This window comes from Pelobates fuscus, chromosome 2 (assembly GCF_036172605.1).
Source record: "Pelobates fuscus isolate aPelFus1 chromosome 2, aPelFus1.pri, whole genome shotgun sequence".
NCBI lineage: Eukaryota > Metazoa > Chordata > Amphibia > Anura > Pelobatidae > Pelobates > Pelobates fuscus.
Genome location: NC_086318.1, coordinates 427747039 through 427890773, shown reverse-complemented (window position 1 = coordinate 427890773; position 143735 = coordinate 427747039). Strand labels below are relative to the sequence as shown.

Below are 143735 nucleotides of genomic sequence, written 5' to 3'. Positions count from 1 at the left end.
CATGCGTGGAGATCTGTAACGGTCCCCATCGTCCGTGATGGATGGAGCTGCGGGGGTTGATTTTCTCTCCTCTGTGGTGCCGGCTGGGCCCTGACCAGAGGCTAAAAGGGAGTTAACCTGAACTGGACTGATATACAGTTGCAAGAAAAAGTATGTGAACCCTTTGGAATGATATGGATTTCTGCACAAATTGGTCATAAAATGTGATCTAATCATCATCTAAGTCACAACAATAGACAATCACAGTCTGCTTAAACTAATAACACACAAAGAATGAAATGTTGCCATGTTTTTATTGAACACACCATGTAAACATTCACAGTGCAGGTGGAAAAAGTATGTGAACCCTTAGATTTAATAACTGGTTGAACCTCCTTTGGCAGCAAAAACTTCAACCAAACGTTTCCTGTAGTTGCAGATCAGACGTGCACAACGGTCAGGAGTAATTCTTGACCATTCCTCTTTACAGAACTGTTTCAGTTCAGCAATATTCTTCGGATGTCTGGTGTGAATCGCTTTCTTGAAGTCATGCCACAGCATCTCAATCGGGTTGAGGTCAGGACTCTGACTGGGCCACTTCAGAAGGCGTATTTTCTTCTGTTTAAGCCATTCTATTGTTGATTTACTTCTATGCTTTGGGTCATTGTCCTGTTGCAACACCCATCTTCTGTTGAGCTTCAGCTGGTAGACAGATGGCCTTAAGTTCTCCTGCAAAATGTCTTGATAAACTTGGAAATTCATTTTTCATTCGATAGGAGCAATCCGTCCAGGCCCTGACGCAGCAAAGCAGCCCCAAACCATGATGCCCCCACCACCATACTTCACAGTTGGGATGAGGTTTTGATGTTGATGTGCTGTGCCTCTTTTTCGCCACACATAGTGTTGTGTGTTTCTTTCAAACAACTCAACTTTGGTTTCATCTGTCCACAGAATATTTTGCCAGTACTGCTGTGGAACATCCAGGTGCTCTTGTGCAAACTGTAAATGTGCAGCAATGTTTTGTTTGGACAGCAGTGGCTTCCTCTGTGGTATCCTCCCATGAAATCCATTCTTGTTTAGTATTGTAGATTCGCTAACAGGGATGTTAGCATTTGCCAGTGACTTTTGTAAGTCTTTAGCTGACACTCTAGGTTTCTTCTTCACCTCATTGAGCAGTCTGTGCTGTGCTCTTGCAGTCATCTTTACAGGATGGCCACTCCTAGGGAGAGTAACAGCAGTGCAGAACTTTCTCCATTTATAAACAATTTGTCTTACCGTGGACTGATGAACAGCAAGGCTTTTGGAGATACTTTTATAACCCTTTCCAGCTTTATGCAAGTCAACAATTCTTAATCGTAGGTCTTCTGAGAGCTCTTTTGTGCGAGGCATCATTCACATCAGGCAATGCTTCTTGTGAAAAGCAAACCCAGAACTGGTGTGTGTTTTTTATAGGGCCGGGCAGCTGTAACCAACACCTCCAATCTCATCTCATTGTTTGGACTCCAGTTGGCTGACATCTCACTCCAATTAGCTCTTGGAGATGTCATTAGTCTAGGGGTTCACATACTTTTTCCACCTGCACTGTGAATGTTTACATGGTGTGTTCAATAAAAACATGGCAACATTTCATTCTTTGTGTGTTATTAGTTTAAACAGACTGTGATTGTCTATTGTTGTGACTTAGATGATGATCAGATCACATTTTATGACCAATTTGTGCAGAAATCCATATCATTCCAAAGGGTTCACATACTTTTTCTTGCAACTGTAGAGGCACACATAGTAAAAAGTTGAGTGCAGTGAATCACTAATTTGTAGTGGGGGGGGGGGGGGTTGTCTTTGCCATCCTCCCCTTTTCCCCTATCTTCCCTCCCTTCTTCTCTTAACACCATCAGGATTACCTGGGGTGGGGGGAGGGGGGCCGCGTGGTGGGCCGGAGTGATGGGATAGGGACGGACCATGAGTACTTTGACCCCCTTTACTGACACGAGCATATTGAAGACACTGGCCCTGCAGTTTCGCCACCTAGCACCTGTCTGAGAACTCACGTGGGTTTCATAAGGTAACATAACCAATTACCAGTTCCAAATACACTAAGATTCCCCATATGCCAGTACTACGAACAGTGACCTTCCCGTAATTTAAGTACTGTTCTTACTGAACAGTTTCTTTTCGTATGCCTTCATAGGTCTGCACTATGTTTGCTATTGCTCACCCTTATCCCGAGGCCATGTTCTACACCATGATGCTAACCATGGCTATTTGGACTCCAAGGACCCAGGTCACGTTAACTACAAATTAAGCAAAGGTTCATGCAGAGATGGTGATTGTATACCTACTATTATTGCTTGAATTATTGCTATACCCTATTATTGTTAAATGCGTAATCCACCTGCGCGTGGCTGAACGTTTAATTGGCGTACTCGCCTTTGTTTTGCAATATAAACTGAAAAATAAAGATTGTCAAAAAAAATAAAATATTAAGTAAGAAAACTAGTATTAGAAGAGAAAATACAGGCTGAGAAGGACATATCGGTTAAAGGACCACTAAAGTGCCAGGAAAACAAACTCGTTTTCCTGGCACTATTGTGCCCTGAGGGCGCCCCCACCCTCATGGCCCCCCTCCCGCCGGGCTGAAGGGGGTTAAATACTCACCTTTCTCCAGTGTCAGACTCCCTCTGCGCTGGGGACTCTCCTCCCTCTTCTGACATCACCGGCTGAATGCGCAGCAAGAGCCGCGCACGCATTCAGCCAGTCCATAGGAAAGTATTCTCAATGCTTTCCTATGGACGCTGGCGTCTTCTCAATGTGAAAATCCCAGTGAGAAGCACGAAAGCGCTTCTAGCGGCTGTCAATGAGACAGACACCAGAGGCTGGATTAACCCATATGTTTACAGCAGGCAGGGTTAATCCTAGATTGACCTGGCACCCAGACCACTTAATTGAGCTGAAGTGGTCTGGGTGCCTATAGTGGTCCTTTAAGGGTTGCGGGGTTAAAGTCGCAGTATTTTATTTTATACATATAGTGGTCCTGGATACAATCTATATTCCATAGATTTTGTGTGCAGGCTAGATATTTCTCCCCTTGGCAGTTGCACTTAACTCCTAAATGGAACCTCCAATTTTCTTATTTCCTGTTGTAAAGCTACAAGCATGGCTTCGAAAATCATTCTGTAATTGTTTGACTTTGTGATATCATGAAATTACAATTCATTTCAACAAAAGGATTGCATACCCCCTTGATGGGATGTCGGTGAGTGGGGTAAAAGGAGGTGGGCAATGATGCAAACAACAGCAATGGCGCTGCACAAAGGTGGTGGAACCGTCCAAAAAATATCTAGGTCAGACTGGTGTGAATGCACGGTTTCAGAGCTCTCGCATGTAATAAGGCGCTCGAGCTGTGCTTTTTGAGCAGAGTTCCCACGTGGGACATCACCCTCAAATACAGACTGTCCTGTCGAAATCAGGAGACTTGGGAGGTTTGAGATTGTCAATTACCTGCAGGCTTTAACCCTATTGTAAAAGTGTACAGCGCTACAGAATTTGTTGGTGCTATATAAATGATAAAAGTAGTAATACTAATTATATAATAACAATATTCATCTGAAAGGAACCGATAAATGTGCTTTACTAGTCTAGGAATGGAGACTGAAGCTGGAATAGAAAGTGTGGTCAAAGCCTGGAAATACAGCTGGCAAATCATTTATTTAGATATTTATTTTGTTAAATTGCCTCATCAGAGCCTTTCTTCCGAAAGATGTGGAAATGAAGGATTGATTTGCTTTTCTTTCACATATTTAGGATGTCATGAACTGTTCAAATAAACAGCTGTACAGCCCAATGTTAACAGGAAATTCTCTCTGTGGATATGACGGAATACGGAATGTCACTTGGAAATCATGCAGTCTTTATGTAGAATTTCTGAGCGCCTTCGAACGACCTATGGCTCAAATAGTTTCCTCCATTCTTATTGTGCGAGGGATGAATGCTCAGTGAATGAGCACAGTAGAGTAATTCTGCAAGGATCTCATATGTCATGTTGTGACACAGACCTTAAATGAATACTGAGTAGCTGTTATCAGATCTTTTTTTCCAAGTAAATGACATTCATGTTTACTGTTGATTTTCCTCTTGTTTTTCTTCGGATGGGGTGTATTGCGTAATTTGAAATCTTCATGTTAAAGTCCAGGTGAATTTCTTTGTCCTTTATTAAATAAATAAACTCACTTATCTCCTATAGAATGTACAGCAATGCCAGGTGCATGTTCAGCTCACCTGCTGTTGGCTATTAATGATGTAATAAAATAATTAAAAAAAAACACTACCAATAAAAAGTGAATGGAATCGGTAGCCAGATGCCATTAACCTGCACGAGTGCATATCATTCATTTTTAATTCAATAACTTGCATACAGATGACAATAAAACTATACATACAGGTGCAGGTGTGACCTGAATAGTTTGTTTGTTTTTTGCTATACCTTGTCTTAGTCTAACTGTTGTAGATGGGAGATATAGGTATAGATAGGTTTCAAGAGGCTGATTTTAGGACAAACTAATCCCTGTAGGATTCATTTTTCTACCTGTGGTGCTGGGACGGTCTCTTTAGAATAATACATATAGTTCTTTTTAATATTTTATTGGGAACAAAAACACATATGCACAACAAAAGTCATGTGAAAAAAATACAAGCCGTTATTTTTGTTTAATATAAAGAGGTACAAAAACCTTAATATCAGTGCTCACTATGATTAGAGAAGGGGGAGGGGGGTTGTAAGGGTTCACCTAACCTAAGGGTGGGTGGCCATAGGATTGGGAACCCTTGCCTGGGGTTGGGGGACAGACAATGATAAGTCTACCTCACCAATATTCCTCTCGAGAAACCACCCACTGCCATTGAGTGGCGGCTTTGATGGATATATTAGGGCACCTTGATATACATTTAATTGCCTTCAGCCATTGAACATGTAAAGGGACAGGGGTGATCTCCCTGTTACCAATTTTAAAGTCCCCCATTATTTTACGACTGCTTAGTCACTAGTTTCAAACATTAAGTTGATACCCCCACCTCCTGCATGGAGGTTTAAAACCTGCCTTTATAGTAGTATGCGGGTCTCATTGGCACCTATAGTTTCTTAAAATGTATTTTTATTTTTTATTTTAGAAAAACTTTTTAATGTAGTAAGCACTAGCCAGCTGTCAATTAACAAACCCTTGTCCTGCCGAGGTTTTTTTTAAAAAAAAAACTATTTCCCCACTAGCTGTTAATGTGGACAGCAGGCAAATAGTAATTAAAATGATCAATTTATTTGCAATAAGCTACTGAACGGTAATTTGCAAATAATGCATTCGATTTTGAATTTTCGTATATAACTGGTGCTTTGTGAATCTTCCGAATCCTATACTTCATGTAGGATCCAGATGTAAAAGCATTGATTTTAATCAGGAGACTGAATGCATCCAAGCAATTACTGCAAATTCACTTGGCTCAACCGAATTCCAACTGTATTTGGGTTTTGTAAATATGAGAATTGATATTGCTGTCGGAATTTGTTCATTTTCACTGGATATGGTCCATCTGGATAAAATCTGGTGTTTAGTGAATCACCTGCAAGAGTCCTTAGAACAAACCAAGGTAAATAAGCTGCCTCTAGTTGGCAAATAATTGAGAAAAGCCAAAAGTAAGACCATTATAATGGCAATGCCTTGTAGGAACTAAAATCTGCTCTGAAAGTCATAAACTGGAGAGAAAGATGCTCTAATATTGTCACAAACAGTACACCGGAAAATAAAACAATAACCTAGTAAACTACTAATGTAAATCAGTAATGTCCTCTGAGCTCTATTGTTGAAGAATTGGCCTGAAAAAAAATCTTCATCCCTCACTACACAATGTTTGTGGGATAAATTATTATTATTAATTATAAAGCATTCGGCAGAGCTGTACAATAGGTGGACTAACAGACAAGTATTTGTAACAAGACAAGTTGGACGCACAGTAACAGAGGCTGTTGAGGGTCCTGCTCAAACAAGCAAAGAAAAGAAAGAGATGTTCTATTTTGGACAGGTTAAGAGTGATGTCAAGAGATCAGGAAAGGCCAGATGGATTTGCATGTTATCCACATAAAAGTAATATTGGAAGCCAAAAGAGCTGATGTGTTTACCAAGTGAGGCAGTATAGATCGAGAACAGTAGGGGACCAAAGACAGAACCTTGGGGAACACCAGACAGAGAGGGAAGAGGAAGAGCCAGAAAAAGAAACACTGAAGAGCACTGGGAGAGGTATTAGGAAAAAGCAGAGTCTCGTAGACTGAGATTAGGGAGGATGAGAAGAAGTTGTTAATAATCAACAGTGTCGAATGCAGAAGAAAGGTCAAGGAGAATTAGAAGAGAGTAGTGACCACAGGATTCAGCAGCAATTAAATCATTGGTTACGGCAGATTCGATGGAGTGACTAATGACTATCATGGAATCACATTGCGTATGCATAGACGATGTCCTAGAGATAAACTTATAAACCTACATCAGCCTCCTTCCTTTTCAATTATGAAGGACCAGCCCCTAACAATATGTGACTTTGGAGTCATGTTAAATCTTACTGACTTGATAAAGCGATTGTCTCCATTGCAGAGTGGACCAACATAGGTCCTGGAGGAAGGTAAGGTGAAATCCTTCCATTATCAAGGTGTGGCATTACTTACTCGGTCAGGGTGGTGATAACAAGTTTCCCATGCAGGCCACGTGCACCAAACGGGCAAACCATCGACGTGGCAAATTGCCTTGCATTTCACTATGATTTCTATGTTTTTTACGTTAAGCCCGGCCTCTCTAAGGTAATATGTCTGTTCTATCCAGTCAGCTATTGTTGTTCTAGATTCTGTGTGTTAGGGTATATTACCGTGACACAAAGACCCTTACACCGACCAGCTGATTTAGGATATCTCTTTTGGTGGCAAGACCATCTGCAGGAAAGTTGCGTCCAGTGTCTGGGATGTCATCAGTTGTACCTGGGCCGCCTTCATATGAGGACGTAGAATGAGTAGTATACTTTATTGAAATGTTGCAATTGTGGGATTAAGATATAGTAAAGATCACTTTTGCTGGGAAATTGTGAATTGTGGTGACTGTAATAAGTCAACTGTGAATTTTCAAGTTTACCCCGAATAAGAAGAGTTTGAGAATTTCTATTTGTATAACAATGATCAGGGTGTTCCGATAATGGAGTAGAATTAAGATTTTAACATAATCCACTCTTTAACATTGCTTAGAAACAGTACAAATATTTAAAATACTTGCAGAATTAATACTTTAGACAGCCGGACTATTAAACCAAAATGATCCCAATGTACAAATACGTCCAAAAACAATCCAGAGTTCCCTGGAAGCCTGGACACAGCTGTTCATTTAGAGAATAACAGATTCTGGGAATGAGGGTGAAAGAGGAAAGTGACAATCACACAGGGTTTATTCACTAAATTCCCTGGTTTTTTTTTTTGGTTTTTTTTTGCGACTCAGGTTCTTTTTTTCTTTTCAATAGCTGTGTCATATGGATTTTACGTTGGCATTTTATGGGGCTGAAGAAAAAGATTTAGTAGAATGATGACTTCTGCTTGGAGTGATTCTAAAAACCTCTAGTTATTTATATTTGCATAGGGATTTAGGATAGTTTTTTCTTTGATTTTTATTGTATGTATTTGGGCTGATGTGCAGTGGTGTATTCTGGTTTTGTGCTGCCGTAGGCATGACAAAGCTCAGACACCCCCCCTCCCTTCCAAATTTCTCTTCCTGACAGACACACGCCCTCACTGATGCATGTACTGAGATATACTCACAGATACAGTCATTGTCACACACATTATTTAAAGGAACACTATAGTCACCTAAATTACTTTAGCTAAATAAAGCGGTTTTAGTGTATAGATCATTCCCCTGCAATTTCACTGCTCAATTCACTGTCATTTAGGAGTTAAATCACTTTGTTTCTGTTTATGCAGCCCTAGCCACACCTCCCCTGGCTACGATTGACAGAGCCTGCATGAAAAAAAAAACTGGTTTCACTTTCAATCAGATGTAATTTACCTTAAATAATTGTATATCAATCTCTGAATTGAACTTTAATCACATACAGGAGGCTCTTGCAGGGTCTAGCAAGCTATTAACATAGCAGGGGAGAAGAAAATCTTAATTAAACAGAACTTGCAATAAATAAAGCCTAAATAGGGCTCTCTTTACAGGAAGTGTTTATGGAAGGCTGTGCAAGTCACATGCTGGGAGGTGGGACTAGGGTTCATAAACAAAGGGATTTAACTCCTAAATGGCAGAGGATTGAGCAGTGAGGCTGCAGGGGCATGTTCTATACACCAAAACTGCTTCATTAAGCTAAAGTTGTTCAGGTGACTATAGTGTCCCTTTAAGCAAAACACACTCTTTCACTGAAACATACACACTCACTCATTCACAGTTACACTCAGTTTCACACTCCAGACACACATATACACTAACTGACAGATACGCATTCGCCGACAGACACATGCACACTCACTGACAAACACGTTTACTCTCTCACTGACAAAAACACATATAAACTCACTGACAAACACATGTACACTCTCAGTGACAGTGACAGACACACACTCACTAACACACTCTAGCAGACACACACTAACACTCACTAACAGACACATACTAACACTCACTCGCTCCCTCGCCGCCCGCAACATCAGTGCATGCCAGCTTCGAGGAGCCCGGAGGTGTCCAGCTGGCCAGCTCCCTGGCCCCCCAGAACAAGAGGCTGGCAAGGCATTGAAAGTGAAAGTGCCACCCAAGGCAAATGCCCTCTCAGCCTCGCGGTAAATACACCGCTGCTGATGTGTACTGTAGTCATTGCTGCTGCACAGAAGTGGGATTTTGAACACAGGGCTTAATTTTGTATGTTTATATATAATTTAGGTAATAGTTTAATGGCCCCCATCTCTATTATTAAGGTGGGAGGTAGGTAGAGTTAATTTAAGGGAGTGACTAAGAGATTGGGGACCGCAATGACATGTCAACCACCCCTTGTAATATTATTTAGAGCCCCCCACCTGTCTGCCATGGCAGGGGGTGGCCTCCACAAGCTGCCATTTAGTAAGTAGCCCCACCAACCAACATTTTTCTTTTAAATTTTAAAGCCCTGCCCCTGGCCACAACACCACTCACACCCCTAAAATGAAAGTGCCCCTCTTTGACAATTTAAAGGAACACTATAGCATCAAGAACACAAACGTATTCATGACCCTATATTGTTAAAATTACCAGCTCGCCCCCTGCCCCTTATTTGCCTCCTTGGCTGACATAACAGCTCTCGGTTCCTCTTACCAGGTTTTAGATGATGAAGGGAATAGATGCCTATTGGCACAGGTGGATTCATGATGATGCAACCCGTGGCTGCAAACAGGCTGCTGTGGCTGATATTACGACGCACTGGGTAGTTTCTCGTTGCTGGTTCAACAGCGGGAACCGAAGTGATACAAAAAGTAAAGAAAACCTTACCAAATAGCTTGGGTTAATAGTTTGGATATTCAATGAAGAAACTCTTCAAAGTCAAATTATTTGTACACAAAAAACAGATCATACACAAGCAAAATTCACATTAATTTTATTTGATGAAGCATTGAGTAAACATACATGTAATATATCATCACGGGTGGAAAGCCCAAATGGACAACGGCACAGCATCATACAGTTATCAGCTCATTTTAACATTTCAACCAAATTACTTGGCAGCAGAAAATAAAAACGAGAGGATTTAATAGTCTCCTTACTTGCCCACTCCCACAATCACAGGTTATTTCCTATTCAGAACAGTCCCTAAAGGTATTTTGAACCAAATAAGGGACTAACGTGGCACCCTTCGGAATAGATGTTGGTGACAGTCCAATTACAAAGTGTTGTAGGTAGGAATGAGTGATTTCAAATGTTTTCTGAATTTTGACCTTTATATTTTTGGATAAACTTTTCAAATGACTTAATATTTTTTGGATAGACTTTTAGAATGATTTTAGATTTTGAAAATAAATATTTATATATTATTTGTTTTATATATATATATATATATATATATATATATATATTATATTTTTATATATTTTAATAAATGAAAAAAACTATTTTAAAAGTCTATCAAAGGCGGAGCCTAACCAGCGAGCGGACAGGTCGTGCTCTGCCTGAGCTCCTGCTGTTGAGCACACAATCTTCGGATTAATCTGAGCTGAAATGCCGCAAACCTCTGGTAACCTGGACTACTACACTGGGGTACGCAACCCGAGCCTGACCATGCCAAAATCAATACCCAAGACTGCCGGGAACCGCAGAAACAGAGCGAGGCCTACCGCAAGTGGCGGCGGGGAATGGCGGCCGCTTTCCCGCCGGCCGCACAAATCTACACAAGCGTATGTACAGCTCCCCTCCCCCCCTATGGACCGGCGGGGGATATCCCGGTCCCCACCAGACGGAGTGCCCTCCACCCCACAACCCCCGATCCTGCAAGCGAAGCACACTAACAACGTGGGGCTCGGGACCTCCAAAATGGCGGACAAATCTGTTCTACTTAAGCGAGACACATTCCTACCTACATGGCAGGGCAACAACATGACCAAGAGAGACCCGATAGACATCATCTTTGAAAACTTCTGGGCTCAACTACAGACACGCATGCAGGTTGCTGGGCCGAGCCACCTAAAGCCCGCACCACAAGCAGCCCCAGCGGCGGGGAGACGTGGGACACCACCCTCAGCCACTGGGGAACCCCGAGCTGCATCCTCCCACACAAGAGACACTATCGGGCCGAGAGTGACAGGGGACGCTCCCCTCACAAGCCAGGCACACCACAGGGGGTGACAGATCCTAAGCGACGGCATCCGAACTATCTATTCTCTCAGCCGCTTCAGCCTCGAGTTCAGAAGCAGGGCGGCAAGACAAGGAGGGAGCGGAGGACCCCCTCGGGCCTAGCGTACAAGAGTAAGCCTGCACCTAGTAACACTGACCCACCTGGGCCGAGGGCCACCACGGGTTTGTCCCGCAGACATCATCCACGTGGCCGCGGGGACGGCCACCACAGAAGGCGGCAGACCATCAGGTCCCCACGGTACTCCCGCCATGGGAAGGACTCGGCTCATAGAGAAGCCCGGGTCCGTGGCTCAGAGATGTCGGCCTTCATCCCGGCCTGGGGCTGGAGGGAGGACTTACTTCGCCCCCGACGAATTGCCTCCTCTGTACTCACTCCTGCAATAACGGCAAAGGACCGTAAACGGGGCCCAGGGCGTGGGCGCACCGTAAAGGAAGCTCGTTACCAGTTCACAAGACCCAACGCGGAACTCTGCCACACACTCACAGCGCTCCTGAGAACGACCACTCAAGGGACCAACCTGCCTCACGCGACCACGCCGGCGGACAGAAGCTTGACACCCGACGGGGTAACAGCTTTTCCGCTGACAGGGATTGGCTGAACTTTCTCTAGAGACTGCCACCTGACCAAACACCCTCTCCGACAACAAGAAAAATGATCTATAAGCTTTAAGTACCACGCACTGAGTTTTCTATAATTTACCGTATGACTTTCCTTCCTTTTCATTATTTCCCTCTACGCTAATTCTTTTTGTTGATGCCGCAAGTAACATTATACTAACGTTGCCAGGGGTATAACACCAACGTCCACTCCTTACACATTGATTATGCTTGTTGTTCAATTTACTGCTTTATAAATATGCTGAGGTGGGGGGCAGTGAGTTCCAATTGCCAACAACACTAGAGTATGGGCAGATGGAGTACCTGTCTACATTACGCATAGCCTGGCGTGTAGCATAAGCAGACAGCACACATACGTCGCACTACTTACTATGGCTGCTAATACACATACCATGTCTCCACGCTCCTTTACCCCTCCTCTGTCCACCTCATCTTCACACATAGGCTAAGCTTACACACTTACATAAGGAGAGGAACCAACTGCTGATGATATGTCTTTTAAGGTTTATTGTAGCCACACATGTTGTAGTTTAAGCCTCACCTAACCTGCAATCACTCTCGAAGCCCCGGCGGCCAAGAACTGAGACCTCCACGTAGTTTTCAAGTGACATGACAGGTCTATAGTCGCCATTTGGGCAGTCGGAATCCAGGACAAACCACCCCCATAACCTAACCCAATAATACACAGACACTAAGTAGTATGGGGAAATTTGTCCACAGCTTTATTAACCAATAATTATAATAATAATAATAATAATAATAATAATATCGATAATAAATTAACAGGTAAACATGGGTCATTGCCCCCCATACTCCGCCCCCTCGCATCCTGTTCCTTCGGCTACCATACAAAAGGCAATGACCCCCATATAATAACACATATATACATAATTATAACATACACCAACTTTATATCAAAGTGCCAACCACCATTAACCACGGCAGGGGTATACCCGGATACCCCTGCCCCACCAGGTTCTGAGCCACCTCCAGGACTCGAAACCTCTCAACCACCGATGACCACAATCTGTTTATTCCACCTCACGTTCATCCAGGGGAGCCTATTTCCTCTCCTTCAGCTCCCCGTCCCGCCGCTGTGAAAGAAACGGGTTAAATAAACACAAAACAAACAAAGGGAGGGTGGGTGGGACAAACTCGACCAGGTAGGAAGTTAGAATGACTCACCTAAAATGGCTGCTCATTTAAATAGCCAATCCCACTTACCCATAATTCCAACCCTCGCTTACTTCCTCCTAAGCCCGCCTCCTAACCCCTGTCAAGGCCTTTTTCCGCTTAGCTGCGCTCTAGCTACATGGGGCTACATGACAGGTCTATAGTCGCCATTTGGGCAGTCGGAATCCAGGACAAACCACCCCCATAACCTAACCCAATAATACACAGACACTAAGTAGTATGGGGAAATTTGTCCACAGCTTTATTAACCAATAATTATAATAATAATAATAATAATAATAATAATAATATCAATAATAAATTAACAGGTAAACATGGGTCATTGCCCCCCATACTCCGCCCCCTCGCATCCTGTTCCTTCGGCTACCATACAAAAGGCAATGACCCCCATATAATAACACATATATACATAATTATAACATACACCAACTTTATATCAAAGTGCCAACCACCATTAACCACGGCAGGGGTATACCCGGATACCCCTGCCCCACCAGGTTCTGAGCCACCTCCAGGACTCGAAACCTCTCAACCACCGATGACCACAATCTGTTTATTCCACCTCACGTTCATCCAGGGGAGCCTATTTCCTCTCCTTCAGCTCCCCGTCCCGCCACAAGCTCAGACCTTGACCCCTTAAGCTGTCTGAGCTCCGCCACCCCGAAGAAACAGAGCCATCCTTATACCATCCTGCCAACCCAAGTTGAGCAGGTCCAAACCCACATCCGAGAGGTGAACACCATCCGAGCGGTAGTATCCTGGCAACCCTTCCTCCAACTCCAGGTGCCGTACCACTACACCCCCTACTTTCCGCACAAAGCTTGCCATCAAGCTATTCACCTTCTTCCTGCACCTCTCCATAGCCCCCGGGTCCCGAGCGTGCCGCCACCGGCGCCGCGGGACAATCTCAGACCAGACCAACATTACCCCCGGAAGCAGGCCCCTTAACTTATTAATGTCCTGCTTCATCCACTTCACCAGCCGGCGCTGCGGCGTAAGGCCCAGGTCATTTCCCCCCACATGTAATACCAGCACGTCTGGCGAGTACCCTGCTGCCAGCATCCCAAACAGTTTCCCACAAACATCCCCCCAGCAAAAACCCCGATACCCAAACCAACGAACTGCCAACTGGCCTCTCGGAAAACCCAGCTGCTGGCCTTGCGCTCGAGCTGCGGCCCTCCTCTCGGCCCAGAAGATAAACGAATGGCCCACGATCCACGCCACACGCCCTGGGGGGAGAAAACAAATGATGAGGGAAGTCCAACAGAGACCCCTACCCCATCCCCAACCAACACAGCGAAACATCCCAACATAGCCATTACCCCTCACATCATAACACAAAACCTTTCGAATTTGATGGTTCTACACATTTTTTTTTTTTTTTTTTTGAAATACGAAACAGTCCCCTGCCATTAATCCAATAGACCCAACCGGACATAGGAGCGGAATCTTACCGATTCCCACCTCCCGATCCTCTTCACCACCTCGTCCCCCAATCCCAACCGTGCGGCCTCCGTGGCCGCCCCAATACGGAACGAGTGCGTCCCAAATCGTGCAGCTTGAAGCCCCAACCTGCCCAAGCCCAACCGAAAAACTTTCGTGAACTGGAACCGAGAAAGGGACGATCCGTCAGCATGCACCAATAAGGAGCCCCCCACCGCTGGCCTCCGCGCCAGATACTCCACCGTAGCAGCCACCGGGCACAAAGCCGAGCCTGGCAAGGCCCCCAGTGTCACGTCCCGGCCCACGCCGCGGACGTCCGTTTTGGACCTGCCAAGGTGCACCACCACCTTCCTATCCAGGATACGGACCCCCGACAATTGCAGGCCCCCCTGCGCCAGTTTACTAGCACTCACCAATTCCCCTACTCGGAATGCCCCAAAAAACGCCAAAACAAACGCTACTTTGAACAGTAAAGCCTCAAACCCATCAAAACAAACCTCATGCAATATACCCACCAAGTCCCCCAGCAGCCGCACCGACACCGGGCGCCTGGTATCCGGCGCCCTGCGCCCCTTGCGATAACCCTTCAGGGCTTGCCTGATGACGAAGGTCTTGGTAAAGTCCTCCTTCCCATGCCACCGAAACCAAAACGCCATAGCCGCCATGGATCTGTCCACCACGGCAGGGGACGGCCCTTTTGTCAGCAACTGACAGGTGTACCACAAGAAAGCGTCCCGCAGGGCCTCCTCGCTGTCCATGACCAACCCCTCCAGTGACCGTTCCCACAAGCCCCAAACCTTACTGTACGAGGCCCAAGTGGCCGGTGCCAGAGAAGCCTTCACGAGTCCTCCAAGCAGGACGCCCCCAGCTGCCAAATCTCGTCCGGGCAAGCCAGCCCTTCCTTCGATGCCCCCGGCGCCGCCAGCCAGAAACGGGACCACTGAAAACGAGATAGAGCATCAGCCACCTCATTCAAATAGCCGGGAACATGGCGCGCGCGAAAAACAACATTTCGGGACATACACAGCAATACCAGTCGCCTAAGCAGCTGAACCACCGGCTTTGAGGCCGCCGAATGGCGATTCACCGCGTGAACCACCGCCATGTTATCCGAGAAAAATACCACTTTCCGATCACGCAGCCTGTCACCCCATAACGCTACTGCAACGACCAACGGGAACAACTCCAAGAAAGCCAAGTTGCGCATAAGAGGGCTCGAACCCCAAGAGTCCGGCCACCGCTCAGCACACCAGGAGCCCCCGAAATATGCCCCAAAGCCTATACTGCCCGAAGCATCCGTAAAAAGCTCCAGCTCGGCCGACGACTGGCCCTCCTGCCGGAACAACACCGTCCCATTAAAATCCCGCAAGAAGGCATCCCAGATGCCCAAGTCCGCTCGCATGGCCGCCGACACCCGTACGAAATGGTGCGGGGATCTAACCCCCGCGGTAGCGGCCGACAAGCTGCGACTAAACACCCTTCCCATCGGGATGACCCGACACGCAAAATTGAGCAACCCAATCAAAGACTGTAGCTGCACCAGAGTCACCTTGCGTGCCCCAGCAACGGCAGCCACCGCCCCCCGAAGCCTTGCCAGCTTATCCTGGGGCAGCCGACATTCTCCCCTCCCAGAGTCAATCTCCAGACCTAGAAAACTCAGACACGTGGTCGGGCCCTCGGTCTTATCCGCCGCCAGCGGAACCCCGAATTGGCCCGCCACCCACTCAACCGTCCGCAGCAGGCGCAGGCAATCCAGGGAACCGGCCGGTCCCACACACAGAAAATCATCTAGATAATGTACAATAAGACGACTCCCCGCTTCCACCCGTATCACCCATTCGAGAAAAGTGCTGAATTTCTCAAAATAGGAGCACGAAATGGAACAGCCCATGGGTAGACACAAGTCCACGAAGTAGGCCCCTTCAAAGAAACACCCCAGCAGGTGATGACAGTCCCGGTGGACCGGTAGCAGCCGGAACGCGGCCTCGATGTCCACCTTAGCCATCAGGGCCCCATGCCCGGCCCGCCGGACCAAATCGACCGCCCGGTCGAAAGATGCATATGACACCGAGCACAATTCCTTATGAATACCGTCATTCACCGACTCCCCTTTCGGGTATGAGAGATGGTGAATGAGTCTAAATTTACCCGGCTCCTTCTTGGGGACCACCCCAAGTGGGGAAACCCGCAGGCCCTCCAGCGGAGGCACTACAAATGGGCCTGCCATGCGGCCCAGTCCGACTTCTTTGCCCAGCTTTTCCCTAACCACATCCGGGAAGTCCGCCACAGACTTCAGGTTGCGCAGCCTCCCTTGACCCCCTCGTCGCTCCTGAAACGGAATAACGAACCCCACCGCAAACCCCGCCAGGAGCACCGCAGCGTCCGCCCTGTTACCGTAGCGGCCTAGCCACGGCTCCATCGCGCTTAGCTTCACTGGGGTTAGGCCCAGGGGAAGCGGATGCACCCCCTCCCCCCGGCGCGACAGCCGCGCCGGCGCCTCCGGACTTACCCTTCTTAAAGCAGCGGTTGAGCCCATGAGCTCCCCCGCAGCCGGAGCACTCATGCTTGAAACGACAGGAGGCTCCCCATTTGCATTGGCCCTCGTTATAGAGCCAGCATAAGCCCTTTTGTAAGGTGGCCGACGAGGCGGACTGCCCCCTGGCGCCGGCCGAGCTCTGAAAGGGCTGCGCTTTTTGCGCCATCATTAGCTTCATCCAGAGCGGCAGGTCCATTTGGTCCCACCGCATACCCGGGTTAGCCGCCAGCCGCTGCCGAAACTGCTCGTCGTACCTCCACCATGCCAACCCCCCGTAAGTCCGGTACGCCTCCCAAATGCCATCCAAATAGCAGAACAAAGACGAGCACAACCCCGGCGATTTCTCGCCGAGCACGCTAGCCAGCACACAAAAAGCCCGCAACCAATTACCGAAGGACTTCGGTATCTTGCGGTACCGCTTCCTCTTCTCCTCCTCCTCTTTTTTCTCATCCTTCTTATCCTCCTCCTTGAGGTCAATGAAGTCCTCTAACGGGAGGAGGGAGAAAATCTCACAGAACTCGCCCTTCCAAATCTTATCCTTCACGTCCTGTTTCAAATGGACCCCCAGTGGGCCCGCAAAAGATACGTACGCGTGCTGCCTAGCCGCGTCGGGGATACCCCCGGACAACTCAGCCCTTTCGCTCGCAACCTCCCCTACGTCCTGCGGCACCACCAAATCCCCGCCCGAACTAGGCCCCGCGGAATCCCGGATCCGAGAACCTGAAGCCACTGCACCCGGAGCCCACACCTGACCAACGCCGCTAGTGTCACCCCCCGCCCCCAATGAGTGGAGTAGTGCCTGAAGTGTGGTAACTAGTGCGCTAGAGTGTAGTGACCCACTGGACTCACCGGCCAAGCCCCCCGACACCGGAGCGGTGGGGGCTGCAGTACAGATCGCCTGACGTCCGGGAAGAGGAACTTCCGCCGCCATCTCGCCGACCGGGGAGCCCACCCGGTGCCCAGCCTGTGAGGAAGCAGAACGGCTCCGAAATCTAGGACAAGGAGAAGAAGTCCTGGGTAGGGGGTAACGAACATCCACTCCCCTCCCGTCCCGACCCTGGGAGCGCCTGCTCTGCACCGAAGCCTCCCGCTGACCTCTACCACCACGTGGCACCCGGGAACCCCTGGGGCTACGACTCCTCCCGTCTCTACCAGCAAGCCGCCCCTGCCGTCCATACCGAGGGGCTGCCGCACCTTCCCCTGCTGAGCTATCCGAGGGGGAGCAGTGCCGACCCGACCGCCCCCGAGCATCCCGGGACCCCAGAGATCTAACGGGCGAGGGACTGTCACTACTACTCCTGGAACCCGGGCCCCCCCTGCGCCCCTCCACTACGGAAAGACCCGACTCCCGGCCTACCCTACGCCCTTGCCTAGCTACCTCCGAAACCCCCTCCCCCACCCCCTTACCTCTGACCCCTTGCTTGCCAGACCCCGATGGCCCCGAACTACCCACCACCCCTACGGGAGACCCTCTGTCTGACCTGGCCCCCTCCCGGGAACCCCTACCACCCGTAGAACTTACTCCTTTAGAGCCACATTTTCTCTTCGGGGCCCCAGGGCCCTCCCCCTTTCCCACTAAGGCCTGTGTACCCCCAACCGGCTTACTCCTGCCCCCCCCAGTGGCAGAGCTCCCCCGAACAACCTTCCCGCCAAGAGGGCCCCGACCTGAGCCCTCTGCACTTGCCTGATGCCTGCCATGCGGTCTCCCGGATCCAGCCTCCTCATCGTCTCCGCTGTCCGAAGGGGGGGAAGCCCTCCTGGGCCTCCCCTCCGTGGGTCCCGAAGCACCAGGGGGCCGCCCGGCCGCCTCCGACCTGCTAGCAGCCGCGCCCCCGTCCACGATATCCCTTTGCCGCCTAGTGCACATCCGAGGCTCCGTCCGCCCACGGGGAGGCAAGGCCTCGACCACGCGGCTCCCGGGCCTGCTGCCGGTCGTAACTGGAACTCCACTGCTACCGGGTACCACTGCACCGGGCCCCGCGCCCGGGCTTAGCCTCCTCGGGGGCCTCCGGGCCCGAACCGGTCTCCCGCCATCGCCGTCCCGATCCGCCGCCTCCGCCAGGGCAGGGCCAAGCTGTGCCCGTAGCCAGTCCACACCTTGATGCCGTGCTGCCGACCTGATCCCTTCCAGCAAACGCTCCACGTCGTCCATTGTTCCTGCAGAGGAGACAAAGAAATCCGACCAAGCAAAGTCCGCGCACACCGAGGCGAACACAAACTCGACCAGGTAGGAAGTTAGAATGACTCACCTAAAATGGCTGCTCATTTAAATAGCCAATCCCACTTACCCATAATTCCAACCCTCGCTTACTTCCTCCTAAGCCCGCCTCCTAACCCCTGTCAAGGCCTTTTTCCGCTTAGCTGCGCTCTAGCTACATGGGGCTACATGACTAATACTAGATCGAATGTCTCTCTAAAGTCTACATGTACTAGTCTGGACATACACCTAGTGAGGTACAGCCTCCCCGACCAGTGAATACTAATTCATGTATAAGCGGCTATAGTACTAGCAAGGTCATATATATTTTCTTTTCTTTCTAGTTTTGTTCTTATCACATCCAGCATGTAGTTTATTGTATTAAGCATGCATATACTAGTAACGCAAGTTATACTACGGCACAAACAGAAGGATATACCATATAAAAATGTGCATTTGTTTCTCATGTCATGACACTGTCTGGAATAGTTTATATTCATTTCACCTACTATGCCATGATCTGCCTGGTGGCAAATGTTTAACTTACCTGTTTTTACCACTGTATATTGAAACCTATATAACCCAGTAATGCCTGCCTATTCGCTTACCTACCTAATCATTTGACAGGATTTTATTTTGTTTTCTCATGCCAGCCCTGGCTTGTAATGCTCAGCCTGAATGTAACTATATAAAGGTAGGATGCACATAGCTGCTTGGTTAACCCCTTAAGGACCAAACTTCTGGAATAAAAGGGAATCATGACATGTCACACATGTCATGTGTCCTTAAGGGGTTAAAGCGACTTACCCCAACCAGTAATTTGATCTCAAGCTAAATCGTTTTAGACAGCATGTACAGCCTGATGTTATTTTTCTCTTGATATGCCTGTCTATGCTCGCTCTTGAATCTCTATACTCTAGCAAAGCACAGCAATTACGATGCTCTACTATTGCCTGCTTGCAAAGTTAACCAATTGTGCACTATATAGATACTGAAGCGACGTTCCTCGACATCACTATTAACTTTACTGAACAAGATGTTTTCGTTAATCGACATAATAATAAAAATTGGGCATTGCTATCCAGGAAATGTAACAAACGATGTATAAACCCTAACTTGTATGTCACTTTTGCATTTCCCTCTCTTCGTTATGTACCCCATTGCACATGCCTTAATAAAACAAAGATTGACAAAAGTCTATCAAAAATTATGAAAACGTCTGAAAAACTTGATAGGGAATGTAAGCTCGCTTGGGCAGGGCCTTCTTCACCTACTCTTTCCATTTGTCATTCATGTTTTGTTAGAATCACGTTTGTCTTGTTTCACATTGTGCAGCTCTGCAGAATATGTTGGTGCTATATCAATATATATAAATAATTGTAATAGTTGTAATTTCTGATTGGGCCAATTGATTTGCTATTTTTGGTTAATCTCACCGAGTTGCATGTAAAGTATACTGTAAAATTTCAGTGTGATATACATTTCTAGTATTTCAGTTTGTCATGAGGTGGCTACTTCAAACCTCAATATTCCATAGTGGATAGAAGAATCCTGCTGCCTCCCACATGTTAATCGATCATTTACCCTTACTTACTTGTAAAGCATCACTGTTTATCTAATGCGATACATAAACTGATAAGCAGATTATAACGTGTCTGTCGTGTCATGAGAAACAGTAATATATATACTGTATATATATAACAACGCACAAACAAACAGGTTGCATCATGAACTAATGTAATCTCATAATTTCACAGATTTGTATACTTGATACTGTTGACACCGTGTCTATTCTGTCACTGTGGTTACACACATATCACATTCTGTTATGACAATTTCGGGTTATTACAGGTGTGTTACATAGCTCTGTAGGTGTAACAATGGGGTCATGGTAGGTTCAGTTATCTCAGTGGCACTCTGTACATCTTATGTCCTCACTAATAGTCTTTTGGGGAGCAGTATGACCCATATTCCAGTAGTGACCCCTGTATTACAGCAGAGAATGTTAGAACGAGCAGGGAGTGGGGGTCTATGGGGACCAGGTACAACTTGCAGGAGATCTGTGACTTTATGACGCTCCATGATTCTCATATCCTGTTCACCCATCCCCTACATTTATCTCAATTTTTTATATTCTGTTTACTTATCACTTATATTTAGCAAATCTGTTTTTTGTGAGGTATGAAAAATAAAATGAATTGTAGAAATTCACAAATATATCCTGGAACTGGATTTCTCCATTTGGCTCCCTGTTAATCAATGGTTATACATTTTGTCTTTTTCTGCCATTTGACAAAGTCAGAGGGAATGGAATATCTAAAGCAATACTTCTGTTCTACTCATTTGTATTGCTTGTTCTGGCCATGCCTGGATTGAATTGGACTGACTACAGTGAAGTCAGAGGTCGGCTTTAATCGCTCCTCGCTCGATAGACCACCAGGTTGGCAAACTTGTATCATCATGCTGGCTGCCCACTACGAGGATTGGGGGTGAGTGTGTGGGGAGAAAGAGACGTCAACAGACATGAGAGATAAAGAAACATAACATTTCAAATGGACAAAGAGGAATGCTTTAATTTTAGAGGTGTGAGTGGGAGTGTCACCAGGGGTGGAACAACGCTGAGAAATTTTAGGTGACTTATACAACGAAAAAGGTCATTTAGAATAAGAGCAATGTATCTTATTTAAACAGAGCAGACGGACTGAGCACTCGGGCAGATCATTCGTTGGCCGGGGTCCTGATGCTGGACAGGCATGCTCTGGTTGAGGAGTTCATAGATCTCCCTAGCCACAGAGCTGTAATTCCCCACATATTCCAGCGATGGGGTGTGGGCCCCCTGCAGCCCATCGCAGTGAAAGTTACCCCCTCATTCTGAGTGAAAGCTGGGTGCAATCCACCTGTACTACCCGGTCTCCTCCATGCGGTGCTATGTGTGAGGGGAAGAGGCAGGGCCGAGAAATGGGAAGTAAAATCACTTCCTGCCTGTCCTGTGCAGATAAGGAGCAGTCTGGCAGACACCAGGTATGCTCCCTGTAGATCTTCTCTACAACCCCGTATGCACCCAAATGAGCCCCAACCCTCCCTTTACCCTCCTCGGACTCTATCCCTCCCTTTAGCTACCTCAGCCCCATCCCTTGCTGCACCCACCTCAGACTCTATCCCTCCCTGTACCCACCTCAGCCCCATCCCTCTCTGCACCCACCTCAGACTCTATCCCTCCCTGTACCCACCTCAGCCCCATCCCTTGCTGCACCCACCTCAGACTCTATCCCTCCCTGTACCCACCTCAGCCCCATCCCTCTCTGCTCCCACCTTAGACTCTATCCCTCCCTTTACCCACCACAGCCCCTTCACTCTCTTTACCCACCTCGGACTCCATCCCTCCCTGCACTCACCTCAGCCCCATCCCTCCCTTTACCCACCTCAGACTCTATCCCTCCCTTTACCCACCTTGGACTCTATCCCTCCCTTTACCCTCCTCTGCCACATCCCTCCATTTACCCACCTCGGACTCTATTCCTCACTGCACTCACCTCAGCCCCATCCCTCCCTTTACCCACCTCAGCCCCATCCCTCCTTTACGCACCTCAGCCCCATCCCTCCCTTTACCCACCTCAGCCCCATCCCTCCTTTACCCACCTCAGACTCTATCCCTCCCTTTACCCACCTCAGCCCCATCCCTCCTTTACCCACCTCAGCCCCATCCCTCCCTTTACCCACCTCAGACTCTATCCCTCCCTTTACCAACCTTGGACTCTATCCCTCCCTTTACCCTCCTCTGCCACATCCCTCCATTTACCCACCTCGGACTCTATTCCTCACTGCACTCACCTCAGCCCCATCCCTCCCTTTACCCACCTCAGCCCCATCCCTCCTTTACGCACCTCAGCCCCATCCCTCCCTTTACCCACCTCAGCCCCATCCCTCCTTTACGCACCTCAGCCCCATCCCTCCCTTTACCCACCTCAGCCCCATCCCTCCCTGCACTCACCTCAGCCCCATCCCTCCTTTACCCACCTCAGCCCCATCCCTCCCTTTACCCACCTCAGCCCCATCCCTCCCTGCACTCACCTCAGCCCCATCCCTCCTTTACCCACCTCAGCCCCATCCCTCCCTTTACCCACCTCAGCCCCATCCCTCCCTTTACCCACCTCAGCCCCATCCCTCCCTGCACTCACCTCAGCCCCATCCCTCCCTTTACCCACCTCGGACTCTATTCCTCCCTGCACTCACCTCAGCCCCATCCCCCCTTTACCCACCTCGGACTCTATCCCTCCCTTTACCCTCCTCAGCCCCATCCCTCCCTTTACCCACCTCGGACTCTATCCCTCCCTGTACCTACCTCAGCCCCATCCCTCCCTGAACCCACCCCGGACACTTTCCCTCCCTGTACCCACCTCAGCCCCATACCTCCCTGCACCCACCTCAGCCCCATCCCTCCTTGTACTCACCTCACCCACTACGGCCCCAAGATTTTCTGTGCCCACTACAGCCACTAAGCCCCCTGCACCCACTAAATCCCTTATCTCCACACAAACCTATTACAGCCCCTATCCAACCACACATAAACGCTGCAGCCACTTTCCTACTTACACACACACACACACACACACACACACTGCTGCCTCTTTATTCCCCACACACTACAGTCCTAGTATCTCCAAGACACATACTACAGCCTCTCAAACCACACATACAACAGCCACTATCAACATGCATGGCCCTGTGAGTTGTCAGTCCGCCCCTGACAGACTGATTTCTAAACACATTTATTGCCGTTTAAAGACACATTACTGGGAGTATTATTGCTGTGGAGCTCTGTTATACACTCAGACACATTACTGGGAGTATTATTGCCGTGGAGCTCTGTTATACACTCAGACACATTACTGGGAGTATTATTGCTGTGGAGCTCTGTTATACACTCAGACACATTACTGGGAGTATTATTGCCGTGGAGCTCTGTTATACACTCAGACACATTACTGGGAGTATTATTGATGTGGACCTCTGTTATACACTCAGACACATTACTGGGAGTATTATTGTTGTGGAGCTCTGTTATACACTCAGACACATTACTGGGAGTATTATTGCTGTGGAGCTCTGTGACACACTCAGACACATTACTGGGAGTATTATTGCTGTGGAGCTCTGTGATACACTCAGACACATTACTGGGAGTATTATTGCTGTGGAGCTCTGTTATACACTCAGACACATTACTGGGGGTAATTTTGCTGTGGAGCTCTGTTATACACTCAGACACATTACTGGGAGTATTATTGCTGTGGAGCTCTGTTATACACTCAGACACATTACTGGGAGTATTATTGCTGTGGAGCTCTGTGATACACTCAGACACACCAACAAAATGGAGCTCCTAGAAAAGAGGGATATTAGGAGAGAGAAGAGAGACAGATGGATTTGGGCTCAAAATATGGACTGTCCCTCCTATCTAAGGATGGAAATACAATGCATGGCACTCTCCCCTATCATACTTGATAAAGGACCAGGATAAACAAAACACAATGTATCTGTATTGATGTCAAATAAAGTTAACAGACTCGCTGTCCTTGTTACTGTCTACCACCTAATGCACTTTTGGGAAGAAGGAAACAGGACTGGTAATGGGCCTCAAGTTGGGCCTTTATTAATGGTAACATGTCATCCCTATCCTTAAATTTATTGGATCTATGGTCTGACAAGCTGGTCAGGGTGATACAGGGTTGTAATGGATAGTGCGAGACTCATAAGACTTTAAAAGCCCTTTAATGGTGCCTCCTTTGCCACACATCAGCAGGCCTCCAAACTGTCCCGATTTTGTCAGGACAGACCTGATTTCAGGGTTCTGTCCCACCATCCCAATTTTGTTCCTGGTGTCCCGCTTTTGGAGACAGCCAAACAGGCGAAAACAGTGCTCGCTACATGGTCTGTCCTTGAGGGGTATGCCTCAGTTCTTCAATAAAACCCAGTCCACAAATGTATGAAACTGTGTGATAACTCCAGGGCTCAAAGATTTCGACTCTCCAAATAGACATAGGCAGATGGAAGTTCAGCCTGGTGAGTGTGCCGTGGACTCTCTGGGCTTGTGTGGGGAGTATCTTTTAGGTCTGGTAGCGTAGAATTTGAACTTTTACGCTTTGATAACAGCCTGTCAGAATTAACACCATTTCACCCATCGCCAAGGTCATGATTGGGCTCCTAAAAAGTCCCAAGTCTGATTTTGGAACCATCTCATTCTTATATTGAGAGGGAACTTACATTGGCAATTATAGAATTTGTGACAACACTACTTTAATTCACCATATTTGGAGTTCATTATACAGCACTGTGTGAGGGTATTGCTGTGGGATCTGGGTTTTAATGCAGAGAGTTCAGGTTTAATGTTGCTGGCGTAGGGCTAACGGTGGGGGAAAGGGTTAATAAAGCATAGTGTTTGATTAATATAACATGGAGTGGGGTTAATGCACTATGACATGGGGTTAATGCTGTGGGTACAGAGTTTATAAAGCACAGTGTCTGTTAGTGAGTGTGTGTTTGTCTGTTAGTGTGAGTGTGTGTGTCTGTTAGTGAGTGTGTGTTTGTTTTTTAGTGTGTTAGTGTGTCTGTTAGTGAGTGTGTGTCTGTTAGTGTGTGTGTGTGTGTGTGTGTGTGTGTGTCTCTTAGTGTGTGTGTGTGTGTCTGTTAGTGTGTCTGTTAGTGAGAGTGTATGTGTGTCAGCTAGTGACTGTATGTGTCTGTTAGTGAGTGTATGTGTGTCTGTCAGTGAATGTGTGTGTGTGTATTTAGAAGGCGGGGCATGGTGGGTGGGGGGGGGGGTGCCTGAGTTTTGTCATGCCTAGGACAGCACAAGTTTTGTCAAACCAGGATACACCACTGGTGTCAGTAATACAAACATATATTCCTGACACTATAGTGCCTGTGTGGCTGTCTAGTCCCTGCCCATCCCCTCCCCCCCTCAGATTTATTAGAAAAGGTGATTATTTTACTCACATTTTTTTCCATGGTCTCGCTGTAGTTGGCCCCGTCAGTTTTGATGATCTTAGTCAATCCAATGCTTTCCTCTAGGAAAGCATTGGGAGGCTATTGCGCATGCCCCTCTAGTGGCCATCTGAGTGACTGCCACTAGTGGTGTTACTAGGAAGTAATGTAAATACTTTTACATGAAAAGCCTCCAGGGATAGGCTATAAACACCAGAACCACTACATTAAGCTGTAGTGGTCCTGGTGACTATAGTGTCCCTTTAAGTGTCATTATAGGTAGCAATTTCTACTATCTACAACCATTTGAGCCCTTTAAATATGAAATTAATGATTAATTGAAAGCTGTGCTTAATTTTCCATGCCCTAAATTATGTTTTCAATCTTTTTTAGTGGACATTAACCAACAAATAGTAACATAATTGTATCCTGCTCAGGGCAAGAGTTTTTGTGAGTTATTCAGGTATTTTTTTACAAAGTGAATAAATGGTTCTGAACTATGACCCTGGAACTAATTTAATAAAAATTCCATATTATATCATGCACATTCCTCAGTTTTCGAATTTCCTGTTGTAATGTGATGGTTGCTGCCTTAAATTTGTATTGAACTCTCAATAAAATCCTTCAATTGCAAATCAATAGCTCAACAGATAAGTAAATTAATAAATAAAGGCTTCTGGCTTTAATAGCATTGAGAAATCCTTACAGGGTTATTCACTATACAATGAAATTTAGCATTAAATTCAAATAGCAAAACTGAGTGTAACAGGGTTATTCAATAAACAACGGATTTTATACGAATGGACAAAATCCGATGAAAATGACTTCTGACAGAAATGGCAATTCTTAACTTAGTAAAGCCAGCAATCGCCTGGACGAATTCAGGTCCGGATTAAAATCTGTGCTATTGCATCAGAACCCTATACAAAGTAGCAATATTAATACAATTTTAAACCAAATGCACATTGCGAATGTTTACTATGAATTAAAGAAATGTTAGATGATATCTTGTAATATGTCACTTTCTCAAATGTCACCTGTTTAATTAATAAATAGATCCTGCATCTGCTCAGTATACAGTGGTGAGACACGTAACTAAAGTCAGCAGATTAGGAAAGCCTTGGTGCCCAGAAGCTTACAATCTACTTAGGAAATTCCGTCACTCAGGAGTTGGTAGTGGAGGCGGGGAGCAGCGTCCAGCGAACACTGGGTAAGAAGTCAAGCGAACACTAGGTAAGAAGTCAAACCGTTTAAAAGCCAGGTGGGGGCGCGGAGCCAGCACCCGAGCTAACTGGCCGCATTCTTAGACAGCTCCGTGCGGCACACTCTATTAACCCGCCCGGAGCCAAAATCCCCGCACCCACCGGACCTCTAAACCGGCTCACAGCTTACCGACAGTATGGGGAAGAAGAGCAAGAAGCAGAGAGCGGATCCGAGCACGGGATCCGGAGATATAGGGGCTTTTCTCCGAGCTGCGTCGCGGCCTGCAGATTCCAAGATGGCGCCCGAGATCTATGCCTCACAATCCTCGGACGAGGATAGCTACTTTGCAGAGCCTGCACCGCTGACCCGCGCGCCACAACTGCCACAGAGACCTGTGGACATGGGGGACGCTGCTCCAGCCACCAAGGCTGATATCAAAGCTTTGGTGAAGGACATTCAGGCCATGTTCCAAGCGGACATGGCGCTGGTAAGGGCAGAAGTAGCCACACTCACTAATAAAGTGGCAAACGTGGAGGTGGGCCTGGGGGACACTAAGCTAGCGCAAAGTGCCACGGACGCGGCGCTGAGCTTACTCCGCAAGCAGTATGTGGACCAACAAGCCCAACTGGCTGGAATGGAGGACCGGTACAAAGCGAGAAACCTGCGGGTCTGTGGAGTGCCAGAGACACTCACCAGCACGGAATTGCCGCACTTTTGCCGACGGCTTATTGCCACATTGCTTACACCACGACAAGCAAAGTCGATCACAATAGATTCCTGTTTCAGACTCACCAGGACGGCCTCAACACCAAGCGAAGGAGCCGGTGACGTACTGATTAAATTCATACGGGACTCTGACAGGGGCAAGATAATGGGGGCTATAAGTGGCTCCCCCACGGTGGAGTTTGAAGGGGTACAACTGGCATTCTATAAAGACTTCTCCAGGCACACCATGATGTGGAGGAAGTCCTTCCGCCCGGTCACCCAGCTACTCCGAGACCAAGCTATCCCCTACAAATGGGGCCCTAACCGACTACAGGCAGAGAAGGAGGGCGCAACATACAAGCTATCCCACGCATCTGATATACCAGCCTTCCTGCAGGCACTCGGCCTTCCAGCGCTAACATCACAGCAACAGAACCGTCCAACATGGACTGTAGCGGAGATTACCCCTTTCGTACCTAGAAGAGAGGCTCAGAAAACCACAGCCCTACCAACTTGAAGCAGCAGCAAAGCTGGGCCCACACGCCCTTTACCTGTTGCACATAACAAGAGACATACCTGACCCGTTCCACGTTTGTAATTTCCAATGCTGTTGCTGTTGGTTTATGTTTTTATTCTCTCTTTTCTTTCACCATACATTGTTGTGTTTTTTATCTTTTCTTTGTTATCTTTTTTGGCTCCGTAAGCCTTCGAATAATAATATGTATTAAGCCACTGTCACCCCCCCATTACACCCAGAGTGCGTAACACAGCTTGAAACATACCGCACATTACCTGGTGCACTCTCCGCTAGCAACTTAGTCAACCACACCCAGCTACGACACGCACACCTACTTGAGCTCATCTAACTAAGGTCCCACACTCAACACACTCACATTTTGAGGTGCCTTAATTCTTACTACAAGACGTACCCCGACACTAAGCACGCAGACACTTAATGCTAAACAACGCTTTTAATACACTTTACTAAAAAAAAAAAAAAAAAAAAAAAGAGGCCGACAATCTTCGGAGATAATGTATAGTGAACTGTGATACCCCATCTTGTATGACTTTTTATTGTCTCCCATTTCTATTCTGTACCCGTAAATTTTATGCCTCAATAAAAGAAAGATTGACATAAAAGCGAGGTGGGAGGCGCCAGGTACCAGGTACCACTGTGAACTGAAGTGGTTATGGTGTTTGGAGTGTTCCCTTAATACAAATAATACATAATAAATACTAGCCCATGGGTAGGCAACCTTCGGCACTCCAGATGTTTTGGACTACATCTCCGTAATGCCCTTACAGCCATAATGCTGGCAAAGAATCAAGGGAGTTTTAGTCTGCAACATCTGGGGTGCTGAAGGTTGCCTATCCCAGTGCTAGCCAATTCGGTTCACAGCTGGAATGCAATCCCTTCTGCTGATGTCACAATTGATGCCTTTTGGGATTTTGTGACGGACAGTTTAGGTGAATCTGAGATCTGACAGTTTCACCTGGCCATTGGATAATTATGACTATGATGCCTTTCCAGTACCAAGCCTAGCAATGCATCATTGGGATTGCAGTTCTAAAACAGCCGGGACGCCTCCTTTGGTCTATACCTGATATAAAGCTACTGACTGCCTTCTATCCTTTGCAGAACAATAAATTAATAACTGGCATTCCAGCTGCTGTGGATTTTGGCATCCCATTCCCATCAGCCTCAGCCAGCCATAAACTGGAAGCCAGTTCCATACAGGTTAGAAAGCAGATTATCCATCATCCTCTGTAGAATTATTACAGTTTCTGTTTCCATAATATATTGATCCCTTTGTGAGTTCCTCCCCCCTGCTTTAGCTGGCTGCTGATTGGTCAGGACACAGAGGTTTGCTGTGCTGGCTGCAGGATCAGTCAGTGGAAAGTAACTGATGGGAAGTATCAGAGGGTGCAGCTCCTCTCTGACAATGGAAACTTTCTGAGTGTTTCCCTCCTGCCAAGCCCCACAAAAAGGAAGCTTGTTTCAGCTGAGTTCAACCCCAGACAGGCTTCACAACTTCCTTCCTGCTGCCTCTCTGCACACTGCAGCCAGCACTGGTGCTGAGGGAGGCTGCCAGGCTGTGTGTAGGGGATCTGGGGAGACAGAGTCTCAGGCTGTGTATGGGGGATCTGGGGAGATAAAGGACCAGGCTGTGGATGGGGGATCTGGGGAGATAGAGGACCAGGCTGTGAATGGGGGATCTGGGGAGATAGAGGACCAGGCTGTGAATGGGGGATCTGGGGAGACAGAGTCTCAGGCTGTGTATGGGGGATCTGGGGAGATAAAGGACCAGACTGTGGATGGGGGTTCTGGGGAGAGAGAGGAGGGAGGTAGTCAGGCTGGGGAGATGATAGAGAACAAGGCTGGAGAATTCATATTTATCATCCAAGGGTTCAGCTCCTGGACAACAGACACTGGTTACTTCTGGGGACTGAGTGAGTGTGCTCAGGTAAGTGCTGCCCTGAGTGAACTCTGAGTACTGATCCAATTTACCTGCTGTCTGTGTAGTTCAGAGTTACCCCTCACCTAATCATTATACTTCATGGGACCCTTCCTATAGAGCCAGGGGTCCCTCTGCACCTACACCCTATGGGGCCCTTCTCACACAGCCAGGGGTCACTCTGCACCTACACCCTTCTCACACAGCCATGGGTCACTCTGCACCTACACCCTATGTGGCCCTTCTCACACAGCCAAGGGTCCCTCAGCACCTCCACCCTATGGGGCCCTCCTCACACAACAAGGGGTCCCTCTGCACCTTCACCCTATGGGGCCCTCCTCACACAGCAAGGGGTCCCTCTGCACCTACACCCTATGGGGCCCTCCTCACACAGCCAGGGGTCACTCTGCACCTACACCCTATGTGGCCCTTCTCACACAGCCAGGGGTCCCTCAGCACCTACACCCTATGTGGCCCTTCTCACACAGCCAGGGGTCCCTCAGCACCTACACCCTATGGCGCCCTCCTCCTACAGCCAGGGGTCCCTCAACACCTACACCCTATGGGGCCCTTCTCACAGTGCCAGGTGTCTCTCATTGCCTGCTTGGTGTGAGTACCAGGGGTGCTTAGTGTGTTTGCTATTATTATGGAGACTGATACAATGTGTTCTATTAATGTTACTTCCAGAGAAGAATCATTTCATAATGACACTGAGCAGTTACGGGTGTATGCCAGGCTACAATAACTCTTATCAAGCTCAGCCAGAAATACGACGAGTGTGAGTGCTATCCACTACAATTTGAATTGTAACCCTTAGAGCCCCGGTTATTGTTTTGGACATAGCCTTTAAAGGGTTAATGAAAAGCCCTGGTCCCCATCATCCAGACGACTAGCTGCGAGTGATGGGAGCTGGCTAACGTTAGCTGAGAGGCTACACTGAGAAGGCTGTGGTAGAGCTGTATCTAAAGTGCATATCATCTAAATCTACTGTATGCAACAATATAGGGAATATATATATTCCTTATTGTAATTATTATTATATTATTGTTATTATTATTATTAATATAGGGCGCCAACATGTTCCATAGCGCAGTATATCTTGTGATGCTGGTGTATGTGGTCCTCAGGCAGCTGAGAGGGTCAGTGTGTGAGTTGATGATGATGAGGGGATTAAAGGAGTCGGATACTCCATCCATGCAGGCAGATTACATGCTGGCACTCTGATAATGTTATGTAACACATGGAGAGCTGCTGGAGTAGGGAGGGACTGTGCAGTTGTGGCTTTTTAACCCCTTGGTTTTCATTTTTGTGTTGTTCAACACGCTTTTGGCTCTGAAGCTGTTCATATATTTACAGAACAACAGAATATTTTAAATTCTCAGACAGGGACTCTTAATCTAATATCACTTTCTATAGGTGTATTTATTTTTTTTGTACAAATTAGGAATTGTTGAAAATCGACAAAAGAAGTGCCCATTTTAGAAAAAAAAAAGTCCCCTCCCCCTTATTTTGCCCTGAAATTGCCAATTCCACCTTGTCTGAGGCAAACATAATACTTGCACCTCTTTTGTTTATACATAGTACTCTCTATGTCCCCCTCCCACCTTACTATGAGAGATTGCAGGATTTTTTATTCTCTGAGTACATTTAACCCCTTAAGGACCAAACTTCTGGAATAAAAGGGAATCATGAGTATAATAACCCTGTTCCTAAATTGCACAGGGCCACCAAGCTCATTGTAGCTAGCTACATGAATAAATAGCTCTGGCACCAGCAGTGAAAGGGTGAAAAAACCAGGGCAACAGGAATATTGTGCAGGCATTTTGGGATATTGTCTTGGAAAAGGGATTATTTTGGATTTTCCATTAAACCTGCGGCATTAGAGCGGATCTCAAGTGATTAATGCAGTACTTAGATTATCAGACAAAAGCTGCAATTATAGAACAAATTACACGTAAGACAATCTAAAAAAAAAGAAAAGAAACAATGCGTGCTTTAAAGCAAGCTTGGCAAACATGTCATTTCTTTGAAAAATGTTAAACCAGCTCCTAGATTGTAAGCTCATGTGAGCAAGTCCCTCTCACCTCTTGTGCTTGGAAACTTTATTTACCTGTCAATCACTTCATGCCATACATTCCTGCTGTATAATACTAAAGCACTATGGAATACGTTGGCGCTATATAATGGCTAATAATAATAAAATGCGTTTTCAGTGATTTTTAAATACTCATCTAATGATATTTTAATTCCTGGAGATCAACAGATTTAAATACATTTTTATTTTCTAAATTGTGGGGAACTTAAAATTATATTGCAATATCTAGGCCAAAATATTTGGGGAAAAAATGTAACCTTTCCCCCCTGACTTTTTTGTCCCCATTATCATCAGTTCACTATTTAGTTCCCATACCCCATTGGAATGAATAACTACCTGAGTGAGATTACGGTTTATCTTATTCAGGTAAGCCATTGTGAGATGTTGCTATGATACCTATAATAAAGCTTTTTTTTTACTTGACAAACAGTTTGTAGGAAAAGCATAACTTCCTAATTAACACAATTTATGATTAACCGCTTGAGTACAAGGTGTGGAAAATCTTCAGGTAACTTTCTGTGGGGAATTCAGTCATATGTCGATAAAATATATTTTGTTATTTAATGCGTTGTGATGAATGTAAAAGTGATTATGTAAAACGTTAGGCAATTCAGCCACAATGAATGCAATTCTCCACCTCAGATTAGGCGTGTGGCAATTGCTTGGCAAACTAACCTTTTCTTTAATTTTTATTTTTTTGCAAACCTCAAGTAACATTTTAAACATAAAGTGATATAACTTATAAATCATAAAGAATAACATTAATATCACGATAAATTGTATATCAGCTTCCGTTCAAGTTTACAGACATTATGTATTGTTTGTAGAGTTTTTTATTATTATTATGATGATATTTATAGAGCGCCGTCAAATTCCGCAGCGCTTTACAATGGGTGGACGGACAGACATGTAATTGTAACCAGACAAGTTGGACACACAGGAACAGAGGGGTTGAGGGCCCTGCTCAATGAGCTTACATGCTAGAGGGAGTGGGGTAAAATGACACAAAAAGGTAAGGATAGTATTAGACCAGTGACAGTTGCAGAAGAGGAATCAGTCAGGAGCTATTAACAGTTTAATTGATATGCTTTTATGAAGAAGTGGGTTTTTAACGATTTTTGAAGCAGTGGAGACTGGGTGAGCATCTAACGGAGGAGGGAAGCGAGTTCCACAGGAACGGTGCAGCCCTCGAGAAATCTTGAAGGCGAGCATCAGAGGTGGGAGTACGGACAGAAGATAGACGTAAGTCTTCTTTATAAAGATGGGGTCATTGTGTAATTCTGTATGTTAATTTATATAGCACCAACATAACTCTATAGTGGGATACATTCATATTTTTGACTAAATGTATTTTATTTTTAGTCTGGTTAGGCTCACTTGACTCTCTGAGCCTAATGGGAATTGCAGTCCGTAACAACTCCTTGCAATCACATCTCCTCAACTCCTCCAGGGCTGCACCATTCGTATGTAATCCGTTTCCCCACAAAAATAGAATTTCCATTACTTTTCTATCCACTAAGTAATCCTTAAAAATATAAAATTCTTTAGGAAGGCAAATCAATGAAACAGTTATTGTTTCTTGCTAGACACCGCATCGCTTCTGGTCTTCTCAAACCCCACTGTGATATCTCTTACAAACTATGTCATATATGTTTGCAGACATTTTATGGTTAGGACACCTTATAATAACTGCATACCTTGGACTGAATGCACATATAACCTTTGTTACCTATTTAGATGAATTCTCTTTTATGGAGGCCCCTTTGCAAAAAACTGTAGGTTGCCGTCACCCATTGTACAATGCTGAAAATGATGCTGGCGTGTTAAAACATAATAAAAATAAAGAATATCTACTGCAATTGTAGTTATAAACTAGCCTAACTCGAGCAGGGCAGGTGCAAGGATCCGTCATGCCGCCCCCTCATTAATGCAGCTACATTCTCTCAGTGGTTTACTCACTAAACTCTGAATTGCTCTGAAGAGACAGTTAGGGAAAATACATACGGGTGAGAAATTTAGAGAAAGGAAACAGACCGGGGAGACATTTAGGGAAAGGATAGAGACACTCATCCTCTATATGCATCCACACACAAACTTCCCAATCATCCATACACACACACATACTGCCCAATACATCCATACACACATACTGCCCAATACATCCATACACACATACTGCCCAATACATCCATACACACATACTGCCCAATACATCCATACACACACACATACTGCCCAATACATCCATACACACACACATACTGCCCAATACATCCATACACACATACTGCCCAATACATCCATACACACATACTGCCCAATACATCCATACACACATACTGCCCAATACATCCATACACACATACTGCGTAATACATACATCCATACACACATACTGCGTAATACATACATCCATACACACACACTGCCTAATACAGCCATTCATACACACATACTGCCCAATACAGCCATTCATACACACATACTTCCCAATCATCCATACACACATACATACTGCCCAATACATCCATACACACATACTGCGTAATACATACATCCATACACACATACTGCGTAATACATACATCCATACACACATACTGCGTAATACATACATCCATACACACATACTGCGTAATACAGCCATTCATACACACATACTGCCTAATACAGCCATTCATACACACATACTGCCTAATACAGCCATTCATACACATATACTACCTAATACAGCCATCCATACACACATACTGCCTAATACAGCCATCCATACACACATACTGCCTAATACAGCCATTCATACACACATACTACCTAATACATACATCCATACACACATACTGCCCAATACATCCATACACACATACTGCGTAATACATACATCCATACACACATACTACCTAATACAGCCATCCATACACATATACTACCTAATACAGCCATCCATACACACATACTGCCTAATACAGCCATCCATACACACATACTGCCTAATACAGCCATTCATACACACATACTACCTAATCCATACATCCATACACACATACTGCCCAATACATCCATACACACATACTGCGTAATACATACATCCATACACACATACTGCCTAATACAGCCATTCATACACACATACTGCCTAATACAGCCATTCATACACACATACTGCCTAATACAGCCATTCATACACACATACTGCGTAATACATACATCCATACACACATACTGCGTAATACAGCCATTCATACACACATACTGCCTAATACAGCCATCCATACACACATACTGCGTAATACATACATCCATACACACATACTGCCTAATACAGCCATTCATACACACATACTGCCTAATACAGCCATTCATACACACATACTGCGTAATACATACATCCATACACACATACTGCCTAATACAGCCATTCATACACACATACTGCCTAATACAGCCATTCATACACACATACTGCGTAATACATACATCCATACACACATACTGCGTAATACAGCCATTCATACACACATACTGCCTAATACAGCCATTCATACACACATACTACCTAATACAGCCATCCATACACATATACTGCCTAATACAGCCATCCATACACACATACTGCCTAATACATACATCCATACACACATACTGCCTAATACAGCCATTCATACACACATACTACCTAATACAGCCATCCATACACACATACTGCCTAATACATACATCCATACACACATACTGCCTAATACAGCCATTCATACACACATACTGCCTAATACAGCCATTCATACACACATACTGCCTAATACAGCCATCCATACACACATACTGCCCAATACATCCATACACACATACTGCGTAATACAGCCATCCATACACACATACTGCCTAATACAGCCATTCATACACACATACTGCCTAATACAGCCATTCATACACACATACTGCCTAATACAGCCATCCATACACACATACTGCCCAATACATCCATACACACATACTGCGTAATACAGCCATCCATACACACATACTGCCTAATACAGCCATTCATACACACATACTGCCCAATACATCCATACACACATACTGCGTAATACAGCCATCCATACACACATACTGCGTAATACATACATCCATACACACATACTGCGTAATACAGCCATTCATACACACATACTTCCCAATCATACATACACACATACATACTGCCCAATACATCCATACACACATACTGCGTAATACATACATCCATACACACATACTGCGTAATACATACATCCATACACACATACTGCGTAATACATACATCCATACACACATACTGCGTAATACAGCCATTCATACACACATACTGCCTAATACAGCCATTCATACACACATACTGCCTAATACAGCCATTCATACACATATACTACCTAATACAGCCATCCATACACACATACTGCCTAATACATACATCCATACACACATACTGCCCAATACATCCATACACACATACTGCGTAATACATACATCCATACACACATACTACCTAATACAGCCATCCATACACATATACTACCTAATACAGCCATCCATACACACATACTGCCTAATACAGCCATCCATACACACATACTGCCTAATACAGCCATTCATACACACATACTACCTAATCCATACATCCATACACACATACTGCCCAATACATCCATACACACATACTGCGTAATACATACATCCATACACACATACTGCCTAATACAACCATTCATACACACATACTGCCTAATACAGCCATTCATACACACATACTGCCTAATACAGCCATTCATACACACATACTGCGTAATACATACATCCATACACACATACTGCGTAATACAGCCATTCATACACACATACTGCCTAATACAGCCATCCATACACACATACTGCGTAATACATACATCCATACACACATACTGCCTAATACAGCCATTCATACACACATACTGCCTAATACAGCCATTCATACACACATACTGCGTAATACATACATCCATACACACATACTGCCTAATACAGCCATTCATACACACATACTGCCTAATACAGCCATTCATACACACATACTGCGTAATACATACATCCATACACACATACTGCGTAATACAGCCATTCATACACACATACTGCCTAATACAGCCATTCATACACACATACTACCTAATACAGCCATCCATACACATATACTGCCTAATACAGCCATCCATACACATATACTGCCTAATACATACATCCATACACACATACTGCCTAATACAGCCATTCATACACACATACTACCTAATACAGCCATCCATACACACATACTGCCTAATACATACATCCATACACACATACTGCCTAATACAGCCATTCATACACACATACTGCCTAATACAGCCATTCATACACACATACTGCCTAATACAGCCATCCATACACACATACTGCCCAATACATCCATACACACATACTGCGTAATACAGCCATCCATACACACATACTGCCTAATACAGCCATTCATACACATATACTACCTAATACAGCCATCCATACACACATACTGCCTAATACAGCCATCCATACACACATACTGCCTAATACATACATCCATACACACATACTGCCCAATACATCCATACACACATACTGCGTAATACATACATCCATACACACATACTACCTAATACAGCCATCCATACACATATACTACCTAATACAGCCATCCATACACACATACTGCCTAATACAGCCATCCATACACACATACTGCCTAATACAGCCATTCATACACACATACTACCTAATACATACATCCATACACACATACTGCCCAATACATCCATACACACATACTGCGTAATACATACATCCATACACACATACTGCCTAATACAGCCATTCATACACACATACTGCCTAATACAGCCATTCATACACACATACTGCCTAATACAGCCATTCATACACACATACTGCCTAATACAGCCATTCATACACACATACTGCGTAATACATACATCCATACACACATACTGCGTAATACAGCCATTCATACACACATACTGCCTAATACAGCCATCCATACACACATACTGCGTAATACATACATCCATACACACATACTGCCTAATACAGCCATTCATACACACATACTGCCTAATACAGCCATTCATACACACATACTGCGTAATACATACATCCATACACACATACTGCCTAATACAGCCATTCATACACACATACTGCCTAATACAGCCATTCATACACACATACTGCGTAATACATACATCCATACACACATACTGCGTAATACAGCCATTCATACACACATACTGCCTAATACAGCCATTCATACACACATACTACCTAATACAGCCATCCATACACATATACTGCCTAATACAGCCATCCATACACATATACTGCCTAATACATACATCCATACACACATACTGCCTAATACAGCCATTCATACACACATACTACCTAATACAGCCATCCATACACACATACTGCCTAATACATACATCCATACACACATACTGCCTAATACAGCCATTCATACACACATACTGCCTAATACAGCCATTCATACACACATACTGCCTAATACAGCCATCCATACACACATACTGCCCAATACATCCATACACACATACTGCGTAATACAGCCATCCATACACACATACTGCCTAATACAGCCATTCATACACATATACTACCTAATACAGCCATCCATACACACATACTGCCTAATACAGCCATCCATACACACATACTGCCTAATACAGCCATTCATACACACATACTACCTAATACATACATCCATACACACATACTGCCCAATACATCCATACACACATACTGCGTAATACATACATCCATACACACATACTACCTAATACAGCCATCCATACACATATACTACCTAATACAGCCATCCATACACACATACTGCCTAATACAGCCATCCATACACACATACTGCCTAATACAGCCATTCATACACACATACTACCTAATACATACATCCATACACACATACTGCCCAATACATCCATACACACATACTGCGTAATACATACATCCATACACACATACTGCCTAATACAGCCATTCATACACACATACTGCCTAATACAGCCATTCATACACACATACTGCCTAATACAGCCATTCATACACACATACTGCCTAATACAGCCATTCATACACACATACTGCGTAATACATACATCCATACACACATACTGCGTAATACAGCCATTCATACACACATACTGCCTAATACAGCCATCCATACACACATACTGCGTAATACATACATCCATACACACATACTGCCTAATACAGCCATTCATACACACATACTGCCTAATACAGCCATTCATACACACATACTGCGTAATACATACATCCATACACACATACTGCCTAATACAGCCATTCATACACACATACTGCCTAATACAGCCATTCATACACACATACTGCGTAATACATACATCCATACACACATACTGCGTAATACAGCCATTCATACACACATACTGCCTAATACAGCCATTCATACACACATACTACCTAATACAGCCATCCATACACATATACTGCCTAATACAGCCATCCATACACACATACTGCCTAATACATACATCCATACACACATACTGCCTAATACAGCCATTCATACACACATACTACCTAATACAGCCATCCATACACACATACTGCCTAATACATACATCCATACACACATACTGCCTAATACAGCCATTCATACACACATACTGCCTAATACAGCCATTCATACACACATACTGCCTAATACAGCCATCCATACACACATACTGCCCAATACATCCATACACACATACTGCGTAATACAGCCATCCATACACACATACTGCCTAATACAGCCATTCATACACACATACTGCCTAATACAGCCATTCATACACACATACTGCCTAATACAGCCATCCATACACACATACTGCCCAATACATCCATACACACATACTGCGTAATACAGCCATCCATACACACATACTGCCTAATACAGCCATTCATACACACATACTGCCCAATACATCCATACACACATACTGCGTAATACAGCCATCCATACACACATACTGCGTAATACATACATCCATACACACATACTGCGTAATACAGCCATTCATACACACATACTGCCTAATACAGCCATCCATACACACATACTGCCCAATACATCCATACACACATACTACCTAATACAGCCATCCATACACACATACTGCGTAATACATACATCCATACACACATACTGCGTAATACAGCCATCCATACACACATACTGCCTAATACAGCCATTCATACACACATACTACCTAATACAGCCATCCATACACACATACTGCCTAATACAGCCATCCATACACACATACTGCCCAATACATACATCCATACACGCACACTGCCCAATACATACATCCATACACACATACTGCCCAATACATACATCCATACACACATACTGCCTAATACAGCCATCCATACACACATACTGCCTAATACAGCCATCCATATAGCCTCTAGAAAGTGTCCTTTGTTACTGATGGGGGAGTAGGGCGAGCCGCGCACTGTGAGGTCACGCTCTTTCCTGCTCCTATTGGAGGGTTTCCTATGTTCGCAGCCGGGATACCAGATCATGTCCCTACAGGAAGCAGTGCGTTCTGTTCAGGGGGTGAGTTACACAAAACCCCGCTCCATGAGCAGATAATCGGCGGTGACCGCATCAAGACAGAGCTGCATTCCTGGCACTATCGCTCCCTCTCTCTATGGGAAGAATCTGATGCTGGATGTCCTCATGCAGAGCGTGAGGATGCCCGGCGTGGATACCGGACCACTGGAGGCAGACGTAGAGCTGCAATGTAAACATCTCCGGAACTGCAAAGTTTGAAATTACAGCACTAAGTGTAAAAGGGACACTGCACCCAAACCACTTAATGAGCTGAAGTGGTCTGGGTGCCTATAGTGTCCCTTTAAGGTGATTTTGGTGCTTAGACTGTCCCTTTAAGGATATCATGGGGAATGTCTGCTGATGCTTGGCATTTACACATTTATATCTGCAGAAACAGCATTATATGGTGAATCCCAGGGCTACTCAGAACTTCCTAAAGCAGAAATAAGTGCTTATATTTAAACACATATTTCCTGTTCATATGGAATTCCCTGATAAGGATTTAACGTAATGCAGCGAAAAAAATAGAACTAGGTCAACGTTTTCTAAATGAATTGGTCCTTCCGCCACGAAATGGAATATAGTGGACAGTTTGACAACTAGAATTAGCCTTCTCAGCACTCTCAGCCAATCACCTCTCTCCAAACTGCTCCATCTGAACTGGTTACAGTGTTTCTTCAACTTTTTTTTTTTTTATAAATTCTTTATTTTGAAAGATTTTTGTTTTATGGGGTGGGGGTACAGAAAAGAAAACGGGAGGTTAAGGTTTGTAGTACAAATTTCACAGAACAGACTTGTGCGTTTAACAGTAGGCGAATATTTCAAGCATGTATATAATTTATCTGTTGGTGGTTTCCACCTGCTTTGGTTGCAAATAAACATTTTCTACATTTGGTCGATGTCTGTTGTTTTTGTTTAGGGATTGGGGTGGGGAACAGAAATGAGAAGGGTGGGGGGTAGGGTGCATAGTCCGTAACTTTGCGTATCAAGCGTTATACCAATGGTGATTACTTGTCTTTTGTGTCTATAACCAATATTAGGGGTATCGCGTGGGAGTGTGGGGTTACGGGTAGGATAAAAAGGGAAGGGGGTCAAAGGCGGTCAAAGGCCGGGCTGTAGTACCTTGTTGTTCGTGTCTTTGCCCCGGGAAGTTGTTTTTTATAAATTTCTTGTATTGAAAGGTTTTGTAATAAGGGGTGGGGGTACAGAGGAGAGAGTTGGGGGTTAATACATAATACTGAAATTACCGGATAGATGTGCACGTCTATATAAGTTAGACATCAGATATGAGCTTAGCGGTTATACTTTCTCCTGTTCGACTGTGACAATTGTGTTATACCCATATGGTTGTTCGTATTTACATGTGGACCTTCCCCATTTGATATAAGCCTAACAGATTGAGGTCTGTCGGGGAGTTTTGCGTGGTAGTTAGTTGAGTTGCTTGTGACCGTGTTATTTGCTTATTCCGTTGTTTGTGTGGTGGGTCCTAGTGATGTAATGGGGGGTTGAGTCCACTTTTCTGGTCTGGATTCGGGTAAGCTTGGGATGTGTATCTTCCAGTGGAGGTTTGTCTGCTTTTTATGATGGTAGAAGAGTCTTACAATGAGCTCTAAAGTGTCCCTAGGGTTTTTGTCTTCTGGGCTCTATCTCTGTCTTGGTTCGTGTTGTGTTATATCCGGAGTGAGAGGGTAGCATTGAGGGGGGTGGGACAGGGAGTAGGAAGTAGGATGGGATGGTCCGTGTGGTGAGGCAGTCTCTGTATTGGGTAAGTGACCTTTGTAGGTTATGGGTTCAATTGGTCGGGTGTATAGGGTCATGACGTGGGTTTCGTCGTCTTCTGACCCGGAGGTGTTGCACGAGTAGTAGTTATCCTATGTCCGTCTGGGTGTGTGTGTGTCGGTAGCCGTGAGTGTAAGTTTTACTCATAGATTCCCTAGGTGTGTAGTCTCGGGCTTTTACTATGATGTGGTATGCGTGTTAGCCATTTAGGGTGGTCGGATTGGTCTTTAGGGGATGTGCAGCTAGTTTGCCAGAGTGAGGTAGGTTGGGTGTGTTGTGGTGTGAGTGTAGTGCTTGTATGTGAGGTGGTGAGGGGTTTGGTATGGGGTGAAGTTTTAGGGTGGGGTAGCGCCGGTCGGAGGTGGGGAAGCGGGTTTTTCTTCAACTTTTTTAATTAAGGCCACATATACAAACGGAAATTCCATTTTTATAATACTGTATACAATTTTAAAATACTAATTTTCACAAAAAATGTTTACGTCTTTAAATCAACATTATGTTTGAGCATCAAAAGAGGCAATTCATTTACATCCTCTGCTTTTAGTTATCTGCCTTGTGTTTGTTAGAGGTTGATGGAGCCATAACTCGCTGTGCTACCTGTGTCTCACCCCACGTTTGGTAAAATTAGTGGCAGCCTCTTCTATCAAATTGCTGAAGTCAGCTCTATGACAAGACTTCAAAACCATGCGTTTAATGGCTTATTTAAATGGTCTGGGCACTTGTCAAAAAGATGACGTGTTTAGGTATTCATGTTATTGTGGCCCAGACATTTCTAAGTGAACTTTTTTTAATATGACAGCCATTTATACAAATGATCTTTTACTGTTTGTTAAGTAAATGAACTCAAGTGCCAAGGGATTCCCACTATAACCGAGAGCAGGGCTAGAGGAATCAGCAAAGAATTTCCTGGCTGCCACCAAACGAAAACTCTGATAATGCTTAGCCAGCGTGCCTTTAGGCTGGCAGAACGTAATGGGAGTTTTAGTTCTACAACAACTGAAGAGGTACTTTTTATCTGTTCATATTTAAATGTGGACATTTGGCTTCATTCGCCTGCTCACGTTTGTCAGTGTTTATTTTACACCAGGTGCCAGGTTTAGGATTGGCACACAAAATGTCCCTGTGATTTTTTTTTTGATTTTTTTTTTTTATAAATTCAATCATTATTGACACAGGATACAAGTTGCTGCAAATTCGGGCAGAGTACATGCCAGAGTCAGTGCTGGGATTTTATTTTCCACCTGGCGCGGCTGATAACATACTTGGCTCTCATGAGTGCCCGCCGCATTGATTAGCAAAGAGTCATGTTGGGTCAGAAGCAGGGACAAAATAAGTAATTTCATTAAAATATGAAATAATAATTTAACCCCTTAAGGACCAAACTTCTGGAATAAAAGGGAATCATGACATGCCACACATGTCATGTGTCCTTAAGGGGTTAAAGGGCATTTATCCCCATACATCAGCTCAAGCACATCCCTCACATGTGCATACACTAGGACAGCTTCATAGCTCTCCTTGAACCGTACAGAATGTCACAAACAGGCATTGTGCGGGACATTCTGTGTTTACCTCTGGAAGCAGGAGTTTCCCTGATTCTTACATTATTTGCATGCACTAATAAACTGTCCATCGTCGTCCCTCCAAGCAGCCATTGAGCACCTCATTTGCATCCAACATGAGGGTGAAAGTTAGGACATGATAATTTAGTGGTAACACCTGCCCAGAACATTACCTGTACCCACTTTAACCATTTCATTAGGGCAAGTCATTAAAGGGTTAACAAAAAAACAGGTTTAGGCATGGTCAGTAGGTATGCGTTTTAGGTTTTAATGTACAGGTTAAAAGAAGGCATTAGGTACATTCTGATCACTTCTCGATAGCATAACCTATTTACATACTCACAAGGGGGAACAGTTCTGTTTGCAAGAAATATAAATGGATTAAATGTATTTTATTGTATCAAAATTGACAAAATAACTAAGCAATTAAAAAATATATAAATTGGTAATATGTAATGACCTATAATTAGCTGTTTGGTAACTCACATAAAAAAAACAAACCTCCCAGTGCTTCTCTTAAATGAAATTAATTTGAAAAGAATCTCTGAGTCTGGTACAGGAATTAGTTAAAAAGTGAAGTTGCTATGCAGCTGTGGAATTTGGTTGGTAGAGAGTTTTATTTTTAACTCTTTCAGTGCTGGAGTAATAACACAAAATAACACTTAATGTGCCGGAGTCACAAACAGCAATTAAATTATCTTGTCTCTGTTTAAAGAAGATAAAAAAATATTCAGCTACACACAAGGAACACTAAGCAAACAAACTGTTATGGTGACACGTGATCATCCCAGCCAAGTGCCACTAGAGAGTTTAAGCTACAGGTGTAAAATGCTGGGTTTTGACATGCAAATTATTACCCTACCAACAGTGTCAATGGAAGACCTTAGATAAGTGAAGTGGGTTGTTTTTTTCAGATGGTTTATGATCTCAGCTATAGTCAAAACACTTGCAGCACATTCAGCCAGCGCTTTGTCATTTACATGTGTTTTTTTTCTCCCCTCCCTTTCTCATTTACAGCTGCTTTGTTTATGGAGGTTTGGACTGGGGCCCAGCACAGAACTTCTCAGTTCATCTATTCAGGAGATGTTGCTGTCCTGGAAGGGACGGAGCCATTTGGATCCCTGTTTCTGAGTCCCAGGTGCACAGGGCACACTGTGTCTGCTGCTCCCCTCTGTACAGTACTATGGCTGTATATTGCTATGCCTTGAATAGCCTGGTGATGATGAATAATAGTAATGTGAAGTCTGGCAGCGTGACAAAGACTAGCCCTAGCTGCCAGAGACCTGTCTTGCCAGTTCCAGACAGGAAAAGCACCTACTTTCCATTGTTGGGGAGTGCGATACTGCCACCTTATAGCCCAGGACCATCAAGTCCTTCGAGCTCTCCCAAGACCAAAAACACATCTTTCATTTTCCCTGGAGATGCAAAAGAACGATCCACTGCAAGAAGCCGTAGCCCAAGTTGGAATGGCAGGGATGGACAGACACCGAAAGCTGGAAGGTGCCCTTCCCCACTTCGGTTACCGGGCTATAATGTGGGAGAAGCAGGTTCACGCTCGGGAATCTTATCAGGGTTTGGACAGGGGAATGGTTCAGGGACATGGCAGTTAGAATCAGAAGAAAAAAGACGTTTAGCTCGGATACAACGTGAGCTTCAGAATGTACAGGTGAACCAGGTTGTGGGACTTTTTGAAGCTCACATTCAAGCCCAAAATAGCCCACTTTCCCCAGGACTCCGAAGTCCTAGATTTGGAAGTCGATCCCCATCACCATTACGGCGAACGTGGGGAGAAGAAAACATTTTTTCCTTTGTCCACAATTCAGGCCGCAAAGTGTCTTGTTCTAGTCAGGATGGACTTTCAGTGGTTCCTACATCTCAATCCTTGGTCCCCAGTGTAGAGAAGGATGTATCAGTAGCTATAAACTCTGTGTCTACTGGGCAGCAATGCAGCACTTCTCCACAGGAGGAATCAACTAAGACTAACTCACTTACCATAGGAACACCAGGACCTATTCCCGCTGTCATCATTACGGACCACGGGGAGGATTGGGAAGGGCAGGTGGAGAGTAATAGTTTGAGTATCAATCCAACATCTCTTCCAAGGAAGCTGTCATCCTCCTCAGCTTCCTCTACTGGTTTTTCATCCTCCTGGGATGAGTCTGAGGATGATGTGTCGAGTGATCCTGAACGCTCACTAGAAAAGAGCCCTCCTTTCCTTCAGACTATTGAACAACCAAAGCCTCGGGTGGTAAGTACTTTGCACTTTTTTTTGTATGCTTAATCCTTTTATTTTGGTTTGCTCACTAAACTGTCCATTGTTGAAAATTCACCAGTGAATTGCAAATTGTAGCCAAACTCCCAAAATTTACCTCTTTTGACCTTAAAGCGGTTCTGTAGAAATTCCCCCCTCCGCCCTGGGCAGCCTATGCTATCAGTTGTCTTAGTAGACTCTCGATGGGCATGTATGGGGAAAAGCAGGGCCAGTGAATTATGACAGCCACCATCTTGGAAAATCCAAGATGGCAGTGCCATGGAAGAAGACCTGGTTGAACTGGCACAGTAAGTAAGTAGCACAGGTCCCAGAGCATCTAAATGTTGTGAGGGTTAGGGGGAATTAAGGGAAGGATACGTAGGCCGGGGGAGGGGGATTTGGTGACACAGCCACTTTAAATTTAAAGTTCCCTGGTCAATTTACATTAATTTGCTCTCACTGTATGTTTAAATGCCTGCTTAAAATGAATATACCGTAGATACTTCAGATAATACGATACATGTTTAGCAATGTCATCATGATTTCAAGTTAACCTACAAGCAGATCATATATGTAGGCTATCAAAGTAAACTTGTGACTTTAACCACAATATCCGGAGAAAATAAATAAATAATATTTTATTAATAGAAGATAAAACAATTAGCCCATCTAGTCTTAGCATATTACTGTCTGTTTTTAACTTAAATGTGTTTTTTGATCTTTGATCTTGTCATAAATTCAAGATAGCCTGTCCTATACCCGTTTAACTCCTTAAAGACCAATTATGATCTATATTGTCGTAACAATTCGATCTTTAATGATTTTATTGAAAAATGCGATCCCACTGGTTAAGTGATATTAATGATACATGGGACTGCAGGACATCTTCAATGATCAGGTAATATTGAGTGGCAGGAAAACAATTAATCTACAAAGGGTTACATTTTCTGAGTGTGTTGGTTGCCAGGTTACTTCTAGGAAGGTAGCTCAGTTGGTTAATGCTCCATTTGAATGTGTTTGTGTATGCCTTTACATGCCTGTATTCTTCCTGTTATTGTTTTGTTTCCTTGAAAATCCTTTTGTATTTCACAGTTGTAAGTGAAATATTTTGAACCGTGGTCTAATTATAATCATTGTTGTTTTTTTTTGTTTTTTTTAAAAGCACTAACATGTCTGTGAGTTTGATTTATACATTATACAATGTTTCCTGGTAAAAGACTCTGAGGAATTATTCACTAAACAGCGGGTGGTTGTGAATTCAGAACCGAACTGCGAAAATAAAGTCCTAAACTGCAAAGTGGGAAATTGGTTTGATCCAAAAATTGGCCCCTTTAGCCTTTTACCAGTTTTTACTTTTACTTGTAAGTTCTAAAGCCATTACGTGACGTACGGTGAACGCGAATGACAAGACATAAAATGTTTTATTCACTGCAGTGTGAATTGTCACGAATTTAAAGGGAAAATAGTCTAAATGAAATGACACCTGAGATTTTTTTTCTAACTCAACTATTGTGGCCTAAAATTTACGTTAAACTCCCCATAATAACTACACTAGTAAATAACCATGAATTACATAAATTCATACCTTCTAAGTGTCTCTGTTTTATAGGGATAGTCCCTATTTTGGGGCCAAATCCCTCTGACCCTCTACCAGGGATAGGCAACCTTCGGCACTCCAGATGTTGTGGACTACATCCCCCATAATGCTCTTACACCCATGATGCCGGCGAAGCATTATGGGAGGTGTAGTCCAAAACATGTGGAGTGCCGAAGGTTGCCTATTATGCTAATACCCCTCTTGTGAAGGATTTAGAATGTTTGGTGTGTCTTAATTTAAAGCAGTGCTCCACAGCAACGATACTCCCAGTAATGTCTTTAAACTACAGTAAATGTGTTTAGAAATCAGTCTGTGTAAAAAGAGTTACATTATTCCTATTCTTCATCACATTTTAGTTGCAACATTCTTTTAACCCCTTAAGGACCAAACCTCTTGAATAAAAGGGAATCCTGACAGGTCACACATGTCATGTGTCCTTAAAGGGTTAATTAAGTCACCTACAATTTCTCAGAACAGCTTGTTCCCTGGCTACACCCCCTAACGCCCTTTGCCCATGTGAAATGATGACGGTGTGTGAAGAACTGTCTGTGAACTAGTAGTATTTTATTACTTTTTTAAAAGGGTTACTTCAAGCACAATGACCACTTCAGTGGTTTAAAGTGGCAATGGTGACTGCAGTCAGTATGTGCAGCCTTTCATGTGGGTGTCTGACATAACAATGATAATGGTCAGAATGTTACAGTGATTAGATTATTTAGCAGTTTAATGGTTTGTCAGTTATAAGATGTGATGATTTAGATCTCCACTTATCGATAGTTATCGTTAAAGAAACAGGGGGAAGTAAGAATAATTTCACTTCATTTTTTTTACATTAAAGGGATACCATGGTGCCAGGAATACGAAGCTATATTCCTGGCACTAAAGCTCCCTCCGCCTCCCCCCTCCCTCGCCCTACACACCTTTATTTACTTACCAGATCCCAGCGCCTATGTCCTTCGGAACTGGGTGGTGGCTCCACCTCCTCCGCCGTCACTGTACGAGGGGGCGCTAATGCACTTGCGTGCCGAGTGCCGCGCGCATTAGGCCTCCCCATAAGAAAGCAGTTAATCAATGTTTTCCCATGGGGAGATAGCTGACGCTGGATGTCCTCATGGAGAGCATGAGGACGTCCAGCGTCAGTTACCGGACCAAAAGTCCACCAGTGACTGTCTGGTAAACAGCCACTGGAGGCTGTCTTAGTGCTGCAATGTTTCTCTAAAACTGTAAAGTTTTACATTGAAGCACTAAGTGCAATAGGGACACAGCACCCAGACCACTTCAATGGGCTGATGATTTCTTATGGTTTTCAATATGGAGTCCCCATTTTGTCATACCTCTTAAAATTGGTTTGACAAACACGAGAGGGACTCCACCCATAGTAAACAAGAACCATAACCGCTACAATAAACTGTTGTTGTGGTTACATTATTTGGATTGTCCCTTTTAAAAACAAACTAGAGATAAATGTATTTTTTTAGGTGACATACTGTATTTAATACAATTAATTTCATTGTGTGTTTCTTTTTGCTCTGTGCTTCCTCGGATGTATGACACTTTCTGCAAAACCTGTTGTTGTTCACTTAAAGGAGCACTATTGTGTCAGGAAAACAAACTTGTTTTCCTGACACTTTAGGGTTATTAGTTCCCTACCTCCCTCAGGGTCCCACTCCCGCTGGACTTAAGGGGTTAAACCCCCATTAGCCACTTTCCTTAATCCTGCCCTGGGCTCCCTCGGTGCTGGTGACGTCTCCTCCCCCTGCCGACGTCAGCTCTGAATGGCATGCGCGACCAGAGCAGCACGCGCATTCAAACCGCCCATCGGAAAGCATTACTCAATGCTTTCCTATGGACGTCAGCGTCATCGCATTGAGCGTCGGTGAAGCGCCTCTAGCGGCTGTCAGGAAGACAGCCACTAGAGGCTGGATTAACCCTCAATGAAAACATAGCAGTTTCTCTGAAACTGCTATGTTTTCAGCTGCAGGGTTAAATCCACCTGGCACCCAGACCACTTCATTGAGCTGAAGTGGTCCTTTAAGGCATTTATTGAGAAATATCTTTACTATTAGGCTTATTTACTAATGTCAGAATTGAGCCTACAGAGCTAACATCTTACTATCACAGAGCTATTTACTATTAGTATTCAAGGCGATTTCAAATTTAAAGTCGAACTAGACAAACTGGAAATGAAGCCTAAACTGACAGCAACTAATTAGTGAACACACTGACTGTTTGAGAAGAAGGCAAAGGTTGAACTTCAGAATCTTCGTTACTCTTTTCACGTGTAGACTTATTCTTCCCCTTCTCTTTGGCAAAATGTTGTGACAGTTAGTTCTGTTCTCTCCTATCTTCTTTTTATACTTTCATGATGTTTTCGTCCTTTTGTAAGCTTCTGTGTGTTTTTCTTTGTTTTGCATGTTGTTAGTGAATGTTTTCTTTTTCTGATAACCTAAAACTTACGTGACATTGATTTGCCGACATTTTGCCTACATTTTCCTCCTGTAAAATTGCTATTTTTTTCTTGACAACAATTAAAGGATTTTAAAAAAAGTCTCCAAATTGTAAATATAACATTTGTTATAATATGACTTTATATGAAAAAAAATAAAACACACGTATATTTTTTAATAAATGTTAATTTTACACATCAATTTAATAACCTACAATAGCCAATGAGAACATAGCATGAATTGCGTCCCTGTTTCCCAATAAAACTTTATTTTTTTGGCCAGCGTTAGCCATTTCCTTCTACTTATATGGGCCCCATTGTAAAACATGGTTACATTTAGAGCAGAGAGATATTCCAGCTATGAAAATACATTATAGGGGATTTAATCTTTAACACAGACACGTGCCCCTTGAATACTGAACATAGCAAAGTCTGGCCAATCAAAATATATCATTCATCTCACATACTACATACAAGCCTGCAACTTAAAATTAAATACTCCTGTTAGTAAACCCCCCCACAACTTTTTTTTTTTTTAACCATTAACTCCTTTTTTTTTTTTTTAAGATTAATCATTTCAGTCAGTATAGGCCCACGCAGCATCGTGAAATTACTGGCTAATTTAAGTAACTGATAATCTGCAACTTAACTGCAGAAGTTTAATAACATATTAGGAAGTAGATTTTCTTAAAATTTAATATAGGATATAATGTCGTATAATATATGTAGAACACTGCTAGGTAAATATGGAATGATATAAAATAATGGCAGGATAAAAGGTAACTTGTGTACTCAATTTTTGTTCTTGTATAGGTGTGCACACCACAATACATTAGGGTGTTCTAACATCTTACTCCATACCCCTACTTTTACCCTTTGTGTCACTATACACCACTCCCTCTAGAATGTAAGCTCATTGAGCAGGGCCCTCCACCTCTCTGTTCCTGTACGTCGAGTTGTCTGGTTACAATTACATTTCTGTTAGTCCACCCTTTGTACAGCGCTACGGAATCTGATGGTGCTATATAAATAATAAAATAATAATAATAATAATAATGTACACACAGGAACTGAACTTTACTTAAAATACTAATAGAAAAAAAATCGACAAATAACAAAGTTCTACTCTGGAGATAACCAGCTCTATACAGAGATAGTTGTGTGTGTTTTTTTTTTTAATCTTCTACCAAACCAAAACAAGCCAAAGAAAAGAAATTGTGGGAAAGTGTCCCTAGAGATTATGTGAACCCATAGCAGTGCTTATGGTGGGGCACTAGAGAGAAGGTGGGAGATCTGGGTCTATTTTAAGTAAAGGGGTACTCGGTGACTTGCACCATAACCACAGTTTGATGATTATCTGTGCCCCCCAGACACTTGTGGTCTGGCCCACTGTTCAGATTATTATTATTATTATTATTACTGGAATTTATAAAGCACCAACATATTCCACAGCGCTGTACAACTTTACACACAATACACACCGACCAAAACAAAAAAGGAAAATATATAACTAAAGCAGAGATAATCCTTGGGCATTAGATATAGCAAATTAAAACCCTTTGGATTCGGGTTAGTATAAAATGGTTTGAAAACGCAGAGGGTGATTATAGTGTTTAAACTTCCCCTTTAATGTAAAAACTGGCCGATCCATTTAACAGTTCTTTCGTAAAGTACAAGATAGAATGTAAAGGGGAAAGGTTTAGAATTCACGCAGCCTATTCTGGTATAAGAGTTACATTTTTCACAGAATTTACTCACATACCCAGATCGCAGAGTGAAATGGCATTTCCTTTGAAGGAGATATCTGTAAACGTAGTTTAGTGTTGCTGCACAAGTCTCTCACTCTTGTTGTCTCATGTTTACCAATCTTAACACAATCAATGTCCCTATTTAGTGTTATAGAAGAGATGGGACATTTTTTTTCAGTTATCGCTGTAATAAAAGGTGACTTTTTGCTAAAGATTCACATTCGGTCTGTACCAGGAATTTCTTACATCAGTTAATTAATAAAGAAATCCTTAAACTGTGTCGTGATTTTGTCACTTGCCAACTTGAATTTTATATCTTCCGTCCCTCTGCGAAACCAAGAGTGGCCACAGGCCGATCCCCATCTGTTGTACAAAAAAGTGGGGATTTACCTTTCACCATCTCTGGCCAAACAGGACAACTGACATGTATAAAATGTAGGTCAAACTAGACATAGCTGGTAGAATAAAACATACACTCAGCATAATCAACGTGCTGTTTAGTAATAGGTTGATTGAGCCTTTCAAATAGTTTACAAATGTATAGATAGAATAATACATTTGATCTGATTGTCCTCCTGTGCAGCTTGGAAGGTATCCTCACTAGCAATACATTGTTGCACGCAATATCCATATAAATCAATATCCAAATATATTCATATGTCAATATATCAACATCACGGTATGTCTGTTTACCACTATATCAATATTCTAATAAATAAATCCATATATTTAATATCAACACTGTATCAATATCCCACTGTATCAAAATCATAATTAATCAATATCCCAATGTATTAATACCCCAATATATTGACCCTGTGTATCAATATTCCCAATACCACAACATATTGACCCCAATATTAATAGTCCACTATTTCAAATTCCAATATGTCAATATATGACTATATCAATATGCTAATTAATTGATCAAATTCTCACATTATCAATAACCCATTCAAAAAGTTTTCCATGAGTATGCTACATTCCACTGTGAGATATTTAAAGGGACACCATAATCATTTCATCTAACTGAAGTAGTTATAGTGCATGAAGTCCCTTGCACCGTCCCACTTTAGTATGCCATTGAATGAGAATCCGTGGGTACCATGGCTCTGTCCGCCGCCGGTGGGTATAGCTAATGTAGATGCTATTCAGTGTTTATGGTGCCTGGACAATCCATTCAATACTGAATTTACTTAAAATCCACCTCTAACACATCACGTTTGGCACTGTGTTTTTGTTATCCCATTGTCTGAACAGACAATGACAATACACTAGCTTTCAATAGTCTTTCCTTTGGATGTATTCACTAAATTGTGAATTGCGTTGAACAGTGAAGGTAATTAAACATGTTATTTCAAAACATCTGAGTTTCCCAGATTATTTAATTTGGCTTAAAAGTTACAGCGCCCTTCTTAATTCTCCTTAATTCGCAGTTTAGCGAATAAAGCCCTGTGTGTGGTGTGCAGTGAGTGTAACACCATTGTAAACAGATGTGTAGATTATGGCTTTAACATTACCAACCAACCTCCTCTGCAATTGACTTCCTGCAGATGAAACATGCAAATAAAAGGGGCTGTTTTTACCTTTCTTAATGCAAGCACTTTCTAAAGCTAAATAGAATTAAACACAAACAAACAAAACCAAACTAAAATCAATATTGTAAGTGTTGTTATCTACATGTACTACAGGGGTGGGCAAAATCGTAAGGCTAGCAAAGCATGATGGGAATTGCAGCTCTTCAACAGATGGGGACTACCTGTTGGCCACCCTTAGTATACTGTATATAAACTTTAAGGGACATCATAAAAGGCACAGTTTATTGTAGTGGTTATAGTTCATGGATTGTTTGGGTGCATTAATAAAAATTTTTGTTAAACGACTTTGGATTGGTACACAAAGCACGGACCCCTGTGCTGCTGCAGATAATGCTGAAATTAAATGTATCATTTATTTGTCCAAATATAGCTGGCAATAAAGGCTGGGAGCAACGAGAACAGATTACCGGTAGCTCATCGTCCCTCTCTACCTCTTTGTGAGTTTATAAAAGAGATCAATTGAGCAAGTTCCTCTAAATTGCAACAGGTAATGCGTAGATAATATTTCTCATTATCTTGGCAAGAGCATAGGGGACAGGTCATCGGTACTGAAAAAGGGGCGACATACAATATCTCCTTGCACCATAACAACTATAGGAAATGTACAGGTTATGGTGTGTTGAACGTCCCTTGAAAAAAAATAAAGAGATGGCTAACTGCAGGCCCCCAGTTTTCAAACTACAACCTGCATTATTCCCATGGTCAAATTAGATTTGAATGGATGAATTGAGACTAAAATTGCAGATATGGCCTATGGGTATTCTCCATCTCGGCTATAGACAGATAGTTTCTTTTAGTCTCAGATTTACCATTTGGCATTAGTTTACTAAAGCTCAGAGTTTAGTGAATAATTGTGATATAGGCTGTCAGAAAATAGCAGAATTTGGAATTCAGAGAACTATACTGTAATGTTATAGTTTGGCCCAGCACCCAGAGGTATCATTTGTCATTTTACAATACGTTGTACCCGCACACTTCAGCTATCAAAGTCAGTTCAGTGAGTTACAGACAGTTCAGTTTGGTGACCCAACTTAAAAATGTACCTACAAAAAAAGGTGCAGGCATGAGGCAGTGCTGTGCTACTACCTGTGGATGATGGGAATGACACTCCAAATAGCTGATGCTGCATCTTCCTCGTGTCATACTAAAGCACAACTTGTATTGAGCAGGGCCAGCGTGGGCGAGTGCCTGTAGCACTGGAGTGGAAACTTATTCTCACATGTGGTTATAACTTCTGCAAGAAGCCGTGCACTTAGCTCTGTGTGAAGGATGATGCAACATTGTCTGACATTCTGTGTGCACTGGGATTTGGGATGTTTCATTTCCACAAAAACTGGATACTCGTGGATTATTCTCTAAAGGAGGAATTGCAATTTTTAGGCTAAAGTAGCTCTGGGGAATCCTCGGTTTAAAACTTACAAACCACCGTCCAAATCTTGGCCATTTTCAGTATAGTGACTAACCACAGGAATTGGTCATTTTTGAAAGGGGGCTTAATAAACTGTAAATCTCCATATGGAAATATTACATAGTTACACCGTGAAGGCAAATTATAGGTGTGTTGTCAGCTCCTGTAATTTACAAAGTGTTTTGCAAAACATCTCAGAGATACAAAGTTAGACAAGTAAAGACCTGACAACTGTTTGCTTTGGCAATGGAGGGTCAGTCAGTGTAGCAACTTGTCTGGTGATAAGCTTCTCAGATCCATCATAATTGTGCTAAATGAGCTTTATATCCCAACATTTCAAATGGACAAAGAGGGGCACTTTAATATTTGGGGTGTGGCCAAGGGTTCTGTTCTGAGAAAGTTTAGGTGACTTACTAATACCAATGTATAGAACCAAAATGTAATCTAGAACTAGCACAATGTATCTTATGTACACAGACTGATTTCCAAGTATTATTGCTGTGGAGCTCTGTTATACACTCAGACACATTACTGGGAGTATTATTGCTGTGGAGCTCTGTTATACACTCAGACACGTTACTGGGAGTATTATTGCTGTGGAGCTCTGTTATACACTCAGACACATTACTGGGAGTATTATTTCTGTGGAGCTCTGTTATACACTCAGACACATTACTGGGAGTATTATTGCTGTGGAGCTCTGTTATACACTCAGACACATTACTGGGAGTATTATTGCTGTGGAGCTCTGTTATACACTCAGACACATTACTGGGAGTATTATTACTGTGGAGCTCTGTTATACACTCACACACATTACTGGGAGTATTATTGCTGTGGAGCTCTGTTATACACTCAGACACTAACAGTATGGAGCTCCTAGAACATAGGGACATTAGGATAGAAAAGAGAGATGGAGGGATTTGGGCCAAAAATAGGGACTGTTCCTCCTACATATGGATACTTGAGAGAGGTGCAATAAAGCTTTATATAAAAAAGTAAAGCGGTACATCCAGAGCTTTATATAAAAAGTAAGGAAATGTAACCCAATAAAACTTCATTGACAATGCTAACGTGGTGCAGCAACAAAGTTGTTTTGTAAAAAAGAAAAAAAAAACGTTTTTAAAATCTTGTGTCCTGGCTCCGTGGCTAATGAGATTTATACAAAGTGCATTTTCTTTTTGTTTGATTTTTTTTCTCTCTTTTAGTGTAAGCATTTCGTATTAAAGAGCATTGCATAGCTCAAAGGACCTCACCCTACAGTACTCCCGGGTTTAAATAATACACAGGGCTTCCCTTACAATCCTGAGTAAATATGTCACAAAGGATTGTCAGTTCTCTTCACGTAATGAAGAGCTTAATAGATTTGTATTTCCACAAGCCGACATTTTCCGTGTTGCAGAACATAGCTTGCAATGCTGATCAAGCTTAGTAGAAAGGATCGGTTTACTAATGTTTAAAATGCACAAACAGAGTCCCTTTTCATGGCTTTGCTCAAACAGTAAATGCTTTTGCAAAGAGCCAACAAACAGGCTCCTTTGTTCTCTCCACAAACCCCTCAGAGGTAGAGAGGTTCTCTCAGGCAATGTACCTGCCAATTTTCCATATACTGGGGCTCGTCCTAATGAGCCTTGGCTGCCAGTCTGTTCAATACCCTTATATTGGCAGAGCGTTCTTAAACACATCACACATTAAACCTGTGTTAGTCCTGCACTGACATGGACATGATATGTGATCCCGTGCAATGAGGGGAAGGAGGCTGTGGGTCGCTTAAAGCGACAGTGAAGCAGTTACGAAACCAGACACGAAACGCTCGTTAGTTTAGTTTGCAATATAAAATCTTCAACATGCACTTACACCTGGACAGTTGTAGCCCGCAGTGGATGGGCCCTGGGAGATGTGTTTCACTTCAAACATTAAAGGGCTGCTGATGGGATTAAATGCTAAGGATAGGAAGGCCTCGATAAATCGATTTTTGGCTTAAAATGCTGAATTTCCTTGTGCACTCAAACACTGTTTGATTAACGCCATGCCTGGGAACAGAATTAATAAGTTTAAGCCTCCCGGGCATTGCGGTGTATACAGTATCTTTATATAATTTCAAACTGAAAACTTATAAAATGTCATAACATGAGTTACATCACAGATATTCAGAGTTAGTGCATTTAACCCTTCCTTAACAGGCTCATTTGTAAAAGAATAAACAGAGACGTCACTGTATGTCATTTATTTCAAACAGGTGATTGTTAGTTAGTTGCTAATTTCTAGCAAATTCCCATGACCTAATCCCCTGGCATTTTATTCAGTTAGGGGGTTTCGGAGATATCTCAGCCGATCCTGGACCTTATATATGTTTGGATGGGAGAGGTGTTTGTTTTCTCTAATGATGGGATTCAAGCACAATAGAACGGCTCACCTATTAATTGGAAGGGGTTTCAAAACGTAAAGACAAGTGTTTTCATTATTATGACTAAGAAGCCAGGAACAGGTCTATCGGCGCGTACTGCTGTACTTTCCCATAAAACCCCCCGTATATACCTGCACTTTCTCTGATATATTGTCTGTCTCTTCCTTTTTGAAAGTGGAGCTATAGTACAAATGTTTTTTGCAAAGATTGTGCACGTACCATCAGGACGATTACTTATTGAGTTTAAAGGGAAAGACCAAGGACCTAATAACTATCTCTTTTTTATTATTTTTAATATTTCATTCTGTCGTTGATGCCATAATGATTTTCTTCTTTGTATGATTTTTAAAGAATATACCATTGTTCCCCTGAATTTCTGCTGTGCGTCTAGTACATGTTACTTGTATAATTGGCAGGAATTGTAAATTATTATCCCAAACTATTACACTGTGAGTTGTAGCTCGGCCAGCGAGGAAGTTGTAACTCACACAGGGCTGACCCTAAGGCTGAAAATGTGAACAAATTTTCCATGCGTTACGGCCCAGGATACTAAGAACTGCTCTATGATTTGGAAAGAATATTAATTTTCATATTCTGTTTAATAATCCAAAATCTAGTTACCCTCCAAAATTTCACTTTTAAAGGGGTAACGTCACTGAATGATGAAATACTTGCTTCAAACAAATTGTCAGTCGTTATCCTTTGGGAAAAATCTAATTTTTTTTATACATTCATTGTTCTTTTCTATTTTGTCAGGGGACTATTTTGTTGGTGGGACAATAGAGATATTTATTTAGGTGCTGGGTGGAGTGGAAGTCATTATATCTATCGAGGGGATTCACAGCCCTTAGTTTAGCCCACGTTCTCCAGTAAAGCTTAGCCAATCCATCGACTGACCTGTAGATCTTACATACGCCCAGTTCCATAATACTCATTTTATTACAATTAGAAGGAAGGAAAGCAAGAGATATACCTTACTAGGGATGAAACATGTGAATAGTTAGTGCATTAATAAATGAAGCTATCTTATGGATCGCCATTCATTTACCCACAGCTAATAGGACATGCATAGCTTGATTCTGTAATAAAAGCATAATTTTAGTTTTGCAATAGCTGCTAAGAGTACTAAAAACAACCCTACATGTAATAATGCTGTGGGAGACCTCGAAAAGTAAGTGGTGACATCTTTTTTGGTGTTACTGTCTCTCTTAGTGTCATTGGCCTGAGTCACCCCTTCCAGATGGCCGATAACTGGATGGGTTTGTTGGCATATTCTTGTTTACCAATCAATTTATGAAGACTTTTTTCATTTATTTATTTTTCAACTGCAGATAACGTGAGCCTTATATATGAGATCTGAAAAATGTGATGTCTGCAGGTGTATATATATATTATTATTATTATATTATTTACCGTATATACTCGAGTATAAGCCGACCCGAATATAAGCCGAGGCCCCTAATTTTATCCCAAAAAACTGGGAAAACTTATTGACTCGAGTATAAGACTAGGGTGGGAAATGCAGCAGCTACTGGTAAATTTCTAAATAAAATTAGATCCTAAAAAAAATATATTAATTGAATATTTATTTACAGTGTGTGTATAATGAATGCAGTGTGTTCGTATGTGTGTGTGTATGAGTGCAGCGTGTGTGTATGAGTGCAGCGTGTGTGTATGAGTGCAGTGTGTGTGTATGAGTGCAGTGTGTGTGTGCATGAATGCAGTGTGTGTGTGTATGAATGCAGTGTGTGAATGCAGTGTGTGCAGGGCCGGTGCAAGGATATTTGCCGCCGTAGGCAAAAAACATTTTGCCGCCCCCTCCCCCCCCATATGTCCTGACTTCCCCTCCTCCTCCCTCAGTGGTCCTTACCTCCCCACCCCCGTGTTCCTTCACCCCCCCCCAGTGGTCCTGACTCACCCCTCCCCTAGTGGTCCTTACCCTCCCCTCCCCTAGTGGTCCTTATTCCACCCCCTCCCTCTCATAGTGGTCCTTATCCCCCCCCCATCCCTCCCATAGTGGTCCATATCCCCCCCCATCCCTCCCATAGTGGTCCATATACCCCCCCCCCTCCCTCCCATAGTGGTCCTTATACCCCCCCTCCCTCCCATAGTGGTCCTTATCCCCCCTCTCCCTCCCATAGTGGTCCTTATACCCCCCCTCCCTCCCATAGTGGTCCTTATCCCCCCCCTCCCTCCCATAGTGGTCCTTATACCCCCCTCCCTCCCATAGTGGTCCTTATCCCCCCCCTCCCTCCCATAGTGGTCCTTATACCCCCCCTCCCTCCCATAGTGGTCCTTATCCCACCCCCTCCCTCCCATAGTGGTCCTTATCCCCCCCTCCCTCCCATAGTGGTCCTTATCCCCCCCCCCTCCCATAGTGGTCCTTATCCCCCCCCCCTCCCATAGTGGTCCTTATCCCCCCCCTCCCATAGTGGTCCTTATACCCCCCTACCTCCCATAGTGGTCCTTATCCCCCCCCCTCCCTCCCATAGTGGTCCTTATCCCCCCCCCTCCCTCCCATAGTGGTCCTTATCCCCCCCTCCCTCCCATAGTGGTCCTTATCCCCCCCCCTCCCTCCCATAGTGGTCCTTATACCCCCTCCCTCCCATAGTTGTCCTTATACCTCTTTTTTTTTTGTTATTATTAATTTTTTATTATTATTTCTTATTTTTTTTTCGTCCCCCCTCCCTGCTTGATACATAGCAGGGAGGGGGGCTCCTTCCCTGGTGGTCCAGTGGCAGTTCAGTGAGGGGAGAGGGGGGCTGGCAGAGCTGTACTTACCTTTCCTGCAGCTCCTGTCAGCTCTCTCCTCCTCCGCGCGGTCTGTGCAGCTCCCTCTGTCAGCTCCCAGTGTAAGTCTCGCGAGAGCCGCGGCTCTCGCGAGACTTACACTGGGAGCTGACCGAGGTGCTGAACGGACGGCGCGGAGGAGGAGAGAGCTGACAGGAGCTGCAGAAGAGGTAAGTACAGCTCTGCCAGCCCCCCTCTCCCCCCAGTCTGTATTATGGCAATGCAAATTGCCATAATACAGACTCTGACTCGAGTATAAGCCGAGTTGGGGTTTTTCAGACCAAAAAATGGGCTGAAAAACTCGGCTTATACTCGAGTATATACGGTATATAGCGCCATCAAATTCCGCAGCGCTTTACAATGGGTGGACGAACAGACATGTAGTTGTAACCAGACAAGTTGGACACACAGGAACAGAGGGGTTGAGGGCCCTGCTCAATGAGCTTACATGCTAGAGGTAGTGGGGTAAAATGATACAAAAAGGTAAGGATAGTATTAGACTAGTGACAGTTGAAGAAGAGGAATCAGTCGGGAGCTATTAACAGTTTAATTGATACGCTTTTATGAAGAAGTGGGTTTTTAACGATTTTTTGAAGCAGTGGAGACTGGGTGAGCATCTAACGGAGGAGGGAAGAGAGTTCCACAGGAACGGTGCAGCCCTCGAGAAATCTTGAAGGCGAGCATCAGAGGTGGGAGTACGGACAGAAGATAGACGTAAGTCTTCAGCAGATCGTAAGGGCCTAGACAGGACATACTTGTGTATAAGGGAGGATAGATAGGTAGGAGCAGCATTATGTAGAGATTTGAAAGCAAGAACCAGAATTTTAAATTGAGCTCTATATCTTACAGGAAGCCAATGTAGGGACTGACAGAAGGGTGAGGCATGGGATATATATATATATATATATATATATATATATATATATATATATTATCTTCCCAAACATTATTTGGGGCCCAAGGAATTCTTAAAAAAAATAAATCTAATTAACTTGGCATTCCTTAAACATATCGTAACATTTAATCTTAAATTGTCCAATTGTTTTTGAAATTTTTTTTTTAGGTATGTCTAGTGCTTTTTCATTTGAATGTATTTCACTACTGGTGATATCTGTTTGCTCATTATTTATACTTTACATTTTTATACGAAAACCAATATTCATGACTGTATGACCACCATTTTTATTATATTACATAGTAACATGCCAAAAATAAACAAGAAAATAAATAAAAAGCTTGCTAGGTAAGAGTTTATGGAATATATAGTTCAGCACTCGGCAGGAGAGCCATTCATTAGAGATATGTACCACTACGCTGTTAGCTTATTGAAGGGTAGTCAGAATGTTACTGTGGCTCCGGACACAAGGCTGCTCCTGTCCATCCCCTCTGCTGGCTCACATCCGCCTGGTGTTTCCTTGGACTCCTAGCACTGTGCGTCTGAGCCCTTAAATGGCTCCAGACTCTCCTCCCTTCTTAATGATGTGGATGTAATTTCATCATGACGCTGACGCCACACACGCATGTTTTGGCATCACGTGCTATCTTTTTACCTTGCCTTGTCGTAGTCTTCCCTTTATGGTTATCCAAAGCATTTTTATCTGTTAATATTCATTGGCTTTTTGACTTTGGCTTGTACCTTGACCATTCTCCATTCTATTGTCCCAGATCTTTTGCTTGGCCATTCTCCATTCTATTGTCCCAGACTTTTGGCTTGACTATTCTCCATTCTATTGTCCCAGACCTTTTGCTTGCACCTTGACCATTCTCCATTCTATTGTCCCAGACCTTTGCCTTGTACCTTGACCATTCTCCATTCTATTGTCCCAGACCTTTGGCTTATACCTTGACCATTCTCCATTAGGTTGTCCCTGACCTTTGGCTTGACCATTCTCCAGTCTATTGTCCCAGACCTTTGCCTTGTACCTTGACCATTCTCCATTCTGTTGTCCCTGACCTTTGGCTTGCCTATCTGAGTTCCCCATTTTGGGTATTACTTAACAGTAACAAGGGTCAGTTTATGGATGTTTCAATGGAATAATACCTGAAATTCTCCATGTCTGTAGGTTTGGCACCAGCTCCTTCACAGGAATTTTAGAAAGCACCTCACAGAGAGTGTGCATTTAGTACCTGAACAGGTAGGACCAAGCATAGATTCCGCCTGTTACATATTTGGAGAGGTGGGCTTTACAAGTCACTGTAGCTTTAATTAACAGAAGGAAGGAAGACGGATAGAGAAAGCATTTGCACAATAATCTCTGTAAGGAGCTGCTTGCAGTGCATAGTGTGATAGTTTGTCTTATGTTATACTCACTTGAATCATTAATTCTGACTTAACATTTTTTTGTCCCCTTGTGACTCACGCAATAAGCAATTCTCTGTTCTGATCGGCAGACTTTCAATACATTCTATTTGTGTGACTCTAATGCGAACCTTGTCGGTTCATATATATGTATAAGTAGGGAAACTTGCACTGCAGTTTCTATTGTTCTGAAATACACGATGGGAACATTTGTTACCATTTACAATGAAGTGTTATGCAATTATTACAGTCGTATAATGTTCTCCTGATGCTATCTCTTCTTAGTGCCCCTTTATCACTTTCTCATGTAATACTGTTCTTTTGTTAATGATATCCTGGCGAATCTGTTTTTTTATTGCATCATTCTGACTGTCAGTTGCTTTATGCTTTACACAATATGCTATATATGCTTTATGCTTTATTTGCTATGATTTATAGTTAAGGAAGACCTTGAAACACTGGAGGAATTCACGCACATAAAATTGGTTTTTTTTTTAGACTTGAGTATGAACTCTAGAGTTAAACCTATTTACGGAAATTGCATGTGAACTTTATAACCATTGTATCCTCGCACTTGGGTCTCTGAGTGGAAACTTTCTTTAAAAAAAAATAAAAAAAAATTATCTCATAGAAATTCCCTGCGCTAGTAATTGTAAGTAGGAAACACAAGTGAGCTTTAACATTATTGCAGAAAATCCATAGGAAATATAGTGTAGTTAGAATGGTGTTAACAGTTTATTTACCAGGGATGATTGGCTGTTGACGATACAAGCTATTGAATGTGGATTCTTCCCAATCCTACGTCTTCTTCGGCAAGTTGGCCACCTCTCTTCTGAGCAAGTGAGCAAAAATCTGGTCTGCATAGATATCCCACGATTCATTGTTACCCATCCCAATTCCTTAGTTGCTCACAGGTGTTTAACTTTTTTTAAAGAATATTTTTTTTGTCTATCTAATTGGGTTGGAGGCTTTTGTTTGGTATCTACTGTTTGTGGTCCAATAATCTACTTGATTATATGTCATAATTCCTTCTGGAATCCAGAATCCTCTGAGTATCTAGATAAGTTAGGTTTGTCCCTAAACATTATATGTGTTTTAGGGCAAAGTTTGAGTTACGATACTTACAAATTAAATGGAAGACGAGTCTCAAAAGAGACATTAATTGAATCCAAGAAATATGTTCTCTGTACAGCTGCAGCTCAGCGTACAATGTAGTGTTCTCTTATGATAAAGCTCTGTATGTACGTAATTACAAAATGCTTTCCAAAGAACATATAAACCTATAATGTCTGCAATGTTTTCATAAAGCCTTGGAGAGAACTGTTAAGCTTGAAATCGTGTGATTCCTTCTTAATACATTAAGGCTTTGTGTCTGAATTTATAGTACGCTTCATGCGTTCAAATCAAATCCACAACACCCACTCGTCTATCAATCATACTCTTTGAACACTTTCCTTGCAAGCAATTCTGCTTTGCTGTAGGTTCCAAAAGACTGTGCGTTGACATGATAATGTGTCTCAACTTCCCTTTCATTTGTGTTTATCAGTTTAAGCAGGGTGGGGTAATCCAGCACCTTCTACTGTTGCTTGCCTACAACACTTATCGGATATTTTAAACATAGTTATAGATGGTAAAATGGCCACTGTGTCTTTTAGCACAGTCAAGTTATATGGAGTTGTTCAGAGTTCGTAATAACTTGAAGAAATTCTCAGCACCCTCAGGCAGCCATAGGTATATACTGCAACAGTTGAAGACCTGCAGTTTACTTTCCCTCGATGTGGCTTTTTATCTAACCCCTGAAAACTAGACCAGCCCCTACCCTTGGAGATGTACAGATTGCGTTTATTTTGAGATCTAGAGTTTAACTATCATTAGAAAGATAGAGATTACTTTTCCCTGCAGAGATGGAGGTAATGTTTCACTGAAGATATTTCCCTGCAGGACTAGAGGTAAACTGTTCATGGAGAGCTAGAGGTAACCTATTTATGGAGTGCGAGAGGTTACGTATTCATGGAGAGCTGGTGGTAACCTACTCATGGAGAGCTGGAGGTTACCTACTCATAGAGAGCTGGAGGTAACTTACTCATGGAGAGCTGGAGGTTACCTACTCATAGAGAGCTGGAGGTAACTTACTCATGGAGAGCTGGAGGTTACCTACTCATGGAGAGCTGGAGGTTACCTACTCATAGAGGGCTGGAGGTAACTTACTCACGGAGAGCTGGAGGTTACCTACTAATGGAGAGCTGGAGGTTACCTACTCATGGAGAGCTGGAGGTTACCTACTCATGGAGAGCTGAAGGTAACTTATTCATAGAGAGCTGGAGGTAACTTACTCATGGAGAGCAGGAGGTAACCTACTCATGAAGAGCTGGAGGTTACCTACTCATGGAGAGCTGGAGGTAACCAACTCATGGAGAGCTGGAGGTAACCTACTCTTGGAGAACTAATGGTTACCTATCCATGAAGAGCTAGAGGCTACCTTTCCTTAGAGTGCCAACATTAGAAACTAGAGGTTACCGATCCACAGTTAGTTTGACTCTGCCTGTAGTATTGCCCAGATAGCTAGAAGTTATATACACATGGAGAGCTAGAGAAAATCTGTTCATGGAGAGCTAACAGTTACCTCTCATAAACAGCTAGAGGTCAAGTATGCATCCGTCCAGGTGATCTCTAGTCCAATCCAATGCTTCTCCTAGAGAAGCACTGGAGACCTACTGCACATAAATGGCAATCGCCACTCTGAGCCAATCAGTTGCTTCTCATAGAAAAGCATTAAATCCCATGCTTCCCTTGCATAGCATTCCCATTGTTTGGTGGCATTGTGTTGGTCATGAAATTTTACATTTCGTGAAGAAGCATGTTTATGCCAAAAAGTAAACATTACCATGTCTCTGAAACGCCAATTCTTTTCATACTTCCACAAAATAAGGAACAACTTGGCAACAAAACGTAGAGGTTTGTTGCTTAGAGTATCGATTTAAGGAAACTCATCAAGGTGGGTGCACATCTGCAACATCCGGCCATCTACCTTTGGCTATCCTTGGTATGGATTAGTGATGGCTGAGCTTTAGCATGTGAGCTGCGGAGTACGTTATCTCTCAGAGCTCTCAGCCATCCATTGCTGCTGACAATTGAAGTACACTAGCTATCACTAGTGTAGACTTATGGAAATTGTTGCTCATCAAAAGGGTTACAAGAACTGGCTACACAATTGTATTTACTTTATCAATGTATAAACTAAAGGTCTTCGAATAATAAAGACTATAGTGGCTCAATAAATTTGTGTCTATTGCTTATAATTTTTCACTTTTTTTGTTACACCTTTTCAAATTGTTATTGAAATTTTTTATTTATGAGTTTTAAAAAATTAGGATATTATCTAAACTATATATTCCTTGTTTGAACTTAGAAATACGCCAGAGAAAAAGGTCAGTTTGTAATTTTCGGCAAGCTCTTCTGTGTCAAATGAATGGCCCGCTTTTCGGTCCTGTTTAGTGTGTTTCTGACAGGCAGACATTTAACAGTCTCTGTTTGAGACAATACAAAGCCCCAAGCAGATGTAGCCAATGTTAATTGTCATTACTGTTGGCAAGAACCGGGCTGCGCATGGACATTGTCACACGTCAGACTTCATTACGCAGTGAAGCATTAATGCTTTACTTCTAAATCTATCTCAGCACATTAAATGTGATTCTTATTTGGCAAAATTATTTTAAAGGGAGAGTATCGTCTATTTTTTTGTATTTAAATGTGATTTGCTTGTGCAAGAGCATTGTAGCATGGGATTAGCAGTAGTGATCATTTATGTACTTTGTATAAGTATAGGTCCTAGAATGTATCGGATAGTGTGTGCAGTGACCTATGCCAGCACATCTAGATGTGATAAAGTCATGTACAGTTGTACTAGTGCACCGAAATAGGAAACGCTGGTTACTGGACAGAAGAATGAGGAGGTGAGACGATCATCCTCTGATGAAGCCCATTAGAAGTGGCAACAATTATTGGTGGGGCCCTGCATCTCTTATGCAGGAAGGTAAAATCTGCATTTATGGTCAAGGACTACCGTGTGAGCAGGTTCACTTATATTCTAATTATTTAGGTTCCCCATGTAAAGGTACAAATTATCTAAAATGTGTCTGGGACCTGCAGGACTTGTTGTTATGTGTTGTCCATTCCTGTTGAGTGCCTCTTACACTTTGTTTTTGAGCTAACAAATCTGTAACATCTTGCGAAGAAACTGAGGGTATAAATCTGATCGTATCTAGTGCTGAATCTTCGGGACGCTATCCAAAATGGGGCCAGTTCCGTAAAACGGTACGTTTGACATTTTTCTTGAAAAATGTCAAACGTAACTTTCACTTCTTCGCCACAAAGTAAAATCAAACTTGTTGTTTGGACCAAATCAATCACTCCAGAGTGTTGGTGTGTATCTCTTGTTATGAACAATATAAGTATAACTCGCATGTTAATGTACACACAGATTATATTTCAGGGAAGCGGCTCTTTTAATCTCCTTCTTTCTCTGTGTGCACATCTATAGACTCGTTCTTCCTCTATTGGCACACAACGGCGCCTGGTTTGCAGTTATTTGGAGAGTGAATCCTGCAGTTGCCTTGGCTGTGTGTATGCATCTGCAGGATTAGAGCTACGCAGATTGCAGGATTTGAAGTTCCACTAGGTTCCATTTCAAAGTATTTACCTTGTGGTTAATGGGGAAGGGGAGTCAGGAGATCTGTGCACATCTGACACAGATCTGTATATGCATTCTGGACTGCAGTTAGCAGTAAAAATGTACACTTAAAGCAAGAAACCAAACTGGAAAAATGATCCAAGTCAGCTACGTTTCCAGTTTGACTGCTCTGCCAGAAAATGTGCAATTCACATTGAACACGGTGCCTTGGACCTAAATGACTTGAACCGTATCCAACATCTTTTAGGGGATGAGGCAGCTTTAAGTTTGTATACACTTTAACATATATGTAAATTGTATTCTTTAATCGAATGAGCAGTCTGCAGGTGTTCACAAACTATGCAAGTTATTGCATAGAATCTATCGTTTGATTGCAAGTACAGATAGATATAAAGGCGTTTCTGCTTACAGCTTCAAAGGCATGTTTTCACCAAGCATGTTTCTATCATCCTCCGCTGTATATGAGCTCAATAAAGTCATTTTCTTTTTTCAGGCACAGATGATTTTTTTTTTTTTTTTATTATTCTTCACGGCCGTTTAAGGAAATGTAATTTAACTGCCGTTCTGAGAAAGAAGTGCTTTGCTCAATCAAGCATAAGTACACTGCGCACATAAAAGCAGCGGTAGTGTAAATCTATAAAATAGTTTAATGTTTAAACATTAACGCACTATATATATGGCACTCATAATACAAGTTGCACGCAAAAAGATTATAAAGCCACTCGTGTATGTATGTATATAGGTGTCAACAGTCATGAATTTGCTGGGATAGTCCTGCATTTTGGGGTATTGTTGCAGCAAATAGGGCCGACAGAGGACTTCAGGAATTCTCCATTCATGGTCTGCAGGAGGGGGCTCCTCTTTAGCTTAGGACCTGCTCCTTGGACTGTTGGACCATCTATTTGTTTAGAAGCCATGCCCCCGTTTCCTGATGGGCCAGCCCCTTTCAAAGACCATAAAACCCCCTGTACTCCAGTTCTCTTCCCTGTCCAAGTCCGTCCTGGAAGTTGGGTAGGGACATGGTAGAGCATGCGTGATCATTTTAGGCTTTCTGTTTGGGTGAATGATCTCCTATGTTTGAAAAAACACACAAATGTTGTCAAGATTCTTTTTTTAGTCAAGTTTGGCTCTCATAAGTGTGCCTTATATCAAATGTTTGTGAACAGTTGTGTGTTTTGGCAAATGATCCCCTTCTCCACACTTCCAATACTATCAACTGTCCTACTCGTTCATGGTTCCTTTGTCTTAAAGTGTGTACCCATCACCATGAATTTACTACGTGCCTCACTAAAACTTCTTTCTCAGCGGCTAACCGTCCCGCCAGTGTAGGCATTCATTCATTGGTTAAGGGTGGCAACTTAGTGCTCTCAGCCCGTGACTGAGTGGAATCCAATACTGCATTGAACAAAGCCTACACCTGACTGACCTCTCCGACTCTGCGATCACCAGATAAGCAGTGAGACCAAGGGAGGTGTCAAACTGCTAAAATAGTTTGACAGATTACACTGGGACAGGGCCAGGACTCTACTGGCACCATAACTACTACAGTGGGCTATAATGCTTGCCTCGATTGGAGTGTTGCTTTCATTTGCAAATCATTTTCTCTATGCAAATCATTCTGAGACAGATCAGAGAAGGTGTCAGGTGACACTTAAATGTGCAAGAAAACCTCTTCCTTCTTCCTCTTCAGGCATGGCCCTAGGTTCTGGAGCAGTCATTTTTACAATATCTGTCTATTTATATATTTAACAGCCACTAAGCTAAAATAATGCGGAGATACAAGTATTTTGTAGGTTGCAAAGGAACTGTGTAAATTTCTGCATGACAGAGTCCCATTAAAAGAGCACAAACTTCATTGTCAGGTTTGTTTCCTGCTCGGAGTGGCCACGTGTCTTCTGCCCCGAGCGTGGAATCTCTATCTACTGTAACCTAGCAACTTACAATGAACAACAAAATCCCAGGTCAAGTTCATATTTTGACCTATCGTTTCTGCTGATGACCCAGAAGAAGACAAAAAATAAAAATTGCACCGATTTTCATTTGTGCCTCTAAAGGTGCAAAAAAGCCTTCCTTCCCCCCCAAACAATCACATTCCTTCCTGTATCTTACATACATTTCAACTAAATACCCTAGCCCTTGTAGCCATCAAGGCAGACACTTTAGCACTGAGCCAATATTCTAACAGTTTTTTTTCCACGATTGACTTGCTATCAATAATAATTTGCTCATTAATTTCTATAATGCTGTATTCATTGCATTTCTGGAGTAGTATGCAGATTATTATTAAGACAGACATCTATTCATTTTGACATCGTATCTGCCTGCGCTGGGAGGTATGAGATGATGTAATACCTGTTCGAACAGGTTTTCTTACTATTAAAGGAACCCTCGAGGCACCATAACAACTTCATCAGAGTTAAGCTGTTGTACTGCAACGAGGTCCCCAGGCATCCCTTTAACTGTCAATCACCTCTAAATGGGTGCTCGATGTACCCAAAACCCTCTGTAATTTTTATATATAATATACATCAAAGATCGGAAACACTAGCCACTCAATAGAAACATAGCACGGTATGAACCTTATGAAGTATAAAGAAGGTATTTAAAAAAAAAAAAAAAAAAGTTACACTAAATGCCAGAGTAGTTAAAACCATATGTTTTCAACATAACAGGCTACATTTCAGCTATTTCCAATTCCTTTGCCGTTTAAAGTGTAAGCTCTTATGTGCGAGTCCCTACATTTCTTCTACACCAGTAAAATTGCCCAGTGTCATACACCAAGGATGGTCTTACTTGAGTTTTTAATTTTGCAGAATGCGTTGTAGATAAACCATACCATAAATATCGTTATAGAATAGGGCCTCAGATTGTGGCGATTACTCTCGCTGTATAATATCACTGCATGCTTAGTTTGCTTCCCTAAAAATAGCTAAACGTCTCGAATTTCTTCCTGAAAATCCCCGAATGTTGCTGATCTGCAGGGTGCATGCCAAATATTTTGTTCAACCAGTTTTTCCAGAACCATAAGGCATTATTTAATCTATACAGTAATAAGATGGTCACAAAGTTGCATCATTACACACAGATTTCTTGCATATATTTTCACATCCAACTGCTCATGCAATAAATCTCACCCAAGACCTATTTAATAAAGAGGATGTGCTCCGAGTCATCTTGCTACGCAGGCACAGGACGCAAAGTTTACAATAAATGTATTTTGCATGTTTTATCTATTTACAATTTTTTTTTAAAAAGCTTTCATTCTCATGACAGGGGACGTTCCACCTTAAAGCAACACTCTAAGCACCACATAGCACATGTAAGTAGTTTGATTTCTTCCCTGGGATGTGCTGGGCAACGCTACACGCCTCTTCTCCATTGCCAGGAGAGCTGGAAGAGCTTTGGAGTTTTATTAGGCTACTTGAGCTAAGCCCTGCAACACAGGGCTAGCTTGTTGGCTAAGAGCATCAGCTGATCCTGCAAGTCCTGTAGCGCTGGACTTAGTTTACACAGAGAGCTTCTGGCTCTCTGAAGGCTGTAGTGGAGGTGGGGAGCAGCGCCCGGTGGACACTAGTAAGAAGTCAAAACATTATAAAACAGTGTGACTATTCGCAATTGGGGGGAGCCAGTGTACCCCTGGCACCATAGCGTCTTCAGTGCGCTGTAGTGATTATAGTGTTTGTAATGTCCCTTTAAGGATAAACAGTAAACCGATCGAGTTAGAGTAGTGGTGGCCAAAAACGGTAAATACGAGGCATTGTAGCTGAACTACGACTTCTATGATCTATAAGGCTGACGAAGCATTGTGAGAGTTCTAACTCTGAAACAGATGGTGATTTTAGCCATATTTGGTTGAGAGATCCTGATTTATGTAGAATTTCTTATTCTGCATGTAAATAACATTGCCTGGTATGTATGGCCTCTCTCTGATTTTTGCAAGCAGCAGAGGGTGGCGGTGACTGACCTGCAACTGCAGCCTATGGTATGTGTTGGTATGGCTAAGGTGGAGTGAACTCCAATTTCGCCAAACCTGCAGTGAGGGGCAGGCAGCAGGAGGCTGAGACCCTCATTCCTTGTTAACCGTTCAAAAACAGTTTAGTATTTAGCCTCAGGACACAGTAAACACCAAAACGACTTCTATGAGATTAAGTGGTTAGGTTGTTATAATTATTATATTATTATGTTATATAATGGTTATTATAATGTTCCTTAAACGTTTGGATAGTGTGTCTTAAATGGTTCCACAACATCACACAGCACCACACAGCACTGTTTGGAAACTAAATCCATTATTGTTGTTTTAACAATCATACGACTGTTATTTAAAATTAGTAGCCGGGAAGATAGTAAGATTGTCAGTGTTGTGTTTTTATATACAATGTTACTATACATTGTGTTTTGTTAACAAATTATTAAAGGGACACTCCGGACTTTAGCTTGCTGAAAAGCTTTATGTGTGTGGAGTGTGTCCTCTTTTAGAAGGTGAGGGCTTGCAAAGGCTACAACCAAGAGATCTGCAGATTTCCAAGTGGTTTTTTTAAATTTATTTTAAGTATCTCCCCCCCTCTCCCCCCCATGGATGCGTGATTAAATGCATGCAAGTTTTCATTTGAGGGATTGAGGTATATTTATAAATGGCGATTTAAAAATAAAAAAACAACATTTGGGAGTGTCACTTAAATATCGAAGATGTACACAGCCATTAAACCCACCCCATGACCATGACTCCTTTTAAGGGTTAAAAGACGGCTTTTATAAAAACCCTTTTTATACGAATCCACATTGCACTGAATGGTACAATCATTATTGTACATTTAACTAGATTTATGTCATAATGGAACCACAAATATCATGTTTGTTGTTATTTTGTAATTTCATAATTTCATCAAAAGGACACAAAGCATTATATTTTAAAACTGCCAATTCCCCTGACCCACATAGACAATGGGATGAGCTTATACTGCTGTTTTGATAACGCACAGTATTGCTCCTATCGATACTGTCCTGGATCCTGCTGTCCAGTACTGATTTCAGCCTATTCAATAATTAGTATTCTTATTTATAGGGAGACAACAAGTTCCGTAGCACGGTAGATTAGGTAGACTAAGCACAGTGACAGATGAGGGTCCATTATCATTGTAACGGATCCTCTATACTCCGGCTGAGTATATCCTTTATGAATCTCCCGAGTCCCAAGCGTAGTAGTGATTATAGCCCAAGTCCCCCAAACATCAGCCTAGACTTGATGAAGGGTAAAACTAATCTGTTTAATCTGGCCAACTGCCCCACTTATATACAAAATCAGGAGGCTGGAAAACATGCCCACAACACTCCCACAAAATGGCTACAAATTACAGTGTCAGCATGACTAAGCATAAATTACATAAAATATGAAATACATAAAAATACATAATAATCATATATGAACCCCCACAAATGTTATATCCCCAGATAGCTTGGATCTGAGCGCCCAAGTTGTCCAAATAGCTCTCAGACCCAACGAATACAGCCGGATCGCCACTGGGGTAAAGTTTTGACCGACGGCTCAGGAGGCATCTGCCCAAAACTGTTCCAGAGTTTTAGTGGTAGTGGTCGGTCAATTTCGGAGTTCCAATACGAATAAACTGTTGAATGGTTCCCTTGGCTCATAGGTAGTGTTTTTTCGTCTTGTCCATATGAATAAACCTACCGAACAGCGCTCTCCTGGCTTGTTGTGGAAAGAAGCAGGCGTTCGCATAGTTTCACCGATGTTCGATCGGTCGAGTGTCCGACTTGGAGTTCCAGACACTCAACGACCAAGTCCTGCTGCCTGCATTCATACGACAAGATGGCCGCCATTTTCTCCAGCATGTGGCGTTCGATTATATGAACGGCGGCCACACAGAAAGAGCACTTAATCCTGTGGTCTTTGTAGTTAATGAGCCAGTGGGCTGGTCGGTGTTTGGTAGATTTATATACCGAATGCAGAAAAAAACACGAATGATGTTCAGCAACTTGTTCATGACTTAGGAGGAGCATATCTCCTATACAGACAAAATAGTGGATTTTGTCACAATCATAATAAGGCAAGACCAGTGATCTGCGCTCCCCTGGTTCGATAATTTTAGTTTGCTGCTTTTATGGTTAAGACCTCATTTAACCAAGCTACATTCCACCCAATAAGTTAATATTCGGTCACACTACACAGTTACAAATCCTGCAAATCACATTCAACCCTTATTTGGTCATGCTGCATAACATCTACCAGATTAACATACAGCTCCGTTCAGCCGCAATGCACGTTTTCTGTGTACAGCACATCTATTTCAGCCTTAGTTCACCCATGCTACATTATCTATAGACAATTAAGTTAATCACTCAAGTTAGGTTATCATGTTATTTCAGGCCAACATTCGGCCTTGCTAAAGTATGCTTGAACGTGGGTATTAGAATTCTGCCAGTGTGCGCCATGCTACAGTTTCTATACTACATTATGCCTGGCCTCTTTTGACTACGCCACAGTTTAAACCTTTTAGTAAAAAGGGGTACACATTGTATGTATACTGGATTCGGCTATATTAATTATTTCTATAAGTACAGATGGTGTAAGAGGCTCTTGTCTTTGCAAATTACTTTTTTACATTTTACCTGCTGGAATAAGTTCCACACTTCAGTTACATTATATTCTACTGTATCTGGTATAAGTCATCGAACAGCTGAAACATGTTTGTTGGTTTGTACAATGGCTATTTTAGGTGGGTTTCCGTTGTGGTATTCTCCTAAATTATGCTATTTATCCCCTTGTAATAAGCTGTGTAAATGTCCTTCTACGGTGGAGATCTAGTGGGACTGTCCAATCCAGAGTTGCCAGATTTTATACCTACATTAGTGGTAACTTTATTGATACCCTTATACTTGGTTGAATGTGTTATGTGGGTATTCAAAATCAAATTCCAAAGGCTTCATAGAGTAGTGCAAATAGGAAGGAGTTTAATTTAGGACAGATTAGCCATGTCGCAAGATTTTTTGGTCAACTGGAATGAGATGGCCATGTTGAGCCATAGCTTTGCAGCAATATTTGATGACATGTGTGTGTATATATATATATATATATATATATATTTAATTTTCAGTACGGCTGTGAGACATGGATTGGAATATCCAGTTCCAGATTAAGACTCATTACTCATGTTCCCCCTTTTTAAAAAACTGATAAGTCAGTGGGGGGGAGGGAATGTGGCATCTGTGTTCTCAGGGAAGTCACTGTGAGGTTGGAACATTTCGTGGTCTTGATTGTAACCTGGAGAACTGACTCTTTCCTTGTGGATGGGAAGGTGGTTACGGCAGATGTGGTTGCAGACAGAATTTGGCCACATGATCACACTTTTTATTTTTAGAAAACCAGATGTTTGCTGATGTAAGTAGTCATTGTGGCTAAAAAAAAATTAAACTGATGTACAGAAGATTGTGACATATGCAAGCAATCATGCACAAACAACACGGTTAATTAAAAAAATGTCCTTGATTTTTGAACTTTAATACAGGGTTGGACCAATTCTGTGATTTTAAAATAAATGTGATTTAAGTAAAATAAGTGTAAAACCCCTTCAGTGACTCTCCTGAATCCAGCGCTGATGTCCATCGGCACTGGGTCAGGCTCCACCCATGCACGCATTAGACCTTCCCATAGGAAAGCATTACTTAATGCTTTCCTATGGGGATTAAGGCGACGCTGGAGGTCCTCATGTATAGCATGAGGATGTCCAGCGTCGTTTAAAAATATTTTTCGTGTTCTAAGAGACAGCCCCTAGAGGAAGACGTAACCCTGCAAGGTAATTATTGCAGCTTATTTTCCTTAGGGCTACGATTGCAAACAAACACACTAGCTATATTTGTCGAGAGAATAAAAAAAATATAAAGAAGGCCATATTAGATGAAGGAATCCCCAGGACTGCAAGGAAGGGGAAGCATGACTGCTGACCCACAATAATGGGTGGGATATAGATGGATACATTTGTAGCTAAGCTGGAATGGTATAAGAAGGGGAGCAGAATTGAGGGTACTCACAATTTGCAGGGCACGTGATGCAGTTGAAAGGGACCCAGGGTCGGCATTGCGGTGGCGGAGTTCCTGGCCAGCACAAGTAATTCACGGGACAAGACTTTGTGGAGTCACAGCCTGCTAGGGCTGATGGCAGAAGGCAGGCTGTACAGAAATATATGGATTATGTGTCTGTTGGGTAGTCACACCAACAGCCGACAGGTGGTGATAATGCTGGCGGTGTTATAAGTTAATACCAAAATAAAGCTGTGGCCGTTGCCCTTACCCAATACTCAAGTGTCATGTCATTATTGGGTAGGTAACAGAAATTTAATTTGGTCAGCTGTCATGGACTACTAGTCAGAGGGGATTTGAACCTGTTTTTTTTTTTATGTATACCGTAGTTTAATTTTTTATTGATTTTATTGATTACATAGCAATTTGGTACATTTTGCGGTGTGTCAGATAAAAAAGAGAAAATGCATATATCATTGTGGTACAGGTAGCAGGAACCTGTGTTTTTTTGTACTTAAGGCTGGACTTATGCCCCAGCTTTAAACAAGAAGTGGGGTCTAGGTGGGACATTAAATTTGATATGCTAGCATGGATATAACTGATGAGATAGCTGACTGGTATAGCAATCCAGTCACATGTGGTATAGGTGCAGCATTAGAACACCTTTCCCTCCTGCTAAGGTCAATAAAATAAATGCTGTTAAGCTGGGTAATAGTAACACCCAGACTGGGAAACAAGCAAGAAGTGAAATTTAAACACGTCTAAAAAGAACAAAGACACTAATACGTTGAGGCTGTGAGAATTCATTCTTTACAGGCTTTTATTTTCAAGTCCATTTGCAGATTGTGGTGCTGGTATCCAAAATGAAAGAAGAACCATGGCTTGGGATTGCCTCCTAAGAAATGGGAGCCCTGGTGTCTCTGTATTATTCTTACTGTCAGTGTTCTCGCAGCCGGGCTTGGTCTTATCATTGTAACACTACGCTGCTTCAATGGAAAATAGTGAGTTCCATTTTCCTGTTTCAAACGAACGTTTCCCCTTGGGGTTACTAACCACTTCCCTCTCAGCACCCAGTGCAGCATCAAAGCAGAAATACGCTACGTACTACTTATGATATGTTTTACTATTATTATCATACGTCCTCCGAGCTCACGCCGTGTGTGATGGCAAAATACAGAGCTGCTCGGCTATTTATTTGTTGTCAGAGGGGCAGACCAATGCATTGATATATGTCTCTCAAACACATAAACAAAATACAAAATGGATAATAAAGTTGAATTCATTTTATAATGAAATCAAGTTATGAAGCCTGGTAGGGCTTAATTTGCTTTTACTATATTTGGGGTATATCCTGCGGTTAATGTTTTTATTATTACCCAACTTGATTTTGCACATTTTATCGACATCACGAAAGTCTGATCCAGCTCTGCTGGGAATTGTGCATGTGATCATGGAGTTTGACAGGATAATAGAAATGATGCACTGGGTTATCTCATTGATTTAGTAGGTTGAAATTAGGAACAGACAGTTATTTTAACGGTTTTATCCCTATAGTTGTATTTTCTTTGATAATTAATATTTTTCTTTATTTTTTTTTTGAACGGTGGACTGCCATTTCCTAGGATTTTTTACGTTATGTTTACTTGTTCCCTATATTTAACAAATATTATTATTATTGCCGTGCTATATTTATAAAGTGCCAACACATTCAGTAGTACTGTACAAGTGTATAATAGATACAAGTAAAAATGGACAAAGGCACAATGCATCGGGGACAGTACAAAATTTGACAAACAAATACAGGAGCAGATAAAAAATGTAATTATGGAATCCTCCCATCGTTATCCTACAACTGGATGCCTCCATCTTGGCTCCAGGTCAACCGTTTTTATAAGCTCTGTCCTTTGCACCTGGCAGTCAGTGTAGAGAAAACATGCAGAAAAGAGGAATGAAACAATGTTTCTATTTCTCCTCATTTGCATTGTGTGCCCTGGATATGCCAAGCCTGAATTTGGTTGTAAAGCAATTTGCTCAATCTTTAATATTAATATAAAAGAAAATGGAGCATGATATAATATGCTTAACACAATGTATCGGTATTGGCATTATTTTATTCAGTGATGTAATTTCCTGAGAAGTGACAGTTCCCCTTCGGCCTACCGATTATGTAAATAACAAAAACATTAACAACACCAGTGTCCCTTTTTATTTCTCATGATTACGTTTGACAATTATTGAATGAAAAGTTCAAGGTAACATGAACTGGAATAACCGTGTACAAAAAACAACGGAAAATTGTTTATATGTGAGTGTTTTTGTATTGTTGGAACGCACAAAAATATCTAGTTAAATCTCTTATAATATCTTGTCCTTATTATACGATTTAATACTAAAAGAAAAACTATAACGTTAGAAATACAAAGCTGTTATCCTAAAGCGATAGTGCCCTATTTGCAGATCTGTTTTGCCCCCCACTGTTTTAAAATAAAATCCTGGAAACTGATGCTCATGCATGACAAGTGCCCCACACGCATCCAAATGCTTCTCATATTGAAGCATTGAATTAAATGCTTTCCTATGTGCTTCCGCGGGAGCGCCTTTATTGTTTGTCTTGCCGATTTAACCCTGCCGTGTTTAAATATCTACAGGGTTTAAACTAAAAGACCACTGCAACCGAAACACTTCATTGAGAAGCAGTGGTCTGGGTGACTTTAGGTGTCCTTTAATTCAAAGATAACAAGTCAGCATTGTGACATTTAATACATTCTTTCCATAATGTAGATAAACTATATCATAAGCTTTTCACTTTCAGATACCAGTTCAACCCCTTAAGGACCAAACTTCTGGAATAAGAGGGAATCATGACATGTCAGACACGTCATGTGTCCTTAAGGGGTTAAAGCCTGCCCGTTCCTTCCATTGATCAGTAGAATATCGATGACTTGCTTTTTGCACACACGACTCCACAAGTTTAAAGAATCCTTCCTGTTTCCTGCACGTTGTAAAATGTAAAACTACAGAGGAAATCAAACATTCTGATTGGCTGCTAACATTACTTGATCTCTGCAACTTTTTCTCTCCCTAATCAGTAAACTGCGGCTGCCGGTTTTGGAAATTGTAATGTAATTTGAAGATGGCCACCTCCGCACTGCAAAACTGCCAGATGTTTAAGTGATAATTACAGTTAAACGGTTTGGATAGATGAAAATAACATGAATTATTTGGAATATTTTGAACTGATTTATGGAACAAACATGTTACAGATAGGGCCACTTTAACTGTTGATGAAACTACCACTCATTTTTTCAGTCTGCATGACCAGTAGCATAATGAGCTGTGTAACAGGTCATGCCGTGTCATCTCAGGTGCTGTGCAGCCCGTGAAGGTCACCCAACAGAACTCTGTGCTGCTGAAATGCCCTTGCTAGTGCAAAAGCCTTTTGAGCTCACCTAGTGCAGCCCCGTGTGCATTCAAATACGCATCCGTACAGGCCTTTTTGGCAAGATGGCGTCCCCAAACCACGACTGGTCCATTGGATTCAGATCATGTTGCCAAGTTTGCCTTGTGCTTTTCAAACTGTTCCAGCCTGTGTGTTAATCTTGCAAACTGAGCTGAGTGAGTGATAGAGGTGATATGTGATCTGTGAGCAGTGGTGCAGATCACTCTTCCAATGTTCCCTCTTTGCCGAGGTATAGTGGTGATCTAACAGCAGTAGATCTGTGAGCAGTGGTGCAGATCACTTTTCCAATGTACCCTCAGAGCCAAACCATTGCTTCAGACATCCTTTGCCAACTCTTGCAGTCTAGAATAGCAAATCACATAAAATATCTGGATGCTGAACAAACAGATCTTACCCAATAAGATCAACAGTGACCGATCAGACTCTATGTTCCTCTACTCCACCTCCCCATTTCCAATAATTAAAGGGTTAAAACAAGCAGCAGGAATTACGGACAAAAACACGCAGGCACAGGCTAGTCTTCACGCTTCTTGACAGTTCATTTAAATTACTATGTCATATTTGAGCAACGTATGTTCTACAAGTGATTCTTGTTATCCATGCTGACCTTTCTAGTATTTGCCCAAACGTGTGTGGAATTGTTACAAGCGAGCGCCCGTCAATGCAGACAGTGTGCCGATTCCCATGACCATGCGGATTTCGAGATTCCCTGCAAGCGGATGCCCCATTCTGCTAAGGGAGACCGTGTTTTAAGGTGCAGGCAAACATAGCTTAGATAAATATACTTAACCTTTCTATCGACATTTGGTTAAGGAAGAGCAATACGTTGACGGATAGTTGGCAATGAAAGAGTGAAGCTGAGGAAGGAAAGAAAAGCATACTTGTTAAAATACCATGTCAATGTATAGGTATATTCCTAATATAAAGAAAATTTCGTTTTTTTTTTGTTGTTAAAATTTGCAGTGGCGCCTAGTTGCTTTTGTCCCATACCTTCGTATGGGTTTGGACATGTTTCCCAAATAAACAATGTTAAGTCAGGAAATACCTTTATGTGCTGAGATGAAAATAGGACATTCCAGCCCTTAACTACATGTGCCTTCAGGCTTCCAGCAAAGGTATTGAAACCTAATGCAGTAAAGAATGCCTGGAATATGTGTTAGATATCCTGAAGATAGAAGATACACGAAATTCGGATGAGATTTCAGAACTGGCAGATGAGCCAACTTGTCCCTATCTGCCAGAAACTTCTATATTCTAACACGGACAGCAAATGCATGAAACATAGATTCAGAGTTCGGATAGGTATACCAAAAGGGACATTCCGGGCACCATAACAACATCATAGGACTGAAGTTGTTATAGTACAAGGAGGTCCTCAGCTGGGTGCCGGGATTAAACCTTTAAAATTAGTGTTTTAACCCAGAAGTGTTGAATTTAGAGCCTGATTCCTCTGCTAAGCTGTTTCTGATGTAGTCCGAGACTTGAATCAGGGAGTCTCCGACTGGGGGTAGCTAATAGATTGAGAGCATTGGCTGACGGTTTACGAAAAATAAGTACATTACTCAAGGCATTTTATCAATGGGGGGGCTACTAATGCTCTCAGCCATCAGTGACTCCCAGCCAGATGTTTCCTGATTCCAGACTGTGTCGACAATAACTGGGCAACGTGATCGGGCCGCAGATTCAAAACTTTGGGGTTAAACTATTTGTTAATGGTTTCTCCCCTTGAGGTAAGCCCTTTTGGCAAGATGGCGTCCCCAAACCACGACTGGTCCATTGGATTCAGATCATGTTGCCAAGTTTGCCTTGTGCTTTTTAATCTTGCAAACTGAGCTGAGTGAGTGATAGAGGTGATACGTGATCTGTGAGCAGTGGTGCAGATCACTTTTCCAATGTTCCCTCTTTGCCGAGGTATAGTGGTGATCTAACAGCAGTAGATCTGTGAGCAGTGGTGCAGATCACTTTTCCAATGTACCCTCTTCGCCAAACCATTGCTTCAGACATCCTTTGCCAACTCTTGCAGTCAAGAATAGCAAATCACATAAAATATCTGGATGCTGAACAAACAGATCTTACCCAATAAGATCAACAGTGACCGATCAGGCTCTATGTTCCTCTACTCCACCTCCCCATTTCCAATAATTAAAGAGTTAAAACAAGCAGCAGGAATTACGGACAAAAACACGCAGGCACAGGCTAGTCTTCACGCTTCTTGACAGTTCATTTAAATTACTATGTCATATTTGAGCAACGTATGTTCTACAAGTGATTCTTGTTATCCATGCTGACCTTTCTAGTATTTGCCCAAACGTGTGTGGAATTGTTACAAGCGAGCGCCCGTCAATGCAGACAGTGTGCCGATTCCCATGACCATGCGGATTTCGAGATTCCCTGCAAGCGGATGCCCCATTCTGCTAAGGGAGACCGTGTTTTAAGGTGCAGGCAAACATAGCTTAGATAAATATACTTAACCTTTCTATCGACATTTGGTTAAGGAAGAGCAATATGTTGACGGATAGTTGGCAATGAAAGAGTGAAGCTGAGGAAGGAAAGAAAAGCATACTTGTTAAAATACCATGTCAATGTATAGGTATATTCCTAATATAACCCATAATAGTGTTTTAACCCAGAAGTGTTGAATTTAGAGCCTGATTCCTCTGCTAAGCTGTTTCTGATGTAGTCCGAGACTTGAATCAGGGAGTCTCCGACTGGGGGTAGCTAATAGATTGAGAGCATTGGCTGACGGTTTACGAAAAATAAGTACATTACTCAAGGCATTTTATCAATGGGGGGGCTACTAATGCTCTCAGCCATCAGTGACTCCCAGCCAGATGTTTCCTGATTCCAGACTGTGTCGACAATAACTGGGCAACGTGATCGGGCCGCAGATTCAAAACTTTGGGGTTAAACTATTTGTTAATGGTTTCTCCCCTTGAGGTAAGCTTTTGACCATGGACCTACATGCATCTTAGCGACTTAGTTCCAATGGTGTTGTTATGGTGCCAGGAGTGTTCCTTTAATCTATGCATGTGCTGTCAGTTTCACTAGCCTTGTGTATACATGTCCAAGTGTATAACTCACCTGAGGCAGCCCCAGTCATTACTGTCAGTTTACCTAATACTATAAATAATCGTAAATTAAATAAAATTGGTTTAAATTACTTGGGAGCCCTTGACACGTATTCATTTTAGCACCAACATACACTGTGCGATATTTAATGCTGTCCTCTGTCCACTGAGTCTCAGATGTGTGAAATGTTAGTGGAAAAGTCATAGAGAAGTAAATATTACTTATTGGGTCTGTGTAAACGGAATTTCCACCTTGTGGTTTCAGAATGTGTTGAACATTGAGCTTTTGAAAACACTTGAATATATGCCATTGAGGCATTTTAACACGTCGAACTAATTCTGTCCTGCAGTGGCGATAAAACATGACATAGACCTCAATCATAATCCCGTACTAAGTGATAACGGTTTCTGAACTTCTGCCGGTAGTGCCAGTTGCTTTTCAACATTCACGATCAAAACTGTTAACCGTTTTCTGCTGGTAGTACCACTGGAGTTATACAAAGTTACTCATTTAAAAAAAGACTTATCTTTTGTTGTCGTCCATCACAAAATCTCGAATAAGATGTGGGGAGATTGATTAATGCTAATAACAAATGGAATGGAGTGATTCTGATTATGTCAGCTAGGCTCCTTAAATCAATGCCAAATTGAAAATGCTAAAAGTGTTACTTCCTAAGCCATTGGATAATGAAAGGAACACTATAGCATAGGAAATACAAACATCTAAGCCCAACACTATAGTGTTCTACTCCCGATTTAGATTCAGAGCCCTCTAAATGAAATTTTAAAAAGGGGAAAAAAAGGTTTTTACTAACCCCTTTTTAAGCGCCAAGGCTCCATGCCGGTGCCCACTCTGTCCTCCTGTGACATTGTCACACAGGCCTTCTCATCTTCTCATCAATCCAATGCGTCGGACCCATTTGCGATTTTGGGGTGCTCATGAACCTGGCAGCTTGATCTGAAAAAGGCTATAATATGGCGGTGCAAGGAGGGAGACAGGTTTGCTCCCATCCCCTCCCTAGGGTGTATGTTTACTGCATTGCGGCAAATCCTTGCAAAAAATCGCAGAGACCCCCACAGGTGACAGCGCTGCTTTGACTGGAGAGACAGCTACAAAACAGCTTCCATTTTTATATCTTTTGGGATACCATCCTGACTATTTTTCATGAACACAATTTGCGGGCCTTTGAGTGGCCCCCCCAGAAAGTGTTGCCAATTTGTCACATTGATTGATTGTCAACATTACGAAACCTCCATTGTGTGAGCAAAACCTATTTTCATGAAAGTGTTAAAAGAACAGAGATGTAAACGTCAAGCTCAAGCAGACCTTTTCTATTGACTTATCGAGCTTGTAAAATAAAACCTGCCACTAAAATTAGATTGTAAAATATGACAGAAGGTTCAGACATTAATGAATTGTTAGTTGAAGGTTGGTTCCTCTCTAGATAACACTTCGGGTGCTAGAACTGCAACAAATTATTAAACTTTTCTTATAATAAAAAGGAGAAATGCCGTTCTAAACACTAATATCTCAATGGTACAAAAATGTGCAAGTATTACAAGCTATTAATATACTGAGTAAAAGAAAGAAAAGCTATTTTAATTTGTCCCCTTTCTGAGGCTAACAGGGCTATTCACTAAATTGAGAAATAATTTTTCATTTTCTGTTTTCGTTTTCTATTTTGCCCTCAAATGTGAGATTGACTTTGGAATTCTCACTTTAGTGGATACCCTGTAAAACTGATAATGGATAAAAAAGCTATCGCTGCCTGTCAGTGGCTGTTAATCTTGGCAGTAATTTTGGCAGGTGTCTATGAAATAAATTTCCCATAACATCAAGCCAGCCTTGCACAAACATCTACTGTGCCAAGATTATCCATCACTGCTGTTGACAAAAGAAATGAAATTGATAAAAATCTGTATTTAAACTGAATGGCGCCAATAAACAAAGAGCTGCCTTGACCCCGAGAAATGGACGAGCGTCCATCCACCCCTCTATCCATTCGTTAAACTTTTCTTTTGACTGCAGGATCATGATTCGGTTTTCTCCCACCAATACCTCTGAGTTACATGTTTACAGTCAGTCGCCTACACTTAAGGGAAATCGATGTTCCCTGTCCACTAGGTCGGCTATTGGGCATAAACCTCTCCAATGGAGCATCGGCTGACTGAAGCTTTATATAATGGAAAATCAAACAGTCATAAGCTGCAGTTTGCTAAACAAGTGTGCTTTGTGCTCCTCTAGCAAACATACCGGCTATTTATAAATCAGGCCTTTGACATAAAGTTAGCTCTGCTAGTGTGTATTAGTTACGAATCTCTCTCTCTATTCAGAACGCAGCGTGGAGTCACATATTGTCCTGACAAAATAATATAATGATAAATAATTGAATTTTCCGCAGCCGTCCTAGATTTCAGCTCTTGCATGTGTTGTTTTATATTAGAAAATGTAATCTTTTGAAATGTTTTGTGACCTGTTTTTTCCATCTGATAGTTTTGTATGCTGCTGTAGATAAAAGAAAAAGCTTTTTCAAAGTCGCCATTAAATAAGATAACATTAAGTGCTGATAAAAACGGCGACCATTAGGTTTAGGTGGGATTTAGCGTTGGGGGCTGTTATGGTTAAGGTTATAGAGATACCTGCCTACAAGGTGCTATGGACTATAATGACTGATTCTTAGCTTGGTTGGTAGGAGTCTTTAACCCTATGCCCCTCTAAACCTTGATCATAGTTCTCTTTGCAATTTTACAATGTTATAGTACAGTTAATGGTGCATTTCTAAACTTAGATTTTTAAAGTGAATTGGATTGGCCAAGGGACAGCACTCTGTTATAGAACTAAAACGCTCACAATCCCTAATGGGTTATGAATGCAGCGCTTAAAGAAACACAAAACAGTATTCCTAACACTATCATGTCCTTCTGCCTCTGCAAGCCCCTCCCCCCGGTCATAAAAGGGTTAAAAACCCTTTCTTTCCTTCACCTGTTTTCAGCGCCAAAGACCCTCTGTGCTGGATCTGTCTCTACCTCCTGCGACGTCACTTCGATGGAGAGACCTAATGCACGTTCGTCGAGCATCGCACGTTCATAAGACCTTTACCATAGGAAAGCATTGACGCATGGAAATGGGCTGATACCACGGTTAACAGTAAAAGCAGTTATAAGTAAACTTGACCTGAATTGCTCAGTGCACCCTGTAAATACGTTTCCAGTCAAAAAGTCCAAAAATGAGTTAATAACAATGAAAGGATAAGAGGAAACGGAAGAGTGTAGGAAAAGGAGGGAATAACAGAGAAGGTGAGATCAGGCAGCGGTCATTCCTTGAGGTGGATGTAGGGCCCGTTCACCCAGACACGGTGGACGTTCTCAGATTTGTCTAGTAGACAAAAGGACCTCTGTTTGCAAAACATGTTGGATTTTGTTGTACTTCGTATTTTGGTCTTAGTTGGGTTAACAGGTAACATGCTTGAGACAAACATAATATAGATGGGAGGGACTCGGGGAGATTTGTAGTCTCAATCCCTTTGGAAAACCAAGCAATGTGTTTGGGTAGTATAGCTAAAACAAAGAATTCAATGTTTTCTGGAACAAAGTGGAGTAAAACAGATGGACCCACGGAATGGACTGCCCGCAGCCAATCAGATCAAGAATATGCAGTGATGGTTCTATAGGTTTCATAGGAGAGGAAGCACAGTCTATGTGAGCTGTATGATGTATACTTACTACAAGGTTCAAGTTGTCTTTAAGAGTTATAAATGTCGATGCATGAGAACGTGTTTAGGGATACAATTGTTATCAAGGTTTTTATTTGCAGCTTTTACTTTGTGCAAATGAACTACTGACCAGCTATTTTCTACTAAAACAACAACCATCATTAAACTCATACAGTAATATTTACAAATATTCTAATTTTGTGGCTAATATTTTCCTGTAATTTAATATTGCTCACTAATGTTTCACTAGTACATCGGCAAACATCAGACAGAGCAACATTTGATTTTCAAGGTGGAAGTTAAACAATGGTTAAGACTTCTCTTTTAATTGTAAAGTATTGTATAATTATACCACCTTCCTCACTTAATGTCAACAGTAAGCCTTATAAATGCAGATTTAAAGTCAACCTGTTACGAAAAAATACTATTTACCTGCAATGGCTCCCATACATATTGAATATACCACATATCACAAAGATACATAATGTATTCAATGCAAAATATAAAGATACACTCACTTTCCTCCCATTCCACAGTTTTCTTTACTCTTAACATTTAAAAAAAATATATACATGAACTACTGGAACTGTGAAGACGCACAGAAAAAGGATCTTTTTTTTTAGAGGAGTTTCAGATCTTGGCCAAACACAATTAAATTATATGGGGGAATCTGATTCCTCAAATGGCTAATCTCCAAATGTCACAAAATTCTCAGTTAAGTGACAGTATCAGCTGACTGCATCCTCTGGGGTGCTGTGGGGCACAGATTGTGTAGGGACCTGAAATAGATGTTGTCTTGTAGCAGAGACTAGCGAGCTACCCCAGAGATTGTAGGTGAGCAGAGTGTGCAAGGCTGGAGGTGTTATAGTCGTACAGAACTGTGCAATGCATGTCTTCGCTGATACATTGTTTTCCAGCACAATAACATGCGTGTCAGGGCTTGCACTCGCAGCTCTGCTACATACAATAACACACAAAGACTGGGGCTTGGAAGGGGGTCAGGAAAACAAAGTCGCCCTTATCGTTTTCTATTCAATCTTCAACCAGGACAGTGATAACAGTCTCTCAGGGAAACCCTCACACATTGAGCCATTGAGAGTGAACAGTGGCCGCAGTGGAAAATTAAATAGCTGCTATTAAAAGGGCTGAGTAAATATTCAAGCAGAGCAAAGGCTTATTGTCATGGGGAGCCTGGGGTGAAGTGTTTGCAGTTTTAATTTAGATTCCTGTAACACAAGGTGTGATGGAGAATCATTAACGCCTTGAATGCTCTCTGTTGGAGAAGAAAAAAATCTTCCTTCGAGGTAGAAAGTGCCAAGGTGGAGTTCTGGAGTGAGTCCTATTTCAGGGCTTTTTGGAACTCATAAAGGAGTGCAGATTTCCCCTTTTCTGACTCTTTTAGTGATTTCTGATGCACTGCACATCCTCAGGCACTAAACGGGTTTAAAAAAGGTTATGCGGCACACCCATCTGGCACATACAGAGTCGGCTGACATTCCTTTAGCACCAAAGGAGACCTTTCTTTATAGCTGGATGGTAATGAAAGGTTTGTACCGGACAGTTCTTTGGTACTGAAAGGGTCTATATTGGACGGTCCTCGGGTACTGAAAGGGTTCATACCGGATAGTCCTCTGGTACTGAAAGTATCTATATCGGACTGTCCTCTGGTACTTAAAGGGTCTATACAGACAGTGCTTTGGTACTGAAAGAGTCTATATTGGACTGCCCTCTGGTACTGAAATGGTTTATACCGGATGGTCCTCTGTGATACGTTATCTGGTACTGAAAGAGTGCCTATAGGTCACATCCTCTGGTACTTTAAGGGTTTGCACCAGATAGTCCTCCAGTACTGAAAGAGTATGTAGCTTATACTCCTCAGTACTGAAAGGGTCTGTACCGGATAGTCCTCTAGTACTGAAAAGGTCTGTAGCGGATAGTCCTCTAGTACTGAAAGAGTATGTACCGGATAGTCCTCTAGTACTGAAAAGGTCTGTAGCGGATAGTCCTCTAGTACTGAAAAGGTCAGTATGTGTGATTTACCGTGGCTCTGTGAATTTAAAGTATGAGGCAGGGACTTTTGTGTTTGGCCAATGAAGAACTTATCACCTGTAATCAGGAAACAGATTCCTGGAGTAAACAAACCATGTAACAGTGAACTATAAGGAGCGGCCTGTAAATACTTCAGGGGCCATTTAAAAACCAATAGACATTCCGCTTCATCTCCCTCTGGTAGCCCTGAATTCTGTGGAGAATTTGCAGAGGCTGCATATCTAATATCTGGGGCAGGGGTCAGCAACCTACGGCACGTGTGCCATGCACGGCACTCTAGGTGCTTTTAAACGGCACTCAAGGCTGCCAAAGCTAAACTGGCTCTGGCCCATCAGGAGTCCTTAGTACAAACTGAGTGGTTAGGGGCAATCCTCAATTTACGCTTTTCAGCACTTATAGGAAGTAACCTCAGATCACTTTATCCCAGTACTTGTGAATGGGATTAGAGCAGCCCACAGAACCAACTGCAGCTCCTGCCCTTATCCTGTACCTGGTCAGCCCGGTCCCCACTGGACCGCAGGGAAACCACACACACTGCTAGATATACACTCATACAAATAATACAAACAGCCCCCACACACAAACACATCCCCACACAACACACTGACAATCCACATACATGCACACAGCCACACAAGCAGCCTGTCACATACAGTACCCTAAGCAGCCCCTCACTAAACACACCAAACACACATTGTGACATATTGCACAAGCAACCCCCATACACAGCCCACTTTTACAGGGATCATATACAATGCCACAAACTACTCGTGTACGAATACTTTAATATATAACAGATCACACATGCACAAGTACAACGCTACAAAGCAACTGCAGCACCCATGAATAAAACAAGCAAAATACGGCAGCATATCACACACGTCAGTTTTAAGACAGAGGATCGGCACAGTTACTGCTGAAAGGTTACCTATCCCTGATCTAGGAAAACAAAGATAATGAAAGCTCATGTGGAAGTGCTAAAATGGCTGACTTACTGAGAGGGTAGTGGATGCATGGAATAGCCTTCCAGCTGAAGTGGTAGAGGTTAACACAGTAAAGGAGTTTAGCATGCGTGGGATAGGCATAATGAAAGTATTTCGAAAATTGGGCAGACTAGATGGGCCCGATGGCTGTTATCTGCCGTCACATGTTTCTATGATTCAACGATGGAGCCACATTTTTCCATATCATGTTATCCTGGTGTCGGTTGTCTTGTTTGCCATTGGAGAGTTTACCTGTCAGGGCTATTAGGTAAGCTGTGACCTGTCAGAAAATTAACTTCAAACGTCAATTTCAGAATGTTAGGCCACAATAGTCAAATCTGACAAATTATCCAAGCCAGCTATGCTCCGGTTTGACTACTTTGGCCTAAAACGTGAAATTCATTGTGAATTTCCCCTTTTTTCCCCCAACGATTCACAGTTTAGTGAATAAGTCAGTTATGTTCCCAGTTTATATATATATATATATAACAATATACTATTTATGGTAAAGGTAATAGTTTAAGTAGTAGAATATGTTTTCTGACTAAAAAAACAAAACAGCCATATTTGGATATGCATTTTTAATATTCTGTTTGCAATAAATGTTTTCTGTTCATTCATACCTGGAAGCGTAATAATAACTCACAAATATTCCGGGAACTTGAAGAGTTCCTTCGGATCCATGCTGCCCTGTGGTGGCAATAATAATTCAGCCCACAGTTGGGGAGATGTTAAATTGCTTGTTTTTAATAATAACCCTATTTATACTGTTTTCCATGAAGTTTTAGAGATGGTAATATGAGGCACTGCATTGCTCAGTACTATTTTCTTGCAGGGTTATTCACTAGACTCCAAATATTACTAAATTTGATCTGAATTTCAAAATTTAGGCTGAGATAAAGGAACACCAGTTTTGAATCCATTGGCCGATTGCCGTACTCAGCTTTATCTGATGCATTCTGAGGCTTGATTCAGGAAACCTAGGACTGGGACCGGCTGATAGGATGATTGTGTCGGTATCCCTCTATTCACAAAACAGCGTGATGAAAATACATACGTTTCTCAAACTGTTTTATGAATGGCGAGTCATCCTCCCAGCGGCTCCCAGTTCTAGGTTCAGTTCGGACTGCAGCATACCTAGCTGCGCAGAGCAGTCAGGCAAGGCAATTTTTTAAGTGAGCCTTTGAGGTAAGCTAGCACCTGGGGACTTCCTCGCAACATCATTCCGATGCAGTTGCTATGGTGTCTGGAGTGTCCTTTTAAATCCACTATTTTAACCTCACTTTTGCAATATAAATGTAATTTTCCTAAAATTTGGATAATTTTCCTAAAATTTGGATAATTTTCCTAAACTTTGGTTAATTTCTACAGTTGCTAGCGACAGCTGTAGAAATGATCGAACTTGGACTGCAGAAGCTCCACCTTGTGTCAAATTTCGTCATCTTTGGGTTTTACGTAAAACAAAGTAACCCTTACTTAGATTTAGGAGATCTTTTGACTTGGTTGGAATTTCAATGAAAAATATTCTGTATTTACAATCTACTGACATATGTATTCACCGTATTGTGAACTGCTGACAATTCAAAGTGAATTCAAAGTAAATTTTAAACGTAAGAGCACAATAGCCAAAATTAAAACAGCATTGTTTTGGCGAATGTTTCTAATTCGACTATTTTAGATTCATTCTTACAGGATTATTCACTGAAGTGAGAATTCAAAGTGAATTTTATTTCATTTCAGTCCATCTGTCACTTCAATGCAATGTGTACTGAACTGGATTGTGATGTAGATTGATAAATATTTGATATATGATTAAAAGCACACAGAGCATCACATGAAAAACTTAACACAACTTTTAGGTGATTTTGAACGCTTTGTTCAATGATGTCATTTCCAGAGGAGTGGAAGATTGTTCCCAATTCTGCTACAGCCTGAAACGTAACTTTTTTGGTCAATTCTCAAAAACGATCTTGTAGTGCAAAAAGCTGTGCGCGTTGAGGGACGCAGCCCGCGGACATGGTGTTGGTTGTTTGTGCTGGATGCGCTGCCATTCACTGAGCTGGCCATTTTTGTAGTTGTTTTCTTATCGTCACCTTATGTCTTCAGCGACTGACACGTTAAAGATAGTAGACAAAAGCCACCTAGTCTTGTGTAATTTATAAATAAGATTGTGTAATCAGTAAAAAGATAACATGTAATATTAACATGACAGATACACCTAAGGGTATAGGAAAGTTAATTCACTGACATTTAAGTCATGTTTAAATAACATAATAGACAATCTGGGAACCTAGAAGACAACTTTATCCATAATATGTAAACTGATAAAAAAGATTCATCAAAACTCTGCATAAAATATAACAGGGGATCTAATCACTGAACAGCAAGTTTTGGTAAAAAGTTACATATTTGGACAGAAGGCCCGACCTTTCTGTTCAGCCTCTGTCCTACCCTCCGTCCGTCCTGCCTGACACCTGGCATCCCTTCCCCTCTGGCGAAGGGGAGTTAAATCAGCCAAGGTGTATTAAGTTGAGAGAGAACGTCTCCTCCATGAGGGAAAGGGAGATATGTTTAAAGGCCTTTTTTTTTCTTTTTTTTTTTGGGTGGGCAGACCAGCACAGAAGGGGGTACTACAACCAAAACCAGTGTTTTATGAAAACACAGTTTTTTTTATTGGAGTAACCCTTTACGTCACCATAATAGATTTGGAAATTACACAATTTTATTGTATGTTTAACCCTTCAAGGTAAACATTGCCATTTCTAAAAACCTTCAGTTTTACATCTGTGAATTGTGAGGTCTGGACCACGGGTATCATGTCATGCTATTTGATGTACCCTGTATGTAACAATAGCCAAACTTCCACACTTTGGGAATCTTTGACACTAATGGGGTAGATCAATTCGGAAAAGGACAGACGCTGAGTCGCTGACAGAAATTGGGCTCTAAATGATCAGCTGCTAAAAATATTGCAAAATTGTCTGTGTTACTTCCTGTCTGTAATTGTTACAGACAGAAACGTCTCATTTTGGTTATTGATCTATGTCTAACAGAATAGAATCAGTTAACACAATGATTAAATTACATTTAATTGCCTGATTGAGGCTAGTTCCGCTTTAAATTGTAACTGGAACTGAATATGTCTATACTTCCCAACATTCCTGAGTTTCCAGTGACAGTCATTAATACTGTATTGCTACTTGCCTGGTCTTTGTATTTATTAAACATGTGTAAGCTGGGAATGAATCAGTATAGACAGGTTTCTCAGTTTCCCAGAAATAAGACACTGTGTTGCTCATCACATTTCCTTAAATACTGACTTCCTGGGATTTGTAACAATGTATTTACTGTGTACTTAAACAGATACTATAGTGTAGGAATTTGTATTCCTAACACTATAGATGCCCCCTCCCTCGCACTTCCTCCCCCGGCAGCTAAGGGGGTAAAACTCTTTAGTCACTTACCAGATTCCAGCGGCGCTTGGTCGGCACTCTGCTTCCTCTAACGTCATCCGACATGGCGGTTAATGCACATACGTAGCGAGTGCAAATGGCTCTCCCAATAGGAAAGCCATGCTTCAATGCCTTCCTATGCAACGTATGCAGAACGTGAGGACGTCCAGGGTCTGTTAGCAACCAGGAAGTGCCTCGAGTGGTTGTCTGATTGACAGCCACTATAGGCAGTCTTAGTCTTGCAATGTAATTATTTCTCAGGACTAAATAGGACAGTGACACTACACCCAGACCACTTCAATGAAGTGATCTGGGTGCCCAAAGTGTCCCTTTAACATTTAACTTTTACCTTTAGCTAGGAACCATCTTTGCTCCCTGTCAATCATTGTTCTAAGCTCTGCCCTTTGCATCTTCCTTGCAGTCAGCAAACAGAAAAGAGGAGAAATGAAACCTTGTTTCTATATTCATTTGCATAGTTGGCCCTGACTTTGCCTTGTCTGAACAAGATTGTGATGTCATTTGCCAAATCTTTAATGTAAAACTAAAAGAAACCAAAGCCTCTTTCGATATAAATGGTAACAAGTTGTAGGTGTTTTTCAATGTTTTATTCATTTTTAAAAAATTCCAGCAAAGTGACTGTAGGGGAATTACATCACAATCTTGTTGGGCACCCAGACCACTTCATAGTTTGCTGCTCATGCCCGCATATCTGGGGCTTATTCACTAAAGGCCAAATCTAGTGACATGTACCAAGTTTGACAGGTGTGAAATCAGGAGAGGAATAAGTTTGGGTGCTTTATACAGCAATCCGCATGATGCTGAGTGCCAGAACCGCTATGTTAGGTGTTTGTGAGGATTGTGTACAACATGTGAGTCTCACAAATAGAGTGTGCGTATTGATGAATCTGTAATGGAATGGAAACCTAGTTACAACATTTAGGTTAAAATAGCCCTTAACGGAAACTCCCGTGCCACTTACTTTTAGAGAAGCTTGAAGGCCAGACTGCTGGCCACAGTCTATTGGCCTGGTCCCAAGAGTCCCTAAAATGGGCTATTGTCACTGTGGGGAGGAGTATGGGGCTTACTGTGTTTCCCAGCTGGACTTGAGGACCTCTGGTGATCTGAGGAGCACATCAAATGCCGGGCCAAGAGATACCCTGAAACACTCTGGAACTGTCCCTCATATCGGGACTGAGCCGAGGTTTGGTAAATCTTTAGGCGGTATCACTTGGTCCCCCGACCTCCAAACAGAGTGCTATTTGGGGATGAGGTCAGGGGAAGAGGGGACAAGAAGCCATTGGAGGATACCTGGGGCTTGAGAGCTCTCCCTTCCCCAGAGATCTTGGAACTCCTCACCGGATCCGGTAAAATGTTATCATGCTGTAAGTTATTTTCCGATAAGAGTGCTATTTGTACAGTGACACGCTTTCCAGGGATATATATTGTGTGGGGGTACAGTCCAGGGAAAGTGGGGTACAGTCCAGGGAGTTCTGGTGCATGTTTTGTGAGCTGCGCCACTTATATTTTGTGAATTATTATTATTATTATTGCCATTTATATAGCGCCAACAGATTCTGTAGCGCTTTACAATATTATTAGAGGAGGGATTTAACTATAAATAGGACTATTGAATAAACCCTTTTGCAAGTTATGGTATTACTGGTGCAAGATATAATGTGTCTGTAAACATGCTCAAATGCTGCCAAAATAGCTAATTTGGGGGAGATGTGCTCAAATTTATTATTAAGGATGCCTCAAAATCTGATCAAATGGCAAAAAAAATTACGCTAAATCCAAACCCATGTTTTAATAACCAGTGACACATTTTATCAAGGCATAACATTTAAATATAATAAACTAATGTTACATTTTCCATTGGGTATTTAGTCATCTGAATGTGATTAAACAGGTACACATTTTCTGCATCAGTGAAGGGGTTAACCAACACACAACATCCCTGTCAACATAATCAAATGGCGATTGATCTCAAGCGCAAACCAGCGGGACTTTGCTTAGGAAAATCACACACTTTCCAGGAAGAGGCACAATTTTGTCAAACAAAAAAAAACCAAATACGTTTTAACGGAGGCGTCCATTGTGTGGAAGCCAGAAGGTTGTGGGAGAGCTTTTAAAATATGTTGCAATTGCTGACACACACAGTGCCCCGAAGCAGTGACATCTTTGCACTTTAGGGTTCCATTGAGTAGAGAATTGCACATGTTATGCAATATAGGTAAGCTGAAAAAATTGTTATGTTTCCCTCCCCCGATTTTAGTTATTTTGGTCGAAAATATTAACTCCTTTGTCAGCTCTGCACAATATCCAATTAATGGAAAAAGAAAAACCTTTGTAACAGATATTTATTAATAAAACGGGTGTAAAAGAACATTGAGGGGTCAACTACAACTCTTACCTCCTACAACCAGTAACCCTTTAAGTGTCACGCAGTGTGTTTCTCATAACTCTGGGCCACAATGGGCTAAAGCTGTCTCCCAGCTTTTCTATTCACATTTGGTATTTTTGGATGATTGTCTCTTTCATTCCTTTAATATTAAAAAGGTCTTTTTATGTAGGGTTGGTGTAGTTAATGGTTAAGGACCGACCAGATAAAAGGAACACTCCAAGCACCATAACCACTACAGGAGTGTCCCTGTGTTCAAACCCCAATGTAAGTAGTCAAGCCATCTAGTAACATTGTGACTTCCTACCTGGGCTCTGGTGGGTGCCCCTGAAGGTGGGGAGAGATACCTGGCGAACCGATGGCAGGAAGTCAAAACATTTCTAAAAGGCTTGACTACTTACATGGGAAAGGGAGGTACCAGATCACTCCTGGCACCATAACCACTATAGCACACTGTAGTTGTTATGGTGCTTGGACTGTTCCTTCAACACAGGATGTTTCTAAAACCAAATGATATGATGTAATGAATTTCTGCGATTAAATCTATCATGTCAGTTTTACATTACTATATAAAAAATTCCCGGAAGCTTAACAAAGATACAGAACCATATTTTGCATTATTAAAGGAACACACTCCAATTTAACTTTAATACTAGTTTTTGGCCTCATATTTTTTTTTTTTAGCTTTCTGCGGCAAAAATCCACCCCAAGCCGTACTACACCTTTTCACAAAACATCTGCATCGTGTAAGCATGCCTATTGCATTGTGGGAGAGTTCCTATCAATGGTCTCTTTTTTATTAAAACCTCTGTAATGTGTATTCATTTGTAAAAGTGAATGCCTGTTTTGGGTTGATCTCATGGCTCACCTTAATTCTTTGGAGATTATAACTCTCGCCATCTTCTTTGTTCAGAGACCAATTTATCTGACCAAAATCCCTGCAGGTAATTAGGGCCTACTGTGCCTTAACGAACCCTAATATCGTGTGTGAGTGCCTATCATCTCACCAATGTGCTCTGGGTCCCTTCCAGAAATTCAAATTGTGAGTGGGCTTAGTAGTTATATGGTGTTTCTGCTGTCCTGCTGAGTGACGTGCATCCAGTGTCTGGATAACGATCCCGTTCGCCATTCATGGCAATGAACTCTGTGTATATAAATATGTGCAGAATTGACATTAGCCAGCATGGATTGTTGATTAAATATCAAAGTTTTTTTTCCCCTTTCCCATTCTGTGTTTTAAGTGACTTAGTGTATAACGTATAGCATTAAATTCACACCAAATCTCAAAATGCAACATTGTAATTTGATTAAAAAAATTAAAATTCACCAAAGTAAATTCATGATGCAAAGTTGATTCATGTGATTATTTATCGACAGCCGATTTGCAGCGAATTATGATTTGACTTAAACAGTAAAAATGTATTATTTTAGTCAATTATCTCTGTACATTGTGTTAGAACAGCTTATCTGTATCTGCGAAATGAAAACTGATTCTGTCGGTTCCCTTATTGTGTGACGTAAAATTTAGGGTGGAAGAACTTAGTGTTTCAATATCCTTGGGTGCTTATAAATAAATACACGGGGTTATTAAATAAAGTGAGCATTCAAAATGAATCTCAAATTCATGGGCATCGAAGCCAAACCAGCAGAATATCTGACTTGAATTTGTAATTTACTCTGAATTCACTTAGAATGTTCAGATTAGTAAATAACCCTGATAGTGTTACTCATAGAAACGTCTGATGGGGGCCAACATTATTCCATTCTAAATTCAATAAATCTCATAAATCTCTCATTTTGGCTTTACCTGGTGGAAATTACATTAGTAGGTATGGGTTAATGTGGCCACGATTTAGGACGTAATGTTCAGCTACATCTCTTGCATCTCATGTTCAGCTACATGTAATGACTATGGCTTGTACTACTCAACATTTCCTTTTGGGAAGGTTATATTCATTATGAATAGGCTCTGTGTCCCAAGTTCCACCATCAATAAAATGATATTACAGTCAGCCTTAAGTAACCCGGTTGCTTCACATGGCCACTTTCAGTAGGATTTTGTTCTCAAGAATTGTTTGTTTAAAACTTAACATATTGATTGCTAGAAAAAATTATTTATGAATTCATGTTGTATATATATATATATATTTAAATGGGAACAGTTAACATTGCATTGTATTTGAATACTCTGGTTGTCTGCTATAAAAGCACTGCACTTAGGAAGCTCATTTTACATATTTTATTAAAGGTATCCTGCTGTAGTCTGATTTTACAGCAAATTGATTGCTCCCAATAACTATATATGATTTATTTTATGTAGAGGTGTATTTACAATATAATTGTCCTTTAGGGTGATTTAACACCTGTGCTGTAACCATTTTCTTATATTTTATGTTGCAGAGCAAGTCATGGAGGAAAATCAAGAATATGGTGCACTGGTCGCCGTTTGTCATGTCTTTCAAGAAAAAGTACCCCTGGATCCAGCTGGCAGGACACGCAGGTACTGGGTAACACAGTTATAGCTTCTTACCTTAATATAACAAACTACCATCTGTACCGACACTCCTTACCATAATACCATCTGTACTGACACTCCTTACCATAATATACCATACTACCATCTGTACTGACACTCCTTACCATAATATACCATACTACCATCTGTACTGACACTCCTTACCATAATATACCTTACTACCACCTATCCCGACTCTCTTACCATAATATGCCATGCTACCATCTATACCGACACTCCTTACCATAATATACCATACTACCATCTGTACCGACACTCCTTACCATAATATACCATACTACCATCTGTACTCACACTCCTTACCACAATTTACCATACTACCATCTTTACCGACACTCCTTACCATAATATACCATATTACCATCTGTACTGACACTCCTTACCATAATATACCATACTACCATCTGTACTGACACTCCTTACCATAATATACCATATTACCATCTGTAACAACACCCCTTACCATAATATACCATACTACCATCTGTACCGACTCTCTTACCATAATATGCCGTGCTGCCATCTGGCACTTAATACCATCTTGTCATGAACTACTGTGGCATTCTGTGCCATGATACCCATAGTACTGTGGCATTCTGTGCCATGATACCCATAGTACTGTGGCATTCTGTGCCATGATACTTATGATACTGTGGCATTCTGTGCCATGATACCCATAGTACTATGGCATTCTGTGCCATGATACCCATGATACTGTGGCATTCTGTGCCATGATACCCATAGTACTGTGGCATTCTGTGCCATGATACCCATGGTACTGTGGCATTCTGTGCCATGATACCCATGATACTGTGGCATTCTGTGCCATGATACCCATAGTACTGTGGCATTCCGTGCCATGCTACCTACTAGTGCTATATGCACTGTTTTTATTGCTCTGTTATCTATTGCTAGATGCACAGAAGGGCTTGATGTTAACATGTAGACTGCAGTGTGTGCTGAAAAGCTGACTACTGCTGACACAACGCACATCTAAGCAGTATGAAATACAATAAACAGGGCTGTGCCTGTGATTGCTGATAATTATGTGTTTACAAAAGTCTGTTTTTGGGGGGAATTTCAGGAAGTTTCAAGCCTGCAGCCAATGGGAAGATCCTGAAGAAGCACTGTGACTGTGAGCAGCGCTGTCTGAGTCTGCTGATGGAAGATGTGCTCAGGCCTTACGTTCCAGCCTATCACGGGGACGTCCTGAAAGATGGGGAGAAGTACAACCAAATGGACGACCTGCTCTCTGAATTCGATAGTCCTTGTGTCATGGACTGCAAAATGGGGGTTCGGTAAGTTGAGTCAAGTTCAAATGAATTATGATAGATTGAAGATTGCTTCACTCTATCATTTAGTGGACTACATTACAGACACACTGATACACGCACATACAATGAACACTCAGACTAACGCATATACTAAGGCACTGATAAACTCACATATTATGATTTGTGGCACACATACACACTAAGATATACTGACATTCACATACACAATAAGATATACTGACACTCACATACACACTAAGATATACTGACATTCACATACACAATAAGATATACTGACACTCACATACACACTAAGATATACTGACACTCACATACACACTAAGATATACTGACATTCACATACACAATAAGATATACTGACACTCAAATACACAATAAGATATACTGACATTTACATACACACTAAGATATACTGACATTCACATACACAATAAGATATACTGACACTCACATACACAATAAGATATACTAACATTTACATACACACTAAGATATACTGACACTCACATACACAATAAGATATACTGACATTTACATACACACTAAGATATACTGACACTCACATACACACTAAAATGCACTGACACTCACAGACACAATAAGATATACTGACATTCACATACACAATAAGATATACTGACATTCACATACACAATAAGATATACTGACACTCACAGACACAATACGATATACTGACATTCACATACACACTAAGATGCACTGACACTCACAGACACAATGACTTGTACTGACACTCACAGACACAATGTGTTGTACTGACACACACATACTGCTTTACATTTAGTCAGCCAGGTGGACAGAAAGCCAGTTATCATTAAAACATGGCTGCTGTTTTTTGTTGTTGTTTTTTTGGTGTAATTGCATTTACATAAATAGTTTTTATTAAATTAAAACAAACAGTATCCCTCAAAAAAAAAACAATTGCAACAAAAAAGCATTTTGTTTTCATAAAGGATACTTCAGTGTTTGGTGCACAACATTTAAACATGACAGAAAAATGCACGGCTTATTCCACATGACTAGGACAATATTTGAGGCTCCATCAGGAAATGGGTTAATAGTTTTGTCTCAGGATGGGCACTGAGCGGGTACAGTTCATTATATAACCAGAGGGAAACAGCAAATATCGTATGTTGGATCTGACAGTAATATCTGTAAGGAATCCTTAGACCCTCCTACCTCCTACCCCATGCCAAAAACGAAACAAAAAAAAAAGGATTTTTTTTAAAAAGGCTACATGTTGGGTTTCTCTCAGATTTGTAGATGTAAAAATGTCAAAAGATAGACATTATCATAGAGTACCTTTGTAGCAGAAACAGATCCTATAGGAGATGAATCTGCAACTCACATTTGAATGAGCCATGCTGTGCTCACTATAGACAACATTCAGCACTATAATTCTAGACATTTACTATAATGTCTGCTACCATAACACTGATCAGTATCTGGATTTTGACATGTTTTCACATTATTTGTATTTGCTTTAACAGACACAAGGATGCCTGGAAGAGAGGGATAAATCGTAGAAATAATGTACAGGTGACTGTACGACTTAAAGGAACACTATAGCATGTAACGCTATAGTGTCCCTCTGCCATTAGCTAAAGATCCACTCCCCGGTTTTGAAAGGGTTAACCCTGTGGATGGTGATAATGGTTTACATTGCAGGATTAAGGGGACAGGGACACTATAGGTGCCTATAATGTCCCTTTAATAAAAAAAAAATAAAAAAGATAGAAATTACAGATGAAACTCTGACCAATTGTCATTTATCCTCTGTTATAGCTATGTTTCCAATGTTTCCAATCCTAACGTAGATTTTCGAACGCATAAGAAGTAACTCTAGCAGGAGGTCTGAAGGAAGGACAGGGTGTGTGATTCATTGTGCATATATTTTGGGCATTTTTAAAAACTCCGCAGTAAGATTTGAAGGGCTGTTGACAGTGGAAAATCTAACGGCGATCCATTTAGCACATAACAATAGAGGGTGCGTAATTGTACTAAATAGGGAAAGAGTTTCCCTCAACCAAACAGGAAGAGGACTTGGGGTTATTTGCAGATAAACAGCTCAACAGGAATAACAGATGTGGTCAGTGGAATTTGTTAGAACACAGAGTAGCTCAAGGTCCCTGTAACTGTCTGAGCCAGGGAAATTTCGGCAATTCCTTTTAATTGTCCAATTAAAGATTGAAGGAACTTTCTGCACCTTGATCCTCAAATATCTTAAGCAGGATCAAAAATAGCGGGCTTTGATGTTAATACAAATGATTACTAGGTAAAATAATGTGCCACGGCAATTCATGTATATGTGGACGAGTTGTTAGACCCAGGGCCAGATTAAGAGCCCAGTGGGCCTGGTGCTGATAATTATGATGGGCCTAATTACAAAATCTTATTGACCAAAAACACTAAAACAGTCCTACCTCCTAAGCGTCATGTATCTGATGGAGATGGTGCTGGAGGGAAACTCATAGGATGCAACTATGAGAAAACACAAACCCTTTGCTAATCTCACGCTTTCATCTTTCAAGTAAACCCATACCCCCTAACAGCAGTGTCCAGTAAAGCAGGAAGTCTATGGATGCGGTAAAAGGGTGGGCCACTGCCACAAATCACATAACCAGAACGTCCGAAAGGGCGAACATACACAAAAAGGGTGCATGTCTGTGTCCCCATGTCTCCCAGTCCCTTAGTGTCTGTGTCCCCATGTCTCCCAGTGTCCCCATGTCACTAGGACACGAGGGGACACTGGGAGACATGGGGCACTGAGACACTGTGATATATGTAGGGGGCACTGGAGACTTGATAAAGACCTGGGTACGGGTCAAAATGTTGCAGTGTCCAATAAACCTGCCTAAAGCTATCACAGTGAGTGCCTGAGATTTTTTTATTTTATACTAGGGGACACAGACACTACGGGCACTGAGAGACATGGGGCACTGAGAGACATGGGGCACTGAGACACTCTGATACATAGGGGACACTGATACCTAGGGGACATTAGAGACTTGATAAAGACCTGGGTAAAGGTCGAAACGTTGCGGTGTCCAATAAACCTGCCTAAATCTATTACAGTGAGTGCCTGAGATTTTTTTCTTTTATACTAGGGGACACTGAGACACTAGGAGACATGGGGACATTGGGGTACTAGGGGACATTGGGAGACTAGGAAACACTAGGGACACTGGTACACTACAGACACCAGGGACACATGGGGATACTGAGATACTAGGGACACTGGCTGGGAGATGTGGGGACACTGGGAGTGCCCCATGTCTCCTAGGTCTCAAAGTCGCCCAGTGTCCCCATGTCTCCCTGTGTCCCCCAGTGTTTCCATGTCTCTCATTGTCCCCTAGTGTCTCAGTGTCCCCATGTCACCCAGTGTTCCCTAATGTTTGTATCCCCATGTCTTCCAGTGTCCCTTAGAGTCTGTGTCCCCATGTCTCCCAATGTCACTAGGACACTAGGGGACACTTAGAGACATGGGGACACATGGTAACACTGGGAGACATGGGGCCACTGAGACACTAGGGACAGTGGCTGGGAGACATGGGGACACAGACTAGTGGCCACTGCGAGACATGGGGCCACTGTGTCCCTAGTGTCTCAGGGTCTCCATGTTCCCCAGTGTCCCAATGTCTCAGCATCCCCATGTCTTGGAGCTGCTGTCTGGACTCTGTGCAGAGCTGCTCCCCCGCGGATCAGTGAGTAGAGAGAGGCAGGGAGGGAGATGCCGTAACTTCTTATCACTGCCTCTATCCACACAAACAGCGGCCCCTACTGGCCGGCGCTGGTACTGCAGAATAATCTCTGTTTATACTGAGACAGACATTTGTATTGCCGGTATTACTGCAATACCGGCACCGGCTAGGAAGCCTCAAATACCTGAGAAATACTTCTGAGAAATATCTGGCAACCCTAAGAAATACATGAGAAATACCTGGCAACCCTAAGCGTAGTGTGTAAAAAAAAAAAAATTTAAAAAAAAAAAATCAATGGGCCTATTCCATGGGCCTGGGCCTGGAGCTGCAGCTCCATCAGCCCCTATGTTAATCCGGCCCTGGTTAGACCTGCTTATCTGAGTGCTACTAGAACCTTTTATATCAAAGGCAGGGAGCGATGAGAAATGCATGGAGAGTTAGGAGAAAAACAGCCAAGAGAATCATTCAAAGTAAAAATAGGTGATAAAAAGGTTATACCTAGATTTTACCTGTAGTTGCTTACTTGGCTTTGGATTAGCGGCTGCTACAGTAACTGCTAAGTTGAGTTTCCTTTAACATTTGTTTTTTAACTTTATTTTCTACTATATTTTTTTGAAGGGTGATCTATAATGATGCACTGTAAACGCACTTCACTTTCATCATATAGTGTCCATTTAATTAATCAGTCACTTAATTTCATAAGAGGCCAAAGTGAACTCTGGTGTTTATCTTCCCAGAACCTGCACCACCAATAATGAATGTAAGGGGCACTGTAGGAATTGTGACGGCTTCATCTCATTGAAATAGTTATAGTGTCTGGAGTCCCCTGGCGCTGTTCTTCCTATAAGCATTAAACTGGTTTTTGTGCTAAACGAGAGTTCCCAGCAGTCCATCCCTTTTGTGTTGCTTGGTGTAATGAGGAATTGTTATCCTGAGCAGCAAAGGCAGGCTGTTATTGGCTGAGAGTGTCAGCTGACTGCATTCAGCCTATTACAGTGCGCATTGCTGGTACGAATGGTTACGGCTAGAAGAAGGTGTGTAATCTTTGTGTTAGCCACACCTCCAGTGGGCCGGGCTGTGGTAATCCAGGAATCCTCATTCAGTGTTAAATTGCTTGAAAACAGCTTAACACTGAATGGCGGACAGTACCAGGGAACTCCAGGCACTATAACCAATTCAATTAGATGAAATAGTTATAGTGCCTACTGGGTCCCTTTAAGGTGTTTTGGTAAGCTAGAGACCACAGGGGATACTTGCATGACCAGAACTACAGTCTGACATAGGGGCTTACTGCAAAATATGCTACGAAAATGTTAGTCATTCTTAATATATTTTGTGAGCACTTTTTAGTATTTACTATTTTCATTTAATTTTGGTTTTATTATTATTATGCACAGGACCTATTTAGAAGAAGAGCTCACAAAGGCCAGAAAGAAGCCCAGCCTTAGAAAGGACATGTACCTTAAGATGATTGATGTCGACCCGGAGGCCCCAACAGAGGAAGAGAACCAGCAGCGAGCCGTGACCAAACCACGCTACATGACATGGCGGGAGACAATCAGTTCCACGGCTACTCTGGGCTTCAGAATCGAGGGCATTAAGGTACGTCTTGTTCTGAAACCTAAATATTTGTTGTTAAAGGCTGCAAAATATTCTCATGTTTTTGTAAAAAAAAAGTATCGAGGCACTGCCCAAAAATCCCAGGTGAAACTACCCAAAAAGTCTGTGCGCAAAAACCAGCTGATGCTATCTGAAAAACCCATGTGTTACAGTCAAAAGATCCTGCGTGCCTTCATTAGGTCTATTCACTAACGTGTGGATTCAAGGTGATTTCAAAGTGAATTTCGAATTTAAGATGAAAATAGCCAAACTGTAAACATTCTCTAAGTCAGCTATGCTTTCCATTCAGCTACTCTGGCCTTACATTTTAAATTCATTTAGAATTCTCACTTTAGTGAACAACCTTGTATGTTTAACCCCTTAAGGACACATGACATGTGTGACATGTCATGATTCCCTTTTATTCCAGAAGTTTGGTCCTTAAGGGGTTAAAGCTCTTGTTGCTTTATCGCAAACACCCTGTATTTCTGCTGAGTATATTTATGTGAGCAGTCAAGCAGTAGCACAGTAAATAATGTTTAGAAAGACCATGTCCCTTGTTTCTATACAAACTGCTTCCTTTTTTCAATGAGTTAAGGTTCTGGTCTGCTCACAGAATAGTCCTTAGAGGGAACACTGCACTTTCATGTCAACGTGCCACAAGCTCTCAATGTATCAAAGTGTATCATGCAATAAAGCTGTAGTTACAACCATCAGGTTATAGAGTAAAGTTGGTATTTTTGGACTCAAAATTTGTGGCAACTTGTCTTGGTTTGGACATTTTCTCAGTTTCAAGCTAAGGATTTGCATATGAAAATGCACAGATATGCTGTATTGTCCATATATAGGTCAAAAGTAACTTCGTATTAAAAGGATACTCCTAGCACAATAACCACTGCCATTTATTGTAATGATTTGGGTGGGTCTCAAGCAGTTTGACCTAATCTTGGGCTCTCCATTCCCCCAAAACTGAGACCACTTCTTACCGCTCCGATAAAGAGGAATTTAGTGTTTCTCAATATCTATTGTCCAATATCCAATATCCAAAATGTGGACAGCAGTGACAGACTGTGATTGCAGGTGTTGGTCTTACAAGTGGGACTGCGTGTAATAAACTACACATTACATTATAGTAGTTATGGTACTTAGAGTGTCCCTTCATTTATGGCTGAACTCTGTAAGAATTCAGACAGAAGCCTCCGCATAGACCACATATTGAATTTGACAGGTCTGATACCTGGAGAGATCATCTGCAATGCTAACGGCCCATGAAAGTTTGTCTGAATTGCCACGAGATCCAGCTGAGTTTGTCTGTCAAATCTATGAGAAATTCAGTGACTCCTCAAGTCTAAAGATTCTGATCAGCTTGATGTAAGTTACACTCAAGTCGATGAATAGCCTGAATAAGGAATTAAATGAAGATTCAGGACAGGTGACTTGCTAAACGTTGGCCATTATAACAGAAATGGTGAAATTCTCCTTACGTATGAGCTACACAACGCTTATTGTCCTCACGGATTGCTAGCCCCCTGTGAGTTAGTCCCTTTCAATCGCCATTGCAGCTGATACTGGGACAGCTGTAGAATGAGTTCATCGAGATGGTGTTTTGTTTGTGAAACACAATAGGTGGATATATCCTGCATGATCATCACAGCATGCCCCCCTTAACCCCACCAGCTGAACACGTCCATAGGATGTCCGGAGCAGTCACACTGAGATCACCTGTGCACATCTAACAGGTGGCTATTGTATGCTGACCACTTCTTCCTCTGCCTTCATTCAGTTATAATATCCTGCCACAATGTATCCTCACCTGCTGTCGTGTAACGCAGCTTCGTCTGATTAAAGTATGGCTGGAATTTCCTGGATATGTATCACTTGTGTCTGAAAGTGCATGTAGAATTCCTGTGCCACTGGTGAGAAATCACTGCCCTCACCAAAGTGGAATCCTGTTGTATATGAATGTTAATATTGCAGGGCACAACTTTTCATCTTCTGCCCATCAGCATAGGTAATTGATACACATGTCTGAGTTGAGACAGTGGAGCTGGAGCCCTGGATACAATATAGTGAGCTCTGAGTGGAGAGATCATTTAACCATTTATATACATTGTGTTCTGACACTGCAGGTAATGGTTTACAGACGATGGGACTTACAACTTTTAGCCACTGGGTTGCCAGCCTTGGGCTGGCTGAGCATGATGGGATCAGCTGTCTGTCGTAACTGAAATCACAGCCTTTGCATGGCTAAGCGCAGCCAACATCAGCTGGATTGCTGAATTCTTGGCTGACTAAGTATGGTGGGAATCTTGGCTGAGAGTGATGGAAGTTAATATCCACAATGGCTGGACAAACTGCCTATAGCTGAATTAGCATAATGTGAGATGCTGGTTTAATGAAAGTCACTGGTCGACTGAGAATGATTGGATTTCTTATCAATGGCAGCCAACAGACGGTTATGCTTTTCAGTGACTACATGTGCTTTAAATCGTTATCGTATGGAAAATAAAACTAAGATTATAGACTTTCATTTGACACTATCACATGGTTAACCCTATCAGGCTTATTTACTAAAAGGGAGAATTAAAATTGAATTTCAAATTTAAAGCCAGATTTTCCAACTGAAATCATAGCGGACTTAGAGAAATTCTCCAGGTCGGCTATTTTGACCTTAAATCTTAAATTTACTTTAGATTCACTATGAATTCATACTTTAAAGAACAATCCTTTATAAGTACCAAATAGAACCATAGGAACAGTTTATTCTCGGGAGTCATAGTGTTATCAGAACATCTGATTTTATTATAATGTATTCAGCAGCAAAGGGTTAAGTGATGTGCTTCCTTAGGAAGCATCCTGTCTCTCTGCTCATTTCCTGCAGGAGGAAGTATATTAGGAAGTAACAAATGGCTTATTTCCCCCTGATGTTTATGACCTGCAAGCGATTTGCTGCCCAGGGGTCACGTACAGAAAGGGGAAGGGACAGATAAAGACATAAAGGAAATTAAACTTAAGGACTAAAGCGTAGGAGGGTAGAATGAGGAAATGGAGAAGGTCAAAAATATTTTTGTTTAAATAAACATATTGAGCTTTATTCAGATGTAACGCCAATGTTTGGATATCGGGGGTGTTCAAAGCAGTGATTGTGCGTTCTAATCCTTAATTAACCCATGAACTAAGAGCACTGAGTGATACGCCTGTTAAAGGCCCTGACTATTAGGAAAGACCTGAATGGAATCGTATCACTGGGTTTTACTGGGCTTTACCAGTTCTTCCCTGGAAGCACTGAGTTTGGCAGTCCATCGGAGACCCTACTGAGCAGCCAATTCTAGGGCAGTTGAATAGCATTTTGTTCCATCCACTAGTTACATAGTTTTGCTTATAAGATGCCATCACTATGCCCCGTTTGTGCCCAGTTTGCCTGAGACATACACCTTGTGCCCCTGTAGATAAAGAGGACAGCATTAGGCCAGGGGCAACAGGAAGTATCCAAGCAGATACACCATGTTGGTGTTTATTAGTTTCTAAGTGATACAAATCTGTCAGAGTTCCCTATTCCCTCACCTACGTAAATTCGATACAAGTGATTATTTGAGTAGAGAGGAGGTAAGCATGAGAAACTCTTAGAACGTCTTGACTTACTCCTAATGTCACCTCTTTGTGAAAGCTGGGGTACGAAGTTATGACAATCCATCTTTAGACTTTTTCCCAATTTTCCAGACTGTTCAACCCCACTTTCTTGCCCTCCAGAAATTTGCCCCCCTATCCTAAGAATTTCTATGTGCTCTCTGTTCCACGTTATCAGACCTCCGGTGTTGTGCCGACCTGACGAACAATTGTTGAAATCTAGGGGCTCTCCCAGAATTAGCCATGTGCAATCATTGAACAGGGCTAGCAGAGACAAATCCCCTTCCCTATAATATCCCAGCTAAGTATACACTAACAGAGGGTCTGGCAGCTGCTCTCTTCACATTTGGCAGATTCGCTTCAGTTTTACTTTGTTGGAATCCTTGGAAACTGTCTATAGATAGAACTTAATGTTATCGTTTGCCAAGGATAAAAGGCAGGATCGGATAACTAGTAAGAATATAGAAATTCTTTCCTTTGTACTCCACGCCAGAGAAGAAACGTTTTTATGAGATCCTCCAAAGATGGGGTTTTACTTTTCTAAGATTTATATATTTTTAAGCAGTTGACCTTTAACGAGGAGCTTCTCTGGCATGACTTTCTATTTAAAATAGTAAAAATGTATATAATTATGATTTTTAAGCGTCAGGTCAGCTGAAATTGCTTGTGGATTGCAAAAAAAGATTTTTCTTTCGTGGCCTGTTTTTTTTTATTATTAATACAATTTTACAGTGAAACCTTAGGAGGAAACTTGCCATGACTGTTAATCTAATTTGAATCTATATGGTTTATAAATCACAATTTGACAAAATACCGGGATGGGCAGAAAAAGGAGTCAAAAATTAGACCGGCTTCTAAATACTCCTGCCTTTTAAGATAAAGCCTACAAATATTTTTTATCACCAGATGCAATTCTATGTATTCTTTTGTCAGTTGATAAGCTTTGGAACCCGTAGGTATTTCCACTGCAAGTACCATAACCACTACAGCCTGCTATACCCTGTGCCATGCTGCTTTCTCGGAGTAAGTAGTCAAACAGTCTGGAAATGTTGGAGATCCTGTCTGTGCAGAGCTCAGCTCATTGGCTGAGAGCATTCATCCAATAAGCTTCCAGCTCGGTCCAGTAGTTAGACTACTTACCTTGGGAGTGTATGAGGGCAAGGCTGAAGTGGTTATGGTACCTGTAGTATTCCTTTACACAAACTCAGGGTTGTCCCCTATTTTGAGAGTTGACATGAAAATTCCTAATTTTAGACAAAAATACAAAAATTACCAAACTGGACAAATTCTCCCAAGATTTTTCCAATTCTTTTTTTCTTCATGTCCAAAAATGTTTAATCCTGTGGTTAACGCTTGACAATTCCTGATTTAGTAAATAACCCAAGAGTTTTATTTAAGAAGATACTAAGTTGACCGAGGGCCCTAGGGCCATGTAGAGAGTGCTTCCGGGCTGGACCACACACTTTGGTGTCTATGGCATGCCTCCCAAATTCACCCCCCCCCTCAATGTTAGGAGAAATGTTTGTATGAAATCAGAGTGAGATATCAAGAGGTTTTAGTTCTGACCATCCCCCGGAGCATCATTAAATCTATTATTAATAAACAGAAATTTGTATTGTATAACCACAACAATTCCTTAAGAAATCTCTTAGTGACTGAGTAAGAGAGCATTAGCAGAGGAGCCCCCGAGAGACTAACGATTAATTAGAAGCAGTTGGAGAGATCCACAGCAGACATGGGAGAAAACGTCCACAAGACAAGTCTAATGTGGACTAATTTGTACTCTCTTTGTGTCACTTCCAAGATGGCTTCTTGCTTCTCTCTAATCTGGGCACTGTACCTCACCCCCTGGTGCTATCAGCCAATGATGACCCCTGAAGTGAGGCCTGAAGAGAGGCCTGTAGTATGCCTCGACTCATGGGCACCTGGAGAGACTAGGCGTGTGCAAACCCTGCTGAAACAGGGCGGAATTCAAACCTGACCCATTTTTTAACTTGCGTAACAGCAACCAATGAGGTTGGGAGGGGCCCTGCAGAACTGAATCCAATTAGAGAATTAAAGAGACACTTATATTTTCCAATATGTTTTTTGCTTACCACTCTCACCTCCAGGAAAAGAACCTTAGTGTATCTAAACTACTGCAGATAATTTTTCCCATATAAAAACTGGTGGGCCGCTGCCCAAGTGCCCCTCTATCCACTGGGATATAATTTCCCTTTAATTGTGACACAAAGGCTCAGTTATGTGTATGTTATAAATATCTACAAACGAGCTATGGGAGTCTGCATTCATCAGTGAATGTCTAAACACAGTGAATGTCAGACGTTTTCATATTTAATAATTTTGTGTTTCTTATCTATACCTTTCCACCTGTGAAGGTAAGACAAGTTCCATGATCCTTCATTGATTTCTTGACCTATAGATCTCTGATTGAGGTGACCGAGTTAATGGGATTGATAGTAAATGGATTGCCCACCTCTGTGCAAACCAGAAACATCTATGTGCGTTGCTATGTTTTGTTTTGCTGAAACCATTGGCTGGTAATTTAATATTGTATCTAATATGTAAAATTATTTGGTAAACATCTAAAAGAACATAGCATGGTAGAGGTATCGCGAGGTCCTCATTTAGTGACGATCCCTTCAATTAGGAAATAGCTGTGCCTAAACCAATCCTTGTCCCGTATATATCCAGTGTAATTCCCAATGGTTTCCCTTGGAATATACCGAGTGTACATTTGTGTTTGTTTCAGAATTAGGAAAGGCCAACCTGGGCCGTGCTGGACTGGTGGTGTGTGGGGTACTTGGATGGGATCTATTGGAGTCTATCTGATACATTCTTTATGTTTAATGTATGGAGCATGCTGCGTTTCAATGAATCTTTAAACTAAGACAATAGGAATGGCAAGATCCGTAGCAAGAAGGTCACTGTCTAAAGGGTTACATACCTAAACAGTGACTTGTACTCAAGCCAGAATAACAGAGTTACAAAAAAAACAACAAAATGTAATTTTACCAGCGTGACTTTCTACCTAAATGTTGCTTCTTATTTATTGGCCACTGTTTACTGAATAGAACCATAAATCATTGAATCTGTCCTTAAATCTGTCTAAATGTTACTTGCCTCGGGGATTGCACTCCTGTGCTGAAACACATCTATTATATATCTGTTATGTTTCAATAGGAAAGAGTAAAGAAAAACAGGACAGACAGAAATAGAAAAACATAAACATGTCAGAGTTAGAGAAGTAATCCAAACAGAAACAGAATCGATGCACAAACAAACACGATAGAAACAGCAAAAAGCAAACTCGCCTACATGTTTTAAATAAGTCTATCAAGGCAGGAAGGGGAGACAAGACACAAACATATTGTGTCACCTCTTACACAAATACACACTGTGTCACACAAATACACTCTGTGTCACCTCTCACACAAATACACACTGTGTCACCTCTCACACAAATACACGTTGTCACACAAATACACACTGTGTCACCTCTCACACAAATACACACTGTGTCACCTCTCACATAAATACACGTTGTCACACAAATACACACTGTGTCACCTCTCACACAAATACACACTGTGTCACCTCTCACACAAATGCACGTTGTCACACAAATACACACTGTGTCACCTCTCACACAAATACACACTGTGTCACACAAATACACACTGTTTCACCTCTTACACAAATACACACATTGTCACACAAATACACACTGTGTCACACAAATACACACTGTGTCACCTCTTACACAAATACACACATGGTCACATAAATACACACTGTGTCACCTCTCACACAAATACACGTTGTCACACAAATACACACTGTGTCACCTCTCACACAAATACACACTGTGTCACACAAATACACACTGTTTCACCTCTTACACAAATACACACATTGTCACACAAATACACACTGTGTCACACAAATACACACTGTGTCACCTCTTACACAAATACACACATGGTCACACAAATACACACTGTGTCACCTCTCACACAAATACACGTTGTCACACAAATACACACTGTGTCACCTCTCACACAAATACACACTGTGTCACACAAATACACACTGTGTCACCTCTCACACAAATAAACGTTGTCACACAAATACACACTGTGTCACCTCTCACACAAATACACACTGTGTCACACAAATACACACTGTGTCACCTCTTACACAAATACACACATTGTCACACAAATACACACATTGTCACACAAACACACACATTGTGTCATCTCTATCCCATGTCATCTCCCAGCTTTTGGCACGTGGACACTTTGTAATCTGTCCATCATACAGTTTAAAGGGCACTTTCTTTAGACATTTGTTGGCCTTTTTTGACTCTATGAGAGTGAGTGTAAATGCTATTTGAAATGAATTAGTTTGTGGTATATTATTATTATAAGTATTTATATAGCGCCAACATATTCTGCAACGCTTTACAGTGATAGAAAGGGAATATGAGGAAGGCCTTGTTTAGATGAGCTTACAGACTGTCATTAATATATTCATAAGCAGATAAATATCATTAGGAGTCTCTGATTCTTTTTCAACACACTGCACACTACTGAGAGTTGTATTACTGTGGAGTTCTGTGATACACCTATACAGTGGTGTATCCTGGTTTTGTGGATATTTGCCCTGGGCATTTGGGGGCGGCTTTTTTTGCTGCTCCCTGGAAAATGCCACCCAAGGCAAATGCCTTGTTTGCCTTGCGACTAATACGTCCCTGCATCTATATTTATTTCTCATTATTGTGAGTTTTATCACAGTGAAGCTCTGTGATACACTGATACGCTCTGTGTGTTTAATTGCTGTGGAGCACTGTGATACACTCTTGCACACTACCCATTATTGTGAGTTTAATTGCTGTGGAGCACTGTGATACACGCTTGCACACTAGCCATTATTGTGAGTTTAATTGCTGTGGAGCACTGTAATACACTCTTGCACACTAGCCATTATTGTGAGTTGAATTGCTGTGGAGCACTGTGATACACTCTTGCACACTACCCATTATTGTGAGTTCTATTGCTGTGGAGCACTGTGATACATGCTTGCACACTACCCATTATTGTGAGTTTTATTGCTGTGGAGCACTGTGATACACGCTTGCACACTACCCATTATTGTGAGTTTTATTGCTGTGGAGCACTGTGATACACGCTTGCACACTACCCATTATTGTGAGTTTTATTGCTGTGGAGCACTGTGATACATGCTTGCACACTACCCATTATTGTGAGTTTTATTGCTGTGGAGCACTGTGATACACGCTTGCACACTACCCATTATTGTGAGTTTTATTGCTGTGGAGCACTGTGATACACTCTTGCACACTGCCCATTATTGTGAGTTTTATTGCTGTGGAGCCCTGATACACATATACACATTACTGTGAGTTACTTTGCTGTAAGGCTGTGTGATACACTGATACGCAGTGCATGTTACTTTTTATCGGTGTGAAGCTCTTTGATAGACAGGATTACCCACTACTAACCCACAAATTATTGGGGTTTCACCAGGGAATGGTCCTGACTGTGTAATATCCCACAAACCTCGAGTGTTTTAACTCCCCTTTTAGTGTATAACGTTGAAACTCGCTGCAGTGTGGCTGCTACGGCTCTCGCGGCTGTGAGATTAATCGTTTCTCTGAGTTTACATGTCAGAGAACATGATTTAGCTGTAGTTAGATTATATCCTGTTTATTGCAGTGCTGTATTTAATGTCCTGAAAGCGGTCACGGTTTTCTTTTGTGGAATCACAGTGTGTTTGTGTCTTGGATAGCATTTTAGTTTGCGTATCTGGCAAGGCGCGGGAATGGTACATGTTGTGTATATTTATCTGTGTACATTATTACGCTGATAAAACAAGCCATGGGAGAGGATCTAGACAGGGTCTTAAACTGTCCCATAAAACACTCACATTTAAAAGGAATATATATCGAACACAATAAACATGTTTGTGACTCTGCTCAGTGCTTACTGCTGCCTTTATTTTCAATAAACATGAATGGAAAAATATTATTCTGTAGACCTTTATATGTCGGTTGGGGATACGAATGGTTCCATGGAATTTCTTTGAAACACGGTGGCCTGGTCAGATTTGAATCACCTGTTCGCTGGTGTCCGCACTAATAAACATCACTCACGTCTCTGAGAAAGGCGTTCACGGAGCAGCTGGTAGTCCATGCCATCAGTACCCCAAACCGTGTTCACTTAAAGCCTTGATAATAAGAAAGTCCGAGATTAGTTACTCCAAAAATTCAACAATAAGCAGGTTCCCACTAATAAACTGAAAGCTACCCCGGGGATAATTTGATCTGCGTTATTTCTAGTTAGTTTTTTACAATTTTGCTTCATTCATTTATTTGTTTGGTTTCCATATATATATATATATATATATATATATATATATGTTTAAATATTAATTTCCGCTAGTTTGCCTGAACTGACTCGTGTGACTTGTGTAAATAAATCGTTTGGAATGTTTTTATAACAGTATTAGTCCATAATTCTTAGAGAATTCCCTTACATACAAATAAAAAAACAATAAAAAACAAACGCAGATTGCTATGCATTGTGGATTGTGGCATGACGCCTTCTGCATTTTTGCGTAGCTTGGGTTGGTCCACCATTCTTACAGGTGATATATCCAACCCAGAAATGACGATATCAGCACCTCCTGCACTTCTGCAGGCGATATAGGCTAGCACTTGGCCGAGAATTCTCACAATTGTAGAGCCATTAAACCCATAGATGGAAAAGCCAGGATCTTAGCTTGTAGTTTGTACTGAAAAGATCCCTAGGGGAAAACAGGATTAAAAAATGATGGCATACATTTATCGCTTTTTGACCTCATCACATGTTTGAAATATTTCATTATGAAATATAAAGAAGATGCCAGCACAGATTGTAGAAAGACAGTTAATAAGACTGAAGAAATTAGAAGGACAACATCCCCAAAATAAGTGGAAAAAATGTCAATAAGAAATAATCAAAATGTTGGACCATTGACATGAGTGAGGATGAGGTGAGAATCATCAGTTTGACAAATATTTTTTTATCTTCTTAGTATTACCTGGCAAAATGCCTGATGATTTGTAAATTATTCATTTTTAAAATGTTCTAGGAAACGTTTTAGTATTGAAACGATCATATTGTCTGATAATTAATAGTGGTTTCCTTATGTTGGCACAGAAAGAAGATGGAACGGTCAACAGAGACTTTAAAAAGACCAAAACTCGTGAACAAGTGATAGAAGCATTCAAAGAGTTTACCAAGGGGAATGTTAACATACTGGTAGGTTTCAGCAACTCAAGAGCATGTTTATAAAATGATAGGTCAATGAAAGACTGGTAGGTGTGTGGAATAGCTTCTCAGCAAATGTGGTAGAAATAAAAAAAATTTAAACTGGTTTGCACTACACCAATAATTTTCTCTGGCACGATACTAATAAACTTAAGTAAATAAGGCCTGGACTCTTTTTTAGATTCTAAATAAATAGAACATAATAGACAATTGATCAGTTATCTGGTAACTAATGCTATACATGTGGAGGTTCGTTCGTCCTCATTAGTTACGTAAAAAAAAAATGTCAGAACAAAGAAAATAGTCTAACGTCAAATAACATTTCGATACTATGACAGATTTGGGGGTACGCAATAAGTATTGCACTATTAACATTTCTTGTTTAGGACAGCGGTATCATTGGTCAAAAAATGACCCAGTAACTGTTTTTAGGTAAAATGAAATGTGTTTTTATGGTTTTTATCAAACAATACAAATGTCGAAGCAGTTTTTGTTCTGCAGATTTAGATTTTGATAGATAGATAATATATTTGGTGCTAAAGAAAGATAAATTGTTCTAAAGGTTTCTGTTCCTGGCGTAGAAGTCAGATTCAGACCGTCTGTCCGCTTCTACCTGCCGCCTGCCGTGGAAGGCTTATTCGCAATATGGCCGCTCTCTACAACATTCTGTCATTCTTGCATGGTGATTGGCAAGACGTGTGCTTGTCACAGCTTGTCCCTTTTGCGCACTTCCCTATTCTGGCAACAGCCACCATTCTGTGGTCCAGATCATTATATAGTCATCGTGATACTGCAATTCTCATTTTCGAGAAATTATTTTACTCAAAAAGAAGACTTAGTTATGACACCATAACATGAAGCGGTGTTTACTTAAGTTCTTTAACCCCTTAAGGACACATGACATGTCTGACATGTCCTGATTCCCTTTTATTCCAGAAGTTTGGTCCTTAAGGGGTTAATAATGGCTATCCCCAATGCATGCTGTCCAGGCTGGCAATGCATCATGGGAATTGCAGTTCGCAAACATTTTGGTGCTAAGAATGCAAAAACCTTCTCTATTTACTCTTCAGACGCAGAGACCCAATGCAAGTCCACTTAAGAATATTAAATGGTGTCTTTTAGATTTTGGTTATTAATCAGCTAATGTTTTTATTTTTTTTAAATCCTTATTTCTAGAAGTCTTACCTTAGCCGCCTGGAAGATGTACGTATCACGTTGGACAAATCCCCGTTCTTTAAGAGCCACGAGGTAAAAAAAAACACATAAATGAAGTTATTTGGAAATAGAATTCACATAGCAGCTTGTAAAATGTGTACAGTAATTTCATTCCTGCTTTTCTATGAAAGAAACTACTTGTGAATGCAAAACTACATATCCCATAAATCATTGCAGGGGAGACGTTTATGAGATATGCACTTTTCTCCCACTGAAATTGACTAGGTTTGATTGAGAAACCTCAGGACAGGTTTGTTGCAAATGTGGAGAAAAAGTGAGGAGTTAGTGCATTTGTTTGTTTATTCCTAATTTTTTGCATTTTCTCGATTGCCTTCTGATTTGTAATGCTTTAAATAAAAAAAGTGGTCAGCTCTGACCTAGAGGGACACCAGGTTATTGATAATTCAATTCACTGCTTCTTGTGTCTTCACTGAAAATACTTGCTTTACCTAAAAACTTTAAAATACTTATACGGCAGAGGGCTAGTCCTCTTTTTAAATTGTCATCTATGAAAACAGAATTTCAATCGAAGCAAATCTGACTTGCATTTAAAACAAAAAATAGTGGATAACAGTATTTTTAAAATCCTGTTTTTCAATTTGACTATTTTGGCCTTCATTGTGTAAGTCATTTGTCAATTCATCATTTGCGAGCGATTACCTATTTAAGGTAACCAACACTCTGGTGACCCTAAGGGAGTCTAAGGGAGTAAGGTTTGCAGGTATTGAAAAGGTGACTGTAGGCCATAGAGGGGGTGACCTGGATCACATGTTGCTCAAAAGAGAGTGTTTTTGGATCTACAGATTCAAAACCTTGGCCCCCAACGGATTGAATGAGGGATTCACATTCACTCCCTTTATTGAAAAATAAACCACACCAGGATAATCATTTTATTACCATATATGTACATATATTTTCGTTTTTCTTTATTATGACTGTATATACTTTTGTTATCGTTATTATTTGTTTTTCCATTTGGTATGCTCATCCTTCTCCTTAACATCAGGGGTCCAGCTTACATACACTTACACAGGACAAGCACCCCCCACCCACATGTGTTAGTTTACCCTATATTCGTAATAGCAGAGAGAAGGACATCCACGAACTCAGTAGACCATCATCAGTAATTCTACCCGGCGGTCTACTCCAGCGAATGCGCTATTTGGGTACCACTGTTCTGGTCCCAATGCTAACACTTATTTTTGCTCGTGTTAGCCAGTAATTGATTGGGCTAAACGTTTGTGTTACATCTACTTTTTCCTCTCTCAACGCTGTAATACTATGATATATTGCAGTCACAGGAGCCACTTACTTATAGCCGTGCTGGATCTTGGGGTTACCCAGATATGTGTGCCACCGTTGTTTGGTCCTATGATTTCCCACATCACGGACTAATTCTTCCATGATATGGTGCTGGCACTCGAGGGGTTAATCAGGCCCCGGTTATCTCATTAGCATAACCCAATTCTATCTCAGCACGTCATGAGGGGGAGGGGTTTGTCTGAATCCGGCCATTTTGGCGCGGACACTACAGTACACGCCCACATGTTATGGGCTATTTAAGGAGCACCCTGAGCTTGCATACCTTTTGGCTAAGCCTCCGAAGAAGGCGCAGATAGTGGCGCCGAAACACGTGTCAGGCAGGCAGGGAGGTTATCCAGTGTCATTACTCTCGACTAAGATTTAGTTAGCAATCAAGGTTATTCAACGTGTGATTATAGAAATCTGGATTGTGAGATAGTCACCTTAGAGGCAGAAAGAGGGAAGGGACGTGTGGGGTTGGGGTGGGGAACTCTGTTCAGCACAGTTGATTCTCTCTCTCCCACAGTCTGGTTCCCCTGGCCACTGGAGGCTAGGCTCCAACAACCAGATCGCTGTCTCAGCTACATTGTATATATCCTGGACAGTGTGTTATCACAGATTATACATACCTTGTTTTGTTATTTCCAGTTGCCACAGTTCTCTCCTGAGTATGCAGGTTTTTGCTACTTTGTCTACCCTCACTAATCCCGGTTTGTTGGATTCGTTTTTTGGGCACTGACTGGAGGGTTCTATGTAGGCAGGCAGTTATCTGGTGGCATTGTTCTCGGCAAATATTTATTGGACAACTAAGGTTTATCCACGAGTGATACTAGCAATCTGGATTGTGAGATAGCCACCTCAGAGGCAGAAAGAGGGAAGGGACATATGGGGTTGGGGAGGGGAACTTTGTTCAGCACAGTTGATTCTCTCTCTCCCACAGTCCTGTTCCCCTGGCCACTGGAGGCTAGGCTCCAATAACCAGATCACTGTCTCAGCTACATTGTAAATATCCTGGACAGTGAGTTATCACATTAGTATACATACCTCAGTTTGTTATCTCTTGTTGCCACAGTTCTCTCCTGAGTATGCAGGTTTCTGCTACTCTGTCCACCCTCACTGATCCCGGTTTGTTGGGTTCATTTTTCTGGGTATTGACTGGAGGGTTCTATATAGTATAACTGCATCGAGTAACCAGTGCACTTGAGAGCTATTTTTACACATTGGGGGGACATTTGAAGTATCCTCCAGGGAACTTATTTTAGGACACTTCACCCCATCCAACGTGTTCTCTCTATTATAACCTCCTATATATTTGTTTTGTTTTTTTCTTTTTTTGTTTATCGCTTATCTGCGATCCTACTATAGGTCAATATACCTTTTTATACAGCATTCATTAAAGGTTATGTTTTACCCTCTGTATATATGCATGGATTTCCACTAGGGGGCGCCCAATTTATTCTGACCCACCAGGTCTGCTTCTCTATTTTCATACAATTGTGTAAGGGTTACCCCCTGGTCTGGTCGCCCCCGGACACACATGAAGTCTTTTCCCCTTGCTGGGAATCGCACTCATTTCTTTCTTACTCACTTCTCAATATAAGGTTTCAGTACCTATTTGTGTCCACTAAATATATATCGTTGTGTGTGGTTTTTTCATAATTATGGCCAACTTTTTGAATCAACTTAAAGATCCGAACCAATGGTGTTTAGATGCCGAAAATGTGTTCACTGATAAAGAGAGTGTTTTTATTTCCCAAGACACCAGCATTGAGACTAAATTTAGACTGGTATCTAACGCCTGCAAACAGCAAATTAGGCTAGGATGGGAAATTTCGTCCATTCAAAATTATCTTAACAAATCCATGATCCCCAGGGGACTTAGAATACAGGTTATGCCCAGCATGCAGATGGAGGATACTACACTCCTAAAAGAATGGGAGGAAGCGGCTAATTTATGCTCCCGTACCTTTATGAACATCATCTGTAAATTTGAGAGTCAAAGATTAGAACAGATTAACACCAATGTTAAAGAAGCAGTTGAGGCTGTACAAAATCACAAGGATGATCCATCCTTTGACTCACAAGAATTGAAACTCCAGCATAACCTAAACAAATATAAGGACACCATTAAAAATCGTAAACACAAGAAATTCATCAGGGACAACTTGGACTATAAAAATGGGAGGGTGTACAGGAAGTTCAATAGAAAAACTGTACGCACAGACTCAGACCAATACTCGACATCGGAGTACGAAACCTCCGACACGGATACCGATAGTTCAAATACAAGTTCAGTACCCCCCAATATCACCCAAACGAGAGGCATTTTGAAAAAAGGGGTGGCTTTTTTAGGTCAAAACCCCCGAGAGGGGGAACCCCAATCACAATACAGGCAAACACGTTACAGGGGGAGGGCACGCAAACGATATTAAACTTTAATAACAAAGTCATCAATCTCTCTGATAAGGTACTCACTGAATCCCAGATCCAGGTTCTCGCAAGAGGGTTATCCTTCGTCCCTGTCCCCACATTCAACAAATTTGAATGGATAAGGGACATTCACCTCTTTGGGCGACGTTTGGCCCTTCACAAATTCTTTCTTATAGAGAAAGAAAAACGAGCTAAGGATCTGGGCTTCAGTATGAGAGAATACCAGTGCCTGAACGATCTGGTGTCCCTATTAGATGAGAATGATGGCCCTGAGTTGCTCCCCTACACCGATTTACGAACCAAAAGCAGGTTTACCCCTAATATCAAAGAGTACAGGAACATTGACATGTTCGTGGACTCCACCTGTAAGATGATACAAGACCTCAGGATGGACTCCCTTGAACCTCGACCACACAGTAACCTTTCAAGGACTGAATGGCAGGCCCTTAGTGAGTTACAGGGTGATGAAGATATCATCATCAAGCCAGCAGACAAGGGGGGGAATATCGTGGTACAAAACAAAATACAGTATATACAAATGACTCAAAACATACTGAAAGACAGTACCACGTACAAAAAACTACCAATAGACCCCTCAGCCAAATTTCAATCACTTTTGAAAAGTCTGTTGGATAAGGCCTTCGATGAGGGGGTCCTGGGGAAGGATGAATACTCATTTATCTATATAAAATGCCCTACTGTGTCAACCTTCTACTGTCTACCGAAGGTTCACAAACAGTACGAGAACCTGACAGGTAGACCCATTGTGTCCGGTTCCAATAACCTAACATGTAAAGCAAGCATTTATATTGACAAGATCCTTCGCCCCTATGTAGAGAAACTACCATCCTACCTTAGGGATACCAAAGATACCCTCAAATATCTAGCAGCTACTACCCTTCCCAAGGACGCCATCCTGTGCAGTTTGGATGTAGAGGCCCTGTACTCTTCCATTCCACACTCCCTTGGAATAAGACACACTAAGCATTATTTGGAGACTCGTGGCTCCAGACATCAAGGTCACACATCTTTTGTACTGGACTTGTTACAATTTGTCCTGACCCATAACTTCTTCCTGTTTGATCGCCAGTACTACCACCAGGTGCAGGGAACAGCTATGGGTACGTCTTGTGCTCCATCATACGCTAACCTGCACCTGGGATGGTGGGAGGAAAATGTGGTCTTTAGTGACTCTAACAGTGGTTACACCAAGTTTATCTTTATGTGGAAGAGATACATAGATGACGTCCTAGTGGTCTGGACTGGCACAAGGGATCTCTTCATATTATTTGTGGAGAGCCTGAACTCCAATGATCTCAATTTGAAGTTCACAATGGAGATAGGGGGCTCTTCTCTGAACTTCCTTGACTGCACGTTCAGTACTACCCCTGAGCACACAATTGAAACAACCCTATTCAGGAAACCCACATCCACCAACACTATGCTGAGATGGGAAAGTCATCACCCGACCACACTTAAGAGAGGCATTCCTGTAGGGCAGTATCTCCGGCTCAGGAGGAACTGTTCAAACCTGGAGGAGTTCATTATTCAGGCCAAAGTCCTTAGACTTAGGTTCAAGGAAAGGGGCTATCCCAATCGCTGCCTGAAGCAGGCGTACCAGAGGGCCCTACATAGTGATAGATTGGACCTCCTCCAAGACAAATCAACTCCCAATGAGCAAGCGCCGATCCGCTGTATTGCGAATTTCGACTCAGGCTGGGATCAGGCAAAAAAGATACTAGGGAGGTTCTGGCCACTCATATCACAAGATCCCCACTTCAAAGGAGCAGTCACCCCCTATGTATCCCTCACAGCAAGGCGTGGGAAAAACCTAAAGGAGACACTAGTGCCAAGCCATTTATCCTCTAAAAAAGCCGGGTGCAACTGGCTATCTTTACAGGGCACGTATAAATGTGGCAAATGTGTGGCATGTAGCTACATTTGCAGAGACTCCAAACATCTTAAGGACTCGTGCGATCAAGTAGCCTGCAGTGTTAAGCAATTTTTTAATTGCTGCACCAAAGGTATAGTGTACCTCCTGATATGCACATGCGGCCTCAGATATGTGGGCAAAACAATCCGCCCCTTCAAAAGACGCATTATGGAGCATATACACTCCGTGAGAAGTCTGAGGGATACTCCTGTGGCAAGACACATAAGAAACCAACACTCTGGTGACCCTAAGGGAGTAAGGTTTGCAGGTATTGAAAAGGTGACTGTAGGCCATAGAGGGGGTGACCTGGATCACATGTTGCTCAAAAGAGAGTGTTTTTGGATCTACAGATTCAAAACCTTGGCCCCCAACGGATTGAATGAGGGATTCACATTCACTCCCTTTATTGAAAAATAAACCACACCAGGATAATCATTTTATTACCATATATGTACATATATTTTCGTTTTTCTTTATTATGACTGTATATACTTTTGTTATCGTTATTATTTGTTTTTCCATTTGGTATGCTCATCCTTCTCCTTAACATCAGGGGTCCAGCTTACATACACTTACACAGGACAAGCACCCCCCACCCACATGTGTTAGTTTACCCTATATTCGTAATAGCAGAGAGAAGGACATCCACGAACTCAGTAGACCATCATCAGTAATTCTACCCGGCGGTCTACTCCAGCGAATGCGCTATTTGGGTACCACTGTTCTGGTCCCAATGCTAACACTTATTTTTGCTCGTGTTAGCCAGTAATTGATTGGGCTAAACGTTTGTGTTACATCTACTTTTTCCTCTCTCAACGCTGTAATACTATGATATATTGCAGTCACAGGAGCCACTTACTTATAGCCGTGCTGGATCTTGGGGTTACCCAGATATGTGTGCCACCGTTGTTTGGTCCTATGATTTCCCACATCACGGACTAATTCTTCCATGATATGGTGTTGGCACTCGAGGGGTTAATCAGGCCCCGGTTATCTCATTAGCATAACCCAATTCTATCTCAGCACGTCATGAGGGGGAGGGGTTTGTCTGAATCCGGCCATTTTGGCGCGGACACTACAGTACACGCCCACATGTTATGGGCTATTTAAGGAGCACCCTGAGCTTGCATACCTTTTGGCTAAGCCTCCGAAGAAGGCGCAGATAGTGGCGCCGAAACACGTGTCAGGCAGGCAGGGAGGTTATCCAGTGTCATTACTCTCGACTAAGATTTAGTTAGCAATCAAGGTTATTCAACGTGTGATTATAGAAATCTGGATTGTGAGATAGTCACCTTAGAGGCAGAAAGAGGGAAGGGACGTGTGGGGTTGGGGTGGGGAACTCTGTTCAGCACAGTTGATTCTCTCTCTCCCACAGTCTGGTTCCCCTGGCCACTGGAGGCTAGGCTCCAACAACCAGATCGCTGTCTCAGCTACATTGTATATATCCTGGACAGTGTGTTATCACAGATTATACATACCTTGTTTTGTTATTTCCAGTTGCCACAGTTCTCTCCTGAGTATGCAGGTTTTTGCTACTTTGTCTACCCTCACTAATCCCGGTTTGTTGGATTCGTTTTTTGGGCACTGACTGGAGGGTTCTATGTAGGCAGGCAGTTATCTGGTGGCATTGTTCTCGGCAAATATTTATTGGACAACTAAGGTTTATCCACGAGTGATACTAGCAATCTGGATTGTGAGATAGCCACCTCAGAGGCAGAAAGAGGGAAGGGACATATGGGGTTGGGGAGGGGAACTTTGTTCAGCACAGTTGATTCTCTCTCTCCCACAGTCCTGTTCCCCTGGCCACTGGAGGCTAGGCTCCAATAACCAGATCACTGTCTCAGCTACATTGTAAATATCCTGGACAGTGAGTTATCACATTAGTATACATACCTCAGTTTGTTATCTCTTGTTGCCACAGTTCTCTCCTGAGTATGCAGGTTTCTGCTACTCTGTCCACCCTCACTGATCCCGGTTTGTTGGGTTCATTTTTCTGGGTATTGACTGGAGGGTTCTATATAGTATAACTGCATCGAGTAACCAGTGCACTTGAGAGCTATTTTTACACATTGGGGGGACATTTGAAGTATCCTCCAGGGAACTTATTTTAGGACACTTCACCCCATCCAACGTGTTCTCTCTATTATAACCTCCTATATATTTGTTTTGTTTTTTTCTTTTTTTGTTTATCGCTTATCTGCGATCCTACTATAGGTCAATATACCTTTTTATACAGCATTCATTAAAGGTTATGTTTTACCCTCTGTATATATGCATGGATTTCCACTAGGGGGCGCCCAATTTATTCTGACCCACCAGGTCTGCTTCTCTATTTTCATACAATTGTGTAAGGGTTACCCCCTGGTCTGGTCGCCCCCGGACACACATGAAGTCTTTTCCCCTTGCTGGGAATCGCACTCATTTCTTTCTTACTCACTTCTCAATATAAGGTTTCAGTACCTATTTGTGTCCACTAAATATATATCGTTGTGTGTGGTTTTTTCATAATTATGGCCAACTTTTTGAATCAACTTAAAGATCCGAACCAATGGTGTTTAGATGCCGAAAATGTGTTCACTGATAAAGAGAGTGTTTTTATTTCCCAAGACACCAGCATTGAGACTAAATTTAGACTGGTATCTAACGCCTGCAAACAGCAAATTAGGCTAGGATGGGAAATTTCGTCCATTCAAAATTATCTTAACAAATCCATGATCCCCAGGGGACTTAGAATACAGGTTATGCCCAGCATGCAGATGGAGGATACTACACTCCTAAAAGAATGGGAGGAAGCGGCTAATTTATGCTCCCGTACCTTTATGAACATCATCTGTAAATTTGAGAGTCAAAGATTAGAACAGATTAACACCAATGTTAAAGAAGCAGTTGAGGCTGTACAAAATCACAAGGATGATCCATCCTTTGACTCACAAGAATTGAAACTCCAGCATAACCTAAACAAATATAAGGACACCATTAAAAATCGTAAACACAAGAAATTCATCAGGGACAACTTGGACTATAAAAATGGGAGGGTGTACAGGAAGTTCAATAGAAAAACTGTACGCACAGACTCAGACCAATACTCGACATCGGAGTACGAAACCTCCGACACGGATACCGATAGTTCAAATACAAGTTCAGTACCCCCCAATATCACCCAAACGAGAGGCATTTTGAAAAAAGGGGTGGCTTTTTTAGGTCAAAACCCCCGAGAGGGGGAACCCCAATCACAATACAGGCAAACACGTTACAGGGGGAGGGCACGCAAACGATATTAAACTTTAATAACAAAGTCATCAATCTCTCTGATAAGGTACTCACTGAATCCCAGATCCAGGTTCTCGCAAGAGGGTTATCCTTCGTCCCTGTCCCCACATTCAACAAATTTGAATGGATAAAGGACATTCACCTCTTTGGGCGACGTTTGGCCCTTCACAAATTCTTTCTTATAGAGAAAGAAAAACGAGCTAAGGATCTGGGCTTCAGTATGAGAGAATACCAGTGCCTGAACGATCTGGTGTCCCTATTAGATGAGAATGATGGCCCTGAGTTGCTCCCCTACACCGATTTACGAACCAAAAGCAGGTTTACCCCTAATATCAAAGAGTACAGGAACATTGACATGTTCGTGGACTCCACCTGTAAGATGATACAAGACCTCAGGATGGACTCCCTTGAACCTCGACCACACAGTAACCTTTCAAGGACTGAATGGCAGGCCCTTAGTGAGTTACAGGGTGATGAAGATATCATCATCAAGCCAGCAGACAAGGGGGGGAATATCGTGGTACAAAACAAAATACAGTATATACAAATGACTCAAAACATACTGAAAGACAGTACCACGTACAAAAAACTACCAATAGACCCCTCAGCCAAATTTCAATCACTTTTGAAAAGTCTGTTGGATAAGGCCTTCGATGAGGGGGTCCTGGGGAAGGATGAATACTCATTTATCTATATAAAATGCCCTACTGTGTCAACCTTCTACTGTCTACCGAAGGTTCACAAACAGTACGAGAACCTGACAGGTAGACCCATTGTGTCCGGTTCCAATAACCTAACATGTAAAGCAAGCATTTATATTGACAAGATCCTTCGCCCCTATGTAGAGAAACTACCATCCTACCTTAGGGATACCAAAGATACCCTCAAATATCTAGCAGCTACTACCCTTCCCAAGGACGCCATCCTGTGCAGTTTGGATGTAGAGGCCCTGTACTCTTCCATTCCACACTCCCTTGGAATAAGACACACTAAGCATTATTTGGAGACTCGTGGCTCCAGACATCAAGGTCACACATCTTTTGTACTGGACTTGTTACAATTTGTCCTGACCCATAACTTCTTCCTGTTTGATCGCCAGTACTACCACCAGGTGCAGGGAACAGCTATGGGTACGTCTTGTGCTCCATCATACGCTAACCTGCACCTGGGATGGTGGGAGGAAAATGTGGTCTTTAGTGACTCTAACAGTGGTTACACCAAGTTTATCTTTATGTGGAAGAGATACATAGATGACGTCCTAGTGGTCTGGACTGGCACAAGGGATCTCTTCATATTATTTGTGGAGAGCCTGAACTCCAATGATCTCAATTTGAAGTTCACAATGGAGATAGGGGGCTCTTCTCTGAACTTCCTTGACTGCACGTTCAGTACTACCCCTGAGCACACAATTGAAACAACCCTATTCAGGAAACCCACATCCACCAACACTATGCTGAGATGGGAAAGTCATCACCCGACCACACTTAAGAGAGGCATTCCTGTAGGGCAGTATCTCCGGCTCAGGAGGAACTGTTCAAACCTGGAGGAGTTCATTATTCAGGCCAAAGTCCTTAGACTTAGGTTCAAGGAAAGGGGCTATCCCAATCGCTGCCTGAAGCAGGCGTACCAGAGGGCCCTACATAGTGATAGATTGGACCTCCTCCAAGACAAATCAACTCCCAATGAGCAAGCGCCGATCCGCTGTATTGCGAATTTCGACTCAGGCTGGGATCAGGCAAAAAAGATACTAGGGAGGTTCTGGCCACTCATATCACAAGATCCCCACTTCAAAGGAGCAGTCACCCCCTATGTATCCCTCACAGCAAGGCGTGGGAAAAACCTAAAGGAGACACTAGTGCCAAGCCATTTATCCTCTAAAAAAGCCGGGTGCAACTGGCTATCTTTACAGGGCACGTATAAATGTGGCAAATGTGTGGCATGTAGCTACATTTGCAGAGACTCCAAACATCTTAAGGACTCGTGCGATCAAGTAGCCTGCAGTGTTAAGCAATTTTTTAATTGCTGCACCAAAGGTATAGTGTACCTCCTGATATGCACATGCGGCCTCAGATATGTGGGCAAAACAATCCGCCCCTTCAAAAGACGCATTATGGAGCATATACACTCCGTGAGAAGTCTGAGGGATACTCCTGTGGCAAGACACATAAGAAACCAACACTCTGGTGACCCTAAGGGAGTAAGGTTTGCAGGTATTGAAAAGGTGACTGTAGGCCATAGAGGGGGTGACCTGGATCACATGTTGCTCAAAAGAGAGTGTTTTTGGATCTACAGATTCAAAACCTTGGCCCCCAACGGATTGAATGAGGGATTCACATTCACTCCCTTTATTGAAAAATAAACCACACCAGGATAATCATTTTATTACCATATATGTACATATATTTTCGTTTTTCTTTATTATGACTGTATATACTTTTGTTATCGTTATTATTTGTTTTTCCATTTGGTATGCTCATCCTTCTCCTTAACATCAGGGGTCCAGCTTACATACACTTACACAGGACAAGCACCCCCCACCCACATGTGTTAGTTTACCCTATATTCGTAATAGCAGAGAGAAGGACATCCACGAACTCAGTAGACCATCATCAGTAATTCTACCCGGCGGTCTACTCCAGCGAATGCGCTATTTGGGTACCACTGTTCTGGTCCCAATGCTAACACTTATTTTTGCTCGTGTTAGCCAGTAATTGATTGGGCTAAACGTTTGTGTTACATCTACTTTTTCCTCTCTCAACGCTGTAATACTATGATATATTGCAGTCACAGGAGCCACTTACTTATAGCCGTGCTGGATCTTGGGGTTACCCAGATATGTGTGCCACCGTTGTTTGGTCCTATGATTTCCCACATCACGGACTAATTCTTTCATGATATGGTGTTGGCACTCGAGGGGTTAATCAGGCCCCGGTTATCTCATTAGCATAACCCAATTCTATCTCAGCACGTCATGAGGGGGAGGGGTTTGTCTGAATCCGGCCATTTTGGCGCGGACACTACAGTACACGCCCACATGTTATGGGCTATTTAAGGAGCACCCTGAGCTTGCATACCTTTTGGCTAAGCCTCCGAAGAAGGCGCAGATAGTGGCGCCGAAACACGTGTCAGGCAGGCAGGGAGGTTATCCAGTGTCATTACTCTCGACTAAGATTTAGTTAGCAATCAAGGTTATTCAACGTGTGATTATAGAAATCTGGATTGTGAGATAGTCACCTTAGAGGCAGAAAGAGGGAAGGGACGTGTGGGGTTGGGGTGGGGAACTCTGTTCAGCACAGTTGATTCTCTCTCTCCCACAGTCTGGTTCCCCTGGCCACTGGAGGCTAGGCTCCAACAACCAGATCGCTGTCTCAGCTACATTGTATATATCCTGGACAGTGTGTTATCACAGATTATACATACCTTGTTTTGTTATTTCCAGTTGCCACAGTTCTCTCCTGAGTATGCAGGTTTTTGCTACTTTGTCTACCCTCACTAATCCCGGTTTGTTGGATTCGTTTTTTGGGCACTGACTGGAGGGTTCTATGTAGGCAGGCAGTTATCTGGTGGCATTGTTCTCGGCAAATATTTATTGGACAACTAAGGTTTATCCACGAGTGATACTAGCAATCTGGATTGTGAGATAGCCACCTCAGAGGCAGAAAGAGGGAAGGGACATATGGGGTTGGGGAGGGGAACTTTGTTCAGCACAGTTGATTCTCTCTCTCCCACAGTCCTGTTCCCCTGGCCACTGGAGGCTAGGCTCCAATAACCAGATCACTGTCTCAGCTACATTGTAAATATCCTGGACAGTGAGTTATCACATTAGTATACATACCTCAGTTTGTTATCTCTTGTTGCCACAGTTCTCTCCTGAGTATGCAGGTTTCTGCTACTCTGTCCACCCTCACTGATCCCGGTTTGTTGGGTTCATTTTTCTGGGTATTGACTGGAGGGTTCTATATAGTATAACTGCATCGAGTAACCAGTGCACTTGAGAGCTATTTTTACACATTGGGGGGACATTTGAAGTATCCTCCAGGGAACTTATTTTAGGACACTTCACCCCATCCAACGTGTTCTCTCTATTATAACCTCCTATATATTTGTTTTGTTTTTTTCTTTTTTTGTTTATCGCTTATCTGCGATCCTACTATAGGTCAATATACCTTTTTATACAGCATTCATTAAAGGTTATGTTTTACCCTCTGTATATATGCATGGATTTCCACTAGGGGGCGCCCAATTTATTCTGACCCACCAGGTCTGCTTCTCTATTTTCATACAATTGTGTAAGGGTTACCCCCTGGTCTGGTCGCCCCCGGACACACATGAAGTCTTTTCCCCTTGCTGGGAATCGCACTCATTTCTTTCTTACTCGATTACCTATTTACCTGAGGTTTGAAGATTCAGAGAACTGCACAGATGTTCCAAAACAGAGTTATCGTCAATTGTATTATCACTTTTTTTCCTGAGCACCAACATAATCCACAGCGCTGCACAACGGGTGAATTAACACCGGGTAGGGTGAGGCAGACAGAACCTAAAATTAAGCATGTGTGATACTTTTTATATAAAGTTTTTGGCTACATGACCCTCACACTGAATTGTAGTAAATTCTAAACTAGATTACGAAGCCAAGCTTTGAGATTATTGTTAAATCAGCTGTTTTGCAATGTGATTTTTGATTATTTAGTGAATAGACCCCCATCTGTCATTTTGTCCACCTCCCTTAACCCCCACATTGTTCTGCCCTCGGTCTCCCCGCCGCGGTACACGCTGTTCTGTCCAGCGCTGAAAGGGTTTCCTGTGTTGGGAAATGGATACAATGTGGAATGTAATGACATAATACAGCTAACATTCAGCAGCTACTATTCTTAAAAACCAAAAAAAGGCATCTCTTAGCAACAAGAGCATAACAAGCTGTGGTTAAGCTGCTGAAAATGAAAACTCTCTGCACAGATTGATGTCTATTTACGTTTATGACAAGATAAATGTTCTCTAGTGTATCCCATACACAGGCTGGATTCCCACAGTGTTCCGGCCGCTTGTCTCTTTGTGAAAATCGCACGGGTCGTCTGTGGTCAGCATCTTCACAGGCATTTTATTAAGCAACTTAATGAAGGCTTTAATGGAAATTAAAGGTCTCAAATGGTGGGGCCTTATTATCTGATGCGTCGAGGCATGGACTCCACGAGACCTCAGAACGTGCCCTGCAGCATCTCGCACCAAGACATTAGCAGCAGATCCTTTTCCTGCGAGTTGCAAGGTGGGGGGCTCCATGGATGGGATTTCCTTGAACAACAAATCCCATAGTTACATTATTTCATGTCCTCTATGCCCAGAATCTGATGGTAAAGGGTTACTCCAGCCAAAAAAACAGTGTTTTAAGAAAAACACTGTTGGAATAACCCTACCTAGCATGGAATGCCCCCCAAACGTAAAAAAAAAAAAGCATAAACTTACCTTGGTTCCAGAAGACATTTTCCTTCAGCCTGATCTTCCTCTGCTGATGTCTGTCCTGCTTACTGGACACCCTGGAGGTCAGGGAGGGCGGGCTGTGGAGTTGGCTGTGCCACTGGCAACATGCCCCCCTTCCCAGTACCCCTTGTGCTGTCTGGCGTTAGTATGCTAACTTTGCTCACAACTTGACACAGGAGATGGAGTTCCAAAATGGGTTAATCTCCGTATGTGCAAAGTGTCATACATGCATATGCAGACTCCAAATACCATAACCACTTCAAATCAATGACGTGTTGATGGAGCTTGGAGTAACCATTTAAACTTGCAAATGACGAACCATACAAGGGGCACAGTGTGTGTATATCAGCAGTGTGAATGCTACCCATATAAAAAAGTTACCTGTCGGGTCCATCTGAGAGGGCTTTACTGCAAGGTTACTGAAAAATATAGGATTATAGCTGCCTACAGAATTACAGAGTAGTTTCATTTTTTTGTACATGAATAAAACTGCTTACAGCTGCTGAACTACATACCCCCTGAGCCCAAGGGTGCGTTATTTTACTATTGTTACAATCTTTATTGCAATGAGATTTTAGCATACTGTATGATGTAGGTGATTGTGTAGTCACCTTCCTTGTTAGAACTCCTGCCTTGACTGTACCTTTAATTCTGTCTCCAAATCAACCTGCTCAGTCTAAACATGGCAAACTGGCAGCTGTACAACAGTTCTTGGCGCTTGAAGGAAGTTTCCTATTGACTTGTTTGAATGTCAGTAATGTACGCTCTGTTTGCTTATTGTACGCACACCTAGAAAAAAAATCAATAAATATCGCATAGAATGCATTGAAAGTGCCAGGCAATCCTTCCACATCATCATAACCTAGAGGGGTTTCTGACCTAGAATGCACTGGAAGTGTACTCAGAAAAACGTCTTTTGATGAACAGTTTTAAAGAGACACACTGTTTGAGTACAAAAATCACTGTTTAGTAGTTATATCCCCAATGATAACATGCGTGCATTTAATTATGCATTTTTTTCTTTGTGGGTTATATCTAAAAACAGATTGAAAAAGCTGTAGATCTCTTGCCTGCAACCTTTGTAAGCCCCCCGCCTCCCCCTCTTCAAACCCCGCCCACACTTTATGTGGCTGTCCAATCACAGACTTCCTAATGCAGCTCATTGTGAAGTCCTTGCAAGGCAGGTGCTCTGGGCAATTGCTGCCTCTTGAGTTTAGCTCCACTGAGCTAATCAAACCAGGAAGTAACAGGACCGGTTGTCTAATTGAAAGCCGCTGCCTTAATCCTAAGTCCACCCTGCAGGGATGCTATAATAATACTTATGGTACCTTGCAAACACAGTCACTCAGCCCCTCACAAACTCACACACATGCTGACAGACACATAGATACACACTCACACACACATACATTCCAGACACACTCATGAGGATACACACACATACCCAGATAAAACCAGACATACACTGACACGGTGATTCTAAATGCCAGGCTCAGTGACAAACATGCACACATGCCTCATAGCCACGCACAGGCAAACAAACACTAACATACTCACTAACAGACACACACAATGACAGAGTCACACACAAACGCAATTATTGAAATTTTAAATATTTTAGCTACCCTACTCTTTGCTTACCTTTTGCCGGAAGGTTTGCTTCCCTGTGGTCCATTGGGGATCTGGAATAGACTACTGACTGTAATGGGCAGTTTCTATCTTCACTTTCTCCCAATGTGGCCGTGCATGTGGAGAGGATGTACCTTGTAAGGGGTCAGCGCCATCTCCCTCTCTCCTCAATCTCCCTCTCTCCCACCCAGCTCCATCTCCCTCTCATCCACCCAACTCCATCTCCCTCTCTCCCACCCAGCTCGATCTCACTCTCTCCCACCCAACTCCATCTCCCTTTCTCCCCCAACGCCATCTCCCTCTCTTCTCAATCTCCCTTTCATCCCTGAACTCCACCTCCCTCTCTCCCACCCAGCTCCATCTCCCTCTCTGCCACCCAGCTCCATCTCACTCTCTCCCACCCAGCTCCACCTCACTCTCTCCCCTAACTCCATCTCCCTCTCTCGCACCCAACTCTTTCTCCCTCTCTCCCACCCAGCTCCATCTCACTCTCTCCCACCCAGCTCCATCTCCCTCTCTGCCACCCAGCTCCATCTAACTCTCTGCCACCCAGCTCCATCTCCCTCTCTCCCCCAACTCCATCTCCCTCTCTCCCACCCAGCTCCATCTCCCTCTCTCCCACCCAGCTCCATCTCCCTCTCTCCCACCCAGCTCCATCTTCCTTTCTCCCACCCAGCTCCATCTCACTCTCTCCCCCAACTCCATCTCCCTCTCTCCCACCCAGCTCCATCTCCCTCTCTCCCCCAACTCCATCTCCCTCTCTCCCACCCAGCTCCATCTCCCTCTCTCCCACCCAGCTCCATCTTCCTTTCTCCCACCCAGCTCCATCTCACTCTCTCCCCCAACTCCATCTCCCTCTCTCCCACCCAGCTCCATCACCCTCTCTCCCCCAACTCCATCTCCCTCTCTCCCACCCAGCTCCATCTCCCTCTCTCCCACCCAGCTCCATCTTCCTTTCTCCCACCCAGCTCCATCTCACTCTCTCCCCCAACTCCATCTCCCTCTCTCCCACCCAGCTCCATCTCCCTCTCTCCCACCCAGCCCCATCTCCCTCTCTCCCACCCAGCTCCATCTCCCTCTCTCCCACCCAGCTCCATCTTCCTTTCTCCAACCCAGCTCCATCTCACTCTCTCCCCCAACTCCATCTCCCTCTCTCCCACCCAGCTCCATCACCCTCTCTCCCCCAACTCCATATTCCTCTTTTCCACACAGCTTCAAGGAGCGGACGGTGCAGGCAGGAAAGTACAAACAAGCTCTTTCAGAAATACAACCTTCATCCCAATATTTCTGATGCTTGGCACCTATGCTGGTGGACCCTTCCCTCCACTCAATCTGCGGCAGTGCGAGGAGCAGCTGGCTGCGGTCGCTCCTCGCACCTCCTAATAGTGGTCATCCTTCTCGTGGTGACTCTCTCCTGCCCCATGCTACAGGCCCTGCTTTCCAGTTATGAGATTTGGTGGTGGTCGCGTGTCCCCAGTGAGCCACCTAAATCGTCTAAATAGAGAGCCACCGATGGATGAATGGAATTAACCCACCCCGTGGACAATAATACCCTCTATGGTTATAGCACTTTTATACGATTACTGACTTGCTCAGGAGATAAAGTTCCTATGTGTTTGTTGGGAAATATGATTTCTGGAGATGCTGAAGGTACAGGTGGAAGGGAACCTGGCCAGCTACAATAGCTTTAGGCCTAACGCATTTTAATAGGATATTGTTCATCGTGGTTGTCAAAAGGCCAGTTCCCTTCAAGTTTGTTGAATTGTTTAATTAAAGATTATAACATTTGATGTAATATCTGTTCCCTGCTCAAAGGAACAAGCAAGTTTAATAAATGTGACTCTTAGAAATTGCCAGTTTTATTTGTAAATTCTTTTTAAAACTTTCAGGACTAAGGTTTTTAAAAGCCCTGAATTCTTGTTAATTCTGAAGGGGTTAAAAGCGACTGTTGCCTATTAACCCATGGGGAGAGAAGCTGTCATTGCGGGGATATTCTAAATAAACACTGGTCAGCCTTGTTACACTTAATCTATTACGGCAAGGGTTAGGCCACGAATCATCTGAACGGATGACTGTTGTTCTTTGTACAGTCCTGTTAATAAACAAGTCACTGCCAAGCTGTTTGCATTGACCCTGCATATATAAAGACAGTATATATTTAATATAACCCTATTCTTCTTGTTGTTCTCCTGCAGGTAATTGGGAGTTCACTGCTTTTTATCCATGATAAGAAAGAGCAGGCCAAGGTTTGGATGATTGACTTTGGCAAAACAACCCCACTGCCGGAGGGTGATGTCCTAGACCACAGAATATCCTGGGTTGAAGGAAACCGAGAAGATGGCTATCTCTTTGGACTCGATAACTTGATAGACATCCTTTCTGAGATGGCCGAGGAAAACGATGTACATTAAAAGCCATGCGCGCTCTCCTGTGTTACGGAGTCCAGACTGACACTCCAGTGAATGCACTACAAAACTCATCCCAGATTACCATCGTTACCCTGTTGGAAGGACTGGATTTGTAGCAATACGTTGCAAAATCAAAGAAATATCCCATACGATTTCTGCAGTTTTAGAATTTGTATATAGTACGTTTGCCACAACAAACAAAATGACTTTTACTGATTTATCTACCAATGCAGGTCATTTGCTTTTGATGCTTAGCATCTTGCAGCTTGCCTGATAACTCATCGGGTTGTCCAATTATCCAAATGGATTGTAAGTCCCTTGCCTTAGTCCCGTGCCTTAGGGCAGCTTAGGAAAAGTTTCACTCAAAAAAAAAAAACGCTGGTGCAGTTTAGCTGCGAGTCTCTAATGCAATATTAACTGCCCCGGGCATGATATGTCATTGAGGATATCATGGATTATTGACAGTTACGTTGTTGCCAGTCACTCTGGATAAATGTTAGCTTTATGCAGGTCTGTGCATGTGCAGACCCTCTCGGTACCCCACTCACAATTTTTGTTTTATAACATTAGTTGTCTGAGTTCACACCAAGAGATTTAGATGAGTTCACACCAAGAGATTTATTGGTGTGAACTCATCCTTGCTGGGTTCTTGGGTTCTCAGCTCTTGCAACTGTTACCGGCCAGCCAGCAGGACAAGCTTTATTGAATAACATTGTTTCCAGGGCAATTTCTTGGGCAATTTCATGGCATTTCTGATTAACTACAGTTCCCATGATCCTCTTTACAGCTGGATGGCCAAAAGTCAATTTAGTCTGATCTCTCCCAGGGAACCTGAAAAGTGACTCGTTTATCCTCCTCGCTAGCAGTGATGGGTGTTATTCTAACCAACATTTAGAAAATGTACCCAGGGATTAACCAACATTCCTGATCATTATAGCCTCTCTCTGCTCTCTCTCTGTATTTGGCTAAAAGGTGTGATATGAGGGAACTTCAGCCGATATACAGGTATTAATTGAGTCCGGATTTATAATAATTATGAATACTTTTTATACAGCAGCAACATATACGGCAGCGCTGTACAATGGGTGGATGGACATAAAAGTAGTAGAAACAGGACAGGTTGGACAGGAAGTCCAATAGTAAATGCACTTACAGTCTAATGGGTTCTCTTTCAGCTTACTGTCACATGCAACTTAAAATATTTGAAATGTTTATTTTATTCCCTTTTGACATGGCATAACCAGAGCATACACTGTAAATTAAACAGTCACTCCCCAACCAATTAAACAAAATAAAAAAAAGCTAAGCCTCACCTCCATTGCTGCTGGGGGTAGAGTTTAACCTCAGACAGAGTTTAACCTCAGTAAGGGTAGTTACATAGCAAAACACTGCACATACAGACTCCGGGCACCAGGCCCACTTCAAATCACTGAAGTGGCCATGGTACTTGGAGAAACCCTTTAACATATCTCATGATCATAGGTGCTGTGAAGAGCAGAGCCGGGAACAAACTTTGGAATATATTCCCAAACTCGCTTCTCAGCAGGTGATCAGGGGAGCGTGTGTGTTCGTCATATGTCAGCCTGGATATAATAGTGCTACCGAGGAATACGCATAATACACTCCTCACCCCGGTGTGTGCACTAAAGTAATGTTTAAAGGGACGAGGGCTTGAAGATCTGTCACTCCCAGAGCTGTGACAGTCAAAGCTCTAAGCTTTTAATTGATAATACTTATATACTTTTTTTTTCTGCAAATACAGAGGATTTTTATAGATGGTGGATTCATCAAACCTAACTGCAAATTTCTATGGGGAATGACTGCCACCTAGTGGCCAAAATTCAGTATTATTCCATGGAACCTCATTTGTAAGCAGGTGAATAGGCTGTGCTAGATCATTGTTAACTCCTTCCCTCCCAACATGTATACATGCTGTTCTTCTCCCTGCAGTAAAACTCTGCAAACTGTCAGAGTATCTCTACAGAGAGACAGACCCTATGGGGGGGTTTAAATTAACAGTCAACTGTGGTGAATTAAGAGTCAGATTTGGAAAGGTTAGGCCAAAATAGCAAATTTTTAAAAATATGAAACGTGTTGTCTTTTTTTTTTTTTTTTTTCAGTTTAGATGTTTTGGCCCCGGTTTGGGGGATGTTTTGGCCCCGGTTTGGTAAATTCAGTTTTCAAATCACCACAATTCCCTGTTTAACAAATAAACCTCTTGGAGAATATACCCAAATAGGAATTAAGGCATTTCCTGTAGAATAGGTCAAACTGTGTGGCATTATCTAAATGGATTATAAAATGTATAGTAAGCTTTGTAAATAGATTTCTTCTTTCTGGGCTTTTTGATTAGTTGTTTGTTTTGTTTAAAAGCAATAGGCAGTGACACCAAATGTGTTGTGTGTTTTGTGGTGAAGTGTTCCTTGTTTTAATTTTTTTATGCTTTTTACATTTTTTTATATATATATAATTTTAATCCATTTCGCTTCTTCAACGTTTACATAGTTTTGTGAAATATTCTGTTTATATACCTTTATGAAAGTGCCTCGGGCTGGTGTTTATTCGTACAATGCATAGATTTTTAATTTATATTTATTTCAGTTTTTTTTATTACACAGGACACTAACTGCATGGCAATATGTTTTTGTGTATATTTCATTATATATCATTGTTTTTATCCTTTGAGTAGCATAGGGAAAAGCGAACATGCATTGCATGTCTCTCTGGCAAGTTAAAGGGTTAATAATGGTTTACCAATGACCTGTTGCTTTTTTACTTTGTGTTCCGTTTTACGCCACGTCTTGCTGCCTGACCATTGCGCTCTATTGGTTCCTTTAGATGAGGACAGTTTATATGAAAATGTCTTAATTAGCCCTTGCTGTGAACATCGCCTGGTACCTGCTTTAGTGTGAAATAACTAAAAAAAAATATATAAAATCTCTTGGAGTTAACTAAATATGGTAACCATCACTCTGCCTCCCTGCCCTGTTTCTTAAATAAACCTATATAATATGACGCTTTGTGTTCTGTGTTTTTCTTGTACCACGTGTCATTAGAAATTAACATTGCTCCTGCAAAACATTCAGGATTATGTGAAAATTGTCTTTTTAACCTAAATGAACGTACTCTTACATATGAGAAAACAAGGGTCTGGCTTATGCAATGTATGATCATATAATGTAACTAAACCCCCATTATTTTTTGCCTAGGTTAGGTGTTTTTTAAAAAGCTAACAAAATCTGTCAGCACCAAAGTTGCTGTTTAGTGTATAAGGGAGTGCGCTGGATTTTCATTTATATTTCATTTAACGTACTCTTGCAGTTGGAGGGGTGTTATAACTCCAGGAATGCTGCTGGTGGCGCTGTTTGTCATAGATTCGGATTGATTTTATAAGAGTCAACATGTAAATATTGTTAAAAAGGTTGAATCCATTATAGTGGCACTATAATGTCACAAAGAAAATATGGTACCCATTATTGTAATGGTGGGGGTACAGCAATGCACCTCGTGATTTAGGTTGATGGTGTGTAAAAGGTTGGGTGATTTGGAGTTAGTGAGAATGTAGATCTAGAGTGAGGTAGGGATTAATTTGGGCTGTGACTCCGGTCCCCTCTTCCCTAACGATCTCCCTATCCCTAACTTTACCCCAACTCCCCTCTATCCCTACACAAACCTGAATCACCCAACCCTACCCTTGCAATACTGATACATTTACCCTAACCTGTAGCTACTGTGACAAGACCAATCTCGCCACATTGCATTGGAGGAGCCTGGTTGCCCGTCTGTTGCCTCTGGACTATGGCCCCATGTTTAAAAGTCTTCCTTTTGCCTGCAGAAAAGGCTTGTTCGTGCCTTTCTGCCCGGCGGTCGGTAGATTCAATCTACCGACCTAACGCACGAATTACTGGACCACATGGGAGCTGGAGTGTGTCGGCAATTTACCTCCCAGAAGCTGCGGTTAACCGCAGCTTAATTGACGAATACTGGGTGGCCTTTGTTAGTTTGCCGAACACGTGGCGGTGGCCATTTTAAAGTCCCGAACAGTCAGCGGTGTTCAGCGCCCAAACTATGGAACTAGAAACGGACACTTATTGGCGCGAACACCGCTGAGCCGTCAGCCTCCCTACTTTTGCCTTCGGTCATTTAACCGACTGCCTGTTCATTCGGTAGTTTATCAGTATGAACAGCATCACCCCAGATAGCCAGGCCATGGAGCCTATTTGTATAACGAAAGACTATGGGAAAGACTTTGGCTCCATGGCGATTGAACTGTATGTATGTGATCTGAGCGCCATTCGGTAATAATGTGCGCTCAGATCTAAGCTATCTGGGGATAGGTAGAATGTATATGTTTTATTCATTATTTGCAACATTATGTATTTTATTGTATTTTTGTGTTTTACTGTAACCACATAGAAACATAGAACATAAAATGTGACGGCAGATGAGAACCATTCGGCCCATCTAGTCTGCCCAATTTTCTAAATACTTTCATTAGTCCCTGGCCTTATCTTATAGTTAGGGTAGCCTTATGCCTATCCCACGCATGCTTAAACTCCTTTACTGTGTTAATCTCTACCACTTCAGCTGGAAGGCTATTCCATGCATCCACTACCCTCTCAGTAAAGTAATACTTCCTGATATTATTTTTAAACCTTTGTCCCTCTAATTTAAGACTATGTCCTCTTGTTGTGGTAGTTTTTCTTCTTTTAAATATAGTCTCCTCCTTTACTGTGTTGATTCCCTTTATGTATTTAAATGTTTCTATCATATCCCCCTTGTCTCGTCTTTCCTCCAAGCTATACATGTTAAGATCCTTTAACCTTTCCTGGTACGTTTTATCCTGCAATCCATGAACCAGTTTAGTAGCCCTTCTCTGAACTCTCTCTAAGGTATCAATATCCTTCTGAAGATACGGTCTCCAGTACTGCGTACAATACTCCAAGTGAGGTCTCACCAGTGTTCTGTACAATGGCATGAGCACTTCCCTCTTTCTACTGCTAATACCTCTCCCCATACAACCAAGCATTCTGCTAGCATTTCCTGCTGCTCTATTACATTGTCTGCCTACATTTAAGTCATCGGAAATAATCACCCCTAAATCTCTTTCCTCAGATGTTGAGGTTAGGACTCTATCAAATATTCTGTACTCTGCCCTTGGGTTTTTACATCCAAGATGCATTATCTTGCACTTATCCACATTAAATATCAGTTGCCACAACTGCCATTTTTCTAGTTTACCTAAATCATTAGCCATTTGGCTTATCCCTCCTGGAACATCAACCCTGTTACATATCTTATTATCATCAGCAAAAAGACATACCTTACCATCAAGACCTTCTGCAATATCACTAATAAAAATATTAAAGAGAATGGGTCCAAGTACAGATCCCTGAGGTACCCCACTGGTGACAAGCCCAAGCTTCGAATATACTCCATTGACTACAACCTTCTGTTGCCTGTCACTCAGCCACTGCCTCACCCATTCAACAATATTGGAATCCAAACTTAAATATTGCAGTTTATTGATAAGCCTTCTACGTGCAACAGTGTCAAAAGCCTTACAGAAATTTAGGTAAGCAATGTCTACTGCACCACCCTGATCTATAATTTTAGTTACCCAATCAAAAAAATCAATAAGATTAGTTTGGCATGATCTCCCTGAAGTAAACCCATGTTGTCTCTGATCTTGAAATCCATGTGTTTTTAGATGTTCAACAATCCTATCCTTTAACATGATTTCCATCACTTTCCCCACTACTGAAGTAAGGCTTACTGGCCTATAGTTGCCCGACTCCTCCCTATTACCTTTCTTGTGAATGGGCACAACATTCGCCAACTTCTGGGACTACTCCTGTTATCAATGATTGGTTAAATAAATCTGTTAATGGTTTTGCTAGTACACCACTAAGCTCTTTTAATAGCTTTGGGTGTAATCCTTGCTCCCGACACCATTCACCAAGCCACAAGTTAAAGTCCCTAATACGCATCCGCCTGTCGTTCTGAGTGTTATGCACAGGCAGAACTTCAGAGAATGACAGTGTGGAAGCAACCTGCAAAAACACTAAACACTTCCTTAACCTCTGAAACCTCATTGCAAGCCAAGTCATTTGTCCCTAGATCGACAAGTACATCCAATTCCCCTTCCTGCTTTGCTCGCTTAACAATATTACAGATACATCTCCTGCCTCTGTGAGCAGTAGCTCCGGGAAGACACCTCACAAGACCACCATTGTCCATCTCCACACCTCTTATGATGGAATCCCCCAACAACTGCTTTCTATTAGGCCTCAGCATAGTCTCCAAGCCTCTCTTCACAACATCACTAGCCTCAGTTCCTCTCTCCACAACACCACTAGCCTCAGTGCCTCTCTCCACAACACCACTAGCCTCAGTGCCTCTCTCCACAACACCTCTAGCCTCAGTGCCTCTCTGCACAACACCACTAGCCTCAATGCCTCTCTGCACAACACCACTAGCCTCAGTGCCTCTCTCCACAACACCACTAGCCTCAGTGCCTCTCTCCACAACACCACTAGCCTCAATGCCTCTCTGCACAACACCACTAGCCTCAGTGCCTCTCTCCACAACACCACTAGCCTCAGTGCCTCTCTCCACAACACCACTACCCTCAGTGCCTGTCTCCATAACACCATTACACTCTGAAAGTGCAGAAAATGAATTATGTAGAGCAACAGACTGTGCAATATGCCTTTTATCCACAACTCTAAGTCTACCAGATCCTACAGTAATCCATCTGCCATTCCTATTATGTCTCTGCGGCAGTGGCTTTGCAGCAGTTCCAGCCTGAGTTTGTTTACCAGATAATTTACAAATCTCAGATTTCAAAAATACAATCTCCTGCCGCAAAATAGAGAACTGTCTACAGATTAGACAACAACTAAACCAAACCAAGCTATATTAGCCAAGCTAATGACAACAACCCTTATATACTCCTAAAATCACCACCCACTAGGAATGTTTAACACCTGGGTAGGCCTCTGCTTATTAGCAAACAATAGCTAATTTACACAGCAATCAATAGCAAGTAGCTACCTAATCAAATCAAATGCCTTATAATTACCAACAGGAAATCAAACCTTGTGCAATCAGTAACCTTTTCCTACAGATGAATCTTACCTGTAACAGTAAAAAAGAAAACTCTTAGCACAAATATTTTGACAGTTGAAGCTTCTGTAAAACTCTTCAGAATATCTCCAAGCACACACACATGGTTAATGGAGTTTTGCCTCTGTCCTTGGAGATAATTGGATTACTTCTCCAATTATCTCCAGGATAGAGGGGAGGGATTGTAATGTACTGTGGGAGTGTTTTAACCCTGTATGCCTGTGATTGGTTATTTTACCATTTGTGTCCCAGTCTTCCATCTGGTCCCCTAGGGGAGTGTCCACCAGGTGGAAGACCTGCATAAATACCGGGCAGGTAACCCACATTAAAGCAGACCACTGCTTGACCCACAACACGGAGCTCTGTCTCGTCTTTGGGGGGATTTACTGTATGCTGTTAGAGACTGATTGCCAGGAGTGTAAGCTGATTGTCTGCTTTTCCTGTTCGTCTGCTACCAGCTATTCGTGAGGTTCCGGTTCGGGAGTTTGGAGTGCTACCTTATTCCCTTGTATGCAGTTCGGGAGTTTGGTGCATTCCCTTGTATGCGGTTCGGGAGGTTGGTGTTCTGCAGTAGCTGTGCCTTTGTATCTGAAAGGGGAATATCGCCTAAACGGATTTTAACCCCTTGTCTGCTGAAACGGTCCGTTACAGCTACCCACTATTTAACCCTAACCAAATCTATTCCTTATAAAGTATATAAACCATTACTGATTACCATTTCACATTGAAATTGGGACGGGGCTCCCCCGGGTCCTCTCTCCCTCCCTCCCTGCCGGCTGTCAGCAAAGTGCTAGCGGGCTGGTAAAGGGAGATCTCTGATCTCCACTTCGGTCCTGCAGAGCCGGCAGGGGAGAGCACAGTTCCCGGTGCACAGTAATCAGAGATATAGGCAAACAAGACAGGAAAGGATTAAATATAATCTACCAGATTAAACACAATAGATCAAGGAACACACTAAAGGGTACTGAAATAGAAATCACTATAGGGCAAAGTGGATAGGGCTGGGGAAGTTTAAATAGACTTACTTAACATTTGGCTGGCCCAAGTCATGTGTATACCCACAAACGTGCTTGTGTGGGGGCGCGGGAATGACATGGGCCAATGTGAGCCTGAACTAAGTTGTGGCTCCCACTGCCCCTTTAACCCATTAAGAACACATGACGTGTGACATGTCATGATTCCCTTTTATTCCAAAGTTTGGTCCTTAAGGGGTTAAGAGCGCGCTCATGTCGCTCCTAGTGTGAAGCGTGTCACTCAGAGGAGGAGATCGAGCCGTGCGTGGCTCGTGTGGATGCGGGAGTGCTCGAGCTGAGGACCATGGACGCCCTCCGGATAAGGTAAGTACTGCCATGGGCTATTGGGTGATATAAAAAGATATTATACATCTGGCAGGGTCAGGAGCTGCTGCTCTGCTCTCCCTGTGCTGCTTTCAAGATGGCTTCTTGTTTCTCTTGCCTGTGGACGCTGTAACCCCACCCCCTAGTGCTATCAGCCAGTAATGGCCCTTTAATAGAGAGGCCAATAGCATGCCTCCACTCATTGGCAGCTACCTCTGCAGCCCTAATGAACCGGCGGGGGTCATACCGGTCCCCACTGGGGAAAATTACTTACCTGCAGCAGGGGATTCCCCCGCCGAGCAGTGAACCACATGATGGGCCTAACAGGCCCGCCGCATCAAAATCTCAGAAGCTGTGACTCAAGCATCCAGCAGTGGAGAGTGAGTTTTGAAGCTTGGTTCGACCAAATCTATTGGGCTTTCTGGAGAAGTATGCTGCTTGGATCTCCTCACCATGTCCTGCCTGCTGAAGCGGAGAATGAGCATGTAGCTGCAGTACACCTATCCAGCACTAGGCCGAGGGCCCAATTGGGGGAGCAGTCACCTCGCTACCTGATCTTTTGAAAGTCGGAATGCCTCAGGCCCGGCGCCACACCAAGCAAAAATGGAGGACTAAGACCCGCACTACAGCATGCCGGATTGGGGGATTTCTGACTCTTGGTGCCAGGTGCGACTCAGAGCTCTGACAATGGGCTGGAATGTGAGCCTGGAGAAGATTGGGCCTA

General features: G+C 42.4%; 1 protein-coding gene across 1 annotated transcript; it reads left to right on the top strand.

Moving 5' to 3' along the window:
• Positions 1 to 29605: 29605 nt before the first annotated feature.
• ITPKB (inositol-trisphosphate 3-kinase B) lies at positions 29606 to 135116 on the top strand. The gene is made up of 8 exons (XM_063444054.1): positions 29606 to 30210; positions 45389 to 46619; positions 97166 to 97265; positions 98386 to 98599; positions 103716 to 103920; positions 114771 to 114872; positions 116058 to 116129; positions 134334 to 135116. The coding sequence occupies exons 2-8, from the start codon at positions 45555 to 45557 to the stop codon at positions 134547 to 134549; spliced, it is 1974 nt and encodes a 657-aa protein (XP_063300124.1). The 5' UTR covers positions 29606 to 30210; positions 45389 to 45554; the 3' UTR covers positions 134550 to 135116.
• Positions 135117 to 143735: the final 8619 nt, after the last annotated feature.

Bases quoted from the DNA above. Each gene is read 5' to 3' on its own strand.
- ITPKB (XM_063444054.1), top strand. From the start codon at position 45,555: ATGGCTGTATATTGCTATGCCTTGAATAGCCTGGTGATGATGAATAAT. The intron at 98,600-103,715 runs GTAAGTTGAGTC...TATTATGCACAG, and splicing joins GACTGCAAAATGGGGGTTCG to GACCTATTTAGAAGAAGAGC. The intron at 114,873-116,057 runs GTAGGTTTCAGC...CCTTATTTCTAG, and splicing joins AGGGGAATGTTAACATACTG to AAGTCTTACCTTAGCCGCCT.